Raw genomic sequence first — 144,179 nt, forward strand, 5'->3', positions numbered from 1 at the left:
TATTGTATAATATGGTTAACAAGGACTGATCTGCAAAAAACAACCCAAGGCGACAATGTTTATGCTCTGGTTGTTATTTTATAATGCCACCTGCTTCCAACTGTTCACACACCGTTGTGGGAATACATGGGTGTTTAAGAGATAAACATGAGGTCTGTCTTTACACTGTCCCTAGAGGTCCCTAGAGTAATGGAGATCTGTGTTTCTAAAACAGCTGTTTCTCCTGCAGTGTGCTGGAAGATCATTGTTAATTACAAAGACCATCTTAAAGGGATAGTTCACCCAAAAAAAATAAAAAATCTGTCGTCATTTACTCACCTTTATGTCATTCCAAACCTGTATGTATTTTGAAAAATGCTGGAAACCAGATTGACTTTGTTACCATTGACTTCAATTGTATGGGGAAAATAACCCTTTCCCCCCCCCCAGTGTGGTCTTGGGTCATCTACAAGAAATGGAGAAACCAAATTTTCTCAATTTTTTCTCAAATCAACCAAATTATCCTGTTTATTTGATTAGTGAAACTGGTTCCTTCTGTTAAATTCATTTTTAAGATGATTTAAATTATATTAACATTTGTATCCTGCAATTTTAGCTGTTTGGGTTTTAATAGCCTTAAACTTTATCTGTTGTTATTTAAGTAATAGTTTGTTTACTCTGCATCTTAAATCTTAATGCTTTACATCCCACATTCATAAGTGAATAGTTTGAATTAAAGGATTAGTTCACTGTCAAATTAAAATTTCCTGATAATTTACTCACCCCCATGTCCTTCTCTTTTCAGTCGAAAAGAAATTAAGGTTTTTTGATGAAAACATTCCAGGATTTTTCTCCATATAGTGGACTTCAATGGAGCCCAAACGGTTGAAGGTCAAAATTACAGTTTCATTGCAGCTTCAAAGCGTTCTACGCGATCGCAGACGAGGAATACGTGTCTTATCTAGAGAAACCATCGCTCATTTTCTAAAAAATAAAAAAAAATTTTTTTTATACATTTCAACCATAAATGCTCTCATGGGTGTTTAAGAGATAAACATGAGGTCGTCTTCTCTATTTAAATTCCAGCGGTGTAGACACTGCTAAGTGTATTACTGCCCTCCACAGGTCAAAGTTTGAAGTAATTGTTATATACTTGCACTAGCATATTGTATATGACAATTTAGTTCAAACTTTGACCTGTGGAGGGCAGTAATACACTTAGTGTCTACACCGCTGGAATTCTAATAGAGAAGAAGAAGAGAGCTAGTTCAAGATGAGCATTTATGGTTGAAATGTATAAAATTTTATTTGATTTTTTTAGAAAATGAGTGATGGTTTCTCTAGATAAGACCCTTATTTGTCTGGGATCGTGTAGAACGCTTTGAAGCTGTAATGAAACTGTAATTTTGACCTTCAACCATTTGGAGGCCATTGAAGTCCACTATGGAGAAAAATCCTGGAATGTTTTCATCAAAAACCTTAATTTCTTTTTTGACTGAAGAAAGAAAGACATGAACATCTTGGATGACATGGGGGTGAGTAAATTATCAGGAATTTTTAATTTGAAAGTGAACTAATCCTTTAATCATTCTCTTTCACGAGCAAAAACATTGGTTAGACCCAGGGTGCGAACTACAATGTTGTTGGGGTTGTTCAATACTTAGTGTAGTTTAATGAAAGTTGATTTTGGAATGAATAAAAAAATAAATAAAAAAGTATGCGCATCAGATGGGGGAGTGGGAGATCTGCTTTGTTATTAGGTTCATTTGTAGATACACAAATAATAATAATAGACATGGCATAAGGACATTTTAAGCTTTTAATTAACTTATAACTCAATTACTCACTGATAACTTTAATTGTCGCCACCTACTGGCACATTGATATTTTATAGAAAAGGTCACTAAACAGTTAAGTGAACAACAGATTCGACCTTCTGTGAAGAATAAAAAATAATAAACAAGACTTTTCTGGTAACTATGTTGCTAAAAGCTTTCCTTTTAGCCTTACAATAAATGAGAATTAAAATAAAAGTCAGATGACTTTTCTATACACATTTAGCAGGGGAAAAAAACATTCAAGAAGCTCTAGCTCTTGTGCAGAATGTGCACGCGGCACGGTACCGATTCCCCTCGCGCCCGTTGAGTCCACTGCGCATGACATCACCGCCTTAAATACTCCCGTTGATTTTCCCCCTCTTCGTCGCCATCCTGAGACTGAAAGAGCAGTTTGAGGAGGAGACATAGCGGATTCGGTCGGGCTTTCTCAGTGATGTGTTTCTAGGAAGCAGAATCTCGTGGAAAAGCTAATTTCCTGATTTTATCAGACTCCGTATTTCGGTTGCGCTTGGAAAAACCGCAGAGTGATATTTGTGTTCGAGAAACTCGGTTCGAGAAAGAGGGAGGCGTGAAAGGAAAACTTTTTGTGCCAAGGTGAAGAAATCGAGGTTTGCTGTGAACGCGTCCGTATAAAGGCAAAAGTTCGGGATGTCTCTCTCGGTACCTCAGAACGGTGTGAAGGGGGATAATGAACCCGTCATCGAGCTTTTTGTGAAGGTAAGATTATAAGAAACTCCAATCATTGAAGTAAATATTAAAGGGACAGTGCACCCAAAATTCGCATTTTGCCATCATTTACTCACCCAAAATACTTTCTTTTGGGAACACTAACGAGATTTTAGGCAGAACGATAGCATTCGTCACCTTTATTTTTATTATTATGGGAAAAAAAGATGAGATAAAAGTGAATGGCGAGGCTGTCAGTCCCTCACGTTCAACCTACACCTCTCAAACTATCGGCTTCTGTTGTAATTTGAATCATATTATTTTTTTTAAATCATATTTCTGTTTGTTTGTTTTTTATCATCAACAATCTCCTAACCCCGTAATATATCCAAAACAATGTCAGAAAAATGATTCGGCCATTGTGTTTTACAGTAAGAGTGAATGATGACACTGTGCCCATGTGAATGTCATATGGGTGGAGGCGTTTTCTCAATATCACTCAATATTTGACCATGTGCGGTTTCTTTTATATTTATATGGTTATATGCGACAAAAATAAAGGGATAAGAGTTTTCTCTCTCAGCTAAATGCTCAAACCACGCGGGTTTGAGGAGAGGTTGCATGAGAAACCGACAACAATGTACATCTGCAGTTGCTAATCCCGACTGCAGGAAATCCGTCCGGTCCAGGATACAGAGTAACCCAGACTTGAATTAAACAGAGCCAAAAAAGCCCAAATGCTGTGCTAGAGTTCAAGATATTTCTGTGTAGAAGGGCATTGTGCTTGTATGTAAAACCCTTTGAATGGAAGACATGTAACCCGCCTTTCTTTATCTGCTGCAACATTGGTTTGCCTTCATAACAGTGTGTTTTATTTTAACTCCATACAAGAATTAGTCAGATCTGTTTAACGTAACCAGAGATGATGTTAGGATGCTTCTCAAGACTGAACCCTTCATTAGTTCCAATATAAACTGAAGTGAAAGAATCCAGTCCTCCTCTGGATCTCTGAGTAATCAAACAGGAATTATTTGAATTCCTCTCCATTGCTGGGAACCCTGCTGTCCTCTTTCTTTCCCTTGCTTTTCTCTTCTTTTTCTCTCCCTCCAAAGGCCTTCTGCCCGGCAGAGCGGGAAAACTCCTGAAACACTGAAAGGAGGGAGAGAAGGGAAGTGGAGGAGGGGAGTGAATTACAGAAAGAGGAGGGGGCTTCTAACGGTGGATGTTTGGGGTCTGATGTCTGTTTGGAAATGTGCGACACAAGCTCTCCTCTCTGAGTCGCATGGTTACTAAACTACTAGTGCGTTAAAGCTCTAAGGACTTTGGATCTCGAACTTGAAAACGCTGACCAGGCGTTTATGATTCCTGAGGCTTTAATTAAAGGATGCCTCTGCTGTATTAAATGGACTGTAATTAATAATTCAATGAACATTAGTGCAGTTTGTCATGTTAGAAGACACTTGTGTAGGTCAGCTCTTATCGGATGTTGTGAAGTGACCCTGCAAAACGTTAGAACAGACTCTTCTATATTATAAGTATAGGCTTTGTTTTCTAACAGATTTCCTATTGAAACATGACACAAATCCAAAAATCCCAAGTGAGACAAATCCAGAAGCCTATAAATGTTTAAAATCAACGTATTTCAGAATTTTTTTTTTTTTTTTTTTTAAATAATCACGTTTATTTAAACATGAAACAATATAAACAATAAGTGTGCTCCGATCAGGATTTTCGGGGCCGATTACTGGAAGCATATACGATCACCGATACCGATCACCAAAATAATGCTTTTCTAAACAACAGTGTATTTTAAGTATAAAAAATTTAAGCCACCAGAGTATTATTTATTGGCAAGCAACGTGTGCAACATATTCCATTCCCTCTCTTAGATGCGATTAGGAATGGCTTAGAGCTTTACAAATATAGAATTCCTGTGAAATAAATAATAAAAAACAGTCTTTATCAACAGAAAGTAATCATATGTAAGACAACACTGCATAGTCTTCACTGTAAAAATTAAATATAGATGAATCCTACTAAATCTACTTGAGCAGTGAGTTTTTTGTTTGTTGTTTTATCTGATTAACATTAAAGATGCTCTAAGTGATCCTGGGTGGAGTAAATTTCTGTTGACGTTCGAAGTGTTGTCAAACAAAACAGAGGCTAGCTAGTCCCTCCCTCCTCCTCCTCCTCCTCCCCCTCCCCTCCGTGCTTCCTGAAACAGTCATAAACGCGCATTTGAAATCATTCTTGTCGGTTATCGGCTGGAGCATGTTTATTATGTTTCATGGTCCAGGCTGCACCAGTTTGTTTTTATTGCCGTTTTTGGATCTTGTGGCGACTACAGAGACCGTGGTTTTTTTACAGTGTGTTCAGGGGACAGGCAGCTAGCGGATAGTGAGGAGATGTTTGCTGTATGTGACGACAAATGTTTTGGCCTAAAAACGCGTGACATCACTTAGAGCACCTTTAAAGTGGGGTATCACACACAGTTTCTGCCAATCTCATGTTAATCTTGAGTACCTATAGAGTAGTAGTGCATCCTTCATATCTCCAAAAAGTCTTTAGTTTTATCATATTTATAAAAGATAAATACGCTGTACCGAGTCTTTCCAAAAACAGCCGAGCGCCTGGAGGTGTATCGCGTGAGCGGAGCTAAAGAGTGACGAGCATGCGCAGCTTTTGTGTAGAGATCGGCTGCAAGCTATCCATGGTCAGCTAAACAAATGTATTTAAACACACACAATACACCATCGCATTATCCCTGGATAACTTTTGAATCACCTGGATAATTTATGAATTCACTAAGTTTGTGTTGTTTACATTATATGCACTTAGGCGCCTATTGCCAACAAAACAGAGATTTGAAGCAGTTTTACTCCCCACCTGCGGTTCTGACTCATGACCTGGGCAGCGTTTCCCAAAAGCATCGTAAGCTTAAGTTGATCGTAGCTCCATTGGTTTCAATGGAGCTACGATCAACTTAGGCTTACGATGGCTTTGGGAAATGCTGCCCAGGATCATTATCGCTGTGACCACTCCATCTTTCAGTTTCAAACAATCTGTAAATCCAGCGTGGAAGTGGTCCTTGTTAATGAAACCATAAGAGCCGAAAAAAAGACAGCGAAGTTTATGAGGATTTGAAAGAGTATTTGTGGCACAGAAGTACTCCATCATACGTCCAACTCGTGTTTTGAAACTTTGGCCATGTTTAGCATGAGAATCCAACTCTTTAACAGTGTGAATAAGTCAGAATGCATGAAATAGCATTATTTAATGACACAGATGGCAGCAGGAATATTAGGCTGCTGTCACTTTAAGACTGACTATTCCCCAACTGTTTATGTTCTCTTAAGACATAACCGACGGTGTTTAAGAGAATACTCACCAAGCCTAGCATTTTGACACATTTCTGTGTGTATTTAACCATTTAAGTCTGAGCCTGAAGATCAAAGTTCACTTTGCTTGTCTGTGTTCCACTCCGTCTCGCAGCACACATACAGTAGAAAACCGCTTGAGGAACAGTATCACTTTCTCCACTTAATGCAGTTTTAATAACTCATTTTATCATTGAACACATCCTGCAGTTTAGCAAAAGTAGACTGCATTTTACGACAATCACTGATCTAGCTGATTTGGCCGTTGAGTTTGGGCTTTTAGGGAGGAAAGAATGCGCACTGCTGTGAAGGAAAGTTTCTTGCCATCATTGCTGTAGGGTTGCTGTCATTGTAATGTCTCCGCTCTCTGCAAAGAGAGGCCTTTGCAGAGACCACTGATCAAACTATATAGAGCTATTATCGGCGCCCAATCAATCGGAACACCCTTATAAAACAATAGGCTATATGAGCCATGTATACAAGTAGCCGTGTGATATGGCTGTATATCAGCACGGCTGTGATTCGGCCGTAGGAACAAGGCTTCTGGATTTGTCTCACTTTGGATTTTTGGATTTGTCTCATGTTTCAAATCTGTTAGAAAACAAAGCCTATATTTAAAATACACAAGTCTGTTCTAACGTTTTGCAGTGTCACTTCACAACTTCCGATAAGAGCTGACCTATACAAGTGTCTTCTAACATGACAAACTGCACTAATGTTCATTAAATTATTAATTACAGTCCATTTAATACAGCAGAGGCATACTTTAATTAAAGGTTGCTTTGTTTACATATAAATCGCATATCTGAGGTCTAAACAACTATATTCTCGCCTAAAAAAAAAAAAAAACTCTTAAAACAACATTCTGTCATAAAATAACAGCAGTATCTATAAAAATATGGTGGGTTTGCTCGTCCACCATGACACTCGCTGTGAGAATGCTGACTGTAGAGTGATTCAAATGGTGAAAAGGTTACCGTGCAATACTGGAAGAATATCGCTCTCAGCCAATCAGATTCAAGAACCAGAAATAACTGTTGTATAAATATATAAATTTTTAAAATAATGCTTTACATTTTTTAAAATTAATATTTGTGTTTCTATAACACCATTAAAAATAATATATACAAGGTCATTCTCATTTCAGAGGATGAAATTTTTCATTTTTCTTTTAATTTCAAAAAATGAATTTTGTCAATGTTTAGGTGTACACTAACACACATGGACTAGAGTCACAACACCACAGTTTTTATTTCATGGGGTCTTTAATATAAATGTACCATATTTTTCTCTTCCTCGTGTCCTTTTAAGAGTATAGTTCAAGGTTTTGTTGTGATGTTTCATACTGTATTAAGTGCTTGATATTGTCTGATAAAATGATGTAATTCTCAGTGTTACTGTACTTATCTCATGTGATGCGATTTTTATGAATGGGGCAGTCAGGAAGTTATTGTCTGTAACTGCTGGTCATGTATTTAGACACAGCTTGAACACACAGCAGTGTTTCCCACTGCAATTCAGTGATCATGACATATGAAATCAGCATCCAAAATTAGCACATGAGCAGCAATAAAACAATTCTGCTGTTGTGGCTTTGATGTGGAACAGCATGAAGAGAGACCGCAGGTCAGCGTCTTTCAGCTCTGACAGAGTCTGCTTGTATCAGATGAGCTACAGTGACACTTACACTGTGTGTGTTTTGTTTCTATAGCGCCTGGGTAAAGAGAGTTTTATTTTATTTGCTTGAAAGTGCACACACACTGCAACAGATAGATAATGGTGACCTATTTCCCTCCCTTTCTGTCGTTTGTCTCTCTCATTCATAATTAACAGCATGTATGTAATGCATCTTTGTTCCACCTTTTCTTCCTGCACACCATCACAGCAGGACCATCCCTTTTGTTGCCATAGAAACCAGGCAAACCATGCCCCTGCAAGCAGCTGATAATGCAGTCATCTCCTTTCCTCCCTCCCTTTGTACAGCCGCATCTGCTGGTCATCTTTACCACGTGCATGTTCGGATTTTTGCTTTGATCACAGTTAAAGCACACTGCAGCATGTTTTAGTATACAAAGCATTTCAAAAGGGCTCTGAACACACTTCTTGTAGCTGAATCTAATCAGTTAGTCTTTCTTTTAGTTGTCTCTTTAAGTGTTCTCTAATGGATTTGAGATTTAGAGATCAGCCTCAGAGGTTTAATGGGATCAGTGTCTTTTAAATTGATGTGACTTCTCTAGAGTATGATGCAGCAGTAATGAAGATTTGCAGTTCTCGTGGTTATTGGATGTCAGACTTATTTTGGTTTTCCACTGAAACACTTCAACATCTAAAATCTACCTTGCATTACCTTTGCCATCACGTAACACTCATGCTAAGTTAATCTATAAAAACACTAAACATTTGGAAACACTGTCAAATGAGCAAATCTCAAAAGGAGTATATATATTTTTTAGAATGCATTCAAATATTATGCCAATTATGCTCAGATCAAGCAACTACTGATTTTCAGAGTCTGGTGATAAAATCCTTTAAAGGAGTCATATTTTGGGACCTGACTTTTGTAGAGACTTCGGCCCTATTTACACTAGTGAGTTTTCATTTTAAAATGCTTAACTTTTGCTACGGTTACACTAGTGTTGGTACTGAAATTTTAAAAATGTGACACTGAGCGTTGTTGAGCAGATTCATAAACACCTCTGATTGGCCATTGTGTTCACACGCTCCTCAGATATTTCTGTGATTGGATACAATGATCAACGCTTCAAAAACATGTTGTAAATAGACATCAATGATGCTCTTCACAGAGCGCTTGCACAGATACACATGGGAGCGTTTAAAATCGGGCATCTATCAGCGGACCATCCGCTGATAGACGCCTGCTTTCTCCCGCTTTCAAAAACGTTCAAAATGAAACGCTTCCATGTGCTTTCAAATGCTCCTGTGGGTTGATCATTGTAGCCAATCACAGACATATATGTTGAACCTGTGAACACAATGGCCAATCAGAGGTAATCCACTCAAAGTATCACATTTTTAAATTTCAGATACCGACTCGAATTCAGTACTTTTGACAACAGTAGGTTACAACTGGCGTCTACACTACTCAGGAGTTTTCGGCCCTTGAAAACAGAGTTTTTGAAACGCTGCAGACCCCTTTTTAGTTTGAAAACTCCGGGGTTGCATTTCAATGTAGACAAACCAAAACTGAGACTTTTGAAAACGAAGACGTGGCTGCCCACATTTGCTCCCTGATTGGGTCTTCTGAAGATGAAGCCCCTATCATATGACCATTATGTTACCAAAACACAACAAAAACAGACCAGCCTCGATGACCATGTAAATGATAACATGGAGATGGAACTGCTAGCTTTGCTGACTTTATTGTCCTTTTTAGCAGCCATTGTGCAGTTAAACTCTGCATTTTATAATACTGCTGCTGCCTACATGCACAAGAGACAAACTATTATTAGGGCAATCGGCAACTGTTTACACTTGTACGCCCATGCCCAGCGTGCATGAATGGTCATGAGACATGTGTTTTTGGTTGTGTACTGTAGTGTGGACAATGATCTTTTCTCAAATGCAGTGGAAATGCCAGTATAGACGAGAATCATTTTCATTTTAAAATGCCATGTTAAAACCAAAATGCACAGATGTGGACATGATCTTAAGCAACCATCAACAACACTCTGGAATTGTGATGCAGCAGTTTCATGGTTCATATTTTCTTAACAATATAGAGATCATTTATTATCTATCCAATTCTCTAACTCAGTGTGCACATGGAGTAGTTTGCTCTGCAAAATGAGCCAGATCACCATGTGACAGTGGTGATGTTTACTTTGCAGAAGGGCACCGTCACTCAGGTGCTTTACACAGTCCAGGTGCTGATGATGCAACCACAGTAACCCTTGCTCTGATTTGATTGGCTCTTTAGATTAATTATTGTTTAGGCTGAATGTGAAGTCAGGTGACTGTCTGTGGTTTGATTTTTGTTTAAGCTGATGTTAGCAATTGTTCACTGCGGACTGCAGAGTTATAGTTTAATCACTGCTTAAGAATTCAAGGCCATCGTTTGGCCTTACATTTATAGCTTTGTATGCATTTTTTAAGGAACAGTTGCTCCGTTGATGATAAACAGGATATGCTGAGTCTGACTCGAGTCTGAGTTGAAATGTTTCGTTTTATCATTTTTTATATTAATGAGGAGTTCATAGGCTCAGATCTACTGTGCTGTAGACAGTGACATAAAGAGTTTCGAGAAGGATTATGGCACAGCTCAGAGTGCCCTTTCATCTCTCAGAGCTTCCATTTTGAACCCAAACTAGTAGTCAGTCTTTTAAAGATTGTTAAATATGCAATTCAGTCTTTTATCAGCTGCCAAGATGGGAACTTGGATAAACACGGATATTTAAATACCCCAAAAGGTTGGTGAGAAAACGCCAGTGTGTCTGTTTACTGATTGGAAAAAGTTTGTGTGTTTTCGGGTGTTCTCACAATGATACAGGACTGTTAAAGCAGACAGACACGGACACATTCTCGGCCTTTATTACTCCAGTTGCACCAGAGTCAAATGCTTTCACTGCATGAGATCTGTCCTTACTGAAGGACAAAAGACATGCTCAAACTCTTTCACCCCCACTTTTCTCTCTCTCTTTTTGTCCTTTCGTCAGTCATGTTCACAGATGGCTCAAATCCGAACAGAAAGCTGCATTGCAGTCATCTCAGGATAGTGAGCCTTCATGATGAAGTTTCATCCTTTTGTTTGGAGCTCCATTGTGTCCTCTTGTATTGGTTCTGTGTGTGTGGGAATGTCTTTTATTTGTGAACCAATGAAAAGTTTGTCATGTCGGTCGCTCCTCCTTTATGGCAGCAGACAGAATGTGCGAGTCAGAGTACACTAGGAGGTTTGTGTTTAACAGATGATTGATGCAAAATATTTAGTTACTGGGAATACCCCAAAACTCAAATTAAACAAGGAAGTTAGTGGGTATATATTAAAAATCAAATATTTAATAATATAAAATCTTCATATGTTGTCCATTGTCCATGAGCCGAGACTCTTAACTCGGGTCACCCGAAGCACAACAGTGCTATATGTTGGCATGCTGCCCACAAGGCTATCAGTGCCAGGGCTGCACAGTTTAGGGAAGAAATCTAATTGTAGTTTTTCTGATTAAAAAGTGTGATATTTATTCATTTTTTTATTTTTATTTATTTATTTTTTTAAATTGGCTATCTCCTATCTGCTATTTTCCCGTGCTTAACTTTTGGCCATTTGTGTTTGTGGGGGAAACCACTAGTGAAGAATTTGGGCATGTTTTTAGATAGTGCTCTTAAATTTGACAAACAGATTAGTACGGTAGTCAAAACCTTTTTTTTTTTTTTTTTAGTCCTAGCTAAAGTAAAATCATTTCTTTATTTTAAAGGGTTAGTTCACCCAAAAATGAAATTTCTGTCATTAATTACCCTCATGTCGTTCCACACTCGTAAGACTTTTATTCATCTTTGGAACACAAATTAAGATATTTTTGATGATATTCAAGAGCTTTCTGACCTCCCTATTGACAGCAACGTCATAACCAATTTCAAGGCCTAGAAAGGTAGTAAAGACATTGTTAAAATAGTCCATTCGACTACAGTTGTTCAACCTTAATGTTATGAAGTGGCGAGAATACTTTTTGTGCGCAAAAACAAAACAAAAATAACGACTTTATTCAACAACAACTTCTCTTCCCTGTCATGCTCCTGCACTGTTTACATAGTAAACACAGTGCAGTGCTTCCAGCTTTTATGTCGGCTCAGTATTGGCCGACGATGTTCATGTGAGCACTACGACGTATGCGTGTGATGCTGATGCAGGAGCTGGCCAATAATGAGCCGGCATTCTGACATAGAAGCTGGAAGCGGTGCACTGCGCGTACAACGTAAACGGCGTAGAATGACAGGGAAGAGAAGAAGTTGTTGAATAAAGTTATTTTTGGTCAACACTTGTGTTAGTGTGTGACAGCCTTTTGCCGCCATATGTAACAGGCTTATGAGTGTGAGTTCAGTAGCATATGGAGCTTTGTCAGCTCTGCCTGGCTCTCTGATTTCCTCACAGCCCTTGAAGAGGATTGTGCGAAAGTGCCATTGCCATTATGACATTGCCACTGTACAAAGACACCTGTAACATTGCCAGCATTTGAATTTTATTTTAAATGTTAAATGTAGGCAAATTTGACCAAGTTCTTCTAGCAGGACTGATTTGACTGTGAATGTAGTCGTTTAGCCTGTAAGGTCATCTTGGTTTGTCTAGATTGTGGCGTTGATCTGCATGCGTTTAATCTTGTCAGATCTCACAGCTGATTGGCTCTCATCTCCTGAACAAAGCGATCTCCATGTTTTTGTTCATTTGAAAAACACTTGTTTATTCAGCTGGTGCAATACTGTGTAACCAGTGGTGTAGGTCAGATGAGACTCTGCATGTGACCGTGTGTGTGTGTGCGTGTGTGTGCACGTGCTGTTGGTGACCAATGACAGGCTGGGAGTGTGGCTGTGAGTCATCAGTCTGGGGTCTGCTTTTTTGTTAGGAGGAATGTTCTGGGAATGTTTGCACAAACTTAGTGGTGTGCGGGAGGCCTGTGTGGAATCTGGAACATGCAGAATTCAAATGTCATTAATTTTCTTTCTGTTGAATGTTCAGTTGTTTTCCTTATTATAAGTGTTTTGAAGTGCAACTGAGTTAATTTTTGAATAAATATATTTTAGATACCAATTCGAGTGTATTACATTCAGCTCCCTTACATGTTACACAGACAATTTTGACAGTTGAAAGCTGGATATACCTTTAGTGATTTTTCTTACAATAGTTTCATGTGAACAGAGTAGGTACATTTGTGTTTCACAATATATTGATTTAGAAAAAAGTATTACAAATTAAAACAAGTTTTCTATTTTAATATATTTTTAAAATGTAATTATCGCAAAGCTGAATTTTCAGCATCATTACTCCAGTACAGTGTTACTCCAGTACAGTGTTCTGATCTTTCATAAATCATTCTAATATGCTGATTTGGTGCTTGAGAAATATTTCTTATCAATTTTAAAAAAACGCTGATTAATAATTTTGTGAAAATGGTGATGATTTTTTTTTCCAGGATTCATTGAATAACAAGTTCGCCAGAAAGCGTGACCTTAGTAAAAAAAAACAACCTTAGTAATTACTAAAAGGGGTGGCTTTTAACATCCATAATACCATTCATATCAGTACATGAAATCATATATTTCCTTATTCGAACATCATTTGGACTTTCCCTCATTTGTTTCAATCTGTTTCTCTCAAATTGGAAATTCTTCTTTCTCTCTGTATGTCTTATTCTTTCTCTTTCTCCTTCCCTTTTCCCTCCTTCCTTATAAGGTAACACCGTGGTCAGATCGTGCACAGTGGCTGGAGAATGAGCACATTGTGATTGTGAAGAGTTTGGCTGGTTGAAGTTCTAAATTTAGACTGCTGGGCACTTCCCCTCAGCCCCACCTCCAGACACATACACACATTTCTGTCCTGTGGGAATCTCGCAGTGTGGCCTAACAAGGGAGGCTGAAATAGAGGGCAGGAGTGGGTGCTGTGCCATGAGCATGTGTCTGATTGTGTTGAGGTTTGTGTGCAGGTTTAGCAACATGCTAATATGCTATGTTATGACAACTGATTAGTGAGGACATTTTACTGCTCCTCACTAGTTAAAAAGGCTTATAAATTGGCCAAAACATGTTTTTATTTAAATCTAGTGTTTTGCACACGACTCTGTAATGGGTAGGTTAAGGGGTAAGGGTTGGGGTAGGCGATATGAAATCAATGGAAGTCAATGCAATGTCCTCACTAATATAGTGAAAGAGAGAGAGAGACTCCACCTTCATGTATTCAGATTGAGTTGTCCTCTGTGATGTATTTAGAGCTGTGCTGGAAGAGATGAGATCACTCATGGAGAGCGCAGATCAGATGGAGACGGTGACACGCTCACCAGTTACTGCACCATGACTCACTGTCTCCACTGGACGGCTGTAGCTGTGTGTGCTTCTCCTTTAGGGAGTTCACATCCTTCTCCTGTCCCTGATAGTGTTTCTTAATAAACTGTGCAACACTTCGCATCCACCTGCGAAAGAATGTGGCATAATGCAACTGAAAGCATATTAACAGTGAACATTGTGATAAGGTTTTTGGGTAATATAGGTGAAAAATTATATCTAGATACCTTTTAATGATACCTGAGAAATGGGATTTTAAAAAAGACTAGTATAATTTTTTTTTTTTCTATAATTCAGTAAGAATCAATTTAATCATAAGTGACAGTAAAGACATTTATATTGTTACACACAAATCTGTTTCAAATAAATGCTGTTCTTTTTAACATTTTATCCACAATATTACTTTTTCACTTTTTTAATCAAGTAAATTCAGCCTCGGAGAACATAATAGACTTTTTAAAAAAAAAAAAAAAATCCAGCTTTTCAACAGTAGTGTATATGTAGATATTTTTATTAAAAATATACATGTATAAATTATTTTGTATTTAATCAGAAAAAAAAAAACGTTTTACTACAAATCTGATATGCAGGGAGTTTAAACTTTTTTTTTTAAACTAAACATTGTCAAGGAATCAAACCTCAGCAGGAGAATGGAAAAAGAGTTGGGAAGTTTATAACAGAAAAGCAATAAATAGTCTTTTATTATCCATCTCTGATTGGTTTATTTGTTTTTTGTTTTGTTTTTTTACTATTTTTATTTATTTTTTATAAGCTTTCCGTTTTAGAGGTTTCTCTGTTGCCATATAAGGTACACAGCCTGTCTTTCACTTCCTCAGACTGCCATCTGTTTTTTCCCTCTTTTCTTTTGGATGCACCCAATGTGTTTTTAAGAGGTGTTGAACAAAAGGGCTCTGTTTGTGTTTGGAGAGTCATCCATATGGATCAGAGAGAGAGCGAGACATGAATGGAGAGATGTGTATAGAGGGCAACATCTATGAAAACAGTAATGCAAACACACTGCTGCTGTTCATTTTTGGCCATGGGCATCTTTCAAAGGTCAAATTTTGGACCCTTCCGGTTTTACGGGACAACACCAGTTCTGTTAAAAACTAGCAGATTAACGACATGCAGCACAGACATTCCCGTGTGTTGTGGAGCTGTAGTCATAGAATGTGTTTCACTGTAAGGGTGGATGAGTGAGCAGCTGTCTCAGAGGAAATGCTTGCCCTCAGCCGACGCTGCAAAACCTAAACAAAACCTTCTTACAACACCCCATGCCGGACATTTCTGGAATATATTCTGCTGCCCTCCCCACCATCCTCAGAGGCCTTACAGAAGGGGAGGTGAGAGAAAAGAGGAGTAAAAAAACAAAAAGGGGAGAAATGAAGACAGAATGGGGTTTAACACGTAAACAGGAGAGAATCCCAAATCCAAGTTTTTGAAAGCCCACCTGTTGCTCCTACTCTTTTGTTCATGCTTTTTGTCTTGTCTTGTTGCTTTATATTTGAAGATGTGTTGTAGTTAGTGAATAAGCTTATTTTATAAAGTTAGATTCAAAAGCACCTTGAGTTGTTTTATAACCCCTGAGTAATTAAATGTAGATGATTTTAAATAAAATTCTGCAGGTACATGAATGGATGATGTCCTTTTGAGAGCATTTCTCTCTGCATCCCTCATTAATGCCAACAATTGGCCTTCTTATTAGATCTCTGAGGAAAGACCGTTTGCTTTCTGTTGTGATGAATGGAGCAGATGAGTAGAGAACACACCCTGGGGAATCCACAGCTGTGGTGACCTGCAGGCCATTACTGGTACTACAACAAGAAAACTGATTGGACCAACACTAACCTCTGTTTGTGACCTCTGTGATAAACTCTTTCTGATTTTAGCAATTTATTTGACTTCCTTAAAATTTGAATGGTTTTGTCTTGACACAAACAGAGCCATAATGATCTCAAAGCCATAATGTTCTGATGTTTGCACTGCAGACAATAAATCACTTAAGAGTAATGATCGTCACAATCGTCATAGAGCAATCCTTTGATATTTTACCTGTGATATCTAGAGCACAGGAAGGCATATTTAAATATTTTAATCTTTTTATATATATATATATATTCATCATGAAAAAATTTATCATGGTTTCCACAAAAATATTAAGCAGCACAACTTAATGTTCTGTTTTAAACACTGATAATGTAAAAAAAAAAAAATTAAATAATATTACGATATTAAAAAATTAGGTTTAATATATACTTTTTATTAATTTATTTATCTATTAAATTAGATTAAAATTAAATATTTATGCACATTTAATTGTACATTTACTATAGCGAGTAGAAAAAATATATGTATAATATTAATTTTATGTGGTATTTCTAAAAGACAGCTGCCTTTTTAAATTTTAGGATTGGGTCCCTCACACGAGGATGATCATATTTGGGGGTCTGTTGCATTTAAAAAATGTAAAACCCCTGGTCTACAAATTTATATGCATTCAGGGTTTTATTTCAATCATAACTTCATTTCTGCTTAAGGTTTCAGACACACACAGCAGCACACAGCAAAGAAGCTTTGATTTTAATGTTTTTCTTCATAACCCAAATTTTTTTCTCTGTACTATTACAGTTCTTGACTGTGAGTTTGTGTAACAGGTTGTTTTGTGTAGTCTTTTGTCAGCACTGATAGACTGAACTCTACAGGACAGACACTACATCTGTGTGTCTCTATGGAAACCGTTGTCCTGTCCCTGTGAGACATACTCATCCTGTTCCCTCTTAAAGCATCTTTGATTGGGCAGAATCCAGGAATCGCTGAATAATTTTGAGCCATTGAATCTCTGACTCTTACTCCCCTCTCTGAAATAATGGCCCTTTTCTTTCCCAGAACGACACGTTATTTTGAGTATGTGAGATAATACATGTGAAAGGGGCACAAATTCAGTCTTTATCAGCATGTTTTAATGAACCCTGAGTCAACAGGAGAAGGACCTGCCACAACGAGCACTGAACAGAAGTAAAGCTTTTGTTCACCAGAGAGAGAGAGAGAAAGTGTATGAACAAGAGATGCCAGCAGGGTGTCTGGACGGGAGAGAGATGGAGGAAGAATGAAAGAGAGAGGGAACTCTCTAGAACAAAGTCTTCTGTTCTTTATTGGACTGTTGGATTCTTTTCAGCATGCAAAACCAGATAACAAGAGAGCGAACAACAATACACTGCTGAAGAAAAAGAGCTGATTCAGATATAGTGCTCTGTGAGGCTTATTGAAATGAGAATGTGCTAGAATCCAGAACAGACAATTTATGATTGTGTAATGCCTTCCTGAAATGCTACAGAATGGGATTTCATCCAATAAATGGTTTTGTTACTCCCTAGTGGTAGTGTCACAATACTGGAATTTCCAACTTCGATACCTTGAAAATATCGATATTCGATACCATGGGGAAAACTGCCATATATACAGCCATACAGATCATTTATTATCTCATAATTTTTTGATAATTTGGGTAATTTTGTTGTAATAGCTTATACAGAACAGGGAGACTTTATTTGAACCATTGAACTAAATTCACATTAAAAAAAGAAAATTCAGTAAGTAGTCAGTAATAAAGTAAGAAGAAACAAACAAATTGCAAGTTTTATCACAAATAAATACAATTGAATAAAGAGACAAATTAAATAAACATGGCTTTAAGTTTTTCAGGTGGGTCTAATAGTAGTATTCAGTAGTGGTTCAACGGATCACAAAACTCACGGTTCGGATCACATAACGGTTATGAAGTCACGGATCCGATCATTTTTCGGATCAGCACAAATAAATAAAAAATAATAAATTGGGGGGTAACTTAACTTTGCATTTATTACTTAGCCCACTTTAACTATTCCGATACCACAGCAGAAATTACTAGCCTAACTAACACATTATTAAAGGCAAGTGAACTATAAAAACTACTATAAAAAGAACAAATACTGTACACCAATTACAAGCATAGATAAATACAACATAAAGTTACAAATAAAGTATAAGGTCTAACTGTAGTATTAATTTTCATGTACAGAAATGTAATAATTAAATGTAAAATGACACTGTTCACTGTATAAATTTATTATAGATCAATCTTTGATAAAGCTGTGTATTGTTGTTTGATTTACATGACAGACAACAGCAGGTATTTATAGGTTGCTGTCACTTTAAGAGTAAGACTCCATGCACGCACACATCCGATAGATACACATCCGAATTGTCACCTTGTTCAATTAAGACATAACCGAATGTGTTTACGAGAATACTTGCCGAGAGGGGTATTTTGACTGACATAATGCATACGTGCCCATCCAAGTGCATTGAGGATGCGAAAGAGAAATCAATTTCGACATCGCGAGCTATCTAAAAAAACACTCTCTCTGTATGTTTGTGCGCGAGCCTTGTATGTATATGCGTCTGTGTGCGCACCGATAACAGCTGCGTGCGATACCAAATTAAATCCTCTTTTGCCTTTTCTAGCGCTGGAATGGTTTTATATCTATTTAATGTGTGAACTAGCAAGACAAAACACGTTCAAATGATAACCTTTTCACTCTATTGCGTTAAACTTGCATTTGATCTGTGAATCACATGCGTCCTGAACCGTGGGGCTTGGTCCGTACGGATCACAGATCAACAACGATCCGTTTCAGCTCCCACAACACCTGGTCGTGCTCTGCTTCATACTACAGTAACGTTAATAATTGCATCCATGTACGTGATTTCTTCCCGACTCAAATCCCGGTTCTTTTGCACCGTCCGTTGAGGTGGAGACCACATGTCCCAAGATTCTGACCTCTAGCGGACAAAATTATTACATATTGTACCTTTAACATGACAGAAAGAAGCAGGTTTATTAGGCTGCTGTGACTTTAAGAGCTTATGCATGTATCCAATATACTGTTAAACAGCATGCATTTTGTCTCAACTTTTTACGTTCCACAACTCACTTTATTTACTTGAATGCTCAGCAAGATGGGCATTTTGACATAATTGTGTATGTATTTGTCCGTTTAAGTGCAATAAGCCACGAAAAAGAAGTCAATTTGGTACTCCCAAGCTATTTGAGCGGCGACTTATATATATAGCACTATTCAACCTGAGCGAATGAGACGAGTGAGTGAGAGGAAGCAGGTATGTCAATTCGTCGTTGGAGAGAAGAGGGCAAGAACGCGCAGCTATAAGTGTTGATACTGCAGAAAAAGAGTATTGGAACCGTTTCAGATATTTCAGTATCAATACATGTCAAAATATCGACAAGACTACTCCCTAGGTCTGTTCCAAAATCTAGTTTGGTGACTACTGCCTAAATAAGGAGCTGCCTAACTGTAATAAACTCATACATAACTGATTAGTAACACTATATGAAATGCACAGGAAACTCGACTCAATTAATTTGAATATAGACATTATAGAAAAGCATAAATATATTTAGCACACAATTTTTATTTAAATATTTTTAGAAATCCTTTTGTTATTGAATAATTTATATCCTAGTTATATTTTTTGACTGAGCCATTGCAATGAATTGTAAGATTGCCTAGTCCACGAAGGATATACACTAATATCCAAAGTTTGGAGTCAGTGTAGGCTATATGTTAAATTAATACTTTTTTCAGCAAAAACACTTTAAATTGATCATAAGTGACAGAAAAACATTTATAATGTTACAAAAGATTTCAATTTCAAAGAAATACTGTTCTTTTGAACTTTGTTCAAAGAATCCTGAAAAAAGGATTTTTTTCAAATCACTGTTTCTTCTGTTTTACTTGTGCACCAAATCAGCATATTTATAATTTCTAAAGGATCATGTGAATGCTAAAAATTCAGCTTCACCATCAGAGGAATAAATTACATTTTAAAATGTGAATAGAAAACAGTTATTTTAAATTGTATTAATATTTTACAGTATTTATGGAATGGTTATTTTGGAATGTTTTGTTGAGCACCCTGATGCCTTAAAATGCTCCCTATAAGGCAGCTCAAGTGGTTTTCGTACCTGTCTCTCTCTCTCTCAGGTCAGGTCATTCTCACTGTCAGCTCAATGCATAATTAGCTGAATTGCTGAAGCACACTGGAACATCTCTATTCTCTGAGTCATACGCATCTTGTTTCTGGAGATTGGCGGAGGACAAATGAGAGACAGAAAGAAAACATGAAGTTCTGTTATGTGTTGGAGTTCACACGTAGTGTGGTATTCAGCCGAGAGATATGGAGGAGGAGGGTTGGCTCCTCTGGTGATATCTCCACTGTGGAATTCATGTCTTTCAAAAAAATGTTCACTCATACACATGCTATCTGAAGATTTGAGATCATGATTTATTGGCATGATAATAAATGCCAGTAAATACATTGCTAAAGAATTCATTAACATGCATAACCACTGTCATTTCTCTCATTAGAAAATAAAGAAATGCATAAAACATAATAGGACAGCCTCACATTAAAATCACATGAGCAGCCACTGTTATTGAACATTTTTACTCTCAGAATAAATGTATGCTGTATACATAGATGTGTATAGAGAGGTTTGTCTACACATGTTCAGAACTTTTAAGGTCTTAGGTTGGTCTCTTCAGTTTTAAAAGGGCACCATGTTAGTTTACAGTGATGTAGCTCTTGCTATACATTTTTTTTTTTTTTTTTTTTTTTTTTTTTTTATTCTGGAGATGGACAACATGTTTCAAGTCAGGGGGTTTGTGTGTTAGAAACCAGTTTAAAATGAGTCTTTCTGTCAAATAAATCTCAGTAACATAGAGCATACTGTTAAACAGTTAAAATATCTTTCTTGTTGCGGTTTAGTTGTTTTCTCTGGCTATAATCTGAAACGGGCTTGTACGATAATGACCCCGTTATTGCAAAATGTTCACTGCTGGAATTTTAGCTGATGTGGAGCAACTCATTGGAATGATGACAGTTTTAATGATTTGTTTCATATACATTTCTGAGGTCAGACTAACACATTTTCTTTCTCTTTCAGGCGGGCAGTGATGGAGAAAGTATCGGCAACTGTCCATTTTCTCAGCGTCTCTTCATGATCCTGTGGCTGAAGGGTGTGGTCTTCAATGTCACCACTGTGGACCTTAAGAGGTGTGTGTGTTTGTAGTTTGTAGACAGACATTTCCCCAAAAGTGACTTAAATCTGATTAAAACGTTTCATTGGGACATACAGCATTGTCTTCATTTGGAAAAACTATTTATAAAAAAAAAGTAAATAAATTAACAAAAGTGTGTAACGTGTGCGTGTTGTTGAGTCATATGTACAATGATCTGATAATTAACATTTTCATTCACAGTCTTAGAAATTCATAGTTGTCTGAGATGAGAAATTTGTAAAAAAAAATTATATATATTTTGAAAAAGTATATCACTGAGGAATTTAAGACATTAGTGTGATGGTGAGGCAGCAGAGACTCTATATTCTGCAAAACTGTGTGCCACTGATGATCTGTGATAACATTTTGAAACTTCATAACTTGTCTGAAAATGAGGTTAAGCCAGCTAATATTAGTTGTGAATTTAACCTGCTATTAGTATTATATAGTATCCACTGTGCTGCAGATATGTTAGTCCTAAATGCTTTAAATGAGGTTATATAGATTTTTACAGTCTGAATATTGCAAGGTTATTTTTCTTTCTTTCTTTCTTTCTTTCTTTCTTTCTTTCTTTCTTTCTTTCTTTCTTTCTTTCTTTCTTTCTTTCTTTCTTTCTTTCTTTCTTTCTTTTTTTTTCTTTCTTTCTTTCTTTCTTTCTTTCTTTCTTTTTCTTTCTTTCTTTCTTTCTTTCTTTCTTTCTTTCTTTCTTTCTTTCTTTCTTTCTTTCTTTCTTTCTTTCTTTTATTTTGTTTTTGAAATCTGTGACGTTGTAAGTAAAATCACATCTATCTATAATGACTTCCACACCTATAGTCTATTTCTCTCCCACTTTCTGTTCAGACTTTCTACATATCATCTTCAGTCTGTTTTATGAGGCTGTAACACAGAGACTGTTCAGATTAAAGTTTATGACCTTTGTGACCCGTCTTAGACTGAAAATCAACTGAAACTGACTATTGAGTCATCAGTTCTTTCTTTCTTTCTTTCTTTCTTTCTTTCTTTCTTTCTTTCTTTCTTTCTTTCTGCCTGCTTGTTTTCTCCTCTCTCTTGCCCTTTCCTTTGTGCCAACACAGGGATAGGGTGCTCCTTGTGCTCTTGCCAGAGGTGTGAGGTCATTTCCTGTTGTTGTAGTTGGTAGGATCAGAGTGTTCCTGCCTGCAAGGCCTCATGGGAAATATCCCCCCTCTGTTCCTGAACCCTCAAGTGTTTTCATATTTCACAGTGGATATCCGGCAACATCCTCATTTGGGAAAAACGATTAATGTAGAACATTTTTATTTGTTTTTGTAAATGCAAAAATATTTCTTTTAGGGGTAGGCTTTATATTTATTGCTACTGGTTTTATACAAAGCTAAGTTTATGTGTTGGGCTTTGAGTGCTCTGGAAAACCCCTGTATTGTGTGAACTGTATGCATCCCCCGAGAGTATCTTATCGCCTTGTATTCTAAACGTCCTTGGGCTCTGCCATGCTGACCTCCTGTTGTAGTTCAGTCATAAAACATTTCTACAGTTCCTATGGCTTTGGTCTTTCATCACATTTGTTTGAGCAAAGTTAAGTTTATAGACTGAACATTACTTGTTGAGATGAACTGAAAGGTCTCCGTGAAAATCAATCATTTCATCATTACAAGAATTCAACTAGACTGGAAAACTAGTTGTCTGTTACGTAATACAGTGCAAGAGAGCCGTTCTACGCCACACGAACATGTGTCTACCGTGTGTTAGAGGTTTTCATGTGTGCTTTCGGTAACTTACAATTACACAGATATGAGCTGCTCCTGTTAGTTTTCTTCTACGCACGATTCAAATGTTCCACTCTCCACCCGGATATAAAAGCTGCTGCCGGTTAATGGAGATTTGTGAATGTGAATGTAGCCATATTAATGTTGCACTTATGTTTTTCTTTTTTGTAGAAAACCAGCTGATCTGCAGAATCTGGCCCCAGGAACCCACCCTCCCTTCATCACCTTTAATGGTGAGGTCAAGACAGATGTCAACAAGATCGAAGAGTTCCTAGAGGACATCCTCTGCCCTCCAAAGTAGGCGAAAGAGTGTGTTTGTGTATTTAAGTGTCAGATGTCTGTCAACAACCAGTCAGAGGATTTATTTAAATGATACTTTTATGTGTGTATTTGTGCACTTAGGTACACTAAACTTGGTGCCAGGCACCCAGAATCCAACACTGCAGGGATGGATATATTTGCCAAGTTCTCTGCCTTCATCAAGAACTCCAAACCTGATGCTAATGAGGGTAACCAGACAGATTTCACACTCTCTCACATCTAAACAAACGACCAAATGTACATTGTTCAATGAAATAATCACACATTTGATAAGCTCAGTTTAACCACACAAATACTTTCTATTGCTCTAGTTTGAGAGATTAAACCTGGTTATGGTTGCCATGTCTCATGTTGTGTATGTAAACATGTTGTCTCTAGTTTAGATAACGCAGGGCTTGGATCCAGTGTCTCAATTTACATGCTTTAGTGCTGTAGGCAGGGCTACAATTTGATAGTTAGATCAACTTCCAGAGTAAACACTCTTAACATAAAACATGAGTTTTGTTCAAAGTAACAGCGACTGCTCTTTTATCAGAAGGTCTAGAACTTTTATCGGAATGATAAATACGGTAGGAATTTGCCTTGGTGCAATGTCACACAATCTCAAGACTCTTCGGCTCAATAACAATTTGGCAGTGACCCTGAACATAAACTAACTTCAAGAGTCTCCACCCTTGTGAAATGTTGACTGTGGGTGATAACAGCCTCTCTATTCCAGCTGAAGTCTGTCAACATAGTCTCAGTGTGACCAGACAGCACTGTCCACAGGAGGGGAAAATGCCTTAGCATTCTAGTATGCATTTGTTTGTCACTTTTGAAAGTGTAGAGCTCAACAAGTAACCTGTAACAGTGGCATGCTGATATTATGTGAAGTCTCAGGATCAGCTTTCACTGCAGTGTAATTATGCCCTTTTGTGGCAGCTATGCAGAAGTGCAACCAAACACTGCAATTCTGTTTTGGAACTTTCTCCCTCTAGAGGGCAGATTACTATTCTTTCTCTTTTTTCTTTCTTTTTTTTTTTGACCTCCCTTTTGTTGTAATCAGTTTTATTTCTAATTTTGTGAATTATGTTATTATATTATTTTTTATATTGTATTATATGTCAAATGTTTGGAAACATATATATTTTTAAGGTTTTTGAAAGAAGTCTCTCATTCTCACCAAGGCTACATTTATTTAATTAAAAATACAGTAAAAACAGTATTATTGCAAAATATGTTCAAATGGAAAAGTTATTTTTATTTGTAATAATATTTTAAAATGTAATTTATTCCTGTGATCAAAGCTAAATTTTCAGCATCATTACGCCAGTCTTCAGTGTCACATGATCCTTTAGAAATCATTCTAATATGATGATCTGATAGTCGTCTTCTTCTCCTTCTTCTTTCTTAAATATTTTTGTTTTATCTTTACAATTTGGAAAAGCAGACACTGATTAAAAAAGTGGCCGACTGTCTGCAAGGTGGAAATTAGAGTAAAAACTTTGTATACATGTGTGGCAAGCAGGGCGGGGTCGAGAGCCATGGGAACGGAGCGAGCATTATCTGTGCGCCACACCAGACGTGAGGTCCACCTGACAGAGGAGCCCTGGAATAATAAAAGGAGTGATGACGGTTACTTTCGTTTGTTGGTTGTTTATTTTATCAATAAAAGTTATGTTTAATGTTTGCTGGTTCCTTCTTGTAACCTCGTTACACTGGTGCCACCGGCCTCGCTCCGTTCCCACGGCTCTCTGCCCCATTTTCTCTTCTTTCCACAACATGCTACAAGTGAACTGCACTGTGGACCACCTGAGATGGTCAAAGTTTGGTGTGTTCACATACTTTTTGTTAACGGCAGATAAATAAAAACGGTATGAAAAAACCCCCAGTATCTTTAGCATTAACACACTGCACTTTTTTTTTTTTTTAAAGTTCTACCTAACTAACTCTTAATTGTTGTTGATGTATAGCATTGGAAAGGGGACTGCTGAAGACCTTGCAGAAGTTGGATGAGTACCTGTGCTCTCCTCTACCTGACGAGATCGACCACAACAGCATGGAGGAGGTGAAGGCCTCTGTGCGCAGGTTCTTAGACGGTGAAGAGATGACGCTGGCTGACTGCAACCTGCTGCCCAAACTCCACATCGTTAAGGTAAAGAGTCGAACAGGTCAACCTCTGCCTAACATTAAACAGAATTTTAGAATATACAGTACTGGGCAAAAGTCTTAGGCACGTTAGTATTTTCACCAAAAAAAAATATTTTAAGCCAGTTATTTATATCTTTTGCTGTGTTGTGTTAGTAGGAAACATCAGTTTACATTTCCAAACTTTCCTTTTGTAATAATCCACTGAGATTTTTGTATGCACAAGCAGTCTGACAACAGCCGGTGCTCCACACGGAGATCTGATCTCACCATCATCAAATCTATCTGGGATTACACAAAGAAGCAGAAAAAACTGAGACAGACTAAATCCAGAAGAACTGCAGCAACGTCTCCAATACGCTTGAAGAAACCTTCCTCCAATGCTACAGTACTGTGAAAAGTTTTAGGCACTAGTGTAAAATTGCTGTAAAGTGAGAATGCTTTCAAAAATAATGTCATAAATAAATTTCTTACAGACACACTACAGCAAAATATATAAATAACTGGCTTAATCCATTTTTTGGGGGTTAAAATACTAATGTGCCCAGTACTGTAGTTGGCCTTCAAATGATCTTTTAATATGATTGTTATGTTCTATAATATTGAGCAGAAAGATTTACCAGTTAATTTTCTCTCATTCGGTTTGCAGGTGGTGGCAAAGAAGTACAGAGGCTTTGAGATCCCTAAAGATATGACGGGCATCTGGAGATACCTGAACAATGCCTACAAGCGCGAGGAGTTCACCAACACATGCCCCAGCGACAAGGAGATCGAGATCGCCTACGCTGATGTAGCAAAACGGCTTGTCAAATAATGGCTCAAAATCCCCTCCACTTCCCTCCTTGCGCTGGGACTGTTTATTTTCCATCACACGAGAAAGAGAAAAAAACAAGCTATGGACTCCTTTTTTCCTTCTCTTTTTTATTTAGAGTAAATACCCAATGCATGATTTCTCGCTCATCCGTTAAAGCTCTTTAGGACACATCATACATTTTCGGTGCGTCCGAAAGGCTGTTATCACACTTTACTTTTTTTTTTTTTGTCCTAGTTTAAGTGTTAAAGCAGGAAATGCCAGATACTGTTAGTGTATTGATGGCTAGCAGCGTGTGAGTATGTGGCTCACGCATATCTATTCCTCTTACCCACACTATGTAGCAATAAGAGTGGGTTCACCAGCCTTTTGTTTTATGGATTTAAAATATGAAAAAACAATGCTTTTTCTAAGCTTGCAACGTGAACAGTTATGAAGCATTTTTTGTTTTGTTTGTATCTAAACGCATTTGAACAGTGTTGAAAGCTCCAGTGTTTATTTTCAGAGAGTTTTTAGAGAGCAGTGTAGCACTCTGAACACACAGAAGTCTCAAAAGACGCTTTACTAAAGTTTAAATGAAGTGCATGTTGACTTATGTTGATATCAAAGTTCGACACTCATATATGAAGTTCATATCATATACATTAGTCATCAGTTGTTTGCAGAAATGGCACCTTACATACCATGTAGTAAATTTGCAGCACCTGTGGCCTTTTGATGAAGGAAAGGCCTCTTTAACAGAGACTCTAGATACATGAAGAGATTCTATAGATCTGCCTTATTCACTCTAGATTCATTATTTAATGTTAAGAGTGCTGCATCATCATAACTGCATCCCATGGCACGAAACACATGAAGGGAAATGCCTGTGTAGCTCTAGAGGTAGAACTACATCACTTGCACTTCACACGAAGTGTCCTTAACAATTTGAATAGTAGCTAAATATTTTTGGGGGGTTCAATTATACAAGGGGCATCTCATTTAAATAAGGTGAATTGTTTTTAAGATGTGGTGCTATGAAGGATGACTAAATAGACAGAAAAATGGCTTTATAGTCTTGCCAGATTAGTCTACCAAGTTTGATTAAAGGCTCAGAGTAAAAAACTGCATTTTATGTTGATACAATGTTGAATGTAAACTTGATGTTTCTGATTTGGAGAAAGATAATAATGAAATTTATAAATGAACGAAATTTGTTGCCATATGTTTTTCCAGTTCTTCTCATCATAGAGAATTGTAAATACTGTTTTTGGTTTTCAGAGATTAACGTGCAACTTTTATACATTCATGGACTGAATGTAGCAGAATGATACAGACTTGTAATGACACCTCTAGCCTTATACATTTTCTCAAGGTAGCAAAAACAAAAATAAAAATTTGCATTAACTCAGATACAAAAGAGACAGGATAAGAGTAAATGGTTTAATTGAAACATATATCTGTTGTTGGCAGTTGATGCCCTGTGGGAACAAAAACAAGAAGGTTGTGTTGTAGGAGGCCCCATTTCCTTTTTCCACTCCTCTGCTTATGCCAGTCCATTAATGGAGTGGATGGTTGAGTGAAAATGTAGGGATTCTTTTTCCAGCCTGCCATCTTTTCACTTTGAGTTCATTACAGGAGATTGTTGGCACGTTATTAGAAAGTTGGATCAGGGCCACCTTTTTTAAATTCTGTTTTCAGCTTTGTGCATTTAAAGGAATCAGCAATGTGTTGTTTTTTTTATTATTTTGTTTTTGAGAGAGATGCTCCCTCCATACTATTTAGCCCATATCTCTGAGTAACTGAGTGTTAAAATGTTGCTCTCAGTAGATTTCTGATTGGGTCTGTGTGTGTGCGTGCAAGGAACAGGTTTGACATTAACTATAAAAACATTGCATGTTTGCCATATGCCATCGCACTCTCATTAAATAAACTGCTGGCAGCTATGACAAATTTGGAGTATGAATTATTTTAGTATATCACTTTCACAACAGATTTCTTTTACCCTTTGTTTCCACCTATTATGTCTGTTTCAATCCTTCTCTCCAATGTTAAGGATATCCACATGTTTTGGCTGCAGTACAGATATAAAATCTTTCAGAATGGATCTATAGAACTAAATTTAGCCATTGCTCATTGAGGAATTGAGTTACATGCTTTTGTTGAAAAGATATTACAAAAGAAAGTGAAAATGAAGACAGGACTAATAACTTGTTTTCTTTGTAAAACATTATTTGTTTAGAATATTGCTAACACTTTACAATAAACTCTCATTTGTGAACTGTTAACATTAGCTAATATAAATGAACATTGCAAATGAGTAATATAAATGAGCATTGCTTTTTACAGTATTTATTCATTTGTAAACGTTAATAAAACTTCAGTTGTTCATTAGTCATGCTAGTTCACAGTGCATTAGCTAATGTTAACACAAATTTTTATTTGAAAAAATGTGTTTTTGAATGTTGAAATAAACATTAAGATTAATAAATGCTATAGAAGTACTGTTCACGTTGACAAATGAAACCGTATTTAAAGGGTTACTGGAACATTAAAAAAAATAATAATAAAGAAACATCTACAATATATTAACTTCATTGTGATTGTAATGTGAAAAATATGATGCAATTACAAGATGCGAGTTTGAGATTCCATTTAATATATTTAGACCACCAGAAGGCGCTATAACCCCCTTTCCATTCGAAAGAAAATGACAGTGGTTGCTTCACACTGCAAATGAAGATTGGATTTAATCAAATAAGCACTGTAAATTGACAATAGATGATTCAGAACATGTTTATATATTCCAGTTCCAGTATGTTCGTTTTTAAAATCTACTCTTGTGAAATTTTACAGCTCAGACCAACTTCTGCTTTAAAAGAAAGATGTTATCAACGAAGTTCAAACCTGAACTGCGCGCTCCGCCCAACACGCTCCTGTGAGCTTCAGGAGCGCGTGAATAACAACAAATCTCCAGCGCGCGCCAAACAAAGCGTGCGCATTTTTAAACTTTCAGTTTTGACACCTTCATTAGACTAAAGGGAACTTTTATCTTTGTACATGTCGTAAATACTTAATCATGAGCGTTAGAATTAAGAAGCTGTTTGGGAAGTCAAAGAGTTTAGGTAAGGAATCCAGGGATGCTGAAAGAACTGAGGGTCTGTGGCGGACTTCACCCGAAGATGAGCGCGAGAGTTTCAGAGGTTCGTCCATGACTTTACCGTCGAACCCTGAAGATGCCACCTCATTCCCGCACTCACTGCCCACCAGCCCCAGGGAGAAGAAGAAGAAACGTTTTCCGACCTGGAGGTCCAAAAGTAGGAATAAAGATAAACAGTTTCTCAGCAGTTCCGGAGAAGTGGACTCTGTGTTCAACCACAGGTGAGTGACCTGTCATATAATTTCTAATGCTCTTTTCTCACAAATATCTGTCGTGGGAATTTTTCAATGAGGGCCATATGCTGGCATGCATCTCTCCACGTTCACTGGTGCTACCCTGGCGCAAGTTTTTTGGGTCAGTTTTCAGCTGGTCAGACTGGGAGACCAGCTGTACCAAACAAACTCAACACCAGCTTTACCAGGCTTGCAGGTTTTCAACCAGCTAAGGCTGTTTTTTTTTCAGTGGGGTATTTCATGTTAGTAGTGAGTTGGTAAAACTTTTCGTTAGGCTAACTTTCTTATCATTGTCATTAACAAATATACCGATAATTTGTTAATTTAAACATTTGGAAATGCCATGATTCATATACAACGTTTGATTCATAAGTTCAATTCATATCTTAATTTGTGTGAATTTCACATAACCTGTCAATAAGTCATATTTCAACTGAAATTCAAAATATGTGATATTTTGCATAAATTATAAACTTGCATAAAGATAATGAAGCCTTATTACTGCAGAATTATTCATCAATGAAGCATTTTTTGAATCATGACAGTTAAGCACCTCCTCCCTCATAATGGAAAAATGTCTCATTCTCATTGTGAAACAAAAAAATTATTTTTATATGCTGGCTGCACCTACTATCTTTATTTATATTGATGTAAAAAACTAATTACTTTTATGAGAATATAATAAGAATCCCCATTGAAAATACTGAAATTGCAAAACAACATTTACCAAAAAAATGCATTATGCTTATGGGGGTTAAATAAATAATAATTTAAAAAAAAATCAGTTTCGGTTTAATTTATTTATATAGCACATTTAATAATGACAGGGCCGACCAAAGTGCTGCACAGACAAATTGAGTTAAACTAGCAATAAAACAAGAGAATAAAACATTTCACAAAAGTAGACAACAATAAATTCACACAAAATAAAACCATATGCAGCAGTTACTCCAGCCCATAAGCCATTTTAAAAAGATATGTCTTAAACAAAGATTTAAAAGCTTTTACAGAAGTGGCAGATCTTAAGCACAAAAGCAAGTTATTTCACAACCGGGGTGCTGCCACTGAAAATGCACGATCCCCCTTAAGTTTTAAGCATGTCTTAGGAACCGACAGCAACAGTATTCAATGAACTTAAAGGCCTGCTGGTCTGATGGTAAGAGAGAAGATCAGATAAGTTAATTTGGTACCAAACCGGCACACAAACAACATGGTCCTATATAGGCTAATTATATATATATAATAAAATAATATAATTTAAAATAATCAGCCTTTGCAGCCTTAAAGGGATAGTTCACCCAAAAATGAAAATTTGATGTTTATCTGCTTACCCCCAGAGCATCCAAGATGTAGGTGTCTTTGTTTCTTCAGTAGAACACAAATGATGATTTTGAACTGCAACCGCTGCCGTCTGTCAGTGGTATAATGCAAGTGGATGGGAACTTCTACAATAAGAGTAAATAAAACTTGCTTAGACAAGTCCAAATTAAACCCTGCAGCTCATGACGACACATTGATGTCCTAAGACAAGAAACGATCGGTTTGTGCGAGAAACCGAACAGTATTTATATCATTTTTTACCTCTAATACACCACTATGTCCAACGGCATTCATCACTCGATTCTTTTGGTCTGATCGCGCTCTGACAACGGCAGTGATGTCTCGCGCATATACTTCAATGAGAGCGAGACATCACTGCCGCTGTCAGAGCGCGATCAGACCAAACGAATCGAATGATGAATGCTGTTGGACATAGTGGTGTATTAGAGGTAAAAAATGATATAAATACTGTTCGGTTTCTCGCACAAACCGATCGTTTCGTGTCTTAAGACATCAAAGTGTCGTCACGAGCCGCAGGGTTTAATTTGGATTTGTCTGTCATGTTTTATTTACTCTTATAGTCCAAGTTCCCGCTGACATGCATTATACCACTGACAGACGGTAGCGGTTGCAGTTAAAAATCATCATTTGTGTTCTACTGAAGAAACAAAGACACCTACATCTTGGATGCTCTGGGGGTAAGCAGATAAACATCAAATTTTCATTTTTGGGTGAACTATCTCTTTAAATGAAGACGGACACAGTTTTTTTTTTATACATCTGTATTTACTCAGTGCAACTAATAACATCCAAGTGAAAGATATAACTTCAGCATGTCATAAAAAAAATTAAAAAGTTAAAAACCAGAATCACTGAGTTGGAAAAAGGATCACCCCCCTAAAAACTCAATCAGGTGTAGCTAAACACCTTCTCAATGGCACACAAAGTCATTTGACTTTCAACTGTGATCAGATGTGGTCATTTTGATTAGCTCAGCATGAAAAGAGCTTTCCTGGAGCATTTCAGTCCTTGGTAGTGCAACTGAAGCAAACAGTCAACTGTGGGCACTGTCAAAAGATCTCCGGGATAAAGTTGTGGACAGGCACAAGTCAGGAGATGGATACAAAAACATTTCAAAGGCTTTATAAATGTTTAGAAGCACAGTGAAGTCTATTAATAAGAAGTGGAAGGTATTTGGTACAACACAGACTCCATGGATCAGGACGTTGCTCCAAACTGGATGAAAGAACCAGGAGGAAACTGGTCAGAGACACTACCAAGAGGCCTACAGCAACTCTGATGCAGTTGCAGGAATTTATGACAAAGAGTGGTCATTGTGTGCATGTTGCAACAATATCACAAATTCTTCACAAATGAAGAAAGGCCACATGCAGTCACGACTTGAAGATTCTGAGACCACATGGAAAAAGGTGTTATGGTCAGATGAGACTAAAATTGAATTATTTGGCCTCAACACCAAACGATATGTTTGGCGGAAATCCAATACAGCTCACCATCCAAATAACACCATTCCTACAGTAAAACACGGAGGTAAAACAATAGGATGAGGAAATGAGGAAAATCTGCCAGAAAGATGTCAATGGGAAGAAGGTTAACCTTCCAACACGACAATGACCCAAAACACAGAGAAAAACTGAGTCCACACAGTGGTTGAAGGACAAAAATGTGAATGTCCTTGCATGGCCTAGTCAGAGCCCAGACTTAAACCCCATTGATATTCTGAAGAATGACTTGAAGACTGCAGTCCACAAATGGTCACCATCAAATTTAACTGAACTTGAGCAGTTCTGCAAAGAAGAGTGGGCAAATATTGCAAAGTCTAGATGTGCAAAGTTAGTAGAGACATATCCCAACAGACTAAAGGCTATAATTAAAGCAAAAGGTGGTTCAACTAAATACTGACACAAGGGGGTGATCCTTTATCTAACTCAGTGATTCTGTTTTTTATTTATTTTTGTTTTTTATGACATGTTGAAGTTATATCTTTTACTTGGATGTTATAAATTGCACAGTAAATTGAGTAAATACAGATGGATAAAACAAAAACTGTGTCCGACTTCATTTCAGGCTGCAAAGCAACAAAATGTGATTATTTTAAAGGGGGTGATTCTTTTCTATACCCACTGTGTATGTATGTATGTATATATATATATATATATATATATATATATATATATATATATATATATATATATATATATATATAATACATATATATATTTCTTCTTCGATTTTACACTATATTGACATTATATACTGAAGTATCATTGGTCTAATTTATATGTACATAATTAGACAGGTTTATCTGTTAAAATGGCAACATTGTGGACTGTACTGTACCATGTAGTATGTATACAGTAGCATAGTGGAGACAATAGTAGGACATCCTGTATATATTTCAGGATTGTATCATAACATAACAGTGGGAAGACAGAAAGACTGTCAGCAGTTTGACAACACTGTTGAATCTGTATTGAGCTGATCAGCCCGCGTCTCTGTGATTTCAAGATTTGCTACATTTCTAATCGCTAAAGACTAGTTGCCTTCCACTGAGCCAGTGTTCGAAACACTCTTTATTCCCACAGTTCTAGCAAGGCTTCGTCTGTGTTGAACAATCAAGGGTTTGGACACAAAAGCAGAATCCGACAAGATTCAGCAGTGTTCATTATCCCACTGTTGATTTATTTTCATCTTGTGTAATCAAGTTTGATGGGGAGCTTTGTTTGATTTGATGTAGAGTACATGTCGTTAAATAGACAAACATGCTTTTGTTTTTTCAAGTGAAAAGATTTTGCTTGACTAGTTTAGGCACTCACCTTTTGCTAACTGGGATGAGACATCCTTGTATTTCAATAGCAGGTTTCTTCCTGTATAAGTTGGGTGCTTTTTTAGATTTTTTGACTCACATGTGCTTCTGTTTTAGTAAGTAAAATAAAGAAATCTGTTGTATAATTCCATGGTCTGTTCTTTCCCGATTACATGTATGGAAGCATAACAACATATAACGTAAAAATAACTATTATTGTCAATAATGAACAATTTCTGCACATTTAATAGTATTTATGAGATGCTTTTCCATGCTAATGCCACTTTCCACTACACCTGGCACTTTTAAAATGAACTTATGTTCATATGAATAAGCAAAATAGTATCACTGCAGGAGTAGAAATGGGTTCAGTTGGGCAGACGACTTTACATCACACGACTAGACACTTTTCAGTTGTTTTTTTTTCCACTTGTCACAGAACCAGTTTAATCCTGGGACAAAATAGAAAGGAAAGTTTGTTTTGTATTTAATCTTCAATAAGTAGGCTGATATAAGTGATATATCATCCTACTTTCATAACAGATGATGCAAGAGAGACAGAATAGTAGCCTACTTTGATTTGATTATAGATTATTATGTGTGTAATTTGTTAAAGGCAAATATGAAAGGAAGTAAAGCCATCACTGACTACAGATGAAGAGGACTGGCAAGAATTTCCTGCTACTGTAGGCAAGAGTCACAGCTTTCTGAACAAAGAGCATTATAAAACTAATATATACAAAATACAGACTTTGTCTATTTATAGAGACAGTTATATGTATACTGCTGTGGCTTAATCTGATTTTATGAACTGACACTTCTGAAATAACTAGATTTATAACTAGTTTTATTGATTGATAAACTAATTTGCTCAGTGATTGTTAAAGGGTTAGTTCACCCAAAAATGAAAATTCTGTCATTAATTACTCACCCTCGTGTCGTTCCAAACCAATAAAACATTCTTTCATCTTCAGAACATAAATGGAGATTTTTTATGAAATTTGAGACAAAAATAAACATCGATCAGCAAACATAAACAGAAGCGCAACCAAACCTGCTTCACGCTTGAGAACAAACCTCTTCCAGAAGCTCAAACGTGCTGCGTAACACATAAGAATGACCCTAACTGGTTCTCGCACGTCAAGCAAACATGATTGAGCTTCTGTTTACCACAACTGATGTGAGTGAAAAGACTGAAAAGATTGAGGGTCACCCACACAACAGAAGCAGACTGCATACATTAAAAGAAAAACACGTATATATATTTACAGTTGGCACCTTTGACAGTTTGAGAAAGTAAAGTGACTCACAGCAGGTCCATTGGCCTTTTCAGGGTATTAAAAACTCAGGCCAAACTGTTTATGACCACACTGTGTGGAAACACTGATCAGTTAAAAATGAGAAAGAGCTGCTGTGAGTTGGTTAAAGTTGCCTGTGGGCAGGGCGTATGTCTGTGTGTGTCTGTGTGTGTGTTGCGGGCAGGTGGGGGTTGAGAGAAATCCAGCTCTTCATGATGATGACTGATATTTGCTGAAAGCTTTGTTGTCATGACATAAACATGCTAACAGAACACATTTCTACAAACACACATACACACATGGTGGTTTTTCTTTATTAGTGACGACAACTCTAAGATGCAATGTTCTTTATAGAGGTGATGTTAACACAAACCTATTGAATATCAGTAGACACAAAACATGCCCATATTAAAATAAATAAAAAAATACATTAAAAATTAGTTTGGTGATTTGGGATTTATGAGTTGTTTAAATAGTTAAAATGTCCTTAAAAGTATGTTTTCAGCATGTTTGACTATATTTGTGAGTCTAAAAACATTAGACCCTCACAATCATAGCCAAACCTGTGTGTTTTAAAGGTGCAGTAAACAATTTCTGAGAAATGCTGTTGAAAGTGAATTGGACCGAACACCAAAACACTATTTGAGCCAATCATCAGGAAGGGGCATATAAACTCATTAGGGGGAAGGAGCCTGTGTTGCATAAGGCTTGTTCCACTTCATGCAGCGCTGCACAGACAGATTGGTGCCTGACTTGAAGGCTAGAAATTTCCAGTTAAAAATTTTGTCTATAATAAGGTACGAGAGGCTGTGCTGTATCGTGAATAATTCACGGCTGAAGGGGTTGCAGGCATGACGCGAAGCCTAACAACGCCCTTCAGCCGTGACTTATTAACGATACAGCATTAGCCTTGAGTGCCTTATTGCTTTTATAAAACTGTTACCACACAATAAAAATATTAAAGCCAGAAATATGTATCAATGCAAATTTCATGAAGTAAACTTTTAAGTAAAAGCCTTCCTTCCGCTGGAAAAAAATAGCCCCTGACCATGCACAGCAACAGAAGTTACATTATTATGCCATTAGATGGCGGTAAAGACTGTCTTTATGAGTGTGTCAGTCAGTAGCAAAGACTTGCATTGAAAAGACTGAATTGTTGTGAACGTGGAACAAGACCCAACTGACAAATGCTTTGACTAGCTCCGTCAGTCACGGGAAAACCCCTTAACTGTTAAAAGGACAGGATAATACATCTGACATTTAAATAGATTTTTTATTATGAACATAGGACTGACCTGAAGGAAAATGCTAAATCTGAATGCAGGTAATAAACTCGCTCAATCAATCTCTTTCTCACTCTTCCACATAATACAGTAAGCTTCAATGAACAATATCAATTGAGAACATACAGGTTACGTTGCTAAGAGTGGTTGATAAGGGTGTTGTGTAGTGATACAAGGGTGAAGCGGTCATAGCCGTGTCTTTTCGTGAATAAAACACAGCTATTGACCAATCAGAATCAAGGACAGGAACTAACCATTTTACAAAACAATTTATTGGCTTATGTTGAACTTTTTGTTGAACATCTCTGAAATGTCTGTGTATTTCACAAATATTGCATTTAATTCCTTTCATCTTTGATAAAGTATGCAATCATAGCACGAGCATCACTACGGGAAGCAGAGAATGTCTGACTTGACATCTCTGTTTTCAGCTCCTCCCCAACTGGCAACTCTCACCGATCGGTTACATTCAGCCACAGCCGAAGTCGAACACACCTATAGTGTGTTAGTGAATTTGGGGGCTAAGCTATCAAAATAGGGGCGAGATCCTTTTGGGTAGGGGCGTGTTTTGTTTTGGTGATTTCAAATATAAACAGCGTTTCTCAGAAATTGCTTACTGCACCTTTAAGTGAAAATTCTGCATGGATTGGATCACGATCAGAAAGTAATTGTTACTGTTGCCAGATTTGTTCTAAAACAGGCATATATTAGTAAGCTCTGGATGAGCAGTGACTCACTGTGGTTGGCAAACATCTGGATGTGCAACACTGTATGCTTTTGTAAAGCAAAAATAGAAGGATTTGTTCCACTCAGAACAGTCATAGATGAATTTGAAGTTTTTAGCATGTTTTTTTAGCATCTTCTTCCAGGAAATCTCTTCCATTGTTTTAGAGCTTGTGTGTTTTTATGAAACAATCTTTTTGCTTGAAGCACCTATATTTTCATGTTGTTTAGTAGACACATTTAGGGTTTCTTTACAGATTTGGCATGATAAGCAAATCATGTTTCTGCTTTGAATTTTCTGCTGCCAAGGCAACACACACACACACACAAAATAAACAGCACACTATAGTCCTGACTACAATTGATAGCTTTTGGTTTTGATTTCTTTCTTTTTTTTTTAATGCATCGAAGGGAAAATGTCTGTCTCAATATACATTTTACTGCTAACACTTTACAATAAGGTTAACATTTATTAATGCATTAGGTCAAAGTAACAATGAAAAACATTTTTTTTTATTTACTTTCATTCATTTTTTAATTCACACTTCTTTAAAAATACATTAGCTAAGGTTAATTTATACAATTAAAATGATAAAAATGTATACTGTATAAGCTAGATTAATAAATGCTCTTTTATGTCATGTCAGCCATAATTGCATTTACCAATGTTAATATACAGAATCTTATCTTGTACATGTACAGTGTTACCATTTTATTTTAAGGAAAATTTCACACATGTACAGAAGGGGATGTGACCTATATTGTTCATTTGTTTGCATGCCACTGACAATGAAACGGTTAATATTTTTTACCAGAGATGATCATCACAGACCATCAGTTCTTCATCAGTTTTAATAACTTGGTGAAAAGTGCTGGAGGGTGGGTGCTTTTGACTTTCACCCCTCTTTTTGTGTGAAAAGCTCTTTGTCTTGGGCAGCTCTGCATGTTCCTATAAGCACATAAACTCATGCTGCAGGAATGTGCAAAGACTGGTTGGGAAATATCCCAGTGAGCGAGATAAAACAGAAGCTGATCACTCCTACCCATTGTAGTTTATATCAAACAGTGTTTTTTGTATTTTTACATGTCTGCCTGTCAAAGTGATCATCACTCTATAAGCTGTGATTTAATAGAACTTCCTAATAAAACCAGTGAAACCAGTTTTGCTCTGAAGTTTTTTTGTTTTTTTGAATATAGTGCTCCATCTAACTTTTGAGGTGAATTACTAATATGATTCATCAGCACCTACTTTTATAATAATGATAATAAAGGCAGACTTAAAAACTGGAAGTTATTATCTCCAACCTTGACAGATGATACCGTTTATGCTGTTTGCAAACTTTTTACAGACATGAGAAAACAGCTTTCATTCATTTGTGATGATGCAGTTTGTATTGTCTGGCATATCACAAAAACAGTTCTGCTTTATTATTTTAAGCTTCAACAAAGGCAATTGATGCTTTTGCCAAAAGCAAGGTGATTTATGGCTCTTTTTGTTGCAGTTGGCTGCCTATTGATAAAAATGTGATAACTTGCTATTGATATTTTAATCTTGTAATTTCCCCCCTTATCATGCATATTTTTGTCTTATCTGCATGTGAAAATGAAGGGCTGATGCATATCTAGGCTGTCAAAATTCAAGATCTGTTAAGAGGAGTTACTTTCAGGCTCACTAAGAGATGTTTCAACCGGCTCAGACACGTTTCACAGAAATCTGATTAAATAAAGGCTCTATTTGTTAGAGGCTTGTATTGTGTTTAAGCTCTTGGGGGGTCCACGGCAAGCGCAACAGTGTAAAATCAAATAAATAAAGTTTGTTTTGACAAATACGGTATTGTCATCAATGTAGTTATGGTTCTCTGGCAGTTTCTCTTGAATCTAATCATGCACTGTTTACATTGCTTAAGATACCTTTTAGTATATAAATGCAGTTATTCAGAACAAATGTAAGGGGATAATTTAAATACATTTACAATAATAAATAAACAGATTAGTGCTATCAAACGATTAATCGCAATTAATCATATCCAAAATAAAAGTTTGTTTACATAATTTGTGTGTGTGCTGTGTATATTTATTATGTATATATAAATATACACATATATTATGTAAAACTTTTATTTTGAATGCGATTAATCGCTTGGCAGCGCTAAAACATATTTGTTACCTTTCTTCTTATAATATTAAGATGAGAATCCACTCATTCCCATTCTGTACACCTCACAAACTGTTTTGTACTTACTAATGAATCACTAATGACCAGGTGGATAAAGGGAAAAAAATCATGTTGAGTCAGGAAAGTTTTTTGTTAATAGTAATTTTTTTATATCATATTCTTTAAAATAAGAACAGTACCCCGCAAATTTAGTCAAAAATTGAGAATAGTCAATGAGGTTTAAACCTTTATCATGTATCTATCAAGGGTTGAAAGACATTTAGTTTGGTTCTTCTGTTCATGAAAATCCTATATACTGGTCTATAGACCAAAAAAATATGTATTTGGGATTGTAACGAAGGCGGGACTCAGGTAGGGATCCAAATGCAAAGCTTTATTAAATGTGAGCGTGGTCGTACAGGCAGGGTTAAACAGGAACAAACAGGAATAGCAAGGGACAGGCAGAATCGTAGTTAGGATACAAGCAAGAGGTCGAGGCAGGCGGCAGACAGGGATAAACAGGGTAACAGTCCAAACGGTAACAGGCAGAACAGACAGGGAAACGCTCAGAAATGCTACAATAGTAAACAAGACTTCGCGATCAGGTGGTGTGTGCGTGAGTCCTTTATAGTCCAAGTGATGTGCAAAGCTGTATGTGGCGACAGGTGATTGGTGCAGAGTGTGAGCATGTGACTGGCTGGGGGGATGATGGGAATTGGAGTCCGGGAAGTGACAGGAACTGACAGTGATCGTGACATAACGCCCCCCTTCCGGAAGGCGCGTCCTTGCGACGTAAATGGCACGAATGGGGGGGGGGGTGCATTAGAGCTACGGCGGGAACATGGTCTCCAATGCAGGTTCCAAGGCAGCCACGGTGGATCAGGTGCCACAGGTAACCATGGCGGGTCAGGTGGTACGGGCAGCCATGGCGGGTCAGGTTCCACGGGTAACCATGGCGGGTCAGGTGCTACGGGCAGCCATGGCGGGTCAGGTGCCACGGGCAGTCGTGGCGGGTCAGGTGCCACGGGCATCCAGTGCAGGTCAGGAGTGCCATAAATCCACGGCGGGTCAGGTGGCTCGGGCAGCCACGGCGGGTCAGATGGCTCGGGCAGCCATGGCGGGTCAGGTGGCTTGAGCAGCCACGGCAGGTCAGGTGGTTCAGAGTCCGTAAATGACCACGGTGGGTCAGAGTCCATAAATGGCCATAAAGAGTTATAGTCCTTAAATGGCCATAGCAGCTCAGAGGCAGTTGCTAGCCGTGGCCGGGCAGGGTTCCCACCCACAGGCTCCCCACCCTTAGGTATACTGCCCCCCCAAAAAAGTTCTTGGGGATTTCAACGGGTTCTGTAGCGGGTTCGTGGACAAGGAGTTTGGATGGCACCGGCAGGGAAGGCGTTTGGGTGGCGCCGGCAGGGCAAGACGCTCGAGTGGCACTGGCAGAGCAAGGAACCTGGGCGGCGCTGGCAGAGTAAGGAGCTTGGGCGGCGCCGGCAGGGCTAGGAGCTTGGGCGGTGCTGGCAGAGCAAGAAGCTTGAGCGGTGCTGGCAGGGCTAGGAGCTTGGGCGGTGCTGGCAGGGCTAGGAGCTTGGGCGGCGCTGGCAGAGCAAGAAGGCTTAGGAATGCCAGCCGCTCGTGCTGTAGTCAGTGGAGGATCATTCATGCTGGAACGTAACCTCCTCCACTCTCGGACGAATCCAGAGACGTGACGCGATTCTGGACGTTCAGCGGGGACTTGACTTGGCTCTGGGCGATCAACGAAGACGTGACGAGGCTCTGGGTGATCAGCGGAGACATGATGTGAATCTGGGCGATCAGCGGAGACAGGACGTGGCTCTGGGCGATCAATGGAGACAGGACGTGGCTCTGGGTGATCAGCGGAGACGTGGCGTTGCTCAGGACGATCAGCCGTAACTTGACTGGGCTCAGGAAGATCAACAGTATCTTGACTTTGTGTTGTTGTTGTGACCACCATTTTGTGAATGTCCTCTTTAGCGGCAGCCATTACGTGTTCAGGTGAGGTGTCGTGTTCCTCCGCGACACCCACAGTAAATGGAGAGCCGCTCAGCTGCAATGCCAGATCAGTATATTGTTCCAGCGTCCAGCTGGGATCGTGAGAAGGCATGACGGAACTCAGCGGATCAGACAGTCCTCCTCGGAAAAAGATCATGAGACATACCTCATCGAAACGCGTTAAATGTGCCAGTCCAATAAACTCCTTGACGTAATCCTCTAACGCTCTGTCTCCTTGACGGAGACACATCAATTGAGCAGATGGATTCATTGTTGCAGAGACGGGAACACTCACAAAGCTGCTGGATCTGGGTTTGACGAAGTCTTCTGTAACGAAGGCGGGACTCAGGTAGGGATCCAAATGCAAAGCTTTATTAAACGTGAGCGTGGTCATACAGGCAGGGTTAAACAGGAACAAACAGGAATAGCAAGGGACAGGCAGAATCGTAGTCAGGATACAAGCAAGAGGTCGAGGCAGGCGGCAGACAGGGAAAAACGGTGGCAGGCGGCAGACAGGGAAAAACGGTAACAGGCAGAACAGACAGGGAAACGCTCAGAAATGCTACAATAGTAAACAAGACTTCGCGATCAGGTGGTGTGTGCATGAGTCCTTTATAGTCCAAGTGATGTGCATAGCTGTATGTGGCGACAGGTGATTGGTGCAGAGTGTGAGCATGTGACTGGCTGGGGGGATGATGGGAATTGGAGTCCGGGAAGTGACAGGAACTGACAGTGATGAAAGGGATGAAAGCATCTATTATTTTGGAGATGATTTCCAAAACACCTGAGAGAATATAGTCATATTTACTGTAAGAGGTGATATCGTCACATGATGCTCGGATTCAGTGTACTTCATCCTGCACAGTTTGCATCAAATAATGAATGTTTTTAGTGGGGATATCAAACCCACATCCTGAGGGGAAACTCAGTAATATCCATCACCTCATGAATTCAAAACCAAAAATTGAAACATTCTAAAAGACACATAATCCCAGGGAGATGAATACAGACACAGGGAGACGTGTGTTTACAGGAAAGGAACTTAAAGGAATTATCTTGGAAGGCTTAGGAACTCAGCCATGCATACATTTGACAGACACATGTAGATGGGTCAGAGTACTGGCTGTTTTTGTACTGTGTGTTTGTAAGCGGATTAGTAACAGAGGTAGCAGAATAGCATTGGATAGAAGAGGTGAACTGGACTTATTACAATGATTCACCTTTAAACTTGTTAACTCTTATCTTACCACTCCCCTAAAGAGATACCTTAGTCTTTATTTCTATATGCACATAGAGTATATGTATATATTATCCTTAGTACCATCGATATCATTAATATCATGAAAGGTGCAGTAAGTAGATTTTGAAAAACACTGTTGGACATTGTTGATATTTGAAATCAACCCAAACAAACCCACCCCTCCGATCCTAACCACCCTGCTTCGAGTCGGTCTCAAACCCCGGCCCGATCGCTGCTGGCAGGCGAGTGCACTAACAATGATGCTAAACACCTCATTCGCTATGGTCGTCAGTGTGCAGTGGTTTACCTGCTCAACTCTCACTATCTGGTCACTGTTACACACGCAATGCAAGAGTGGATGTCTGTTTATCACAGCTGATGTGCAACAAAATGTTTCACGAAAAATAAAGTGCAGATGATGAATGAACGACAAGGAAGCATAAAAAATGAACGTACAGTACACAAGAGTAAATACAAACAGGAGTTTGTTGTTTGTCGCCAAGCATAGCAGCTCCAGACAATCAATGATAACCAAACCCAGTGTTACTCACATGTGAAGCGGAATCAAAGCAGCCTCTGCGTCTGTTTTCAGGTTTTCCCGCTTAGCTCTCTCCAGCTCTGGAAAGCTTTTCTAATGTTAACGCTGGTCCTAAAGATCTTGTCCAGTCATAAACCTTCATTCCAGTGATATTCTTTTGAGCTCTTTTGTATTGTGTCTCATCATCTCTCTTTCTGCATTTTTTTTTTTTTTTTTTTTCAAATCTCCCCCTTGCTCATTTTGTCTCCTCGACCGTTATAGCTACACCCCTAATGCTGACTGGTTACACGTTTGTTGTTGGTGTCGACCCGACTAACTTCCAAACAGTGTTTTTCAAAATCTACTTACCGCACCTTTAATATAGAGTAAATAAGTGCTTGGAAATTGTCTCACAAAAGGCATAGTGATTGAAGTTATAATGACAGCTTCTCTCATAATCTGTCATTTTTATCATTTGTAAATGATGACAGTTACAGTATACTGAGTAAAGCCTATCGTGGCATTCCATCTGCCACAATAGAAGGTTTCATTTACTAAACTTCTTCGCTCCATTACCACACAAAAATATTTCTGTATTTTGGACAATAATCATTTAAAAATGAAAATGATTGATTTGACGTTTTCAGTATAGCCTACTGTGTGAAACCAACCAGGCCACATTGTTTTAATACCGTGACCATATTTAGGTTAACCTTTTAGTGTGGGTGTGTGGGTGTGTGTTTAAAATGAAATCATCATGAAAAGTTATGGGAGTTTCAGATCATTCTGTTCAATGGCAGCTCAAGATAAAAACAAGGGTGAGAACTTTTGTTTTTTTTTAAAAAGGAGTCATTATTGCTCTATAGAAAAGAAAGAAAGAAAGAAAGAAAGAAAGAAAGAAAAAACAGCCCCAGTGGCAGCTCAGCATCTTACGTTTTGAATCTAGTGATTGAAAGCAGATGTGTAAAGCTGTGGTTCTAAACTGGTTTGGCCATGGAACCCACATTTTTATTAAGCCGCAACCCAAATGTTTAGGAATTTGAATCAAACTAATTTATTTCTCAAAAATGGTTAAAACACAAACAAGTACCCTGCCGCTTTCCTTAGCATACGACACACAACTTTAAGAATATCACTTACACTGATGAACAGTATAAGGTGAAGCTAATAGCAGTCCCAAACTAGTTTTTGTTACATTGGAATGAGACACAGTCATCAAAAATATAGAAACAACACAAAGTGAAAATAAAATGGTATTTTGGGTTAAAGTTACGGGTAGTAAAGTTACCATGGCAACTACACAACAAAAATGATGATGGATAGAATGAACATCACACCTGTATACAAATCCAATGACATACCTGTCATGTGGTACATCATGCGTTAGCCATACTTTATTGATACTTTTTGTTAATTTCATGACATACTAATTGATGATAGAACTATGACGTTGCATTTATTTTGCACTTTATATATGTTATGATACAGACGGCATGGAGGCAGAGGTAAAAGCAAGTATGGTGGTTTATTTGAGAAACAGCAATGAGCAGGTGAGTAAATGGAAGATGGAGAATTCAAATGAGATGATAGAGGTTTGATACTGTCCTTGTGATTGCAGATGGAGGTAGAAGTCGAGGAGATGGAGAATGGCTGACGAGGAACACTCACACACACGGAAGGAGGAACACAGGAGGGGAACTGGAGACAACGGAGCGATAGGGATCGCTGGTAGCAGGTAAGTAGCAGGTAAGTAGCAGGTTGAGTCCTTGAGGTTCGCATACATGAGTCTGTACTACAAACGAGACCGGACAACTGGTGTGTGTGTGAGTGTGGGTTAAATAGTGCTGGTGATTAAGTGGCTGATGATGTGCAGGTGGCGATAATTAGAATTCCGGTGATTGGGTGCGTGGGTATTGACGGGAGGTGGAGCCTGACGTGTCTGTGACAGTCCCCCCCCTCCCACGGCCCGCTCCTGAGGGCCGAGGACCCCGACGTCGTGGTGGCCGACCTCGAGGGCGTGGGGCAGGTCTGTCCGGGTGGCTGGAGTGGAAGGCTTGTAGCAGGTTGGGATCAAGGATGTCGTTCCGCGGGACCCACGACCGCTCCTCTGGCCCGTAGCCCTCCCAGTCGACGAGGTATTCCAGGAGACCACCACGGCGCCGGGAGTCCAGAATTTCCCGAACCTCGTAAGCAGTCCCATCCTCCAGAAGAAGTGGAAGGGGGGCTCGGCGGCTGTCACGTCAGGCTCTGTGGAAGGAGAGAGAGAAGGGTGGTGAGGTTTGAGTAGAGACACGTGGAAAGTGGGATGAATCTTATATTCAGGAGGAAGCTGAAGACGATACGTAACGGGGTTGATCTGCTGAAGGATGGTGAACGGGCCAATGAAGCGGGGACTCAGCTTCTTGCATGGCAGACGCAGTCTGATGTCCCTTGTCGACAGCCAGACCTTCTGCCCAGGTTGGTAGTTTGGAGCGTTGGAGCGACGAAGGTCGGCTGTCATCCTGCGTCTGCGCAGGGCCCTCTGCAACTGATGGTGGGCTGAGTCCCACACCCTCTCGCTCTCCCGGAACCAGTAGTCGACGGCAGGAACGTTGGAGGGTTCCCCGTCCCAGGGGAACAATGGGGGTTGGTAGCCGAGTACGCATTGAAAAGGTGTTAATCCGGTGGAAGGTTGACGGAGAGAGTTCTGGGCGTACTCGGCCCAACCCAGGTACTGGTTCCAGGAGTCCTGGTGGCCGTGACAGAAGGTACGCAGGAAGCGGCCGATCTCTTGGATTTTCCGTTCCGTCTGCCCGTTCGTCTGAGGGTGGTATCCCGACGATAGGCTGACGGTCACACCCAGGAGCGACAAAAAGGCCTTCCAGACTCGGGAGATGAACTGGGGGCCCCTGTCAGATACAATGTCCTCGGGGATTCCATAGTAGCGGAAGATGTGGTTGAACATTAATTCAGCAGTAGTGAGAGCGGTAGGTAGACCTTGGAGAGGGATCAGCCGGCAGGCCTTGGAGAATCTATCCACTACCACGAGTATGCAGGTATGACCATCAGAAGGTGGGAGATCCGTCACAAAGTCAACTCCCAGGTGTGACCATGGTCGCTCAGGAACGGGCAGAGGATGGAGCTTGCTGGCCGGCAGATGACGAGAGCTCTTCGAGATGGCGCACTCCCTGCAGCCCTGCACGTACCTTCTGACGTCCCTGGCCAAGTTGGGCCACCAGAAGCGTGCTTTAAGCAGCGAGAGGGTTCCATTGACCCCCGGGTGACCAGTGCCAAGTGATGAGTGAGCTGCGTGGATGAGTTGAGTGCGTCGTGCTCTGGTGATGTACTGGAGACCTTGAGGGCAACCCGGCGGAGTGTTAGAGGAGGCATTGGAGGAGGGTAGAGTCTCTTCAGACCATTGGATGGGACTCACAAAGATGGTTTCTGGGAGGACGGTTTCAGGAGCTTCAGACTTCTCATCAGGAGCATGGAGACGGGATAAGGCGTCAGCCTTGAGGTTCTTGGAGCCGGGACGATAGGAGATGGTGAAATCGAATCTTGAAAAGAACATGGCCCAGCGGGCTTTTCGGGGGTTTAATCTTTTAGCAGCTTTAAGATACTCCAGGTTTTTATGGTCGGTTAGAACTTGGAAGGGGTCCCTCCAGCCAATGCCTCCATTCCTCCAACGCGAGCTTGACGGCCAGGAGTTCGCGGTCACCGATGTCATAGTTGACCTCCGCCGGGTTGAGCTTGCGGGAGAAGAAGGCGCATGGATGGAGTCTACTTGGTTGCCCCTGCTGCTGTGAAAGTACCGCTCCCACTCCTGTGGTAGATGCGTCTACCTCTACGATGAATGGCCGGTTGGGATCAGGGTGGACGAGGAGGGGAGCGGTGGTGAAGGCTTCCTTAAGGGCTTCAAAGGCTTGTGTGGCTTCTTCGGACCAGGACAGAGACTTGGTCTGATGGCGTAGAAGGTTGGTGAGTGGGTAGACGATGGAACTGTAGCCCTTGATGAAACGGCGGTAGAAATTGGAGAAGCCTAAGAAGCGTTGGAGTTCTTTTATGGTAGTCGGAGTGGGCCAGGACCGGATGGCGTCCACCTTACCCTCGTCCGTCCGGATGCCACTGTGGTCAATGTAGTATCCAAGGAAGTGGACGGACAACTGGTGGAAGGAGCATTTTTCCGCCTTGAGGAACAGCTGGAACTGCCGTAAGCGTTTGAGGACCTCCGCAACGTGGTGGCGATGTTCGGCCAGGCTCCGGGAGTAGATGAGGATATCATCGATGTACACCAGCACAAACTTATGGAGAAACTCCCGGAGCACCTCATGAATGAAATCCTGGAATACGGAGGGGGCGTTGACTAGTCCATAGGGCATGACCAGGTATTCATAATGGCCAGTGGGCATGACAAAGGCGGTCTTCCACTCGTCCCCCTCGCGTATCCGGATGAGGTTGTACGCGCTGCGGAGGTCCAGCTTAGTGAACACAGTGGCACCACGGAGATGTTCCAGGGCCGCTGGGACGAGGGGAAGTGGGTAACGGAACTTTATGGTGATCTTGTTGAGTGAGCAGTAATCAATACAGGGCCGCAAGCCTCCATCCTTTTTGGCCACGAAGAAGAAGCTGGAAGCAGCAGGGGAAGTAGACGGACGGATGTATCCTTGCTTGAGGGCCTCGTCGATGTAGTCCTCCATGGCCTTCTCCTCCGGCACAGATAGGGGGTAGATTCTTCCCCGTGGCACTGGTTCACCCGGTAGCAGATCTATGGCGCAGTCCCATAGCCGGTGTGGAGGTAACTTGGAGGCTCGTTGTGGGCAAAAGACATCGCTGAAGGGGGCGTAACAGGCTGGGATGTCGATGGATCGTTTCTCGATGGGGCTTTCAATGGAAGTGGCACAGATGGAGATTTCTTTGGAACGTGGAGATGGAGGAACAGGAAACCCGGAGAGGCAGGTCGAGAAACAGTGTTCGCCCCACTTCAGGATCTCGTGCGCCAGGAGATGGTTGGGCTGTGGAGTTCGAGCCACGGGCGCCCTAGAACCACGTCAGCGGTGGATTCCTCCAGAACCAGCAGATGGATATCCTCGACATGAAGGAGGCCTATGCGGAGTTGCAGAAGACCAGCACATCGGGTGATCTTTTTGCGGCCTAGGGGTTTTCCGGTAATGGAGTGGGCTTGATAGATACTAGGCGAAGGCGAGGTTTTGAACTTGAGTTGACGGCAGAGGGACCCGGAGATGAATTTCCCGGCTGACCCTGAATCGAGGAGCGCAACAACTGGAACAGACATATTGGCAGCAGTAAGGGTTACAACGGTGGTGAGTGGTTTCATCTGGATTAAAGAGGGAAGGATGGCACTCACCAGAGGTCTTGGAGGGCGTGTTGGGCATGCGGAGAGTACATGCCCGGGAGAGGCGCAGTAGAGGCATAAGTTCAGGGTCAGCCGGCGTTGTCGTTCTGCAGGGGTGAGTCGGGAGTTTTCAACTTGCATAGGTTCGCTGGCTGGTTCTGGGGAGCTGACGGGTTCGGACCGACGGAGGAGAGGTTGAAGAGGTGGCTGGCCCTGGTGCTCTTCAAGACACGACTGCATACGAGTGCCCACACGGATGGCGAGTTGGATGAAGCGTTCAAGGCCGATGTTATCCTCGTATGCAGCGAGATGCAATCGCAACTTTGGTTCTAACCCCTGGCGGAAGGAAGTGATGAGGGCTTGTTCATTCCATCCGCTACTGGAAGCCAGGGTACGGAACTGCAAAGCATAGTCACTCACAGCGTTAGATCCTTGCTTTAATTTATAGAGTTTCTCACCGACAGATGAATCCGAAAGGGGTTTTCCAAAGACTTCGCGGAAGTGAGAGACGAAGGCTGAATAGGAATTCACCACGGGGTTCTTTTGAATCCAGAGTGCGTCTGCCCAACGGAGAGCTTTACCTTGTAGCTGCGAGATGATAAATGCGACTTTAGAGGTGTCAGTGGGGTAAAGTTGCGATTGCATCTCCAGGACCAGCTCACATTGCAGGAGGAATCCGCTGCAATCCTCCGCCGATCCTGAGTAGGGCGCCGGCCTGGCCATGGGACTGGCGTGCTGGGTTGGAAAGTGCAATGAAGAAGTGACTGGGGAAGCAGCGGCAGGTGCTGGTGACGGTGGTTGTGGTGGAGTGAGTGCTCGGCACAGCGCGCTCACGAGCTCCTGGAACGGGTCTTGTTGGCTCATGCTGATCTCTAGCCGTGTTTTACGGGTCCGGTCTTCTGTTATGATACAGACGGCACGGAGGCAGAGGTAAAAGCAAGTATGGTGGTTTATTTGAGAAACAGCAATGAGCAGGTGAGTAAATGGAAGATGGAGAATTCAAATGAGATGATAGAGGTTTGATACTGTCCTTGTGATTGCAGATGGAGGTAGAAGTTGAGGAGATGGAGAATGGCTGACGAGGAACACTCACACACACGGAAGGAGGAACACAGGAGGGGAACTGGAGACAACGGAGCGATAGGGATCGCTGGTAGCAGGTAAGTAGCAGGTAAGTAGCAGGTTGAGTCCTTGAGGTTCGCATACATGAGTCTGTACTACAAACGAGACCGGACAACTGGTGTGTGTGTGTGAGTGTGGGTTAAATAGTGCTGGTGATTAAGTGGCTGATGATGTGCAGGTGGCGATAATTAGAATTCCGGTGATTGGGTGCATGGGTATTGACGGGAGGTGGAGCCTGACGTGTCTGTGACAATATATAGTGATATGATATACAGTGTGTGCAATTGAAGAGCACAGTATAATATCTGACAGATGAGTCAAAAGCTTTCATGCACATTTTTCAAAATAAATGTATCGCACCAGAAAAACATTTAGATTTTCATTTTTTGTTATGGTTGTTGTTTCTTTGACTACATACACTATTCAAAACGACCCACCAGCTGAGAAAACTGGTGTGAGTATCTAAAAACCACACTTCACTAAAATGAGTCAAAAGTTCAGTCAAAATGTTTGATACTGTCCTTGTGATTGCAGATGGAGGTAGAAGTTGAGGCTTAACCCTCAATTGGACCTTGGGGTATATATGACCCCAATGGACATTTCATTAGTTAAAAAAAAGGGTTCCCTTAATCTCAGAGGATTAAAATTTTGTGACTTTTCCTGAATTGTCTAGCTATACATCCACAAAAAAACTGGGATTGATTCGGTCGTTCTGAAGGTATGCAAAAAAATTTTTTATTAATCTGGTCTTTGGGGTCAATATGACCCCAATTGAAAATGAATGGGAAATGCAAAAAATGTAATTTTTTTTTTCAATTTGTCAAAAAAAAAAACAATAAATGCAACATAAATCTGAAAATTTTCACACCGAAATGAAGGCCTGGTACTTGAGCACAAATTCAATGTGGAAAACACATGCTCACACAAACACACACAGAAATACACACACCTAAACACACACAGGTATGACTGCCACAGAGAGCATTTGTATAGAATTTGGCAAATAAAATCAGTCACAAATGCAGAAAAAAAGATATAAAGGGGTGAGACCTAATGCACGCACAAACACACATACACACACACACACACACACACACACACACACACTCTCTCTCTCTCTCTCACACACACACACACACACACACACACAAACACAAAAAGACACTTACACACAAAGACAAACACACACAGAGACAAACACAGAGACACGCACACATGCTATCTCTCTCTCATACACTCACACTCTCACTCACACTCTCACACACACACACTCTCTCTCTCTCACACACACACACACACACACACACACACACACAAAGACAAACACAAAGACACGAACACATGCTATCTCTCTCTCATACACTCACACTCTCACTCACACTCTCACACACACTCACACACACACACACTCACACACACACACACACACACACACACACACACACACACACACACACACACACACACACACACACACACACACACACACACAGACAGCCACAGAGAGCATTTGTATAGACTTTGTATAGAGAGAGGGGTATGATTGCCACAGAAAGCATTTTCAAATTAGGCAAAGGTAATCAGCCATACATGCAGAACACGTGTGTGTGCGGCCTAATGCATGCACACACATTTAGAAAGAGCTAGAGAGAGATCAAACAGAGATGAAAGACAAATAACCTTTTCCACTTCGAGAAAGTTTATGTTGAGATGTAAGGGCTGCATCTGTGTTTTGAAAACAAAAAAGTAGTTCCCACGCAAAAGGTATAAAAGAGTGCCTTTGGTGTCCTGCACATGGATCATTCTGTGCTGGCAGCATGGCAAAGAGGTACACTCTTCATGAGACCGTGGAGTTTCTGCTGGATTCCAGCGAAAATGAAAACCTAGAAGACTCTGAGCCTGAGGACTCTGAGCCAGAGGACTGCAATCCCCCTGAAGAAGAGGATGAGGATAACCAGGAATCGGAGGATGACTTTGAGGAGGCAGATGCAGACCAAACCTTAATTTCTAAAAATGGGCAAATAACCTGGTCTACCATTCCACCTCCACAGAGGCCAGGGAGATCACCAGCTGCACAAGTTATAAAGTTGACACCTGGACCAACTAGGTATGCTTGTTCTCGTGTAGAGGACATAAAGTCCAGTTTTTTATTATTTTTTCCATCATGCATCCAAAGCATCTTGGTGGAGATGACTAATCTTGAAGGAAGGCGTGTTTATGGAGCTGACTGGAGGGATGTGGACTGGACAGATATGGAAGCATATATCGGTCTGATACTTCTTGCAGGAGTTTATCGCTCCAAAAATGAAAACCTGGAAAGTTTGTGGGATGCTCAAACTGGGCGTGCGATTTTTGGTGCAGTCATGCCGCTGAAAAAATTTAAAATTTTTTCAAGAGTCATCCGTTTCGATGACAAGGCCACAAGACCTGCCCGACGAGAGAATGACAAGCTGGCACCAATTCGGGACCTGTGGAATTCATGGGTGGAGCGCCTTCCAATGATGTTCAACCCTGGTCCAAACATAACAGTGGACGAGTGCCTGGTGTCATTCAGAGGTCGTTGCATGTTCAAACAGTACATGCCTAATAAGCCGGCAAAATACGGTATCAAAATCTGGGCAGCATGTGATGCCAAGACAAGCTATGCTTGGAGCATGCAGATTTACACCGGCAAGCCTCGTGATGGACCACCTGAGAGAAATCAAGGCATGCGTGTGGTCCTTGATTTGACCACTGGACTCCAGGGACACACTGTTACGTGTGACAATTTCTTCACTTCCTATGCCCTTGGACAGGAGCTCCTGAAAAGGAAAATGACCATGGTCGGAACTGTTCGCAGAAACAAGCCGGAACTCCCATCAGCACTTTTGACAACGAGAGACAGAGCTGTGCATTCCTCTCTTTTTGCATTCACGGAGACGCACAGTCTTGTCTCATATTGCCCCAAAAGGCATAGAAATGTGCTGCTCATGAGCACCTGTCACAAGGATGCAAAAATCAGTGACCGGGAGGACAGGAAGCCAGAGGTCATCTTGGACTACAACCGCTGTAAAGGCGGAGTTGACAACCTTGACAAGGTATTTACAAATTTCATGATTTGATGCATTATTTTGATAGTGAGTGGTATTTCTTTTGCCAGCAGATTTACTGATATATGTGTGTGTTTGCAATATTACAGATGGTTGCAAGTTACAGCTGCAAGCGTAAGACTAATCGTTGGCCAATGGTTGTCTTCTCTACCATCCTTGATGTCTCGGCCATAAATGCCTTCGTGGTGTGGAGAGAAATCAATCCATCTTGGGAGAGAGGGAAGAGCACGCAAAGGAGGATCTTTCTCGAGCAGCTGGGCAAAGCTCTGGTGTCCCCTCTTATGGAGCGACGGCAACACCTGCCTCGTGCACCAGCATCTGCATCAATCCTAAAACGACAATGGGATTCTTCCAATGCTCCAGGGCCCTCCACTGAACCACAACCAAAGCGAACAAGGTGTCAGGTTTGTCCACGGGCTAAAGATGCAAAAACTGACAAGCAGTGCGTGATCTGCAAAAGAGCCATTTGTGCTGCTCACACAGTGTTCTTTTGCCAGAAGTGCGTGGAATGATTACTTTATCATGTGTTTTACACCATGTATTTTAGAAATTTTTGGTAGTTTGTTATTGCTTTTATGTTCAATGTTAAGAATGTGATTGTACAAAAATAATTTGTTGTCCACTTTTACTTCTGTTCATGTCTAGATATTGCTGTTGGTTATTTACACTTTTTTTTATTTTGTTTACATTCTAAAGTTAATTATTCTATTTTTTTTACACTTGATTCATTAAAATGTTCAATAATATGCAACTAAAGTCTGAATCTGTTTTTTTTTCCTTTAGGTGTGACTTATGTGGCATTTATTAGTAGTTGACCACATCCAGTAAAATGAATGGCTTTCAATGGCCCTCTGCTGGTCAAAACAATTTACTGCTTAAACTGTAATCCCCTTAGGTTTTTCATTAACCAACAGATGGCAGCATTCTACTTCTAACACCTAGATGAATATCCAGAAACAATTTAAATTAAATTTTGATAATAATTTAAGTGATTTTTTCATAAAAAAATGATATTTCATGTGCTAGCTAATTGTGTTGTTGCAGATTTTTGTGGTAAATGGGTACAAAAGTCCTTCAAATCTCCCAAAACACAGTATTAATGCATAGATGAGAAGTAAACAAAAAAAATGATATATTATTTGTATTATTGAAAATGTATATTTTTTCCACAATTATGCTTTCAATTTTGGGGTCATATTGACCCCAAAGACCAGATTAATAAACAGGAAACGAGGTCCATTTGAAGGTTAAGTGCTCAAAAAGTGCATAAGTAAACAATATCCTTCAAAAAGTTCTCTTCATGTAAGAGATAAATAAAATAATGTTAAGTAAAATAACTAGTCAATGCCTACATGCAGCCATGTCCTCATTTCATATATGAAACGCCTGCGATTCAGCAACTACCTGTGAATTCACTCACAGTCGATTCGCATAAAGTGGCCTGTTGTCAAGTTTGGATAAGAGTAAAACACACAAGATATTACCTTCAGTGCCCTGTTGATGGCGATATAACTTCTTTTGTAGCAGAAATAAAGTGCTGCAGAAAAAGTTAGGTTCCATGCATTACTCATTGTGTAAAGAATACATATACTTATTCAATAATGTAGTCAAGAAGAGAGTAAAAGTTGCTTAAATCTTTGATACTCAGTCAAAGTACAAAGTAGCCAAAAAGATAATTAAGAACAATAAATGTATTTACTCAAATACTTTACACCACTGATTCAGACTGAGGCATCTTTTATAATGAGCTTGCAATGCATTAATGCTGTTTTTGAAAAGTATTCATATGTACTGTTGTTTTAAAAGTAGGAAGACACTTTTGCTATTATTCAAGAATAACAACTGCAGTTCAAAATTGTGTTTAAGGTTTTTGCAACACCTGCCAATATTAAGTGAATTAAGAAAACTTATTGGCCACCAGTACTTCTTCCATGAAACTTTATTTTGCATTGCTTTTTTTTGTTGTTTGTTTATTTATTTTATTATGATCCTGTGGCCTGTTGCCTTTCCTTGCTTGATTTCACACATCCTGTCTCCTGAATTTTCAGTAATGCTCTGGAAGCACTTGACACTCTGTATGCAAACTGTTTTCATGTAATGAAGGGGTGTGGCTCTCCCAACATTATGTGTAACAGCTTATCATGTGTAATTTGTCACATTAAATTGTTTAAGGTTAGGGTAGAAACTGTACCATGAAGCCAAGTGATGCATCAGATGAGTTTCTGGTCACATTTACTGTACCTGATCACATTTAATTATCCTCATAACAATCTTATTTATAGTTTGTTTTTTTTAAACAGATAACTCACGCAAATATGAAAATCATTTATACGCCTTTGTCATTCCAAACCCGTATAATTTTCTTTCTTCTGCGTAACACAAATAAGAATAAAGAATAGTGAGACTTTTTAGGCATAATATTAAGAAAAGTGCATTGTGCAATAAAGAAATACTCCAAATAAAGTTTAATTATAATTTTATATCATTAAGTCTTAAGTGATATGTCAATAAATATGTTAATGGATTTGAAGTATGCTTAGTATGTATGTACTACTTTTATGATATTTTTATAGCGCTTCTTTTTGTCATTTTGAAGTTTAACAGCTTGGCTCACCATTTACTTTCATTATTTGAAAAAGATTGGCCAGTGCATTCAACATTTCTCTTTTCTCCTTCGTGTTCCACTGAAGAAAGTAAACCATAGGTCTGTAACAACCTAAGTGTGAGTAAATGTGGACAGAATTTTAATTTGGTGAATTATCACTTTAAATAATGTGTTTTGGACTTGTGTTAGTCTTTAATAAGTATTGAAGAATATTGATTTATACATTAGGGTAAAAAAAAAAGAAGCTGGCATGTGTTTATCTAGTAATTTCAGACACAACCATATATAGAACAAAAGGCACACTCTCTCAGATGAATGTAAACATGAACATAAAATATGGACCTTGTACACAAAAGCATTGGATTTCATTGTGCGCACACACACACACACACACAAAACCCTTTATATACACATGACCCCGACACACACACACACTTTTATCTTGCAAGAAACTTATGCAGCATAGACTGTTTTCTATGTCTTTGGGGGGCGGTCAGAATGTGTGTGGATTTGGGTCAGAATGTCAGTGTTATGTAACAGTCAGGTGCGGCCCAATGCTCCTTACAGACAGCGGTCTTAGTAAGAGTAGCCTCTGCTGTGGATCTTTGTACTAGCGCAAAGCACTCACAAATATTTGCTTGCTTAAATAAAGAACCCTAACCCTCCCAAATGCATTGTCCCAAGTAATGAAAACATAAAGCTCTTTGATTATAGATTTAGAATCCAAGTTTGATTCTTTGAATGTCCTGTTATTGAATCATTTTTTCCAAAATCCATAAATAGCACTGCTCTCACATCATTTGGAAGTAATTTATTCAGTTCTTTGTTGTTCTCTGTATTAGTGATAATTTTCCAAAAGCCCAAACCCGAGCCAAAAAGGACAAGGTTTATTTATTTAGCTGAATATTTAAGATGTCAGCAGCAAAAACTGAAGTTAAAGACTGTGATTCACCAAAGTTTTTCATCTAATATTTCTATTATATTTCAGCTTTATTTCAATTAACGAAAAACATTTTTAATAGTTCATTGTGTTGTATGTTGGTGTGAGACTGACAAGCAGTGCTTGAACAGTAGCATAATTCCACAGAAATCACAACAGATTTCCAGAAATTCAGACACCTGTCATTCACAGAACTCTGCCACGCCTGCATTTATTTAATTTTTTGACTAATTGGCGGATGCTCTCATCTACAGTTTGTGGCAGGGACAAAAGCTGAATATACACGTGATGTGCTGTGATGTGATCACATGGATGCTTGTATCATTCAGTAATAATGACAAAATTATACTTCTAAGAAGGCATTGTTAAAATCGTGTTTTTTTTATACATAATCAAATTTTGTACGTGACAGGTCAACACACCATATTATTACTCAAATCTGTGTGAGTCAGGGAAAAGACTCAAATCTGTGTGAGTCAGGGAAAAGACAAGTTACAGTAGATCGGCAATTCCTAAGTTTTAGATTGCTGCACACATTTGAGTCACAGTATCGATATTTCATAATTGGATGCATCTCATTTTACATCCAGAATCTGTGTTATTGGGTCATCCTGTAAATAGGCTTGGTCGACTGAAAAGACAGAAAATTGACAGTATGTGTGTCACTTAAACAATGAAAGAATTCAAAATGCACTGAAATGAATACTCATGGATATCTGTAGATGATACAAAATCTTACACAGGATGGCTTATTCAGATCAAATATGAAAACCCGCAGGCCTCTCAGGTTGTTTGCTTTCAGCATCCATAGCCCTGAGATCATGGCTTCCCATACTGACACACATGCCAGTTCATGTATTTGCCTGGAGGGCTCAAACAGTCAAAGAGGAAATTGAAGTATTAACCCTTTTCTGAAGCCATTATAACAACTCAAACTCCTTACAAAAAAGGTTGAGTCATTATCACAAGGGGTTTTTCCATACTTTACATGCTTGTCTAATCAGTAAAAGCTAACAATGGGTGTCATTCACAATATGAAGCATGATTTTTAATAAAATATTCCTGGAAAGTCTAAAAAAGAGCATAGCTTGTCAGTTCAGATACTAGCAGGATGAAGCAGGGCTGAAGGTTCGGATTAAGAAACCAGAATGTCATTAGCCACTTATTGCATGTGACACCCACACAAGTTGAATTATTGTTAACTTTTCAATGTGATGAGTCAAGCGTTAGAACCACCCGATCAGACAAGCTTTACTATCCCAAACCTGTCAAAGAACATTTTTTGTCTTTTTCCCCTGAATGGTGTTCAGGTTTTCTTCCTGCTGTAAAGTTTGCTTTTGCTATTCATTCAGATACTGTGTTCTCTCGAAAAAGGAGGGAAACATACAGATTATTTCTGCATCTTCCTCATATTTCTAACAGATGTTTGCACTATGGGGCACGGAAGTTGTGTCGCAGAACTATGATGATTCCCAAAGGCTATTTATTTGTGCCAGTGTGATGTACCATATCCTATACAGTTTTCATGCACTGTGTTCCAAATTATTATGCAAGTGGCATATCAGTAGGATATTAGTGCAATAAACATTAAGATTTTAGATTTTCAAAGAAAGTGTTTGTTTGTTTTATTTCAGGTTTAAGTAGTTAGACAGGTCTTCTTAGGTAAGTGGAAAACCTACTTTTCACATTATTAAGCAAGTCACAATTCTCATGCAATATAGGGAGCAAGAAAGATCTTTCTGAAGATGAAAAGCATGAAATGGTGCAATCAATGTCTTGCAAAAGGCATAAAAACAACTAATATTTTGCAAAAACTGAATAAAGTTGCCAAACCGTCAAAAGATTGGTCAGTGATTTATAGCACAGAAGAACCTGGTCAGATAAAGGCTTAATAAGGGAAGTTTCTGTCAAACAAATGACTTCTGCATGATATGTGGAGTTTCTAACTGACCATTTTATGCTATAGTACGGTATAAAAAGAAGGATTGTGCATTCTGATATAAAATGATTTTCATGCAAGACAATGCACTATCCCATGCTGCAAAAAATACCACTGCAATAAAAATGTTTAAAAAATATATTTCTACACCCACTGTAAACTTGACAGAAACTTCCCTTAATAAGCCTTTATCTGACCAGGTTCTTCTGTGCTCTAAATCAATCACAAATCTTTAGACAGTTCGTCAGTCTCTATTCAGTTTTTCCAAAGCATTAGTTGTTTTCATGCCTTTTGGAAGACATTGCACCACTTCTTGCTTTTCATCTTCAGAAAGATCTTGCTCCCCATATTACCTGAGGATTGTGACTTGCTTAATAATGTGGAACAACTAATTTAAGTAGGTTTTCCATTTACCTAAGAAAATCTGGCTAACTATTTAACAAACCTGTCTGAGATTGATACCAGTTATCAAGATAGGAGAAATAAATCACTTTCTTTGAAAAACTAAAATCTGAATCTGTTTATTGTACTGGAATCCTACTGATTGTCACTTGAATAATAATTTGGAATAAACACCAAGGCTGTGTATAGCATAATCTCTTGAGTAGGAACTTATTTTGAATAATTACTTTGAATACTAGTTTTCCCGTGGCCTCATGGGATAGTTAAGTGTTCATCGTATGCACACGGCATAATCTCGCCAGAAGTAGTAGGTAATTCAGGTTCTTTTTGCCCACTCTTTTATGAGTACTGTGAATTCGACATACTTCTTTTGTCACATACTGTTTTTCACCTACTAATTAGTAGAGAAGTATGTGATTTTGGATGCAGTGAAGGAAAAGGCAATAGCAGACTTGTGTAACTAAGCAAAACTAATCTTAGACTGCTCCCTGGTGGTTATACAGTATGTTGCAAAGTGGTTCAATTGCACAATAGTTAACTTGCACAATACCTAGACAAGAGTTTCTAACTTTATACTTTTGAACCAGTGTGGCTCATTTTCTTTAAGAACTGACACAACAGTGAATGGAGAAATCTTTTCTGAGAACAGTTTTTATAGTGTCAAACTATTCCACGAAGAAGCCCTTTTGACACCTAGATGACAAATAAAGGGTTAGTTCACCCAAAAATGAAAATTCTGTCATTTATTACTCACACTCATGCCATTCCAGACCTGTAAGACCTTCATTAATCTTCAGAACGCAAATTGAGATATTTTTGTTGAAATCTGATGGCTCAGAGAGGCCTGCATAGCCAGCAATGACATTTCCTCTCTCAAGATCCATTAATGTACTAAAAACATATTTAAATCAGTTTATGTGAGTACAGTGGTTCAATATTAATATTATAAAGCGACAAGAATATTTTTGGTGCACCAAAAAAAAATAAAAAAAAAATAATAATGCATTATATAGTGATGGCTGATTTCAAAACACTGCTTCAGGAAGCTTCGGAGCATAATGAATCAGTTCATGTGAGTAGAAATAAAAAAAAAATACTTTAATTTGTGTTCCGAAGATCAACGAAGGTCTTACGGGTGTGGAACGACACGAGGGTGAGTAATAAATGACAGATTTTTCATTTTTTGGGTGAGCTAAGCCTTTAATGTGAATTGAATGCTGCATGCTTAACTGTTCCCATGAATTCTTCATATTGCACTTTAATGTTAAAAGATAGACGTCCTGTGTTGTGTCACAACACCTATTAGAGTGTGCAGCTGTTGTGCTTGATATTCTGTATAAATGTGCTTATATTAAAAACACACTGATATTTTAAAATGTGCCACACTCTTAAGTAAAAAATATTATATTATATTATATTATATTATATTATATTATATTATATTATATTATATTATATTATATTATATTATATTATATTATTATTTCACTATAATATAATTTTACTGTAGTTTCTTTCTTGTCCTGCTTTGTTTTGGGGTTGAAATGTGACATGAAAATGTTCTTTACTGGTTACATGTGATTCACATGAGAGGATTTTGTTTCTTCTTTTAATTGTAATGAAAAGACATTTGAAAATGATCTGTCAAGATAACACAGAAAAAACAAAATTCAGTCTTATAGAGCCCACTTTCAGTCTTTTGCACTGACACTTTACATCTCCATTGCAAACTAAGGCATCTGGGAGTCATTCCACACTACAGAATCAATTGGTTCTCTGTTCCACAGGAGTTTTGATGAGGTGAGCATCCAAACGGGAGACTATGTGATGACCGACACCTGCCCCACCCCTGTCCGCTCTCGGTCTAATTCCACAATAAGCCTGGATCTCGCATCCCTTACAGACCCAACTTCTCCCACTCGCAAACACAGGAAGGTAGGTAGATCAAGGTAGCTCTATCTGTCTCTGTCTGTCTGACTGTAAAGCTGTGGATCTTGTGATGTGGACATGACATTTTTAATCCTTACATGAATATATAGATATTAAAATTCTCTTTATACTTTGTCCTGTTAAACAAAAGGAACATACTGACCTTGATTACATCACTAAAGTTTGCTGTAAGGAAGAGGAAGTTGACTGCATTTCCTATGCTGAGACTAGTTTGCTATAGCCTTGGGCAGCTGCTGCTCTACTTTCATCAGAGGATCAGATTACAGCTGTCACAGCTCCTTGTACAACAAACACTAACAGACGCTGAATCCGTTTGAAATGTACTCTGTTTTATTTGGTTCTTTTGTTTTGGTTTTTGTTAAGAACACTCTTTGGTTGAATCATGTGTTCACAAACCAAGGACATTGTTTTTACATTGTTTCTTGTGCTATGGTTTAACTTAATGCAAAAACTACTTACAAAGCAACTAGTGAATAAAAACAGTTAAAATTTGTTTAACATTCATTTTATAATCATCGTAGGCTATTTATTTACAAAAATGGTTTGATGTTAGAGAAATAAGTAGTTATATAAGCCAAGGTAATTTATATTTGGTTTTCCAATTTGCTGACCTGTTTCAGTATCATTCATGACGTAACCATCTCTTGAACCGCTTCAGATGTTGTTAAAGGTATAGTTCACCCAAAAATGAAAATTCTGTCATCATTTACTTACCCGTATGTTGTTCGAAACCTGTATGAGTTTCTTTCTTTGGTTGAACACAAAAAAAGATATTTTGAAGAATGTTGGTAACCAGACAGTTGAATACCATCAACTATTTGGTTACCAACATTCTTCAAAATATCTTCTTTTGTATTCAACAGAACAAAGAAACTTATACAGGTTTCAAACAACATAGGGTGAGTAAATGATGAATGAATATTAAATTTCGGGTGAACTATACCTTTAACTCCAACATTAGCCTGCAGAGGGCAGCACAGGCTGAACAACTGAATGAACTACACATTAAAGACATCAATACAGTAGATCTATAATATGTATGGACATCAAAAGAACAAAAAAAATGTGGATAGAAATAAAACATTATATAAATTATATAAATATATAATTAAATATTACATAGGCTGTTATCACAAAATCCATTTATAAATTGTCAATATCATATAGAGATCTAAAGTGTACACTTTCCCTTTTACAAATATATATATATTTTACATTAATTTTAAAAAGTCAGTTTGTCCACATGTCCATTTGTTAGTTATCCATACACAAAAAAACATATATAAGCCCTGTAATTTATGTTTCTATGATACTCTGTCTATGCAAAGTCCACTTTTAGTCAGGTTGCTCATTACCTAAATAGATCTGAAATAGAGTAATGCAGGGATGACGGTTAAACTCGGAAGACTAATTCGGTTCCCTCAAGATTTTCCTATGGGGTTTTAAAAATTTATGAGTAAAATATAGCTTGTGGTAAACATAACTTGATGATGTTTGATATTTTGTTCTACGACGTAGATTACACACACCCATACCGTAAATGCAAATTTTGAAGTAGTTGTTTATTTTTGAAAACGTATGTTTCTAATACGTAACTAGATAAGACAGGGTGTGAGTGTGTGTAGTTTACGTTGTAGAACAAAATGTCAAAGTATTGTCAAGTTATGTTTAGCACATGAATTTATTTTAATTAATTTATTATAAAACCCCAAAGGAGTTGTCTTCCCTGTACCACTCTATTCTTGGTGTCTCTTTACCAAAGATTAGACTGTTCTGTTTGACCTTCTGAGTTGACAGAAAACTAAAGTCAAAGTCACACAACAGTGAAGTCAAACAAAATCCTCAATAGTAGTGTTAAGGAAGGCTGGCCTTTCTGTTGTCCATGACAAAGAGAACTTCAAGGTTTTATCCTTCTATGATAACCACCTGATTCCAAACAAAGAACACACCTTCCCTTAAAAAAAGTTATTAGCAATGCTTATGGTTTATGTTATTTGCTATTTAGGAGATGTTTTCATCCAAAGCAATACTTAAATTAATGAATATTCATTCAGTTCAGTGTTGTACTTAATTAAAACACAATGCCTAGATTGTGATCGGACAAACTTATCCAGTTTTCATGCATAAGTCATTAAGTGAAACTGCGGTGAATAAAATTAAATAAGATTTAATCAAATATCTAATGTATCATAATTACATTTAGTTGCATGCTCAGTCCAGTTTGTGTGACCCATGAACTGCATAGTTTGGACTGAGCATGCAACTAAATGTAATAATCAAACATTAGATATTTGATTAACTTTATTTTATGCACTGCAGTTTCACTTGATGCTAGTGATATATACATAAAGTTACAGAATCAAGCTGACAAGTGCAATAAAGAAATTAATAATATAAATCAGTAAAAGAATTGTTAATTGTTGTAAAGGTCTTTTTATTAGGTTTAATACTGAATATATTTAATTGAATTCTAATTATAAATTACATATAGCTAATAAAGTTACTTAATAATAATTATTATTATTTTAATTATTATTATTATTATTATTATTATTAAGAGTTGTATTATTTGGTGTTATTCTGCTTGTGGTCTGTAGAGTCACGTTGGATAGAGAGGAAGGGTGTGGCGTTTGGTTGGATTTGGTCGGTCTTCATACATTGACTGTGGATGAATAATGTTGTTTAACTTTTCCAGTTGCACAAGAGCTCTAAAGTGAGCGCCCTTGCATGTAGCATTACCTGCACTACTCTTGGAGGGGTGCCACCAAAGTAAACAGAACATGATTTCAACTTCAAAAAGTTCTGTCATTTTTTCGGCTCATGCAGTCTGCGCCTGAACAGCGATTGAATGAGACGGCCTGTATTTTGATTGTAATCGAGGAAAGAGTTGGATTAATACCCTGTCGGCTATGTCTTTCTTTTCTGTTTTATTGCTGAGAACTTTGGATTGTTTACAATGATTTCTGCGTCCTGATTTCGGTACATACTGTATAAAAGAAAAAAAAGAAAAAAGAGACTCTCGATCTTCACCATCAGCTGGATAAAATGGTAAGGAGACGGCTATTTTGTTTAAAACAGATACAATTTTAAAGGAAAGTATCTGTGTTTGTTTCGGTGTTTTATGGTGTTTGGAGAGAGTTTTTGACTGTCTTAAAACAAAGTGAGATGCCTACCTAGACAGCAAGATTTTGTAATGTTTTCCCAAAAGTGCTGTTTGGTTATTAACGCGTGCTGAGCTGACTCGGAACACGCTTATGGTGTCCAAAATGCTGTCTTAGTAGACAACAGTCGGTTTGAGACACCGCCTTTGTCCTAGTTTGTGATAGTATATAGTGACCCTGTGAATCACTTTTTGAACACTTCGTTCAAAAGAGCTGGTTCAAAATGATTCAATGATTCTTTCCGTCATGGTGATTCACATGTCGGTTTCTTTTTTCGATTAGGTTTGAATAATAATGGTGTTTATTGTAATGTAATGTAATATTCCCCAGTTTGGTATGTTGCAGCCATGATTTAAAACATAGTCAAATCAACTACAATAAAATTAATTTGCATCGTCAGCTGAAAACGTTTCATGTTCACATGTTGGTACAACTATCATTCAGTCAGGTCTTATTATTCCAGACAGTGTTTTTTCTTCTTCTTTTTTTAATTTGTAACTTTTCTATTGTTTGGCTATTGCAGTAAAGTCCGATTTATGAATTGTGTTTTGTGAACCGAATCATTAAAAGGTACCGACTCCAAAGAATGATTCGTTTTCGAATCGGACATCTCTCAAGTTAGTAGGTGGAGGTAAAAAAGGAGGTACGTGTTTCAGAGAGAACTGCTCCGTACTAGTGGAAAAGATCATTGGGGAATTGGCCAGGTATGAGGTTAGTCATTTCACCTCGGGTGCTACGAATTTTTTATATGCAGATTTTTTTCATAACACATAACTGCCGCAGGAGACTGGAATGTATGTTCTTGTCAACGTGGCGCCGCTAATATTTTTGTTTATCTGAAAGATGGGGCAGATGTTAATTACCCAAACTTAAACACTACTACTTAATTTATAAGTAATTATCTATCGAATGTATTTTATTATTCTGTTTTTTTCAATCTTTATATTCTATTCTTTTAAAATATAATAGCCTATTTAGAGTTTTACATTAATGTCACTTTCAAAAATAAAATATTAAAACTGATGTCAGTAGCGATACCAAATTACCACATGTTTAAGTAACAATAACTGTTAGTATGGTATTTTGTCGGAGGCTATATAATTATGGTTCTGTGCTGACTTGAATGTTCTGTTGAGGTGTTCTCTCTTGTTCTCTGGTGACTGTGTTCTTGCACATCACTCATATCGAAGTGCCCGCCAAGTCTGGGTTGGTCTCGTTCAGATTTTGAAATCCATTGATTGTAAAGAGGAGGTTATGGGACTTGGCTCTCAAGTCTTGTGGAGACATTTTACATATTTTCTCTAATGATTGTGTGTGGCTCTATCTTATGTTGAATCCTTTTATACACTATAATTAAGGTTTTGTGCATTTATATCTAAGTATGTAATCATGAATAACTGATTTTGAAGCAATAAGGTATGATAAGCTGTGCTGTATAGATATATAATCATCAAGGAAGAACTGCTGGCACCTGGGGAAAAGCAAATACCAGTTACCATAGCTATTTATGCTTTTGTATGTGGGAAATAAGCATAAGTATCCAATAGATTTGGGTTTTTTACCTACCAGCCAATGAAATAAATATGCTAAAATAAGACTGCTGGGAATACAAACAATGCAGTGACTCTTTACTTTGCATATTTTGAATAAGTAAATTGTAAATCAGTAAATGTCAGAACTCAGAAGGTTTATTTTCCATTGTAATACAGAAATACACAGCACTCTACATCCTTTTAATTTTTTGTGTATTGTTGGTGTTATTTTATCAAGATTAGTTTATTATAATTTACCCATTGGAACTAAAATTGCTGTAAATGTTTAAAATCTGATACCCCCATCAGCACAGCCTTACATACTCAAGTTTAATAATAGTTATTATATATTTGAGATCTGTATTTTATTTAGGTGTTCTTACCTATCTTTTCCTATTCTTGTTCTCCCAGAGTTCTGAGGAGAAGAGTGGAGTTCTTAATCGTATCGGAAGTTTTTTCACTCGGAAGAAAAAAAGCAGAACCACATCGGATGACAGGGATGAAAATTTGTCGCCAGAGGCAAACAGCCCCACCAAGTACTCAGGATCAGAGGAACTGAGACGGACTCAACACAGAGAGATTGAGGATTCCGTGTTTGGTCCAGGGAACAGAAGTCCCAGCGTGTGTAGCGTAGCCTCCATTGTCGCAGATGGAGGAGACTTGCCTTTTGCTGACAGCAGCAGTAGTGGACGAGGGAGTGTAAAAGAGGTGGAAGTGATTAAGGTGAGCAGGGTTGAGACCTCCAGTGACAAGAAGACTGAGCATCTTGTGCAGGAAGTAAACAGGAAGCTCAAGGTGTACCTAGAGGAGACAACAGACACAACAATAAAGAAATGTGCAGATGTCCCTATACACACCCCTGAAACGCCAAAGTTTTCCGCAGCCTCAGGTGGGACTGAGAGTAAAAAGACTGTTTTGAAACCCACCATCACAGGCGGCGGGAATTACACTGCGCTGGTCGGGGTGACTCTGGGATCAAATTCTAGAAACTCATCGTCCTCCGACATTCCACCTGGAGAACAGACAGTAACTGAAAGCATGGGGAAGAAAAACGTCTCCAAACGGAAATCACGCAAACTAAGCAATCAAGAAAGCAATAATGAGCTTCGTGCCCCAACGAACACCACTTCCCCTGAGGCAGAGGAGAGGTCAGCTCAATCTTCTCCTTCACCTGGTCAAGTACACAGAGCCGTGTGGGCGGAAACTCACCTAACAGAGGAGGAGAGTGAGAGCTCCATTACTGACTCACTTTCTTCTGCAAAACCTGCTCTGGCCAGCCCAACTAAGAGTTATTCTGCGCTCGGTGCAGCTGCCAGCAACACTCCTGGTCCTTCTCAAGCTCCAGAGCCAGCCAACTTCACCTTACATGCTTTAAAAGACAGCACTGAACCACCAAAGGAGGAAACTCGAGAGAGCCTTATTCCTAAACACCGACATGCTGACAGCAATGAAGAGAAACGCAGAAGCGTGAAACTGTCAAAGAGTGAAAAAGTCTTTGCTAAAAGAGTGTTTGTTGGTTCTCAATCAAGCCTAGACGGGGAAGAACAAGCTGAGACTGAGACCCAAAGTGAGACTAACTTGGATATAACGCAGAATGTACAGCAGGTTAGGGTGAAAATGTAAGTACTCTTGTCTTGTGTTGTGTTTGTGTGACTGTGTTGGGTTACTGAGCAGCGAGGTCTTTGTTCATTCTGTACAGTGCAGATGACTGTGTGCAATATGACACTTGGGTTCCCATGATTTTGAGTATGGCATGAACAATGATCCTCAGATCTTTCCATAGGTTTAGGTTTCTGTGTATATACAGTATAAACAAAAGTTAGGGGTCGGTAAGATTTTTTGAATGTTTTTGAAATAAGTCTCTCATGCTCACAATGCATACAATAAAACAGTAATATTGTGCAATATTATTACAATTTTAAATAAGAGTTTTTATTCTAATGTATTTTAAAATGTAATTTATTAATGTGATGGCAAAGCTGTATTTTCAGCAGCCATTACTCCAGTGTTGATCTTTCATAAATCATTCTAAAACGGTAATTTGCTGCTCCAGGAACATTTATTGTTGAAATCAGTTGTGCTGCTTAATATTTTTTCAGGGAACCAAGATGAAAGTTAAAAAGAACTGCATTTATTTGAAATAAAAATAATTTTTAACATTTTTGATCAATTTAATGCATCCTTGCTAAATAAATATATTAATGTCTTTAAAAAAAAAAAATGTACTCGCATGAAACTTTTTAACCTTTTATGAAAGTATTCTTGGATGTTTTTAGCTATATTCTGTTGTGGACTTTCTTTGAGGAAGAATAGATCTAACGATAAATGAGTGTTGTCTAATGTTTAAAAAATGCTGTTTCTATGTAATATGATTTGATTTGATTATCTCATTCATTATCATATCATCATGTACAGCAGTGATAAAAGATGAACACCCGTACAATGAAAATTAATTGCATGTGAATTACTGTCAAGATAGGGATCGCTTGGGTTTCTACAGCAACCTTTGTTTGATTCGATCATTACTTCACACAAAATAAATTTACCTGAATAATTCTGTGCAAGTTCACCTGTGATTAATCAGCCCTTTACAGCTGAGTAATCTTAAAAGTCTACGCAATTAATAGATATCGTTCTATGTCTTGGTTAAGAGTTTAAGCCGTTAAAGTTGTGTGCAATGATAATGCCAAGGTTAAAAATGCAATCAAACACGTTCATAAGAAATGATCTGAAATAATTGAAGATTGAAGAGTTTTTTCACGCTTGAAGAATTAAAATAATTTCTTATTAATGTGATGCATGCTGTTGAAAGCATATGAATGCATGGATCCTCCCATACCTGTCTCTAAACATTGCTGTTTGCCTTTGTCTTTTCACAGATTACCAAACCCCAAAAGTGTGAATGTCAAGCAGTCCAACCAACAGACAAACGAGTCAGTAGGAGATTGTGCTGTTTTCGTGCAAGAGCAGCCTCTCGATGAGGATCTAGAGAGCCCCTTTGAAATTTCAACAGAGAATAGAGACGCTGCTGATTTCCCAGAAATGCCACTGAATAAAGTACCATTTAATAGTGTGATGAGCAGTCACCAAAACTCATCTGTGCCTTCCAAGCGTACGGACAGAGCTGCAAGCGGACCAAATGAGGGAATTAAAGCAAAGAGCTCTCCACCACAAGTTGCCCCTAAAACAAAAGCTGTAATGTCTCGCATTAAAAGCCTCTCTGAGGCATCAAAGATAGAAGTGCCTCCAGTACGGAGATTTTCGCAAAAAGAGACAGACCAAAAAGAGATCAGGTCTCCAACAGAAAAAGACCAATCTGTTACACTTAGTAAACCAATTGACACCAAGAACAGAATTCCTAAGAAAACTGCACCAGATGTTCAAACAAAACCAAAGAAGGTGGTGGAGGTTGTCACAGTGTATAGTGTGTCAACAGAAGCTGAAAGACAGATGTCCACCAAACGTCAGAATGAGGCAGGATTAAAAAGCCCAGAGCAGAAAATGTCACCGACAAAGAGAGTGGAAGAGAGAGATGTTTTGGATGCCTCACTAATGACAAAAAATTCTCAACCCACTAAAGAACAGGTCACTCTTTCAAAGCCTAAAAAAGAAAGAAGTCTAAAAAAATCACTTTCTGATGATAAATCCCCAACCTCCCCATCTTCACTGGAGAATTCTAATTCATCAAAGCTTAACTCTGAGTTCAAAGCATGCAAAGATATCCAAAAATCGAAAACTCAACCAACAATTATCAGTGACAGAAGTCCAACATCAAAGAGTAGTTTTTCTTATTCAAAGAGTAAAGTCAAATCAGGTGACACTGGCAACAAAACCCAGGCAAAACTTTCTTCCTCAGCACCTGGCATGGACCAATCAGAGCAGAAAATTGAAAAGGAGAAGCCAGTGAACGAAACCCAGCTAAGCGGGCCAAAGAGTCCAAGAAAATTCATGACTGATGTGTCACCAACAGGAAGGAAACTGCCTCAAACAACACCACAGGGCCCTCGAAAACAGCCCTCAGATGAAGAAGTTGCCCGCGGAGAGAGTGAGTCATATGAACCAGCCTCTCTGCCGCATACCAAGCCAGAGAGAAATGAGTCATCACCGGTTAACGGTCCTGTCAGTAATGGCAAATCTTCCAAATGTGATCAAGCCACTGGGAATGCTGTGGCCAGGGTATCACCGGAGCTCAAATTAAAAAGCCCTGTTAAGGACGTGGGTGATTTACAGTCAGCAACACCACATCTCAAAAGTCCCACTAAACTTAAACCCAAGAAAGATTTTAGGAAGGCAGAGCCAACTGCAGCTTCTGATTCAAAAATAGACAAATGTGAGAAGATGATGACAAATTTGTCCATCACACCCACAGCTGCTCAGAAATCTGACACAGGAGAAAATATTTTTACACAATCAAAAGACATTTCTGAAATGAAGAATGAAAATTTTGATGCTGCTGAGACCAAAGTCACACCAGATATGTCACTTTCAGAAAACAATGATTTACAAACCAATCGACAGACAGACCCACATGTGCAAGTTGCATCAGATAATCAGTCAGATATTGCTAAAGAAAAGGATATTGTTGAGTTTGAGAAAAAGACATGTGCTTTTGCTACAGCAGATGAAATTTCTGCAATATCCAAGACGGCTAAACAATCAAACGTATCTTCTGAAACGAATGGCGAAAAATCTGGTGCCACTGAAACTAAAGTCACATTGGATGTGTCGCTTTCAGAAAAGAATGATTCAAACTCCGAAAAACATCAGACAGAGTCAAATCTACCAATTTCATCAGGCTCACATGTCCAGGATGTACCAGATAAGCAATCAGTCAAAGAGAAGCCGCTTACTGGGTTCAAGAAGAAGTGTGGCCTTACCAAGGAAAATGACATTTCCTCAATACCTGAGATGGGCACAACCAGTGATCTGAGTATTCAAGATATTTGTAAACAATCAAAAGACACTTCTAAAACAAAGGGCGAAAAATCTTGTGCTGCTGAAACCAAAGTCAAACTGGATGTGTCGCTTTCAGATAACAACAATTTGCAAACCATAAAATGCCAGACCGAATCAAATTTACCAGTTTCATCAGAGTCACATGTCCAGACTATGCCAGAAAAGCAGTCAGATGTTGTCAAAGAGAAGTGTCTTGGATTTGAGGAAGAGACATGTGCCCTTACTAAGACAGATGGAATTTCTACAACACCCAAGACAGCTAAACAATCAAAAGCCTCTTCTGAAATGAAGCATGAAAAATCTGGTGCTGCTGAAACCAAAGTTAAACCGGATGGGTCGCTTTCAGAAAATAATTTACAATTCATAAAACAACTAACAGAATCAAATTTACCTGTTTCAACTGAATCACATGTGCAGGTTGCGTCCGATGAGCTGCCAGATGTTGTCAAAAAGGAGTCTTTTGTTGAGTTTGAGAAAGAGACAACCAGTAATCTGAGCGCTCAAGGTATGGAGAAGTCTTGCTCTTCTCAGGATCAAATCGTTCCAGTCATTTCAGAGGATTCATCTGAGACAACCCAGAAGACTGAGACCAAAGGGCACAGTGTGAAAAATGCTTTGAAACAACCAAAAACAACTACACAACTAGATGAAAAGGTTAAAAATAAAGAAAGTGGTAAATGCAAAGTATCAGAGAAACCGGTTCAGTCTGAAGACTCAAATAAAACAAACCCAGAGTGTGTCAAACAGAATGAATCAAATACATTAAAGCAAATTGATGAGACAGCAGTGGCAGTGATCACGACTCCAGAGGCTGCTTCTAAACCAGAACCTGTTCAAAAAGGTGATCAGACTTCAAAGCAGCAACTTCCATCAGTTAAAAAAATACCAGATAAACTGACCCTCAAAGTGGACAGGAAGAGTGAGGTACTAATTAAAAATGCAGAGTCTAACCTGAAACTCAAGGATTTTACAAAGACTAAAGATAAAATACCAGCTACAAACTTGCAAAAGCTGAAACCACCATCTAACCAAAGCGTTCAACAATTTACATCTCAGAATCTTCCTCTGGACCCCAAAAGCCTTTCACAAAATAGCAAGGCACCATCTAGTTGGTTAGACGTGGACCAAGGTTTTGAGAAAAAGAAAACAGGGAGACGTATGGATTGTTCTGCAAGTGATGACAATCAGCTTGACACTTCCAATGACTTTGATGATTTCATTCGTAACATCAAAGAGAACTGCTCCCCTTTCTCTTTGCCACCAAGAAAACATGGGCAGAGCAAGATGCCGTCGCCACCTTTTGCCATGCCGGCCATTAAAGAAGATCACTTTGAGAAGATACTTGACCCAGAACAGTTCCAGTTTGGGACAAGAAAAACTGTGGGACCGAAAGACCCCTCTCCAGCCATGATTATTAAGAAGAAAAATGAAGAAACGAAAACCAAGCCACTGTCCAAACGTGCTGAGGACAGCCTGCTTTATAAAAGTCTTTCATCTAGACGGGAACAAGACAAAGCTAAAAAGCTCACAATCACTGAGGAGAAAAATGATGGAGAAAAACAAATCACAGAAGGCTCTGGAAAAATGTCCTCAAGGTTGGAAAGAATGTCAATAATCTCAAACCTTGTGAAATCACCAAACCTGTCAAGAAAAGCAAGAAATGAACAAAGCTCTCTCATTAATGGCATTCAGTCCCCCATAACGCCACCACCAGTGGAGGTGCCAACCCCAGGAGAGCAGAAGGGCATACCGCTGTCTCATGCTTTCACAGCTCCAAAAGAGGGGTTTGGTGATTCGGTAAAGAGCCCATCATCACCTCCTCCTCTTCCAACTTTCACAGAAGTCAAGCTGCCTGACTTATTGGAGAAATACATGAATAAAGGCAAAGAATCCAACACAATAAGTCAGCAAAGGCCTGACACTAGCTCTCTCCCTGCACTGGATATAGGTCTTACCTCCAACACAAATTCAAAAATGGGACTGCAAGGCATATCAGGATTAACATCTCCATCCAGCAGCACTCAACAGATTCCACTTCTCACACCCACCAGCCTCTCACCAACATATGCAGAGGTAGGAGAGAGATTCTTAATACTGAATGTCCACTGTTTCAAAAAGTGTCCTATGAGTAATACATAGGAGCCCCAAAAGTCCTCTCATTTTAAGTTATTTCTTGCTTGTTAATAGTTGAACCTGTAACAGTTTCATTCTTCTGTTGAATACAAAAGAAGATATTTTAAAGAATTTACATTGGTGAACCATCCCTTTAATATATTTAAAGCATTTATTTATAGTTTATTCGCACCTTTTGAAACTTCTTAGGTTGTCTGACTGTACCTGCCTGGTCTATCATCAGTGGAACATTTGTTGTTCTGTTTAAGAGGAATGTTAAGCCCTCTAGGCTTCAATTTGTTTTTATAGGTACCACTGATCACAGTGCCTTAGTGAGTTGTGCTGTTTTTAAACCAAAGGTCCAGTCAGTCTCTCAAATTGGTTTTAAAAAATGTCAAAAGTTTGTAATGGAAATATGTTTGAATATAAACTAATTTATTTTTGATTTCTAGACATCAGGTGTCAGAGGCTTCCACAGACGCCCTGGAAAGGTATTGTAAAACTGAAGATACTGATCTATACAAAATAGATCATAAATTATAATGTTTATAGTAGTATATTTATTTAGTATATATTTTAGTCCAGCTAGTTTACTGTTACTTTTCAGTTCATTATCCACTCTTACGGTGCTTCAAATAAGCAAGGAGAAATGGTGTAACACATTTATGGAATGTTTAAATATTCTTTCTTGCAGATTGTTATATACCAACAGTCTAATTTTGGAGGAGAGGCATACGAGGTGTTCAGAGACATAGAGGATGCCACCTCTCTTAAACTCTCTCCAATCATCTCCGTAAAGGTCGTCAGAGGATGGTAAGAGTAATCACTTCCTCGTGTTCAGAATGTGACAAATCTCGTGACATTTTAAATTGCAAGATTGCTAATGTTTCCTTTTTTGTCCTTTTAGCTGGCTGCTGTATGAAAAGCCAGGCTTTCAGGGCCGATCCGTCGCTCTGGAGGAGGGGCCAGTAGACTTAGCAAATGAGTGGGCGGAGACAGAGCCCAGTGGGGAGGTGGGGCCAAACGGCTTGCCACTTCCAACTACGCCCATGGTTATTGGCTCTATTAGGCTTGCATTAAGGGTAAGTCTAAAATCTTGAGTCACATGCATCAACATTTGACCTCAGTGCTCTGACTAATCAGTAAAATTACCCAAAGAGTCTCTTGAATAAAAAGTATAACACGCATTGAAAAATGCAAATGAAACACCAATGTGCTGCTTTGATCTTTGATTTGCATTGATATTTGCCTCTCAGGACTACAGAACACCAAAAATAGATCTGTTCACAGAGCTGAATGGGATGGGCCGAATGTCTTCATTCTGCGATGACACCATAGAAACCTGTTCATTTGGTATTCCTCAGAATACTGGGTCCATTAAAGTCCACAGTGGAGTGTAAGTGAGGTTATGATCTTAAATAAATGCTGACACCTGCTTATATGGGATCTGAAATGTTTTTTCAAAGTCTCTTGTGTTCACAAAGGCTGCATTTATTTGATCAAAAATATAGTAAAAACTGTTATATTGTGAAATATTATTACACTGTTTTCCATTTTAATATATTTTGAAGCTGAATTTTCAGCAGCCTTTACTTCAGTCTCATGATTTTTCAGAAATATTTATAATATGGCGATTTGTTGTTCAAGGAACATTATTATTATTTTTTTTGTTATTATTATATCTTATCAATTTTGAAAATTGTTGTGCTGTTCAATATTTTTGTAGATCCTTTGATGAAACTGGAAAAACTGGATTTATTTGAAATAGAAATGTCTTAACTGTCACTTTTCATCAATTTAATTCTTCCTTGCTGAATTTCTTTCTTTCAAAAATCTTGAACATTAGTATATGGGAGCAAAACTTTGATCTCTCAAAGCTAAAATAAGAGATGAAGGACACAAGCCTCACATTTGGCCTCATTGTATGATCAAGTGGAACATTTTGAGGTTAAAGCATGTGACCTATGATTGGAGTTGAGAGACTTTGAGAGAGAAAGAGACTGTGTGTCTGAATGGAATGTTGTTTTCTTGTTTTTGCGTGTTGGATGGAGATGACATTTTCGAAATATTTATTTTTCTGCCTTGGCATGTTTGTTCTTTGCCAAAACTTCAAGTAGCATGATTTTAATTTACAAAATGAAAGTTATCTTTACCAGCCTTTAACACGAAACTGTTCCTGTTAAAAATCCTGTTAAAATCCTGTTAGATCCGTTCTTACTGAAGTTGTGTGTTTGTAGATGGCTGGTCTTTAGTGATCCAGGTTTCCAGGGTCTTTTGGCTGTTTTGGAGGAAGGAGTATATCCCTGCCCTCAGGACTGGGGTTTTCCCACCCCATTTGTCGGATCGCTGCGGCCCTTGAAAATGGTAATTACGTACCACTCACTTTCACACACTCATTCCATCTTTATCATTTATAAACAAAATATATGCATGAACATAGATTCATATAAAATTCTTCCTTATGCTTTTCACAGGGTGAAATTAAGGTGGAAAATCCTAATGAAGTTAAGGTGAGCTGTACATGTTAAATCTCATTGAACACTGACTGTGCCAATAGGTGTAGTTCATTGTAAAAAATGTTACGACTAAAGACTAATTTTGCACTTTTATTTGGTGAAAGGCTTTCTGTACAGCCTGGAATTAAATGTACCTGTTGGTGCAGGTAGTCTGGACCAGATTGAGCATGTCCAGAGGCGGGGTTTGTGCTTTGATATTTGCCAGCATTTGTTCTTTTGATTTCTGAGCCGTGAAAGAACAGCGGCATTGTGTCTGGCTTTAAAACTACAGTTAGTTGCAGTCTAAAATTTTGGCAGAACATGTATCTCACAGCAGAGGCATGTGATCCCATAATGATTTAATTGCATCTAAATATTACTTATAAGAAGCAGTAAAAGGTTATGGCAGAGTATATAATGGACTAGGGAAGCAGGGTTAGTTTGTGTGAACTGTGCCTCAAAGGTTCTCAAGGCTTTATTTGACAAAGTTCCCGACATTTCTGAACTCATGTCTGGCTCTGAGTGTAGTGTACAGGCCTTGAGTCGGCTTTGCCTGAGGCTCATCGACTCTGGAGTAAGAATTTCCAGAATTCTGAATATTCTGCCTACAAGTGTATGCGCACACATAAATAAACCCCAGGCAAACATTGAGCATGTCATGTATTTTGCTGTATGAAAAGCATTTCATTTGGTCATACTCTAGGGTGGTGTGTTCAGGGCTATTCACACAGGATGCTTTATTGCATCTGTCTGCTATTCATTAATCGTTTATCTATGTAAACATGCACTAAACCGATATCTTGAACTGCTATGACATGCTTAAAATGTTCATTTTGCTCCATCTTTTTAACTGGTGCAATTCATGCAAAGTTATTTTGCAGGAAGTTGTAAAATGTTTTTCTCTCTGTCTGAAATTAGGCAGTACTCTTTGAAAATCCAATGTTCCAAGGGGAGAACATGGAGATCGAAAGGGACATTTACAACTTTGATGAAGGAGAGGAAGAGGAGAAGAATGAAGAAGGGGAGACTGAGAGTCCTGGCAACACCAGGAGAAAGAGACTCTGTTCTGTCGGCTCATTGAAGATCCTGAGTGGCCTGTGAGTATACTCATTTTTTGACAGTAAGGCTGACATTGTTAGATTTGGTTTTTCAGAAAGTCTGCAGATCAACACTTATCTTTAATTATTAATTGTATTGCCTTTAGCTGGCTCAGACAGTGATTCATGTTATTGTTCATACATAGCTGGGTAGGATACTCTGCGCCAGGATTTGAGGGGCGCCAGTATCTTCTGGAGGAAGGAGAGTATGCAGACTTCACTGACTGGGGTGGACTGGAAGACGGGCTCCTCTCTATACGTCCTGTGTTAGCAGTATGTACACAGAGACTATTTCTGAATCAAAAGAGATAAATATTAAACAAACAATTTACAGTATAAAGTATAATGTGTAGCACTGTGTTTTTCTGACTTGCAGTACACTCATGTTTTCTTGGAATAAGGAGGTTGCAAGTCATTTCATGGTTTTGTGTCCTGTAGGATTTCATCACTCCTCACGTGAGAATGTTCAGTGAGCGGGATTTCAGTGAGAGAGGGCTGAATGTGGACCTGCTGGAACCTGTCATGAGCATGGAAACCACTGGCTTTGGCATAAAGACCCAATCATTGGAAGTCCTCTCTGGAGTGTGAGTGTCTGTTTGCTCCTTCAGCTTCATCTACATCTAAACTCCCTCCTTCAGCCATCACTCTCTCTTTTTCTTCCTTTCTTTCATAAACTTTGACCTTTAGTATGGCTGTAAATCTGTCAGTGAAATGTTTATTACCTCTTGTGGGCAGCTGCTTGCAGAGATTAAATCAGGAGTAGTTCAGTCAAAAATGATAATTGTGTCATTATTTAACTGATTAACAGTCACCACTCACATTTTTAGCAGTCTTGGTTCTGGCAGTATTTGTTTCCTTCATCAGGATTAAAAGAAAATCTTTAATACAGAGTCATGAACCAAACTAACCAACTTGATGAAGCAAAACATTACAATCTTTGAAGCAAAAGATGTTTGGAAATCAGACAAAAAGACAAATATACACTAACATTCAATAGTTTGGGGTCAGAAAGTAATACTTTTATTCAGCAAGGATGCATTACACATAAAAAGTGACAGTAAAGACTTAAAAAAGTTAAAAAACTTAAGTTTTCTATTTCAAATAAATACTGTTCTTTCTATTTATTAAAGAATCCTGAAAAAAGTTTCATGGTTTCCACAAAAATATTAAGCAGCACAAATACAAAGTTCTGTCATGAAACTCTAGATGGCGCAGGCTAATAGGTTCTTTAACTCAACCTGCTTATAATCATATCATTATGTATAGGGCACAGCTGATTGGATCCTGCTGTATCAGTAGCCAGTGAGCTTGCATGCTCAACCTTCAAATACTTGGGTAGCATTTGCCTTAGCAGTACAGTGCACTTTCAGTAACCCTCCCTCTTCCCCAGCTCCACCTGTATAGATCTCCTATGGGTAATTCATGTATGCCATATTGTACAACAGCAGCATGTCATGTATGTGTTGGCAGTAGCAACTAGCAAGTCCTGTACTTGATCTACAGCAGCACCAGTGTAGCAGATCTGTTCCGCCAATACCAAACATATCAACAATGTTATACCCATTACCATGCCAAACACTCTGACAGAACTGTTTTCAACATTGATTATGATAATAAGAAATGTTTCTTGAGCAGCAAATCCCTATATTATAATGATTTCTGAAGGACACTGAAGATTGGAGTAATGATTCTGAAAATTCAGCATTGCCATCACAGGAACAAATTACATTTTAAAATATATTAAATCTAGAATACAATTATAACCTATAATATTAATATACTATAATACTGTTTTTGTTATCAAATAAATGCTGCCTTTATAATAGGAGACTTCTTTCAAAAGCATAAAAAAATCTTACCGACCCCAAACTTTTTTGAACAGTAGTGTGTGGATATATTTTATGATTAATGGAGGATGATTGTGTCAGTTAATCCATCAGTTCTGTAAGATCTATAAACTAGATCTGAAAACAATTTTTGGACTACAGCTGTCTAATTCTGTCTGTAACTCTGATAAATGGTATGTTTTAAAGCTGTTTTATGGTTTAAGTTCATACCTGCTCTGGTGTTAATGAAAGGAGTGGCACATGAGTGTGAGGTGTCATATATCCTGAGGCAGAATCATACTCTAGATATCTCTAGAGTTTTTAGTCATGGTGTGGCTAGCACACCCACACCCCCATCTCTCTCTCCTCTTTACATGCAAACAAGACGTACACAGTACACATGTCACTGTAGTGTCAGTGTCAAGAGTGAGACTTTGATAAGATAAAGTACTTCAATTAAATAAATCAATTATGAGATGAGTAAAACAATAGTATTCATATTTAACACTGATTCACAATGCCATTGTGTCTCTTTTATGTATCTATCACAGAAAGTTCTGTATAGCCTACTGTAAGTTTGTTGTTTATTTTTTTTAAATGAATAAGTGACATTTTGCCTACTGTCTGAGACTGATTCATTCATCTGTCTGTATATTCCTTATTGGATGTGAAATTTGTGGCACTGGCATATTGTGAGTTTTGTGGAAATTAATGTGGATGTAAATGTGGTTTATATTAGAGATCAGGGGCCTCATGTATATAAACTTTGTGTACACCCAAAAGTTTTTGGATCTATAAAGCCATGCATACGCCAGAACCTGCGCAAAATTCCCTTTATTAAACCCTGTAGGTGGAAGATTGTGCGTACATGCATCTCCACCCCGTCTGCTCCCCATAATAACCATATATGGAGCTTACAACATTACAATAGTTTTACTATGCATGTCCTCATCTGCATATGACAGTGCACACATATTTACACTTATTTTTTATACATTTTCCGCATGGAAAATTGCGTAAGCACATTTCAGTAGCAAAGAATTTTACAGTCCTGTTCCTCATGTACACAGTATGTACTTATATTTTATAACTGGGTAATAACAAGGTACTAATCCTGAATCTACCTCTAAACCTAAACTTAACCCATGTAGTTACCTTATATTACCCAGTACTTTCTTAGGTAAGTACACTGTAAGTACATGTAAGTGCAGATACTGTAAATTAAAGTGCAACCCACATTTCAATGGCTTTTTTGAGAGTATGCAACGTTTTTACATCAGGCCCCAGATCTGGTGTGTTAAAAAGTAAGCCTGTCAGTGAAACTCTTTAACATCTGACTGAACAGGTGGATAGCATTCGAGAAGGAACGCTTCTCAGGTGAGCTGTATGTTTTAGAGAAGGGTCTCTACGGCAGTCCAGAGGATTGGGGAGCACACAACTTCAAGATCTTGTCTCTTCAGCCTGTGATTTTGGTAATCATTATCTGCAATATCTGCCTTGTTTTTGCAATGTTATAGTTACATTGTTACTTAATAAAACCATGCTTGCATTTGTATTCCCATGACGTCTTATATTTTATTTTTCTGTCTCAGGATCAGGCTGAAGGTCTGTCCAGATATAAGGTGAGTTTAATGGAATTTCTGTTATTGTTCCACATGAAATCTCCATGTGTTATATACATCTTCTGCATTGATTGTGCATCTGAATTAATTAGTTAAGGGGCAGTCACACCACACTTTTCGTTCCATTGACTTCCATTCATACACATGGGAATGCATCAGACCACAAACGCATGAAGCACCATTTTTGATGCATCATTCATGTGATGTTGTAATGAAACTCTCTACCTCTTGTTGGTTCTCAGGTGCAGTTGTTCGCTGAGCCAGGGTTCCAGGGAGCAGTGCAGACCTTAGATGAAAGTGTGGCGTTCCTGACAGAGGACTTCCATCCCATGTCCTGCAAGGTTTTGGCTGGGAGGTGAGAGCCCAGTTCAGTGCTATCAAAGAAAATCCAATAGGACTTTTCTCAAAATAATCAACAGGATATGATGGTGTTTCAAAATACCAATAAATTTCTCTGTGCATGTTTGTGCTTGAAGCTGGGTGGTGTTTGACGGCCCACAGTTCACTGAAAACATGTATGTACTGGAGGAAGGAGAATACCCCAATCCTGAGGCTCTGGGCTTACTCAACTCAGATTGCAAAATCAGTTCTGTCCACACTGTAGGACATGTAAGTACTAGGCTTGTCAGATTAATATTTAATTTGGTCTGACTGTAAATGAGGATGTGAGGACATATTTATTATTGAACCTTGGCAACATTTGGAATTAAACATTGAACATTTTATTTATCTGGCTAAAAGATGTGAATGATGCAAACAATGGTCTTGGAAACATCTAGAATGAATTTGAAAATGATAAATGATAAAAATTAAATTGCGCCATATGCAATTGTTTTTCATGTAGTTACATTGTACCTTTTTGGTTAAAAAAAGAAAAGTAATGAAAAATATTTTTCTGGCATAAGATAAAATATGTGTCATGTTTGTGGTTGGCAGGAAATATGTCCTGAGGAATTTATGATATAAAGTATCTTGAGTGTTTTGTTTGCTGAAGGATCTAAACCTTGGTACACAACAGTACAACATATTCCAAGGACAGTCTTGTTTTCGGTCATGTCATTTTAAATACAGTCTCACCACCTAATCTGACTGATATTTCTGTGAGTCATGGGATTCTTATTTCATAATAAACATGTTCTTTGTTTTTGTCTGCGTCAGGAGTTTTCTATGCCCTCCATCACACTCTTCTGTAAATCTGGCTTCAGAGGACGTAAAGTAGTTCTGACAGATGGCGTTTTGAACCTTACTCTGGCTGGCATTGATGGGCGAGTCAACTCTCTATTGGTCAATGGAGGAATGTAAGTGGTTTCTGACACATTTAAAGCTCAAGAGTCTGTCTGGTTTCAGTGTGAACACTAAGTTACTGTTATTTAGTCTCCTTTACGATTAATTTGTTGAATGTGAAAATAATGTAAAAGTACTTTATTTATTTTTGTTGTCAGCTGGGTGTTGTATGAATACAGCAACTTCCGTGGTCGACAATTCCTGCTCCATCCCAGTGAGATCGGTGATTGGCCAAAGTTCAGTGGCTGGGAGCAGATTGGCTCTCTGCGTCCGTTACTACAGGTATAAAACACCAGCACATCTCTATTGGAGATCATCTCATAGAGGTGGAGATGGCAAACTATGACCCAACAACTAATTTAGCACATCGCTAGTTCTCAGAAAGCACTTGTGCTTTGCTGTGTATGTGTTCAGATGCACAGGGGTGTTGGATAGTTTTGCTTTTAGGCGTGAGAGTTAATTATTTGGGAACAGCACATATGAAGGCAGGGCAAACCCAACACATTTACAACACGTGCACATAAAGACACTCCAGTAAATCCAGAACGAGATCAGTAATCCTCATAATGGCCTAATAATACATGATTTAGTGGAGTTTATTAAAGAAGATTTAGTCAAACTATATCAACAGTAGTTCTCCTGTAGATAATTTTATCATCCAAATGTAACCATGTATCTTCTTTCTCAACAGAAACGTGTTTATTTCCGGCTGCGTAGTGCAGAGACAGGCTGCTTGATGTCTCTGTCTGGACCCCTGGATGATATTAAGCTGCTCCGGGTTCAAGTGCTGGAGGAATCTGGTGGTCCAGAGCAGATGTGGGTCTATGAGAACGGACTACTGCGCTGCAAGGTACTCAAGACTTTGATCACCTTTCCAGATTCAAACACTGTTCCACCTGAAGTTGAGTACAAGTGTGATATCTGTTATGGCTCTGTTTATTGATCATGACCACCATCTTTCTCACTTTCTCTTCAGCTGGTAGAGGACTGTTGTGTGGAGACATCTGGAGGTGTGGTGATGGCAGGTTGCAGGTTGAATATCTCACCTGAACCAGGCAAAGACAATCAGTTCTGGAGCATCACAGGAGACGGAATCATACGCAACAACCTCAAGCCCGACCTTGTGATGGAGGTTAAAGGTCAGTACTTGCTTGAAAGAAGAAAGACAGAATGAAAAGAAATGAAACAGAAAGGTTGCAATGAAACAAACAGAGAAATATTCACATGCACACGGGGCGTGTTTGTCTGTCAGTCATAAAACTGCACCCTCCACTGACGAGCTCATAATCTCTTAGTGATGACACATTCTGATGTCACATCATACCTGTGTGATATTTCTATTAGCAACTGTGCTCGATCTGCTTGGGCAACTACATCGAACCTCTCACATGCATACCACAACATCCTGTCAGAGGCAAAGATATGTCTGAATCTGTACTACAGATGGTGACTATTTAACAATAAACTGAATATCAACTAAAAGTTTACAATATTCTGAAAACTATTATAGTAAAATATTAATATAATTTAAATTCATTAAAATATATTATAAAAATATAGAATTCATGAAATTTTAAAAGATTCTATGGTCAGTGTGAGTTGCGTAAGTATAAAGTCACTTAATTATATCTTCGGCTACAAATGTGTGCCATCTTTATAAAATTTATTTTGAAATCCTTATACAGCCATCACAATTAATTAGAAAAGTCATTCAGTGATCATAAAATTTTGGATTCCTGGTGCTAAAAACATTTGAAAGGGAACGATTTGTAAATTAATTTTTACATGTAAAGCATAAGGAGATCAGGGGCATCAAACAAGAAGATGAGGGTAAATTATTTATTTGGACTGAGACAGTAATCTCTGATGAAAGATCACTGCTGTATGGCTCCTTTTGTTTCTCTGAATTCAGAATAAGTCTGTTTGTGGTTCAAATTACTTTGTAACCTGAGCACCACCCTGAGATCAGTCAGCTCAGCAGAAGCCGAACGTTGTTGCCATCTAGTGGTCACTTAATGTGTTACACGTTTTCAGTGTTGTATTAGCACTGAAATGGCCAAGCCAAAAGTGTGTATGTATGTGTATATATAATATATTATATAGACACCCAATATGCTTACAACAGTTAGTTCTGGTTCTCGAATCACACAAAAACCATTTCTCACAGCAATAATGTAAACGTAAAGCATCTATAAAGTACATGTACAGTACTGTTCAACAGTTTGGGGTCAGTAAGACTTTTACATTTTTTTTAAATAACAGTTTTCTGTTTTTGAATATATATTAAAAATGTAATTTATTCCTGTGATGGCAAAGCTGAATTTTCAGCATCATTACTCCAGTCTTCAGTGTTACATGATCCTTCAGAAATCATTCTAATGTGCTGATATGGTGCTCAAAAAACATTTTCTTATTATAATCAATGTTATAAACAGTTGTGCTGCTTAATATTTTTATTTTAAGATTTTTATTTTTGAAGAATATAAAGAACAGCATTAATTTAAAATAAAGTTAGTACTTGTTAAAATCTTGAGAGATATTTGAACTTCTTAATCTATTCTTCATCCAGGTGGGCAACAGTACGATAAAAACCATGTGATTCTCAACACCTTTGATGAGCAGAAAACCAACCAGAGATGGACAGTGGAAATCCTTTAGTGCTTGAGTCACAACAGAGACCAATTCTGTAACTCCTGATGTTCAGCAGAAACCCTAAAAGATCTGAGGCTGTTCTGAGTCCTCAAGATGATGAGAATCTAAACCCCAAAAATGACTCTGATGAGTCTCTCTCACTGATGGATTTTATCTCAAGATGAGAATGTGTGGGGGACCAAATCTCTTGGAATCAATCTGTATCACAGTCTTTGAATGAGTGATGTCTCTTTGGACATTCAACAGAAGTTCATTGATTATATCAAAGTGAATTTCACTGGGTGCGTCTCAATCAGCTCCCTAGTTCAGTAGTCATGGCACTGATCAAGGAGTCGGCCATTTTAAAAGCCGTCTCAATCACAAAATCCTTCCAGTGCACTGAAACATTCGCTCCCTAAAAAGTCCCACAATGCACCGTGAAAACCAGGGAGCATTGATGCTCACTAACAGAAGGGGTTTTTTTTTATTATTTTTTTATAAATACAATCCATTATATTTCAGCATAAACATACATCGCTAGACAGGTAATGAACATAATTTGGCTAACATTTATCATTTGTTTACAGCCGAAACCTTGCAGGTATATGTAACAATCAAAGTATTTGTACTAATGTACTTTAAATAACATTAAAAAATAATGAGAGAAAGATATCATTGCTGCTGCTGTTCACAAATACCAGTAGTTTACAATAAGGATCTTGCCATGTCGTCGGAAATAGAGCCATAAGTGTCCCAATGTGTAGTGAGCAACGTTTCTTACTGTCCTTACCAGTGCCCAGATTCATGTACACAATATAATGATTCATGCCCCCGGAAGCTAGGGAGCTGATTGAGACGCACACACTGTCTTTTGTGCTAGCACTTTTTTGTTGTTGCTCTCTATTGACCCGGCAACACAAAGAACTATCCTGCTTGCAATGCCATGATATTACCAAAGGGGGGAGCGCTAGCATTAAGATTTGTATGTAGCTGCACTTTAGGTGACCTTGTTCATTTCTTGTACTAGCAAAAAAAATCATGGTTTGGCTAGTTAGTTTGGCCCAAGTTTACCCCTTGCTTTATGGAGCAAAAAGCATCTTCCTCCAAATCATAAGTAGCTGTTGTATTCTGACTAAATTATTTTTGTAAGAATTACATTAATCATAGAAATTGCATCATAGTATAGTAGATGTTTTACAAGTGCCTTATTTTTTGAGGGTTCTTAAAAGCTTTAAATAGACTATTTTTCCTCGTCTGAAGCCTTTGTCACATCTCAGGATGGTCGCTAGTAAAGGGCTTGTGCAAGTACTATCAGCCAATCAGCAGTCAAGATTATTCACATTTATTGGCTCAAAACAGCCTGGCTGCAGAACTAAGCTCTCATGAGTAAAATTTTGACATACATTCAAAGTCTCCTGCACCAGATGAGAAACTGCTGTTGAGATGAATGAGAATACAAATGGATAGTTTTCTCCAGGTATTATAGACTTCACTGAATGTAAGGTAGCATTTATATGCCATTCAAACTCGCTGAAAACTAAATGTTTACTCATACCATTTTACAGATGCTGCACTAAGTTTTTAACATGTCATGTCAGACTATTCTGCTAAATCAGGAAAAAAAAAAACACCATTGAACTTTATATACCATCTCCTTCTCATGCTGATCTGGCATCAGTTCAATCCGGTCACAAACTGGCATTTATTGGAAAGGCAGCTGATCCTTGATCTGCTCTCAAGAGTATTTTCTGTCTCTCTCTATTTTCTTTTATAAAGATTTTTTGATAGTAGTTTGTGTATGTTTGTAAATTTTCTATATATCTAGGTTTAGTCATCTGTTTTAGCATTTTTTTTTATATGTTCATGATTTCCAAAATATACTGTTACATGTAGAATAAAACATTTTTATTGTTTGTTTGGCTTGTTTATTAGTAAGATATAGTAATATATTTGAAGTAACAAACAAAACCTGAGGTTTGCCTACTAATTTTCTAATGCTGAATAAAGACACTGTAGCCATTAGATAAATGTTTTTAATTCAACGGACATTAAAAAAGTGCCATGTTTAACAGCTTAAGTATGTTTTTGGTTGCCATAGTTACTCTTTCTGCTCCTCAGTGATGGAGACCACAGTTTTGCCACGAGCATGACCCTGCTCTACTTTCTGAAAGGCTTGAGGCACCTGAGTAAATGAGAAAACTTCCTCCACCACAGGACGGACCTACAACGACACAACAGATCACAAAAGTTAAAACTAAAAGGACATAATACCTACAAATCCACTGAATATAAAGCCTGAAAATCAAAATAAATTGTGCTTATACTGCATTAGTTGATGCTAGAGTGATAGTGAGTGTAATAGTTCAAGCTGGGTGCAATGTGGTGTAGAGGTTAGTATTCTGAGCGAGTAAACAGAAAGCTGCTGGTTTGACCCACATAAGAACCAATTTCTCGTCGTCACCATCATGCCCTTGAGCACGATTTGCTCCGGGACTGTCTCTGAAAAGAGTTTATGGCATCTTGGAAAAGATATACAATCTGCTGAACTGATTTATCTCAACTTATTACCAAAAGTGAACTGATTCACTACAGTTACAACTACAATCCGAAGCATTAATAACACTAAAAAGAACAAATAAATACATTAAACTTCCAATACATGTAACTTACAAATAAGACCAAAAGTCTGGCCAAACATCGTATTGTATTGTTAAAAAAAAAGAGAAAAGAAAGGAAGAAAAAAGTTATCGTATTGTCATGAAGAAATATTAAAGAAGAATATCTTGTCTAAATAAACACCACAATCTTGAAGTTGAGAGCGAAAACAAACAAACCTGGTTACCAAACAAACAGGACATGCAGGCACAACAGCACAATGCTTTAAAGGAAACAAAAGATGAGATACATTTCCTGTCTGTTGCTATCTGTATCACAACCTTTTTTTTTTTTTTTTTTTTTTTTACTTAGATATGTTAAAGGTTTCTAGCTTGAAAAACTTTTTTGCTTTTAAAAATAAAAAGCTCCCTTAAATGCTGCTTAACATTTAAGTATAAAGGATATACTGAAATATTATAGTAACTTTTTTTTTTTTTTTTCTCCTGTAATGTCTGATATTGAAAATCCCACAGCTCCATAACTAGTCTTTCGATGACGTGTCTGTCTTGTGTATATGTCTGGTACAGTGTTTGCTGTATCTGATGTCTTTCATGAGGTTAGTGGCCTTCACACTTTTGTTCTCACCATGGAACTGTCAAGTTGTCATAACACGAGCACCTAATGACTGTTCTGTCTCATTTCTGTGTTCAAATAAACAGCACAAGACTTAGGGCCACAGGTAAATGTGCAATTGTGATCACGGAATCTAAACTTTTATCAGCAATACAACCATGCAATTCTATTTTGATATGGAATCATTTTTCTTCCTGCAAAAAGTTAAAATCTGCAATCCAAAGTGCCACAACTGAGAATCGTGTATACAAGCTGACAGTTAAGAAAACCAACTGAAGAGACAGGAAGGAGAAATCTTAGGCAGCTGACTTGTTGCCTTGCAGCTAAATCAGGTAATAACTCTGCAGGAAGTGTGAATGTGCGCAAACTGATTTCAGACAGACTTCTGAGGCAGCTTAAAGGGATAGTTAACCCAAAAATGAAAATTTGATGTTTATCTGCTTACCCCCAGGGCATCCAAGATGTAGGTGACTTTGTTTCTTCAGTAGAACAGAAATTATGATTTTTAACTCCAACCGTTGATGTCTGTCAGTCTTATAATGCGAGTGAATGGTCACACAGTTTATAAGAGTCAATAAACATGCACAATCCAAATTCCAAGTCTGCGTTCAGCATTCGCTTGGTGATGTCTGATCGCGCTCTGACAACGGAAGTGATGTCTGGCACTCATTGAAGTATATGCGCGAGACATCACTGCCGTTGTCAAAGCGCGATCATCATCAGACCTCACAAATCGAGTGATGAACGCTGTTGGACATAGTGGTGTATTAGAGGTAAAATATGATATAAGTACTGTTTGTTTTCTCACACAAACCGATCGTTTCGTGTCTTAGGACATCAATGTGCCGTCACGAGCCGCAGGGTTTAATTTGGATTCGTCTGTGCATATTTATTGACTCGTATCCACCTGTTTCCGCGGGGTGCTACTGTAAAAGAGAACGTGGGTACAACTTCCGGCGAGGCGGCGGAAGTAGCATACCAATGGTATTTTGTGTTCTAATTAGCGAAGACGCTAAGTGTTTTTTTGGATCATTGTTTACTTTGTAAAGTTGCAAATCTTTATGAGAGATGTCGTTACGGCGCTTAGGGACAACATTTTAGTTTAGAACATTTATTAGTTCATTAGAACATTAATAATATCACAATACAATAAACAGTTTTCGTGCCCTTAATAGCCCTTTACTTTACTGACCTTCCACAAAAGTGCTACTGCATTCTAACCCTGCAATACATGAACAAGCCGCTGTCTGTTCTTCACCTGTCACTGATGCTAGCACCAAAGGCTTATGATGTGAAATTTTACTCCTAATGTGTCGTGCGTGCCAGAGCCAGTTGCGTTTCCACTGTCATATATGCGATGCTAAAGGCTTCTTATGTTAACCATTGCGATAATAATTACACACGTTTATGGAAAATATCAAAGACTGCTTGAGGAACGTAGACAATTCTTATATGATTATAATCGTGTATTTATTAGTTAATGTTTTATCCGTCACTTCCCTGTGCCTGTTGATTCATGGCAAATGCATACAGATTCACACACTCCGGTTAACTTGTTTAACTCATAAATCCTGTTGTTTTCTCATGAGCTCCCTCTGTTGCTCTGGCTGAAATCAGGATAGATAGACGGAGAGATCGCACAAACGTCCTTGCAATCATCGCATAATTTAGAAGAAAATCAATAGAAATGCCCAGAAAAGTGATGTAACCATAGGGTATGTTATCAATATATTTCTAAATGTTTAAGCCTTTGAATTTAAGAGCCTTGTTGGAGTTGTTTTGTGCATTCTTGTGATCGTAAATAAATGGAAGCAGGCGCAACTGAATAGGTATGCGTTTTCTTTTTATGTCAATATAAATATCAGTTAGATTTAGCATGATTGATGTGCACTCCTGACATAAATTAATAAATTACTATTACTGTAAAATTTTTATTGTAAAACATTGTTCAAATATTGATGCTGGAATCTTAAATCTTTAAGTAAAAAACAAACGTTCGCAAGTTTGGATCGTTAAATCTTGAATGACTGTCAACTGTTTACTTCGAACCGGAAGACACTCCCACTTTTGGCGCAAGGCCTCATGGGGCGTAGGAAACTTGTGGATAGATTGTGTGACCATTCATTCTTATTATTTGACTGACAGACGGCAGCGGTTGGAGTTAAAAATCATCATTTGTGTTCTACTGAAGAAACAAAGTCACCTACATCTTGGATGCTCTGGGGGTAAGCAGATAAATATCAAATTTTCATTTTTGGGTGAACTATCCCTTTAACGGTTTAATGAGCTACAAGAAAATAGAGCTTTGGTGATAACTAAGCAAATATTTAATTACTGCAATACTAATTTCTCACTAGAACTTGCATCTAAAGTGGAAAGTGTTAGTCAAAAACATACATTTACACAGTAACTGTCATGGAATAGGAAAAACACAGGATAGTGGGATATCAAAGGCAGCGAATGATATATCTATGCTGACTTCAAAAATCAATCAGATGAAGGTATCTCAATCAGTAGATAGGATGTGACATGATGATCACTGGATTTGAGCGTGCCTTGTTGTCCTACTACCTCCGTATGCTACCTGCAGAGGCAGCATTTTTCAGCTTTCAGACGCAGCTAGAGTCTCACAAACATGAAATACACACAGTCTGATGTACCTTTCCAGAATCAACCATTTCGCTGATCTCGTCCAGCGTAGGGCCACTTGGAGCAAAGAAACCCCAGCGATAGTGCACTCCTTTCCTGAGATGCTGAGAAAGAAGAGAGAGAAATAGCACTGAACAACCTTCTACCTCCACATCTCTAACTTGACAAATGAATGAAATTGTGTCAGGTAATCAGGTTTAGGTTCCTGACCCTTCTATACTTTCATATCCTCCATTGTTCTTTCACTCTGGATCAGTATATTTTTATTTATTAAATCATTTCTTCTGTCCATACGCCACAGGACAGGGTGGTGTAAAGCATTAATGGGTCACAGCAGTGAAAGGAAAGTGTATTTGATAACTGAATGCCATTCGCTGCAGTGAGATCACTGCTCTATTTTTTGTGTCGGGAATGTCCCCTGAGAAAATGACACATTTTGACAGTTCCGGTCTCTAAACTGAGAATTTCTGAAATGTTTACTCAAGCAGAAACATTAAAAACAAGCATTTTTGTGTGGGCTTAATGCCAGACTACCAGGGACAGGAGTGTGAATTTCCTGCTGAAACATGAACCACTGCAAGTAAGGTGTTCTGACAAACCACAAAATAAAAACAACAACAAAAAAAACTTTCCACAAAACAATATTCATCTATACATTGCAGTATACAAAGACATCAGCACAATTTTTTTTTTTAAATAATACTTTTATTCAGCAATAGAATGCATTAAGGATGCATTCTATTCTTCAAAAATATTCAGCAGCACAACTGTTTTCAACATTGATAGTAAGAAATGTTTCTTGAGCACCAAATCAACATGATTTCTAAAGGATCATGTGAGACTGAAGACTGAAATAATGGCTGCTGAAAATTTAGCTTTGCCACCAAAGGAATAAATGAAAACTTAATTTAAATTGTAATAATATTTCACAATATTACTGTTTTACTATATTTATGAACACATTAATGCAGCCTTGGTGAGCATAAGAGACCACTTTCAAAAACATTAAAGAATCTTATCGACCCTAACCGTTTGAACAGTAGTGTGTGTGTGTGTTTGTGTGTATGAAAGTCTGGTTTGTAGGGTGGGGGAACTTCACTTACTTTCACCTATTTTTGGTTTCTTTTTCCTGAAGTCTCTCAATATTTTTTAAGAAACTTAAGTAAATTACACAAGCTGCTAATTCACCCACATACATGACCTACTGTATGAAAGGTCATGGTTATAAACTCATAAACCATAAAAAAAAAAAAGGAGTTCCAGCCTCTGTGGCAGAGGAAACTCATTCTAGATGTTTTTTCACCAGCACATGGACAAGAAGTCCCTACCTTCAGCACTTTGCATCCTATGGTGACTCCAGACTGCATCATTCCGTCTGCTAGGCCTAGTCGGTCTGTGTTATGCAGAAACGGTGTTATTAGAGTAACATATTTAGCACCATTCCAGGGTTTTAGGAGATCTAGTGCCCATTTCTCAGTTTCACCACCAATATTGTCTAAAATCAAATCAAACCTGAAAGAGAGAAAGAAAGAAACTCAACTTCTGTCACAAGTTCCATCAAAAAATAGTTTTTGGGCAACTAGCCTGTGACTAACTTTTCTAAAGTCTGTAGTTGCTTTTCAACTGGTCCAGCAGTGTAGTCCACGACATCATCAGCGCCCAGATCTCTCACCAGCCGCTCTGCATTCTGGGAACACGTTACAGTCACATGGGCACCCCAGGCCTTTATCATCTGTAGAGAAGTAAAAACCAAAATCTTAATCAAAATGTCAATCATACAGCAGTGTTACACACAGATGATTATCCCACGGGTTCACAGATGAGGCTTAGACTAGTCCTAGACTAAAATGCATGTTTGAGCTGTTTTAACTGAAAGCAACTTATTTGTTTTGTTTGAAGATACACACCAGTAATGTTTTTTTTTCTAGGCATGATTATAAAAGATACTTTAAATACCCTAATTGAACTAAGACCTTTATCCTGGCTTTAAGGTTTAGTTGACTCAGAAATGAAAACTCTGTCATTAATTACTCACCCTCATTTGCGTTCCAAACCCGCAAGACTTCCGTTCATCTTTGGAACGCAAATGAAGAGCTTTTTGATGAAATCTGAGAGCTTTCTGTCCCTCCATTGACAGCCTACGCAACTGAAACTTTGACGCTTCAAAAAGTTCATAAAGAGATCGTAAAACTAATCAATAGGTACTGAGCAGTTTAGTCCAAATTTTTGTGAAGAGACATGATCACTTTATATGATGAACAGATTGAATTTAGGCTTTTATTCACATTTAAACATTCATCACACATCAGTTGTGGTAAACAGAAGCTCAAGCATGTTCGCATTACATGCGAGAACCAATAAGGTTCATTCTCGTGTGTTATGCAGCACATTTGAGCTTCCAGAAGAGGTTTGTTATCACGTGTCATTCAGGTTCGGTTGAGCCTCGATTTATGTTCGCTGATCAATGTTTTTATGCAAAATTAAATCTGATCATCATAAAAAGCGTTAGAGTCTCTTCAGAAAATTTGGACTAAACCACTCAATTTTTAGACCCTATTGTAATTGCTCGGTCAATTATTCTTCTTCTCCGAAATGAATCGCATTTGAGGGCCTAAACATGCTCGAAACTCATGAAATTTTGCATACGCGTCAGGAGTGGTGAAAATTTACGTCACATATGGGTTTCAGAATGGTCAGGTGTGGCAAAATGGCTCGATAGCGCCACCTACAAAACTTCAATTAAGCGCCTTTCACACTACATTTCACGTAGAGGTATGAAATTCGGTAGACACATGTAACAGCCCAATCCCTACAAAAAAAAAGTCCCTGGGTGCAAAATCTGTAAACCCAACAGGAAGTGAGATATTTTGAATTTTCTCTGCAAATTTTTTTTGCAGTTTTTGCCATTTCCAGACATTGTACTTTAACGAACTCCTCTTAGAGATTTAATCAGATCAACATCATATTTGGTCAGTCTAATCTAAAGGCCTTTTCGACGTTAAATTGCGAAGATCTCGAGTTTTCACTGTATGGTGTGTCCGTGGCGGCCTGACAAATTTCGATGTTTCGCCATGAAACAGGAAGTTGTTGTAACTCAGGCATGTGTCCGATCTGCCCCAAACTTAACATGATTCATTAGAGTCCTGACCTGAAGACATCTACATGCCGATATTCAGTTACAGTTATGGCACCACCTGTGTGATAAGAGTCCTGGCCTGAAGACATCTCTATGCCAATATTCAGTTAGTCATAGCGCCACCTGCTGACAACAGGAAATGTCATGCTTTGCACAATAATTCACTCCCAGAAACACATTTAAATGTGCCATGAAGTACCAAACATTCTAGAAAAACGTTAAATCATGCAACACTTGACTAGTGCTAATGTTTGCGATTAATGCCATGAAACAGGAAGTGGTTGTAACTCAGGCAAACAATGTCCGATCTGCTCCAAACTTCACATGATTGATAATAGTCTTAGCCTGAAGACATCTACATGGCAACATTCAGTAAAAGTCAATGTGCCACCTGTTGTCAGCAGGAAGTGTGGCACGTCGAAATGACTTTGCCATATTTCTCCTGTATTTACTCGCTTGCATGCGTGTCACCCACTATTCACTGTTTTCCTAAAGGAAAGAACACACCAAGCCGACGGTCGGCCGTCGGGCAGTTTTTCTTTGTCGGCCGACTAAGTTTTCTCAGTGTGTTCCGCACCGTCGACTGAAGTTGGTCCTCGTCTGCATTTTTTCGGCCGATTCGAAATGTTGAATCGGCGTTGGCGCTCGTCGGTCCGTCGGGCCATCTGATCATTCTGATTGGCTGTTCAGCTACTGCCACCTGATGGCTCGGAAAGGCATTTCATCTCACGCAGGCGCAGAACTGACATGCTACTTGGCCTTCGGCTGTTTAGCATCGGTTTGGTGTGTCAGGCCAACTTTGGACACAGACGCTGCCGACGTGAGCCAACCCTGCAATCTGCTTTCGTTGCCACTAGTTTGTAGGCGATGACTTGGTGTGTTCTGGCCTTAGGGCCACCAGGTGCCAGCTGTTTGCAGCTTTAATTATGAACATTTTGAAGCATCAAAGTTTTAACTGTGTAGCTGTCTATGGAGAAACTCTCAGATTTCATTAAAGATCTTCATTTGTGTTCTGAAGATGAATGAAAGTCTTACAACATGAGGGTAATTTTTGGGTGAACTAACCCTTTAATCTAAGCCCTGTCTGTGAAAACAGGCCTATATGTTTTATTACCCATTAGAAAAGTAATTTGTAATGTTACATGCAAAAAATTATCATCATCACCTGTATAGCAAATGTTCCCAATCCTCCTGATCCTCCCAGGATAAGAACACTGTATGATAGAAAGGAGAGATCTGTTACAGCCAGCCTTAATCAACTGCACATCTATTATGATTCATCCAAGCCTCTGAAGTAAGTAATAATTATTTAAAATCACCCTTGTTGTGTTCAAGTATTGCTGAGATCACTGTGTCTCAAGCAAAGCAGAACTTTCTGCATATAATGTACAGTTGTTTTTAAATAAGAATAATATGCTAAATAACGTAGCACATTTGTAAATACATGCTTCAATCTAGTAATTAATGTCATTTTTTGATTATTTTGGGATGCCTAATCTAATTTTGTTACATGCTAATTCAGTTAATACTATAAGGACATAATTAACAGAATAAATCAGACCAATTAGACACTGGAGATAAAACTAGAGACAGAACAAGACAAGACAAAACAAAAAGCAGAAAGGAACAAGTAGTTTTAGTATAAACGGGGATATATATATATATATATATATTATAATTCTTACACTTATAATGACTATTAAACATGCTTTCTCTGTCGTTTAGGATTGAATTGATTGTTTTATGCTGCTGTGCATTTCAAACTTTTTCAAACATTTCCAACATTTTACTCGTCATTAATTCTTCTGGTGTTAGAAACAATAGTATCACTATCAATACTGTTGCAAAAAATACAGAAACAAGAAATTTTTGCAGCTCAGTTTCAATAAATCGTCTTTTTATAACAAGGAAATATCAAAAATTTGATTCTATGTGAGATGACCCTATTAATCAGAGGAAATTAAGACCTGCTCCTACTCGACTCAATAGGAGCATTGGACAATGTGATGCAATCACTGAAAGATGAACCTGAAGTACTTGCCGTTTCTTAGCACAGTTGTCTTTGTTCAGGCCACCGGTGTTGACGATGGCAGACCATGCCGTTGCAGCCACATACGGGATTGATGCTGCTTCAACGTGGCTAAGCGATTTGGGCTTATGGGACACCTAAATCACAGAAATGAACAATGTAGGAGTAATGTAATTATGTAAAGGACAACAGTTGTCATGTGACGTGTCAAAACTGCTGTTCTGTTATCTACATATATGAATGAATGCTTTTATATGTTTATACTACAAAACATGAATCTGAACATTACCTCATTGGCACTAAGCACTACAAACTCTGCCAGGCTGCCCTGCTTCCATGGAGGGATAGCGGCCCACACCTAACAGAGAAAAACACTTCTAAATCCCAATGCAGACACTGGCCTCAATAACTGATGATTTTAGGGTAATTATTGGACATTGTATATACAGATATGAGATTATATGGAATAATAACTGAATAGAGCACCTGATCTCCTGGTTTAAAGTAGTTCACATCCAGCCCACATTCCATGATCTCTCCGGATACATCACGCCCCAGGATTAGAGGAAACTCACTGCCTGTCTGGTTTATGTTCAGTGGGTCACGTTTCATAGCCATAGTAGCTGCTCCATAACCACCTATAGGTAACATGAAAGAAAGACTTTATTACGTACACCATAAGATCTTCCTAGAAAATATTTTACGATTTTTATAGAACATTTTAAAATGAAATATGTTTCTTTTAACTATTTATGCCAGTAGTCTTCACATTTTTTTCATGAGAGCCACACTGATAAGACAAAGTCAATAGGAGAGCCACTTTTACCGCAAAGTATCAAAAGTTACATCCAGTCATAAATAGCATGTCTGCTGATCAACCTGTCATCCCTGAACATACAATATGCAATGCAATAAATACAAAAAGGGGGGGGGGGGTCATTCTTTATCATTTACCATTCAAATCTGTAACTGAGACAAGATGATTTCCCTTAATGACAAAAAAAAGCAGGATTACCTGGGATTAGTGGAAGCAAGGCAAGGCAAGGCAATTTTATTTGTATAGCACATTTCATACACAATGGTAATTCAAAGTGCTTTACATAAAGAAGAAGAATAAAAATAGAACATGAATAGAAATAACAGTGATGATACATAAAAGATATAAAATACATTAAAAATGAAATAAAAACAGGAAAAAAAAAAATTAAAGAATAAAAAGATAATATGTATAAAATAGGATGCAAACAGTTCGGACGTAGCACAGTGCTCAATCAACAAATGCATAGGTAAAAAGATGTGTTTTGAGTCTGGATTTGAATGTGGCTACTGTATGAGCACACCTGATCTCTTCTGGAAGCTGGTTCCAGCTGCGGCTGGCATAACAGCTAAAAGCAGACTCTCCCTGCTTTGAGTAAACCCTTGGTATTTCTAAGTGAGTTGATCCTGATGATCTGAGTGATCTGTTAGGTTTATATTCTATGAGCATATCTGCAATGTATTGAGGTCCTAGACCATTGAGTGATTTATAAACAAGTAACAGAACTTTAAAATCAATTCTAAATGCAACTGGAAGCCAGTGCAAGGACCTGAGGACTGGTGTGATGTGTTCATGTTTTCGGGTTCTGCTCAGAATCCTGGCAGCAGCATTCTGTACGAGCTGCAGCTGTCTTATGGTCTTTTTGGGAAGACCAGTGAGGAGCCCATTACAATAATCCACCCTGCTGGTGATGAAAGCATGAACAAGTTTCTCTAAGTCTTGACTGGAGACAAAGCATCTAATTCTTGCAATATTTTTGAGATGATAATATGCTGATTTAGTTATTGTCTTTACATGGCTACTGAAACTCAGGTCTGACTCCAAAATTACACCAAGATTCCTGACTTGATTTTTAGTTGTTTGACCCCTAGAGTGAAGGTACATGTTCACTTTGAGAACTTCATCTTTGTTTCCAAACGCAATGACTTCAGTTTTGTCTTTGTTTAACTGAAGGAAGTTTAGGCACATCCAATTTTTAATTTCATCAATGCATTGGCACAGGGAGTCAATGGGGCTGTAGTCATTAGGTGAGAGGGCTAGGTAAATCTGGGTGTCATCTGCATAGCTGTGATATGCAATTTGGTTCTTTCTCATTATTTGGCTCAGTGGCAGCATATATAGGTTGAACAGGAGGGGTGCAAGTATTGAACCTTGAGGGACAAGCATGCATGCATTTTCTTTACTTTATTTGTAGCTTGTTGTTGCAATCTTTGTGAGGCAGGCAAGATGTTCATTGGTGAGGCTGTGTCTCTTTTTCCTCTTTATAGTGTTCATGGTTGAGAGTTTATGTTTGTATTTGGTGTGCTATTTATACACTGAAATTACTTTTTGCGTGCATATGATACGCAGTGGGTAGATAGTGGTAGTGGTAGTGGAGTGGGGTAGGGGGCGTATTATATGTACGCCAAAAGTGCGTATTATATGCACGTCAAACATGTGCGTATCATATGCACACCAAAGTTTTTTTCTGCATATAAATATCACGCCAAATATAAACAGAAAATCATGCTATTATTACACACTTTCATGAGATTGTGCTCGCATTCGGTGTTAAGAGCTGGAAAGACCGCCAAAACTGGCAACTCTGCGGTTAGTCAGTGTTATGGACGTACAGTAAGGGCAGAGCAAGTTTAAATATCTTTTCTAGTTTATATTTCAATCTTGCAATGCCACTGTTTTTTTTTTTTTTTTTTTTTTTTCAAATATAAATTATTTGTAATAGAGCAGACACTTTGAGTTTTTAATGGGTTCCCAGATTGCATACATATCCGGTCCTCATCTGGGCCAACTATGGCACATATGGCTCAGTTCTTCTGGCAGCGGTAAAGGTCATATGGGCTGCATCTGGCTCACACACATCAAGCTGGTTTTAATGTGGGTTTGTGGCTTGCTGTGTATGGCCCAGATGTGGCCCATGTGACCTTTGCCACTGCCAGAACTGGGCCATTTGTGCCATAGTTGGCCCTGATGAGGCCTGGATATGTATGCTATTGCCAGGCACACTCAGGTTGAGTCATAGCCGCCATTTCATGTGGTATGTTGGCCAGAAGAATGTGGGAGATGTGGGCCACAACTGGGCCAGATGTCATTATAGTTATGTTATGTTATAGTCCTGTTAGTTTTTAATGTTTTTATGAAATCTCTGCATTGACTGCATGATCATATCACCATATTGCCATGTGAGCCACAAATGAAAGCTTGGCGAACCGCAGAAGGCTTGCGAGCTGCACAATGAGTAACACTGATTTATGGCATTAAAGACAAAGTCAGGCCGGTCTCAACATGCCTTGTGAACCATCCTTTCAAAATAACACGATAAAGTGTATGTTTTTACATGACTTTGCATATAGGCAAACTGGTGTAAAGGTGAGGATGAATTCACTAGGCAGTTGAGTAAAAGCCACTGATATAGATCAGTTGTAAAGATGCTTAGTGTTTGTAAAATAAATGTTTCAATAACCACACCTTTTAAAAAAAAACATTGCACATGCACGAAACACCTCATCTTATAGTTCAGAAAATCTGTGCATTTACATACCATTTCTGAAGTATATGGAAGTAGTGCCTGACTATGCAAACCTCTTCAAAAAGCTGTTGCTCTGCAGATGCTAGTGTTTTTGCTGGTTGCTAGGGCATTACTAAGGTGTTTTGACACAAATGCTAAAGTTGAACAATATCGAGGTTTAGGGCTTTCAGGAATAATTTATTATCATATAGACAAATGCATGGTCTGTCTCTTTTCATATTAATTTGACATAATTCATTTGAATATATTTTAGTTTTTTTTTTTGGAAAACAAACTGCTACAGGTTGATACATTTCCTGATCACTGTGTTGAGGTTTATTTTGAAATACTGTAACCAGTGTAGCTATAGTTAACTAAAACAAAATCTTTCAGAAAAAATCAATTATTCTTTTTAATTAATTGATTATAAATAATAAAAAATTATTTAATTGATTGAAATAAAGCTGAAATAAAATAAAAAGTTTAAATTGAAGTAATAACATTACTAAAACTTAACTAATAATAAATTAGCTAATAAGTAAAATAGAAATATAATACAAATGACATAAGCACATAGATGAATATATATTATATAATTCTAAAATAACTCTGACTGTAACATGGTGGTATTCAGCAAGCACCACACTAATGACAGCTCATAATGACTAGGCAATTCACAATCATGATATATTGCATGGTATAGTAACGTTATTTCAAACATGTTCTTCATGAAATATGGTTATATGTCCCTCACTCACACGTTATATGAAAGTGTCAAAATTTTCTGATGCCTACATTCATTCTACACAACATAACACAATATAAACACATTAAGTGACCGTCACATACCCCTCATACTGATGTCGATGGGGTTAATACCCGCAGCGTGCACCTTCACGATCACTTCATTGGGATAGTGGATGATCGGAAGCGCCGCGTTCTTGGTGAACCGCAACACCTCGTTTTTCCCGTATTTGTCGATGACCCATGCGGGCATCACAGTCCTGCGGGAGGCTGAGAAACTGAAGCTCCTATACTGACCCCTCAGCGAGCACACCAACCACCGTCTACACATTAGCATGGTTGATCAATCATAAAAATATTCCAAGGCTCTCTTCCCGGGGATATCGCTTTACAGTCTCACAAGCCCGTCATCGATTAGAAATAAAGCACAAATCTTTGATAACACTCACAAGTTCAGCGCATCTCATGTCCTGCAAAGTCAAAACAATCCGGTGAACTTTCACACGACGCACTGAACCAATCACAAGCCGCAGCTCTCTTCGATTGACCAATCAGAGAGCAGAGACAATGGAACGTCAGCGAGGTCAGGTCAACAGAAAGTGTCATGTCAGCCTCCAGTGCGGCGTTTCGTCCGGGAACAGCGATGCTCGGCCTGTCCATTAGAGAGGTCTGTGCTTACTTAAACCTTAAATTAATTTATAGCGCTTTCGTGTAAACAAGAATTAAACTTTATAAGGATTCTCTGTGTTCTTTTTCTTGGCACTGTGTTACGTAATGTGACAACTTAAAACCTCTCTAAATTCAGTCTGACACGGCTGGTAGACCTCCTAGGACCAGCAAAGCAGTTTATGCTGTTTTACAACAGGGTGTAATGAGATTTTTAGATTTATCTTAATATCCAGACACAAGGCATTTATATAACTACCTACTAAAATAAAAAAAAAATAAAAAACACTTAACATGTCTCAGTAAGCCCAATTTTATGACTTCTACAGGTATCCCAGGCACTGAGGGATGGAAGGGTGTCTGCCACTGAGCTCTGCAGAAAATGCATCAACCAAATACAAAGGACACGTTACCTGAATGCTTTTATCACCATTACAGAGGAGGTGGCCATGGAACAAGCACAGAGAGCAGACAACAGGCTCCGCACAGGTATGTATGTGTCACATAAAATGTAGATTTAATTCATGACTGAATAATAGTTTACATGTGCTTTATGTATTTTCTTGCAAGGTAAACCTCTTGGCCCTCTGGATGGCATTCCCTTCTCTGTTAAAGACAACTTCTGCACGGAGAACATTGAGACCACCTGTGCTTCAAACATGCTTAAAGGTCAGCTAAAATACATTAACACAAGACTGAAGCTTAGAAACATGTACTGTATCTCAGATGATTTGTGAGCGGTTTACATTTAGTCTGTTTGGATTTGTAGGTTACATTCCTCCGTTCAATGCTACAGTTGTGCAGAAGCTGCTGGATCAAGGAGCAGTTCTTGTTGGAAAAACTAATTTAGATGAGTTTGCAATGGGGTAAGATCTCTCCAAGTGTGCACCATTTCAATTCACTGATACGTTTTTTTTAAAAGTTTGTCAGTAAGATTTTTTTAAAGAAATTAACGATTTTATTCAGCAAGGATACTGTACATAGCTGATTTAAAGTAAAGTTATTTATGTTTTTAAATAAATTCTGAAGAATCTTGAATAAATCCATCAGTTCCCACAAAAAAAAAAAAAACTTTTTTTCCAACATTGATAATGGACCTTCACAGACTGTAATGGCGCGTTTGAACGGTCATCAGCATCGTAAATCCTGCAAGTTTTTTATATATATATATATATATATATATATATATATATATATATATATATATATTATTTATGTATGTACATTTATAAAACACTTTACTTAGTATTGTGTTACCTTTTCATTAAATTACAAAAAAACAAAAACAAAAAAAAAAAAAACTAGTTAACGCTGCTGTGAGGGTGTTTCTAATACAGCGGTTCTGGGAGTGACGGTAAAGTTGACATCTTTCTCTATTTTTTTTCCTCTTTTTGAAAGTTGTGGAAACAATGTTGAGTTTTTCCTTTTGCTATTTGAGAAAATGGGGACACAAAATATATTTAATGTATTCTCTCATTCACCACCATAGAATTTTACCAAACTATGACGACTTCCGCTTAAAAAACCTGACATGTGAAAAGGGTCTATAAGAAATATTTCTTGAGTTTAACACAAAGTGCTCTCAGAGATGTGAGAAGGCAGGATCCATGTGCAGGAGAACTTAAAAATAACAGTAACAACCAAAGTAAGCCAAAATAAACATGAGAAAACCAGAGAGCAGAATTGAGAACCTCAACAAAACACCCAACAAAGGACAACACCAGACAAGGAACATGAGAAACACTGGGGATTAAATACACAAGGGTAATTTGGGACATACCTGGGAACAATCAAAGAACTAATCAACAAGAAAAACTACAATGGACTACAAAACAGTACACAGAACACAGGACAGGAGAACACAGGCTGGAATCATGACAGAAGCTATGAACCACCATAGCATAGAAGACAGGACTGTAGATCCCCATGGCGGTGCAATAGACCACCACTGTTGAGCAGACAGGGCTGGTGACCACAATGGTGGAGCAGGTGGGGCTAAAGACCACCAAAGTGTATGTGATGACCACCACTGTGGAGTAGGTGAAGCTAGAAACCACAACAGAAGAGCAGAAGCCAACCATGGCGGAGCAGGCGGGACTGTAACAGAGAGCAGAGAGAGGTTAGAAATGGCCTCTGTGGCCATCACAGGGAACACACATGGTTCAGACAAGGTCTCCTTAGTCATAACAGGACAGACAGTTCACGGACAACCTCCATAGTCCCAACAAGACGGGCAGGAAATTCAAGGGTGACCTCCGTGGTCATGTCCGGGCCGACAGGAAACTCGACCCCAGAGGTTGTATCAGGAAGTTTATGAACAACATCCGTGGTTGCATCAGGTAGGGCAGAGGGTTCTAGGGTGACCACTGTGGTCATATCTGGGCAAACAAAGTTCATGAGCAGACGCCGCCACCTTGAGCAAAACTAGATCTGATGCCGCCACCTCGGAAAAAACCTGAAGCGTTCGCGGCCCAGACACACAAAATGGCCATCGTCGTATCGGGGAGTGCAATTGACAGTGCTAAAGTTGAACAAACTTGATACCTCCACAGGGAGGCCAGCTGCTCGCACCGACATTAACGGCGTGTCCACCAAACTGGAAGCCAGTCTTGAACACCTAGGAACCACCTTGGAAGCCTCAGATGCAACATTCATGATACCTGAAAATTCTGACTTGGTGGCCATGATGGCTGGAAACTCTGGTGTGGCAGCCATGTTTTGAAGAAACTCTGGTGTGTTGGATACTGCAGGAGTGCCGTGTGACTCCCAGTATAAGTAGAGTCACTCAGTTGCAATGCAAGATCAATGTAAAAATCCAGGGTCCAATTAGGGTCATGCAATGGCATGACTGACCTAAACAGTTCAGATAGCCCCCCTTAAAAAAAAATTAAAAAATCATGAAGCATACCTTGTCCATGTTTGTCAAATAAGCCATCTCGATAACGTCCCATATAGTTCTCTATACTGCGATCTTGTCGGAGACACATAAGTCTCACTGCTAGATCCATAAATGGTCTGGTGTTCTGTAACGCCAAGTGCTCTCAGAGATGAGTGAAGGCAGGATCCATGTGCAGGAGAACTTTATTAAAATAATAACAACCAAAATATACACGAGAAAACCAGGGAGAAGAACGGAGAACCTCAACAAAACATCCAACATAGGACAAAACCAGACAAGGAACATGAGAAACAATGGGGATTAAATACACAAGTGGTAATTTTTAAACAGGACACACCTGGGAACAATCAAAGTTCAACAATCAAAACTAATCAACAAGAAAAACTACAATGGACTACAAACATGGCACAGAAGAGGAAATAACAGTCCACACAAGACCAGGGGCCTGTACCATGATGGTAGATGAACAAACTCAGGGTTATAGGATTAATTTCGAGTTGACAAAACCAAACCACTCCAATCCAGCTTTGTTGGTACCATGATGCTGATCATCAACTTTCTCTGTCAACTCAGGCTTTGATCCTGAGTTTGTGAAGTGTGTGCACATGAATCTGTGACATCAGTGGTGAACAGCCAATCACATGCCTTGCAACAGAAATAAACTGTGATTCACTTCTCACGAGAGAGTCAGCGAGATTCAATTCGCTGAAAATTAAGAATTTAAACCCATTTACACTAATGGAAAATACTTGTCTGTGAAAGAGGACAAATAAAAGAAATTATCTTTCTCTATCAGTCCAAGTGAAAGTTGTGAAGTTAGTTTATATGGTTAATAATATATAGCGATAGAGACTCAAACATACAAGCTCACATGTAGTCATATTTAAATAGTATATTTACACCTTATTTATATTAGCCTACATATGATCTATATATATTAATATTCATTGAAACTAAGTGCTTAATAACAACTGTTAAACTAAACTTGCATGTGTGTAATGGATTAATAAAAATATAGATCATATACAAATCATATATAAATTATATTATCATTAAAACCAGACAATTTCATCATTAAATATTTGTTTTTACTATATAATGACCTTTAATTTGGAGGAAGAGAAACTGGGGGAGTGACTTTATTGCGTTGGGTGTGTCAGAATCACTTAGCTTACACCTGATTGGTCCAATTTCAGTTTGAGATCTCTAACCCTGAACATAAACTGCCCCGGAGCAGGTTAGCCGTGGAGCGTAAGTTACCATGGCGATGAACACCGCTAAAAGCCAAGTCACTTTCATGGTACCTAAAACCCAGGATTGGTGCAAACTAATCTGAAACTTACCTGGCTAGCCAGCTAATCCAGCTTCATGGTACAGGCCCCAGAAGAACACAGGATCATGAAAGAGAGCACCAAAACAGCATATTAGAATAATTTCTGAAGGATCATGTTCCACTGAAGGCTAGAGCAGTGTTTCCCAACCCTGTTCCTGGAGGCACACCAACACTACACATTTTCCAACTCTTCCTAATCAAACACACCTGATTCAACTCATCAGCTCATTAGTAGAGACTGCAAGACCTAAAAATGTATGGGTCAGATAAGCGAGACATCCAAAACGTGCACTGTTGGTGTGCCTCCAGGAGCAGGGTTGGGAAACACTGGGCTAGAGTAATGATGCTGAAAATTCAGCTTTTCTTTCACAGGAATAAATGACATTTTAAAATATATTAAAGAAGAAAACAATCATTTTAAATTGTAATAATATGACTGTTTTTACAGTAATTTTTACTGTATTTTTGATCAAATAAATGGAGCCTTAGGGAACATAAGAGAATTCTTTGAAAAACTTTTGTTGAAAACTGTAGTTTAAATAATTTATAAGAACCTGTTTATCTATTTCAATTGAATAGATTGTGTCTGCAAGTCTGAGCATTTCCCCTCTCTCCCTCTTAAGAGCTGGCAGTACAGATGGGGTGTTTGGTCCAGTTCGTAACCCATGGAGTTATGCAACACAATACCGTGAGCAGAGCAGAAAAGATCCAGATTCTGACTGGGCAATCACAGGAGGAAGTTCAGGAGGTAGTGCAGCGGCAGTAGCTTCCCTCAGCAGCTTCCTGTAAGTGTAAAACTCTCCATATAATTCTGAATCCTACAGCATTGACCAGTCAAAAAAATACAGCTGGACTTCGCATGGAGTTCGCATATTTGAGCAGGTGCTTTCAAATGAAAGCAGAGGAAAAGTTCTCTGTATATCTGAAACAATATATTATACAATCTAATATTTTAGCATTAATTCCAGAACAGATGTAGACATAACTCGTTATTTCTTTTGATCCTTTTGACCCTTTGCAGGTGACTAATTAAACAAAATGTTTTTATTTAGCAGTTTAGTCCTCTGCATTTGATTAATTACGTAAGAGATGTTCACGTGCATGTATGTATGTACCAAAAAAACATTATTACATAAGGCTTTATTCAATGTGTTTTTTTTTTTTCTCTTAGAGCCTTGGGATCTGATACAGGAGGCTCTACACGAAACCCTGGTTCTCTCTGTGGGGTCGTGGCTCTGAAACCCACTTATGGCCTACTCTCTCGTCACGGACTCATCCCTCTGGTCAACTCAATGGACGTGCCAGGAATCATGACCATGAGTGTCCATGATGCCGCCACTGTCTTGAGTAGATGAACTTTTGTTGATTGACGTGTGAGAGTCACTGATTTAAATTTGTACTTTATGTTTTCGGGGGGTTTTGTTTTTCAGGAATTCTGCAGGGCCGAGATGAGAGAGACTCAACGACTGTCCAGGCACCCAGCACCCCACCTAGCTTTCCTGAACACTTTGACATTAGAGACATATGTGTTGGCATACCGAAGGTAAAGCTGCCTTCAGACCATCCACTGGGTGACAGCAGCTCAGTGTGGTTAACAGGGTCTAGGCTGATAACTCAAAGTTTCAAACAAGCATTGTTTGTAAAGCTGGGCAAATTATCTTACCATATACAAAAAAAATGATATATTTAGGTAATCATCAATTTAATATGCAGCATTTGAAAGAATCTCACTGTCAAGTGAAAAAAGGTTAAGAAATTTCATGTCAATATTTAATTTGACTAATTATTATGTTTTTATAATGTATTAATTATATCAATTGTTTTAATCAAGTAATTATTAATATTATATTGATTATTTGTAAATAATTATTTACTTAAAGTTGCATAAAGTTAAGCCTATTATGTAACTGTAATGTGAAAAAAAAACTTAATTTGCATAGTAAATTTATAAATTAAAATGCTAAGTATATATCATGATAGGCATGATTACTGTAATACAGTAATGGACTTTACAGGGCAAAATATGCTTAACTGTCATAATGCTGTCACAATGCAAAAAAAATAATAATAATGGTCACAAAAAAATGGTCTTCATTTTCTTTTTTTTCCTGATTTTGGGGTGAAGTATGGCCCATAAATTTGATTGTAAGATTTAGCTATGTTTGTATGAATTTTTTTTTTTTTTTTTTTTTTTTTTTTTGTTAGGATAGAGTAATAGAGTTTCTGTGATCTTAGGAATATCATGCTCCGGGCCTGTCTAAGGACACTCTGGCCCAGTGGAGTCGAGTCGCAGCCATGTTTGAGCAGGCGGGGGCACGAGTACAAGAAGTATCTCTTCCACACACACAGCACTCCATTGTCTGTTACCACGTCCTATGTTGTTGTGAGGTTGCATCAAACATGGCACGTTTCGATGGGCTTGAATACGGTATTTAAAGCCTAAACATTCCCAAAACTATCACATACTGTAATAATTATACCCATATGATGGGTTTTGAGAAGGAGGTGTTATTTGTAAAGTTACAATTACAAAATAAAATTTTAACATCTACATTTGAAAAGTTTTTGAAAAGTGTTTTTTTTTTTTTTTTTTTTTTTTTTTTTTTTTTAAATGTCCCTTTTTCTCCTCAGGCCATCGCAGTGCAGTTGACAGCTCCACAGATGCCATGTACGCCACCACACGACATGAAGGCTTTAACAATGTGGTCCGCAGAAGAATCCTCTCGGGGAACTACTTCCTACTGAAATCGTGAGGGCCTCAAAAACAGAACTACACTTTTCTCAGATCCGTTGTACAGTTTATTCATAGTTTTTATAGCCCCTCTCACACACATTCTGTTTAAAGATGTTCAAATCTCTGTAAACTGTGTTGTACTGTAAGTTACTTCCACTTGCTTATTTGCTTTATTTCTACTACTGCATCGGTACTACATTATTACTGGCATATTATAGTTATACAGATGTTAAAGTTTATTTTTTTAAAGAAATAATTATTTTTATTCAGCAAAGATGCATTAAACTCATCAAAAATGACAGTACTTTTACATTGTTACAAAAGTTTCCTGAAATGTATCACGGTTTCTACAAAGATATTAAGCAGCACAACTGTTTTCAAAATTGATAATTAGAAGAAATGTTTCTTGAGCACCAAATCGCATATTAGAATGAATTCTGAAGGATCATGTGACACTGAAGACTGGAGTAATGATGCTGGAAATTCAGATTTGCCATCACAGGAATAAATTACATTGTAAAATATATTAAAGCAGAGAATAGTTATTTTAAATTGTAAAAATATTTCACAATATTACAGTTTTTTTTTTTTTTATGGAAGCCCTAAAAGGATATGGTGATGGAAAAAATATGAGATGGGAGGAAAAATTATTTGTCAATGTTTTTACAATGTTCTCGCAAGATTTTTGCGTTCCTCCAAGAAACTTTCCTTTCGATTGCAAAACGTTTGAATTCCTTGTGACCTAATGCAAAGGTTTTCATGGGAACGCAAAAACATTGAAATATTTTTTTTTTCTCCTATGTCATATTTTTCCATCACCATGTCCCTTTAGGGGCTCCGTAGTTTTTTCTGTATTTTTGATCAAATAAATGCAGTCTTGGTGAGAATTAGAGATTTCTTTCAAAACATTATAAAATCTTGTTGAACAGTAGTGTACATTAGTTCTCAATTTGAGTCTTAGCTACCTGCAAAATAATTTTGGTAAGCAACAGTATGCCAAAAAGGAAATGTCAATCACTTATACAGAGATTTTCAATAGACCTTGGTGCCAATCTATTCAATAGAACATTGTAGGTTTATACTGTATACTAGTACAAAAAAGTAGCACTTCTAAAATTGTACCATGGTATGATATATCTTTCTTTGTTTAAAAAACAAACAAACATTGGTATCAATTGTAGTGCGTTTTAATGCAGCTGTGCCTTGGTTTTGCTCTGTGGTTACAGATATCAGTGTGTCAAATCTTCTCTGTCTTCTCAGGAACTATGAACATTACTTTGTAAAGGCTCAGCAAATACGCCGTCTTATCGCTGAAGATTTTAAAAACGTGTTCCGCTCTGGCATAGACGTTCTCCTAACACCCACAACGCTGAGCGATGCAGCCCGCTACTCTGACTTCATACTAGAAGACAACCGAACACGCAGTGCTCAGGAGGATGTCTTTACCCAGCCTGTCAACATGGCAGGTATGCACAGGAAGTGGATATGAGAAAGAAATTACTCCTTTCAGTGGAGGAAGATTCCACTGCATGTCCTTATCTTTCTTTACCTGTGCAGATGTGGTTTGTCTCATCTGATTTAAGGTCAATCAGGGAGTTTAGCGTGATCACAACAAACATGAAGGGCATGTGTTCTCCAGCTAAATGACCTCTGAGTACAGCAGGGTTGTTTCCTGAAGCAGTATAAACAAACTCACAGCTGAGTTTAATGGATCAATAAACCAACAAAACTTTCCGGCTACTAACGTAACCTTGGTTCCCTTTCAATACGGTTCATTTGCATTGTGCCAGTAACTGATGTGGATGGGGAATGCAATGCGAGTGAACCATACTGAAAGCGAACAAAAATCCATCCATCTTCTTTTGATCATTTTCTCAGCCATGTCTTATATAATTATGGTTCCTTATTAATATGTATTTACTCTCTTTCTGCCACAGGTTTGCCTGCTGTGACAGTGCCAACAGCCCTCTCACACCGAGGTCTTCCCATTGGCCTGCAGCTGATTGGTCAGACACTACAGGACTGGAAGTTGTTGACAGTAGCCAACTGGATGGAGCAACAACTCAACTTTCCAATGATCCGTTTTCATGAAAACTCAAGTGAGAGGGAGCTGGACCGATCAGTTAGCGAAAGGACACATACAGTAGGATTATAACAAAACACAAAGACTGAACAGGTAAAGTTCAGAGGAAATGAAACCTTTGACAGTTAAATTCAGTATCAGGATGCATGAAGTGAGAGCATAAGTGAGTGCAAATGCTGTAACCGCACACTGGATGTCTCTATGTTGGACTGTGGGCTGCATCATTTATTCTCCTTTGTTTCAAGTGACATTTATTCAGCAGTGGCAAAGAAAAAAGAAATTGCAAATGTATCAAGAGCCTATTTTGTAACTATTTTATTTGTCAAACATTATGGAGTCAATAAAGTATAAACGGTATTTGGGAAAAATATTCCAATTTTAATTAAAGCTGCAAGCAGCGATGAAAGGGCCCTCGCACCTGGGGCCACCACCACCTGGTGGCCTTAGGAAAACAGTGAATAGTGGGTGACATGCATGTAAGCGAGTAAATACAGGAGAAATATGGCAAAGTCATTTTGATATGCCACACTTCCTGCTGACAACAGGTGTTACACTGACTATAACTGAATATTGCCATGTAGATATCTTTTTATGCCAGGACTATTATCAATCATGTGAAGTTTGGAGCAGATTGGACATTGTTTGCCTGAGTTACAACAACTTCCTGTTTCGTGGCGTTAATCGCATATATTAGCACTTAGCCAAGTGTTGCATGATTTAACGTGTTTCTAGAATGTTTGGTACTTCCTGGCATATTTAAATGTGTTTCTGGGAGTGAATTACAGTGCAAAGCATGACATTTCCTGTTGCCAGCAGGTGGCACTATGACTAACTGTATATTGGCAAATAGATGTCTTCAGGCCAGGACTCTTGTGACACACATGAAGTTTGGGGCAGATCAGACACTGTATGCTTGAGTTATAACAGCTTCTAAAACATCTGACTTTGTCAGGCCGTCACGGACACACCCTTCAACAAAAACTCAAGACCTTTGTAATTTAACATCGCTAAGGACTTAAGATTAGATTGACCAAATATAGTTAAATCTCTACGAGTTAATCACAGTGTAAAACGTGTAATTTCCTGTTGCCAGCAGGTGGCGCTATGACTGTAACTTAATATTGGCATGTAGATGTGTTCAGGTCAGGACTCTAATAAAACATGTGAAGTTTGGGGCAGATCGGACACACATGCCTGAGTTACAACAACTTCCTGTTTCATGGCGAAACATCGAAGATTGTTAGGCCGCCACGGACACACCCTACAGTGAAAACTCTAGATCTTCGCAATTTAACATCACAAAGGCCTTTAGATTAGACTGACCAAATATGATGTTTATCTGATCAAATCTCTAAGAGGAGTTAGTTAAGGTACAATGTCTGGAAATGGCAAAAACTGCAAAAATTTGCAGAGAAAATTCAAAATATCTCACTTCCTGTTGGGTTTTCAGATTTTCCACACAAGAGTTTTTTGTAGGTATTGGGCTGTTACATGTGTCTACCGAATTTCATACCTGTACGTGAAACATATTGTGAAAGGTGCTTAATTTAAATTTTGTAGGTGGCGCTATCGAGCCATTTTGCTACATCTAATTCTGAAACCCATATCTGACATAAATTTTCACCACTTCTGACGCGTGTGCAAAGTTTCATGAGTTTTGAGCATGTTTAAGCCCTCAAAAATGCGATTCATTTCAGAGAAGAAGAAGAATTGACCGAGCAATTACAATAGGGTCCTCACACCATCAGTGCTCAGGCCCTAATAGAGTGCCCCAGGGATGACGCGTTTTTGTAGGCCAACCCGGAAGTTAGCGGCGCACGGGTTCCCTCGGTTAAAAGCCTATGCATTTTTCCCATAGACTTTTGGAAAATCACAGAAAATAAGCTCTGTGTTTAACAAAGGGTTATGACACTTACACGTTTTGTCTATCAAGATAATCTTTACAAGTTAACACAACATTTATAGATTTTAAAGCCTAAATAAAGTCGTCAGATATAAAAAGCTAACAGTTGGCTATAAACGGACTACAGCACACCATGGTCGCGGATCAACATCGTCACCACCTAGCTTCCTCGAACTGTATTTAAAAAACAACTTTATTTAAAAACATGTTCGCTGATTATGATCTGTGCTGTTATGAATACTTTTTCACTTTTTCATTAGAAATGCTGTCCAAATGTCCCGTTTTTAGTGATGACGTCTAAAGTCCCCGCCAAAGGAAGTAGTCCCTTTTAGCAACTTGTTAGCAACCGCTGATTTTAAGACGCAGTAAAAGCTTAAAAAATCACAAGTGGGTTATAACTGGTGTGTTTTAAGTCATAGATCAAAACGTGAAAGTATTTAGAGGCTTTGTTAACCACAGACCTTATTTCAGGCGATTTAGCAAAAACCCATTCAAAAAACCCATAGACTTTACGGCGTTGGAACCGGAAGTCCTAAAATGCTAACTCGCTTCCGGGTTTTGCCTACAAAAATGCGTCATCCCTGGGGCACTCTATAAATCAATGTGATAATTTATATAAAGGTGCTCTAAGTGATCCTGGGTGGATGTAACTTCCTGTTGACGTTCGAAGTGTTGTCAAACAAAACAGAGGTTAGCTAGACCCTCCCTCCTCCTCCTCCTCCTCCTCCTCCTCCTCCTCCCCCTCCTCCCCTCCGTGCTTCCTGAAACAGTCATGAACGCGCATTTAAAATCATTCTTGTCGGTTATTGGCTGGAGCATGTTTATTATGATTCGTGGTCCAGGCTGCACCAGTTTGTTTTTATTGCCGTTTTCGGAGCTTGTGGCGACTACAGAGACCGTGTTTTTTACAGTGTGTTCAGGGGACAGGCAGCTAGCGGATAGTGAGGAGATGTTTGCTGTATGAGACAAAAAATGTTTTGCCTAAAAACGCGTGACATCACTTAGAGCACCTCTAAAGCTGCAGTCCGCAACTTTTTTTTGTGTTAAAGGTGCCCTAGAACTTTTTTTAAAAAGATGTAATATAAGTCTAAGGTGTCCCCTGAATGTGTCTGTGAAGTTTCATCTCAAAATACCCCATAGATGTTTTTAAATAAATTTTTTTAACTGTCTATTTTGGGGCATAATTACAAACGAGCCGATTTCAGGTTGCGGCCCCTTTAAATTGCGCGCTCTCCACCCCCTCCCGAGCTCTCGACTCTATCACAGCATAAACAAAGTTTACACAGCTAATATAACCCTCAAAATGGATCTTTACAAAGTGTTCGTCATGCATACTGAATGCATGCGTCGGATTGTGTGAGTATTGTATTTATTTGGATGTTTACATTTGATATTGAATGAGTTTGAGGCTATGCTCCGTGGCTAACGGCTAATGCTACACTGTTTGAGAGATTTATAAAGAATGAAGTTGTGTTTATGCATTATACAGACTGCAAGTGTTTAATAATGAAAATAACAACGGCTCTTGTCTCCATGAATACAGTAAGAAACGATGGTAAATTTAACCACATTTAACAGTACATTAGCAACATGCTAACGAAACATTTAGAAAGACAGTTTACAAATATCACTAAAAATATCATGTTATCATGGATCATGTCAGTTATTATTGCTCCATCTGCCATTTTTCGCTGTTTTCCTTGCTTGCTTACCTAGTCTGATTATTCAGCAGTGCACATCCAGACGTTCTGCCCTTGTGTAATACTAACTGCCCTTGTGTTATGCCTCAATCATGGGTTGGCATATGCAAATATTGGGGGCGTACACCCCGACTGTTACGTAACAGTCGGTGTTATGTTGAGATTCGCCTGTTCTTCGGAGGTCTTTTAAACAAATGAGATTTATATAAGAAGGAGGAAACAATGGAGTTTGAAACTCACTGTATGTCTTTTCCATGTACTGAACTCTTGTTATTTAACTATGCCAATATAAATTCAATTTTTAATTCTAGGGCACCTTTAAAGATTTACAAAAATTATATAATGAGAATATACAACATGAATCCATTTTCCAAACCGTGTTTTTGTCTTATCCTGAATCATTATGGTACACTTATAATAAGTGTTTATATTCAGACTATTTCAGACTGGACTGGTAGGACTCACCGCAGAGTGTCACAGTAACCGCGTGACTCGCCATAGACATACACAGAGAAAAGTAGCTCCGGCTAGAATGTTCCTCCGCAAGACGCGTGCAGTTCTGTTTATTAACCGCTATGGTGAATTATTAACAGCATGGTGAAATTTTGTGGGCAAAAAGACTTATTGTCAGTAGTGTAGCGATGTATCGAGCAGAGCTTCCTGTTGGTCAACCCGGTAAATTCGTGTGAACAACTTGAGCTGTTTGCGAAACATGCATGTGGCAATATTTCACCTTCGACATTCAATTATATATGATTTATTTAAAAAAAATTAAATATAGCATTGTGTTATAAACTTATTGTGATCTTAAATTGATCTACTGTAATCCTTATATTGCAGCTTTTGCTACAACTTTGGTCACATTGCAGATTTTATGAAAGCATGAAAATAATACAGGGAGGAAAAACTTGAGTGAATGTAAAATAATCCTCATTTATACAGTCAAACAATATGGTCAAGCTTGTTTAAAAAAAAAAAAAAAAAAGAATGGTTGTAGGTTTCCAACAGAACCATACTGAATTCAGCTTGCACCACAACCAAAGCAGAAGTTTGCACGACAAGCAAAACCGCTGTTGTGGTGCCGTGTAACCAACCACGGTATGAAAGTGCACACATCCTGTTTCTAACGAATGATAAAGCTTTCTTAGACTGGAAACGAGCTTCAGTTCTGTACATTATGTGTCATTTCTTTTTATGGCTGAACAAAGAGAGATTAGTGTTTCTCCATCACATCACACATTTTTAAAAACTTTAATCATGTTTACTTCTATTCGTACATTAAGATGGTTATGGTCAAGTTAGACCAAAATAGTGTGTTGAAATTTTGTCGGCATATAATCACAATAACATTCAACGCTGATAAACAACATCTTCACACAAATGAAAGAATGTGAATTATAGATTTATCCCAGGATAAAGCTTAATGTTGTCTTTTGTATAATGAAGCTGGAATCAGAGTCATTTTTGTTCAGCAGTATCCTTTGAGCTCTGAATTTTACAAAAGAGCAGGATGGAAGTTAATCTTTAAATTAATTTAAAAAAATAATGCAGTATATAAGGATATAAACTACCATTCAAAAGTCTGAAATCAGTAAGAATTTTTTGTTTTCTCTACATTTTTTAGAAGTCTTTAATGTTGTGTATCTGCCATTGCTGGCTGTTGCTCTGCATGATGTCACTCATAACTGTGTAGAGAGAGAAAGACTAGGTGCTAATGAACTCACAGACACATACAGACTTAACATCGCAGTCAGAAAAAACACACATTCCCACAATAGCCCAAGTTGACTCATTATTTATGCTCTTTATTTTATAAATATAATATAATAAAGAGATAACTTAATGTGATTCTCTCAGCAGCACAACAGGAAGCTGGTGTGTCTAATTTAGTTAATGAAGAAGCACACTTATTTCCATTGGCCAAAAAAAAAAAATGTACTGACCATCTGTAGCCCCTCAGTGCCATAAGTATGAATGTATTCCTTCAAAAAAAGGAAATTTCTGTTGGTCAACACGGTGAATTCAGTTGAACAACTTGAACCAATTGTACAGAGGTGTAAAGTATTTGAGTAAATCAGTGTAATTGGTTACTGTACTTAAGTATCTTTTTGGCACCTTTGTAGTTTTACTGAGTATCAAATATATTAGCAACTTTTATTCTCTGCTTGACTACATTTTTGAACAAGTAAATGTACTTTTTACTCCAATACATTTGTGATGAGTAATGCAATCACACATTACATTTCACATGGCACCTAACTTTTTCTGCAGCAGTTTGTTTCTGCAATAAAGAAGCGATATCGCCATGAGGCCGAAACCAACACATCCATTGCATGTAGACTGACTATTTATTTTACTTAACATCATTTTATTTACCCGCTATATTGAAGAGACCTTTTTGAAGAATATTGGTTTACTTGTGGCCTTTTTGAGCACTTGAGCTTAACTGAGACGTGAGTGTTGGTAGATGTTTAAGAGGCTGTTGTGTCTGCCTTGATTTATTGTAATATTGAGGTGTTCAGTTTTATTTTGATTTTAGAAATCAATTGTTTCTTATTTTCACCAGCATGTCTCTTAGGTATCGAGGACTAGTGCATCTCTGAGCACATTCAGTATGAGTAAAATACTTAAGTACTCTTAAAATCAGATACTTTTAAGCAGTGTTGGGGAAAGTTACTTTTAAAAGTAATGCATTACAATATTGCGTTACTCCCTAAAAAAGTAACTAAATGCATTACTTCGTTACTTTTTATGAAAAGTAATGCGTTACATTACTTTTGCGTTACTTTTTTTCACTGGGGCTGAGCTTGCTTGTTTGTTTTTTAATAACAACAAAAAAGTTATATTTTTGGCAAAAAGGCCCTTTCACACCAAAAGTGAAATGAATAAGCCTCAGGCTGAAGGTAATGCATATTTACACCTGTACAGTAGAGGGCGCAGCTCAAACAAACCTTTCAGCTGTGCTGCCATTCTGGATTAAAGAAGAATAGGATACAGAAGAAGGAAGTTCTAGTTTTTATTTCTAAATCTAATCTAAAGTATTTTTGCTTATTAGTATGGTTGAATTAGGTACATTGAAGGTCAGCCGCAAAGACATTGGTTAATAATTGAGATTAAATGCATAAAGTATGTGTGTAATTTAATATAATTAATTATTACAGGTTTGCATAAAATTCTGAGATTGCATTTCACTGTTTTTATTCATTTTGAGGAATACTGAATGTTTTCGTGCAAGTGAGATGAGTGCATGCATGTTCACATTTAGTCTAAAACTACAATACCCATCATGCTTAGCGCACACAACACCCTCTGCACTTTATTTCTCTCAGCATGGGGACAGGAGATCTGTCAGTCAATAAATGTGAAAAGTAACTTGCGTTACTTATTTGAAAAAGTAACTTAGATATTTTGTTGTAAATTGAAAAAGTAATGCGTTACTTTACTAGTTACTTGAAAAAAGTAATCTGATTACGTAACTCAAGTTACTTGTAATGCGTTACCCCCAACACTGCTTTTAAGTCATATTGGAATTGGCGACTTGTAAAAGAATGTGTCCTTGAAGTTTCAGTTCAAACAACAACAAAGCTAGAGAATCTCACGCAGCCAAAATGACGATTGTCAGTAACGGTGTTCAGCCTTACATTGTTCAAACCGAAGTCGGACACTGATGGAGAGACTCGGGAAGAAGTTACAACTTATAGAATGCATTTGGACATTTCTGAATGGTTAGTGGATAAATGTATGTAGTTGCTGTGGAGTTGATTCAACTCATTGACTAGCATGTGTTGTCATGTTAATCTTTTGTGCAAATCCAGCGTTGAATTGACCCTTGTTTGTGAAGCAGTCTGGTGTAAAATGACGGCATGGCAACATGACTCTACTACAACAACTCTTCCTCTTCTCTAAAGCAGCTGTTTTGGGGGGCAGGGTTTATGTACATTTTAGGGTTAGTAATGTCACGGAGAAGGGGAAGGCAGAGGATGAGATGGTTAGGTAGCATCACAGATACAATGAATATGAATTTGGGTTTGTGTAAGACAGGGAGGCCTGGCATGCTGTCCTTCATGGGGTCGCAAAAAGTCAGGCACGACTGGGCGACTAAAACAAACACTGTCACTAACCTGGAAAGAAGCTTATTGTAGTCCTTAAACAGAGAATTCTTTAAAAGAAAATATCTCCGTTTTGATTGAACTTTGAGCGTTGTAACTTTGCAGATGTTCTCTATGCTCCAACAGCAACATTACACACTAACTAAAGTTAAAAAAGTGAAATCATTATTAACCACCCCTTTAAATGGGGGGGTGGGGAGGGGTATATTGTGTATAAGATGTATAAGTAGTTTTCTGACATATATTGTGACCTATTGTGACATATTTTCAAGTGAATTTGCTTCTCAGTCAAGAAACAATGTTGGGCGGGACTTGATTTTGTCCATCTAAAATTGGTTGGATTGTTGTGGTTTGCTCTTGTCATGATCTCACATGAGTGACACGTTGTCATCAAAGGGAAGAGATGTCTTTGCAGAGTAACGGGAAGTTATTTTGTTTTAAAGATTACGAGGGCACATTAATTAAAGAAAGAGTTGTGCATGGATAAATCATTTATAATAAATACTGCAATATTGCATAAAATAAGAGTTGGTTATTTTGATTTCATGGTGATTTATCAACTGTCTTTGACCGCTGTGGGTGTCTCAATGCTTTTTTGCACTTCTTTTCTCATACAGACTCAAATTAGATCGTAAGTTTCAACAGACCGAAACAAAACCACTTCCAACCATTAGTGACAGCAGTGTTATAATATCTTTAGAAGACACGTCAGTGTGTGTGTGTCATTCTGTTTTCTTTAAAAAGATGATGGTGATCAAATTCTTCTTTTTAAAAATATGTCAGTAAAACATGAAAACAGAGGCCCTGGTCAGAACACCATGGTGACCCTATATGGGAGGTTTGACAGAAACGATAAGCTCTGCTTCCTTTCTAGTAAAGTTGCAGTCTCATGTTTCATTGCTTGGTGAAATTTTGCAGGCTACATTGCTACGTTGTTGATCATAGTTTTTTTTTTTTTTTTTGGCTCACAAAATTTCACTAAATGATTGTATTGTAATTTTATCTGTAAAAGACTGTAAAAATGCTACAGTAAAAACCTGTAAATTGGTTGACAGTAAGTTCCCTAAATATTTACAGTGGAAAACCTGTAATAGATCTAACCTCACATCTGTACCATTTTTGGAAGTAAAAAAGAATCAGTCATCTCATAATTTACACTGAAAAGCTGTAAACTGACATTCTCAGAACTCCCTGTGTTACACTTCACATTTAAATAATGGTTTCGTCTTAGTAATATACATTAGGGTTTTATGTTTTTAAATAAATGTATGTTAGAAATATGTTTACCTCAGCTTGTGGAAGCTGCTTGTAATGAACTCATCACCACCTGTGTTATACAGTATACTGGTTGTTAGATTTTAGTAGCTGCACAGCCTTGCTAATTCATAATTAAATGTATTTTTACAGAAATATTCTGGCAAGCCAGTGTTTTCTGTTATTAAAAAAAAGACGAATTTTTTTTTTTTTTTTTTTTTTTTTTTTTTTACAGTGCGGCATCCACATCAACGCGATACGTTCTGTTTTGTTTTAAGCGTGCGCTGCAGTTCTGTCACCTGTTGCTTTAAGTGTTTGAGCTCTAAAGCAGGATGGAGTGAATTCTGATTGGCTGTCAATATTTGTATCGTTCATCAGCTGAAAAAAAAGCTCTCATATAGAATCAGAATGATTATTTAAACTTTATAGTTATATTTATTACATTTATCGTCCTTGTTGTAAACAGGCCTTATCTGAGACAATCTCTGATTGAAAGATTGACTGTCACCGGGGGTGATGAGAGCCATTGCTGTGGGTTTTTGTAATGCCACACACCGCCTGAGCGTTTTCAATGATCTGGGCACAGGTGGGTTTCTGTTTCTAATTACTCTAACCACAGATCAACCATATAACTTTTCACTTCTTCTCAGACATTTTGATTAGTAGGTTATACAAAAAAGAAAGAGGGAATCTCTGTAAGAAAAGAAATAAGAGGATTTGAGTAACAGCTAGGCATCACCTATAGAGTTAACCGTTGTGGCAGGGGTCCTCGTGAGGTGTGAACAGAACTACTGGTGTAATGACACTCTGAATTGGATAAAAAAGACACACTTCAAGGCCTGTTGTTGATAACTTCAGTCAACACAAAAAACAGTGTTCCACCTTAATGTTTACTCAACAGACTGAATGATAGCTTCAAAGAGACAGAGGGAGGGTTACAGACGCTCTCATTCATGTCATCCCAATCTGTCGAGGTTCAGTAGCGGCTGGTCTCTGCTCTCGGGGACAAAACACCCTTATTGTTCTGATTCCTCATCAAAAACATGCATGGTGATCTGACTTTAGTGTTTCTGAACACAAATAAATCAAAAGTAAAAGATACATTTTTCTTGAACACAATAAAAATAAAAATAGTAATAAAAACTGACTTCTGACTTTTACTCTGTGGATTTGTTACAAGTATTGTTATGTATTACAAAAAATTATCTATATTTCAAATTAGGTTTTATTTTTATGTTTTCAGTTTTAGTTTAAGATTTAGTATTTTTTTTTTTTTTAGTTATGTGCTTTTGTCATTAATTGGTTTTTATATTTTAATATTTCTGTATAGCTTTAATCTATTTTTATTTTCACTTTTACTTTAGGTATATTTAGTACTTCAGTTTATTTATTTCAGTTAGTTGCCAGGGCACTTTTTAAAAAAAAATCTTAATATTTAATATACAGAAAACTGATTTGCAATAGTTTTAGTTTTAGTTAACCATAACAACACTGGAATCTAGTCAGACCATTAAAGGCTCTTAGTTTGTTTGTTTCAATATCTACTCTAAATGATCAAATCAGGGGTCAAATACACTGCAAATCATCCCACATTCTCACCTGTTTATGAGCAGCGCACAGGTGTGATGTTTAGTGTAAATATTCAACACAGCTTAGTCATTTTGTTCACCAACACTTTGGCCCCTATGGAATCGTTATGAGGAACAATACAGTCTTTAATTGATATGGCCAAAGGTAATTGAAACCTCTGAGAATAAAGACTCGCATTATTGACCAAACATCTCGAGTGTGTCTGGAATGTTCATTGAGAGGCTGTTTTAGACACTTCTAAAATACGTGAGCCAAGTTCCCTTCTTGAGTTTCAGGTGGGGTGACCGCTTATACCACTCACTTAAACCACTACACCAGTGGCAAAAATTCATCAGCATCTCAAAAATGACTTTATACTCTAAAAACAGTAACAGAAACTATTGTTTGAGGTAAGATTTGCAGGCCAGTGCTTAATTGAGCTTAAGTGTACTATAAGAAAAACAGAGTAGGATGAAATGAACTGATTCAATCTGGATGGGGAGAAAGAAGTGTATATGAGGTACTGGAGATTCGTAACCTGCCTGTTCAGTGTTAAAACTGAAATAATGTATTCAATAAACTAGTGTAATACTACAAACTAAATGCATGAATAAAACTCTGATTATAGCATGTTTAAAAACACACTAATATGAATTTGGATAAAAGATGACACACAAACATATACAATCATCCACTTTAATTGTGCATATAGACACATTCTTAGCTATTACAATTAATAGCTCATCGCAATAATTACAAAAACATTGTGGAGGAAATGGATTACAGTGGTCAGATTCATAATCTTACTAGAGAAGTTGTGATGAGCCCTATCTAAAACAGTGACTTGATGGCGACAAAACAACCGAGAGCCCAACTGTGTGGTTTTGTTGGGGTTTGGAGGACCCTTGGTACAGTGGCAAATTTCCTTTAAATTCCCAGTTTTTCAAACAAAAATCAATTATGAGTTGTTGTGTCATTTTTCTGTGTCTTCTGTCTTCAAGAATTGTGGAAATGTTGGCTCTTCAGGTGACTGTCTGCTCATCTTTGCTCATCTTGGTCATCTAAACATTCTCCAGCCAGTTTAGGATCTACTGTGGATGAAGCCCAGAATGGCTGCTGGGATCAGCAGACTCAGCGCGGTGGGTGACGGACCTAATCCTGCGCCGCTGGCCGAAGGACGAACTGTTGTAGTGGCGGTTTGAGTTTTTACCGTGGTGCTGTCTGTTTTTTCTTTATCCTACACCAACATTAAAAGAGAAGTCAGAATAAACAAGCAGATTATTGTACATTACTTTAATGAACACTTAAAGAACAATTTCTGCCTGACCTGACCCTTATAAATAATGTTTGTTGCTATAACAAATTTTAGTCAGGTTGATTAAGCTATTTTTAACAAGATTTTTGTTTTCAAAAAAGACTTTGTCACCACATCACCCATGATAGGTTACCCGCTTTTTAAAAAAATACAGTTTATGTTATTAATGTTTATTTTGAGTAGCTGCTTGAAAATACACTTTGTATGGTATTATTATTACTGTTGGTATATTCTTAACCAATACTTTTGACACTAAGTTGAATTACTATAGGCACTATAATGATGAGGAAATAATCCACTCCGGCAAAAGACCCAAGCTTCTGCATTTATATGGGATAAAGAGAACTGGAGACACCTTTCTTGTACAATCTACATTTTGCATGCGCAAATATATCAAAGTTTATTAAAAATTAATTAATAAAATGATCAAAGATAAATAAGAAAGATGGGGAAATATTTTTAAAAATCATATCTTCTAAGGCAAGAGATGAAAAAATCATATTGCCTACCTGAGATGAAAAGGGTATGTTTATAAGCAGTATCCCAAGGCACAATATCAATATTTTATTCATTTTTATGCTGCCTTCTTCTTCTTCTTCTTCTTCTTCTTCTTCCAGAGACCTTTTCTTAGGGGTAGAGAGTCTGTGTTCAGTGATGCAGGACAGGAGGGGTGTTTTATACAGTGACTGAAGTGTGACGTCTAAACACCTGATGATCACATCCTCTGTACAGCGCCTTCATCTCTGTCTCAGGAAATCTCAAAATAAAAGTTGTGTTCTCAAACTTTCAAACACACTTCGGTCTATACTCCTCTTTTCCACTCTACAGACTAGAAGCATTACTAAAACTATCTTAAGAGAACACATTTTAATACCAAGTTGAATAAAAGATGACACACACAAGATATACAATCATCCACTTTAATTGTGCATATACAGTACTGACACATTCTGAAATTGATTACATTGATCACATTCATATAATAAAATTTGTAGTACACATAAATATCATTATATTGGAAATTGGGCTGTTATTTTGAAATGCGCAGTGATTACTGATTTAAGTAATTGACTTCTTTAACCTGCTTGATCATAATCAAATATGCTGAGCATATATGAGAAACAAACTCTTCCAAGAGAAGTTGCCATTGAGTATGTGAGCCCTAAAACAGTGACTCTGAGGCAAAACGCAACAAAGGGCCCAAGGGTGTGGTTTAGTGTGAGGACCCTCTGTGGGGTTGCAGTAGATGTCTGTATTCATTTTCATTAGTTAAAAGTCCATTAAAAAACGAGCTGTTTTTATATATTATATCTTCATGAATTGTGGAAAAGTTTGCTCTTTGGGTGAACGGCTGTCCATTTTGCCACTGTCTCATTCTTGGTCATCTATGGCGAACACTCTCCACCCATCAGTTTAGCATATACTGTGTGTGGATGAAGCCCAGGGTGGCAGCTGGGATCAGCAGATACAGTGTTGTTGGCACAGGACCCAATCCTACAGCGCTGGAATTTGTGGAAGGACTAGTGGAACCACCGCTGGATGAGCCACTTCTGTTCTTATTAGGGCTCTCCTATGACAAACATAAAGGGAAAAGTAAGTCAGAAAAAGTGCTTTCATTACAGTGTGATTTCTGAAGTGCTGTGATAACCTGTTTTTGGAGTTGCTTATAGATCCACTTTGCTATCATTATTGTAATTAATTATATGATAAACATGAACACAGTAAACAATTGGTGAACAAATCATTCCACCCTCCTCTAAAAACCTAAGACATTAAATGAAAAAAACCCATAATGAAAAAATCATATTGCCTACCTGTGTTGAAAAGGGTATGGTTATGATCAGCACCGCAAAGCACAATATCCAAATTGTATTCATTTTTATGCCTGTGTTGGTCTTCCTTCCAGAGAAGTTTACTGCTTGACCAAGGGTCTGTGCTCAGTAAGGGGGCAGGCCCGAAACCTTTATTCTCAACGTGACGTCATAAACCCCGCCCATGATGAGGCAGGAGATGTCCCTTTAGCTGCAGGTGAGATCTCCAAAAGGGGGAGGAGAACTCAAAAAGTGGGCGGACCCTACCCCCGTTTCTTGGAGATCATAGGCCTACTTTTAAATTATTATTAAAGTCTTGCTATAACTAAACAACATTATTAATAATATTTTTAATAATAATAATAATACATAAATAATTAAGATATACATTTCAAAGGTGGTTTTTAAGTGCCTGAGTAACCATAGCTTTCCGTTAAGATAGACAAAAACATAAGTCCACTCACAAGAGAATAACAAAAACTGCAGCGTTTTGTTTAAAACATGACAAAAACAGACATTTAGCTTGCTAACTACGGACTACTGAATCAATAAGATAGATTTCTTATCAAATAATACGATAATATTAAGGAGTATCCTAAACATTTGTCGTTTTGTTTGACATAATTTCTAGTGAAAGACATGAAGAAAGGCCATACTTTTTATCGACATAAAATAGTCTTTATATCGGCAAGACATATTTAACATATAGGCCTAATAATTTTCACATAGTCTACATAAACACGCGGTAAAATAATAATAATAAAAATGTTCTAACTGAATTAAATGATGAATTTAAAATCTGTTATGTTCTGTTTTATTTATTGTCCTAATGACTCACTCAACATGATCAAAACTTGATCAATGCCATCATTCTGCCCTGATTGAAAGGCATTTTAGTATAATTATAAAAATTGTCCATCTTCAGGTTGTGGTGTAGGCTACACGTCTTTTTCCTGTCAGGTCTTTAATGACTTTTATGAAGTAGGCCTACATGTAGAGCATTTTCTAAGTAAGTAATAAGCTACCTCAAAATACCCAGATAGCAAAATAGGCCTACACGGGCCAGTTCCTGTTAGTTTCTCGCCTGCCGGTGATTTCTGTCTGCCGCGATCGGGCCTTATGCCTGTGTAGCCTACTCACTGCCCGATTTACAGGACTGAATGTACTTAGTTTTATGTATAGGTACATGCATTTGGCAGAAGCTTGTATCCAAAGCAAATCACATTGACTTAGGTTTTGCCTAGAACCATGCTCTACTCTTGAGCTACAGGAATGGGTTTACTCAATTATCCATACATCATCATCTATATTATATATATATATATATGGAACCACTAAGATTTTTAATGTTTTTAAAAGAAGTTTCGTCTGCTCACCAAGGCTACATTTATTTAATTAAAAATACAGTAAAAACAGTAATATTGTGAAATATTATTACAATTTAAAAGAACTGTTTTCTATTTGAATATATTTCACAAAGTAATTTATTCCTGTGATGGCAAAGCTATATTTTCAGCATCATTACTCCAGTCTTCAGTGTCACATGATCCTTCAGAAATCATTCTAATATGCTGATCTGCTGCTCAAGAAACATTTAATGTGTACAATTGTACAAAATATTTGTGTACAATATATTTTTTCAGGATTATTTGATGAATAGAAAGTTCAAAAGAACAGTATTTATCTGAAATAGAATCTTTTGTAACATTATAAATGTCTTTACTGTCACTTTTGATTGATTTAATGCATCCTTGCTGAATAAAAGTATTCATTTCTTTAATTTATTTTCAAAAAAATAAAAATAAAAATTCTTACTGACCCCAAACTTTTGAATGGTAGTGTATAATGCTACAGAAGCTTTGTATTTCAGATAAATGCTGTTCTTTTGAACTTTCTATTCATCAAGGAATCCTGAAAAAAAAGTACACAACTGTTTTCAACATTGAAAATAATCATAAATGTTTATTGAGCAGCAAATCAGCATATTAGAATGATTTCTGAAGGATCATGTGACACTGAAGACTGGAGTAATGATGCTGAAAATTCAGCTTTGCATCACAGGAATAAATTACTTTGTCAAATATATTTAAATAGTACACAGTTATTTTAAATTGTAATAATATTTCACAATATTACTGTTTTTTACTGTATTTTTAATTAAATAAATGTAGCCTTGGTGAGCAGACAAAACTTCTTTTAAAAACATTAAAAATCTTAGTGGTTCCAAACTTTTGGACTGTACTGTGTATATATATATATATATATCTCAGAAACAGTCGGCCTTAAAATTATTCATACCCTTGGTAAATATGACCAAAGAAGGCTGTGAAAATAAATCTTATTCGTTAATACTTTTGATCTTTTATTTAAAAAATCTACAAAAATCCAACCTTTCATTGGAGAATAAGAATTTTAAATGGGGGAAAAATCTCATTATGAGAGAAATGTTTTTCTCTAATACACACTGCTCACAATTAATCATACCCACATTTAAAATTCTTATTCTCCAATGAAAGGTTGGATTTTTGTAGATTTTTAAATAAAAGATCAAAAGTATTAACGATGCAGATTTATTTTCACAGCCTTCTTTGGTCATATTTACCAAGGGTATGAATAATTTTGAGCACGACTATATATATATATATATATATATATATATATATATATATATATATATATATATATATATATATATATATATATATGGGCCACAAAACCTGATGCTGCCTTCGAACTCAAGCTCCTCACTAGCCACCCTACAGCGCCATCTTGCGTTTCAAATCCGCAGTCACAACATGAAAAAGCGTTTTTGTTTATGTGAACGGTTTGTCTCTTCGCAGCTCCCGTAGTTGTCCGTCGTTTCTATCGTTCCGGTAGAGATCGAGTGCCGCCCATGCGGAGGAGGTCACATCCCATAACAAACTCTCACCCTGGTCGGAAACTCACCTGTCAGAGTCCCTCATGCTGCTGGTTCGGCGTTCGGCAGTTGGTTTCAGGTTCGGCGGTGTGGCTCGATGGGGTCTGCGCTGTCTGTGCTCCGGAGACGCAGCGGGCCGGTACCGGGACTCTGTCCTGCTGCCCCGCACTGACTTCCCCATGAAAGTGAACGGGCCAAACCTTCTTGAGCGAGAGATCCAGATCCAGCAGGTAAGAGTGTCAGGTCCAGATCCTGCCATAATGCTATTAAAACTGAGCGGTTCTGATCTGTTGCTTCGTAAGTCACCCTGAATGATTAAGATAACAGCACTTCCATAAAGCCTCAACTCTCGGCTGACTGGTTTTTCTTGTGTTGGAGTTTGAACTTTGTTGTGTTGTTCTACAGAAATGTGGTTTTGACCAGCTGTACACATGGCAGAGGCAGAAAAAATCTAAGAAGGAGTATTGCCTTCATGATGGACCACCGTATGCCAATGGGGACCCGCACGTTGGGCACGCTCTCAATAAGGTACCTCCTGTCAGTTCTTAATAACACAAGCAGATGTTCCTAAATTCACACACCCTTCACTGTTCCTTCAAAGACATCATAAAAAAAGGAATTCCCTATAGGAATGGAGATGCGCTTACATGAGCTTCATAATATGCCATCAGCATCTTCATTTGATCTCTCTTGCAGATCCTCAAAGACATCCGGAACCGTTTTGAGGTGCTGAGAGGCAGGCTGGTGCACTATGTGCCCGGCTGGGACTGCCATGGGCTGCCCATTGAGCTCAAAGCACTGGGAGACCTGGAAACCAGTGAGCTGACTCCTCTACAGATCAGACAGAAAGGTCAGGAGGCCACATATAATGAATTTTCTGATGAAAAAGTAATTTATAATTTGTTTTAATATTAAAAGCTTGTGTGCTTATTTGAAAAAAAAAAAAAAACTGTCAGTTAAGTAGTGTTGTTAAAATATGCCGCTTCTGCTGAATCAAAAACTGCCTTTGTATCTCTCCGTTCAGCAAGGGAGTTTGCAGAGAGTGCCATATCTCGGCAGCGTGCTGCATTCCAGCGCTGGGGCGTGATGGCTGACTGGGACAATTGTTATTACACTTTTGATGGGAAATATGAAGCGGCCCAGCTCAAAGTCTTCCTGGAGATGCACAACAAGGTCAGAGAAGCTCTTTTCCTGGACACAGCTTGACATGTTTGATTTAATTCCGTATGTGAGGATTTCAACAACAACAAAAAAATTATATTTTGCAGTTATTTAAACTACCGAAGTTTAGAGTTAGATTTAAGATTAAGAGAAAGAGAAAGATTTTTAAAATATTTTTTTTGAAAGAATTATGGCTGCATTTATTTGATCAAATGGCAATAAAACAGTAAAAACATAATATTGTGAAATATTTATACAATTTAAAACTGAATTTATGAAGTTTTCTATTTTAAAATTGGCATGAAATGGGGGTTGGTGTAGTCTTTTCTTTTCTTATTGTAACACACATCCTACTGAAATGACTTCTTGTACAAGAAACAATGTGGGACTTGATTTTGTCCATCAGGAATTGATTGCATCACTGGATGGTTGTGGTTTGCTATTGCTGTGATCTCATGTGAGTGACAGGTTGCGCCGGTAAACACGTCATCAGAGTTATTTCGATTAAAGATTATAAGGGTACATGAATTAAAAAAATAAGGATGTGCATGGATAAATTCTTTTATAATAAACACTGCTATGTTAAAAAAAAAAAGGTAAATTTTTATTTCTTGGTAACAATATTAATTTTTGTTCATTCTGACTTTAATGATCAAAAGTCAAATGATTAAGTTCATTCTAGCTGGCTGAAGATATTTAAAAGAAATATATGTAAGCTATAAGGTACTCGAAGCTGTGCCGTGCTGTGTTCACAATACAAACATTAAAGCCAAAACATATGTAACAATGCAACTTTCATGAAATAAACTTATACTAAAAGTCTTCCTTACACCGGAGAAAATAGTCCCTGACCGTGAACAGCAACAGAAGTTACATTATTACGCCATTAGATGGCGGCAAAGACTGTCTTTCAGTGTGTCATTCAGTAGCAAAGACTTTTACATTAAAAAGACTGAATTGTTGTGAACACGGAACAAGACGCAACTGACAAATGCTTTGACTGATGCTGTCAGTCACGGGAAAACCCCTTAACTGTTAAAAGGACAGGATAATACATCTGACATTTAAACATGTTTTATTATGAACATAGGACTGACCTGAAGGAAAATGCTAAATCTGAATGCAGGTAATAAACTCGCTCACTCAATCTCTTTCTCACAATACTCTTTTACATATTACAGTAAGCTTCAGTGAACAATATCAACTGAGAACAAACAGGTTACGTTGCTAAGAGTGGTTGCTAAGGGTGTTCTGTAGTGATACACAGAACCGTTGGGTGAAGCGGTCATAGCCGTGTTTTATCGTGAATATTGAATCAGAATCAAGGACAGGAACTAACCATTTTATAAATGAGAAGTGTATATATATATATATATATATATATATATATATATAATTTATTTTTTTTTTTTACTGACCCCAAACTTAGTAGTGTACTCACCCTCATGTCATTGAAAAAATTCTCACTATCCCCATCTCTACCTATCTTTGTGTACAGGGTTTAATTTATCAGGACTATAAGCCTGTTTTCTGGTCACCATCATCCAGGTAGGAGAAACTCAGTGTTTGCAGCCTCACATAAACACCTTCAGTAAAGCTTAACAGATGTACAGCTTTGAATTTGAGGTTTTATGTGTTAATATCAGTATATGGTATATGTTTCTGCTGTCTCTGCCTCTATGAAGGACGGCGCTTGCAGAAGCTGAGCTGGAGTATAATCCAGAACATGTGAGCCGTGCTCTGTACATCACTTTCCCCCTGGTCACCCTGCCAGCCAAACTCGCTGTAAAATCAGGTGTGTATATGCTGTCTGTCCCTGTGCCATGCGCTTTATACAGGTCACATTCACAGAGTTAAAGTTACTTTGCGGTTTGTGATGCCAGTATCTTCCTTTGTGATTTAGAAAATTGGGGTCGTGTGTCTGCTCTAATATGGACGACCCAGCCATGGACTATTCCAGCCAATGAGTCGGTGTGTTACATGCCCAAAGTACAGTAAGTCACACACCTATGAATCTGTGGGATGAACATGATATGATTTCATGGAGACGTTCATGATCACATGCTTTTCCTCTTCTCAGGTACTCTGTAGTAAAGCGAGCTGATAATGAGCAGCTACTCCTAGTGGCCACAGATCGCATGAACAGCCTCGCCTCTAAACTAGGGACAGATCTGGAGAGTTTGGGTACATTCGCAGGTAGATCCACTAGCCAGAACCAGTTAAAATGATGCCATCTAAACTGGCCTAAGCATTTATCTGCCTTTCTTTCACTCATCTTCAGGGTCAGATCTTGAAGGTGGAGTCTGTCAGCATCCCACAATTCCTTCAAAAGAAGTGCCTTTGTTGCCAGCTAATCATGTGACCATGACTAAGGGAACGGGATTGGTCCACACAGCTCCTGCCCATGGCATGGAGGACTACAGTGTTGCAACACACTTTAATCTGCCAGTAGTATGTCACCCACACCTGTACAGTATATGCTAGAATAGTAAGAATTTTGGGTTGTTGTTGACTTTAAACTTGCTGTCTCTCTCTCTCTCTCTCTCTCTCTAGGAGTGCATTGTAGATGAGGAGGGCAGGTTTACAGAACTTGCTGGGGCTGAACTGCAGAATAAATCTGTAATGACTGAAGGCAATGCCGCAGGTGAGAGAGCAAGATAAATAGATGGAGAAAAGAGAGAATATATGTATATGATAAAATAATATGCATGATAGTAAATATAACTAATGTGTTTGTGTGTGGGGGGGTGGGCAGTAATCTCAATGTTGCAGGCAGCGGGTGCAGTTGTGAAGGAGGAGGACTGTGTCCACAGCTACCCGTATGACTGGAGGACCAAACAGCCAGTTGTTACCAGAGCCAGTAAACAGTGGTTTATTAACACAGCCAGCCTCAAAGACAAAGCTAAGGTGAGCCAATAGGCTTCAGCTGGATGAAATCCATCAAAAAATGTCTTGGTTATGTGGATATATATATATATATATATATATATATATATATATATATATATATATATATATATATATATATACACACACACACACACACACACACACACATATATGTAATTTACATTTATATGTAATTTTTTACCCCCTTGAACTGGACATTTCTGCATTTATTTTACTTTTTTTAGTTACTTTATTTAGAAGTATTAGAAATAAAATGGACCTCCTAGTAAACTGTGAGTGTGTTTGCATAGGATGCCCTGCAGAAGGTGCGTGTGATACCCGAATCGGCTAGGTCCAGTTTGTTGGCGATGTTGGACAGAAGAACATACTGGTGTATATCTCGGCAGAGGAGCTGGGGCGTTCCCATCCCAGTGTTCTACCACAAAGAGACCGGAGAGCCACTCTTAAACAAGTATATACTTACACTGTCTTAGACACACTCAAGAAACATGTATAAACTACAACTTTAAGAATTTCTTCTTTCTTTCTCTCTCAGACATTCAGTGACACACATCGCTAAAGTTTTCTCTGAGAAGGGAAGTGACAGCTGGTGGGCGGAGCCAGTGGAGACATTTCTGACTCCAGAGGTTCTTCAGAAGGTACATGTTCATTCACTATTATTCCTCTGTTATGCTCAAAAAGTCTGCATTTATATGATCAAAAATACAGTAGAACAGTAATAAAGTAAAATTTATTACAATTTAAAATAACTATTCTGTGTTCTATTTTAATATATATTTTAAAATTCCTGTGATGGCAAAGCTGTTTTCAGCATCATTATTCCAGTCTTCAGTGTCACAAGATCCTTCAGAAATCATTCTAATATGCTGATTTGCAACTCAAGAAACATTTAAAGGATTAGTCCACTTTTAAATACACTTTTCCTGATAAATTTACTCACCCCCATGTCATCCAAGATGTTCATGTCTTTCTTTCGTCAGTCGAAAAAGAAATTAAGGTTTTTGAGGAAAACATTCCAGGATTTTTCTCCTTACAGTGGATTTCAATGGCTACCAAAAGATTGAAGGTCAAAATTACAGTTTCAGTGCAGCTTCAAGGGCTTTAAACGATACCAGATGAATAATAAGGGTCTTATCTAGCGAATCGATCGGTCATTTTCGAAAAAAATACAACCGTTTATGCTTTATAAACAAAATATCGCCTTGAACGTACTTTCCGCTTCCGCATTCTTCATAACGCTTACGCTGAATGTCCTACGCCTTCCCTATTCAAGTTACGGAACGAACGCGGCGCCAGTTTCGTTTTTTTCCATAACTTGAATAGGGAAGGTGTAGGACATTCAGCGTAAGCGTTATGAAGAATGCGGAAGCGGAAAGTACGTTCAAGGCGATATTTTGTTTATAAAGCATAAACGGTTGTATTTTTTTCGAAAATGACCGATCGATTCGCTAGATAAGACCCTTATTATTCATCTGGTATCGTTTAAAGCCCTTGAAGCTGCACTGAAACTGTAATTTTGACCTTCAATCTTTTGGTAGCCATTGAAATCCACTGTAAGGAGAAAAATCCTGGAATGTTTTCCTCAAAAACCTTAATTTCTTTTTCGACTGACGAAAGAAAGACATGAACATCTTGGATGACATGGGGGGTGAGTAAATTTATCAGGAAAAGTGTATTTAAAAGTGGACTAATCCTTTAAAAACTGATTTTTTATTTTTTTTTTATTTTTTGATGGAAGCCGATACATTTTTTCAGCAACAATTTTTTTGTAACATTTTAAATGTCTTTACTCTGTCACTTTTGATCAATTCAATGTGTCATTTCTGAATTAATTATTTTTTATGACCCCAAAGTTTTGAAAGGTAGTGTATATTTACACCACAAATTTTAAGACTCGTCAAAATGAAATGGAAAGTAGTGAAATAAAATTCAGTATATGTTATAAATTGTTTGTGTCTTTGTCAGAGTAAAGCAGGTGCAGTATCTGATTATGTGCGGGGTGAAGATGTCCTGGATATCTGGTTTGACAGTGGTGTCTCATGGGCCGCTGTACTACAGGGTGAGTCACCAAAGTGGTCCTTATCTATACACGTATTTCTGGTTATTCAATCAATCAACAAGTATATTATTGATTGTTTGTCTGGGGTTCTTTGGTATGCTTTGTTGTGTTGTAGTGTAATGTCACTCTCTTTTTCAGAATCAGATCCACGTGCAGACTCGTATGTGGAGGGGAAAGATCAAATTGGCGGTTGGTTTCAGTCGTCTCTCCTCACCAGTGTAGCTGTACGAAATAAAGCCCCTTACAAGTGAGTAATAGAAATGCTTTTCTATCATGACAACCTTCGTAGAGTTTGCTGCTGTTATTGTTGCTACTGTTGATTATTGCATATTCTGCTGTAGAGCAATTAGAGACTTGCTATTGCCAATACATTCACAGACATGCTGCTGTGAGCATCTAAGACGTATTGCTTTAGCACAAATAGCATGCATGATATCAACAGTAGCAGCTCTATGCAGGTGGAGCTGGGGAAGTTTGAGGGTTTTGAAAGCTGCTACAGCAAACACTGACCAGTGTTGTTGAGCAGCAAGATCATTGGCAGAAACCAATCAGCTGCCCCATTTAGAGAAAAAAATGTAATTACTAGCAGATTGAGTTAAGGACCAGCCTGGCTACGGCATCTAGAGTTTCATGACAGAACTTTGTATGTGTAAGTGACAAATACCTTTGAGTCACCTTATGCGTGTGTTTCAGAGCTCTAGTGGTCCATGGATTTGCTGTGAGTGAGAGAGGAGAAAAAATGTCTAAGTCTATAGGCAACGTGGTTGACCCAGATGTTGTTATTAATGGAGGGAAGGTGAGATATGATCAACCAATGCTAGAATCAAATTATGTCATCCAGTCAGTGTGTTCAAACATCCATATCTCTCTTTCTCAGGACTTGTCTGCCTGTCCTCCATATGGTGCAGATGTTTTGAGATGGTGGGTTGCAGAGTCGAACATCTTTTCTGAGGTTCAGATCGGACCAAACACACTGAATGCTGCTAAAGACAGCATCAACAAGGTCTGGCACATATAAGAGGAGATGAATTGATTCAGTATATTGCTGCTGGTCAATGCTAATTTTGAATTCACTTAAAGATTCTTACATAAATACAGTACTGTTCAAAAGTTTCAGTAAGGTCAGTAAGATTTATTTTTTAAATTAATACCTTTATTCAGGAAGGATGAATTAAATTGATCAAAAGTTATAGTAAAGATGTTTGTAATGTTACAAAAGATTACTTTCATTTAAGATACTTTTATCTTTATATTTATCAAAGAATCCTGGAAAAATTGTCAGTTTCTACAATAATATTAAGCAGCACAACTGTTTTCAACATTGTTAATAATAAGATGTGTCTTAAGCACCAAATCGGCATATTAGAGTAATTATGCTGAAAATTCAGCTTTGCCATCACAGTAATAAATTACATTTTAAAATGTATTCAAATAGAAAGCAGTCATTTTAAGTTGTGACTGTTTTGATCAAATAAATGCAGCTTTACTAAGTTTAAAATACTTTCATTCCAAAACATAAAAAATCTTACCACTATCTTTTGAACAGTAGTATAGATTAAAGTGTTAATGAGCCAATGACCTTTCATTCACCTGCTCTCATTCTCTGTTCCCAGCTGAGGAACACACTGAGGTTTCTCTTGGGGAATCTTCAGGGTTTTGATCCTCGTTCCCAGGCTGTGGACCCTAAACAAATGCACTACGTAGATCAGTACATGCTGCACCTGCTCAGAGAGTTCAGCATGAAGGTGAGTCTGAATGTTAACAGGTTACAATGTTTGTAGGTGCTGAGCTTAAACCAGCCGTCAGTCACGTGACACATGTTGTGTGTGCTGTAGGTAACCGATGCTTACAATGAGTTCGACAATGGCCGCGTCATCCGTCTGCTGCAATCCTTCATCACTAGAGAATTATCCAACTTCTATTTCAGCATCATTAAAGATAGGTAACCACTCATTCAGTTATGTAACTTTCTGTTTGAAAATTAAGTAGCAAAACATCTCACACTCACTGTCTCTCTCTCAGGCTTTATTGTGACCCTGAGGACTCCCTTGGTCGGAGGTCGTGTCAAACGACTCTAGAAGAGATTCTGGATGGAGTGAGTCGCTCTATCGCTCCTGTCCTCCCTCACCTCGCTGAGGAGGTGTACCTGCACTCCCCTGGACATGATGGTACACTCCCATTTTTCATACAACTGATGCTGTGTGACTGCAGACTGGCTACCTCACTGTAATGCTTCTCACATCTCTCTTTGTCTATAGAGGGGGACACTTTGTTTCGTAGCGGTTGGATTAAGACCAGTTATGTGTGGCGAAAGCCAGGACTGGAGGAAGCAGTAGAGGGCGCGTGTGCTATCAGAGATTCCTTCCTGTCATCTATTCCGGGACGTAACGCTGCTGAGTATGACCTCATCATTGCCATTGAACCTGGCCTGTTCTTTGAAATCATGGAGGTACATCATGGATTTTAAAGCCTGTTAATGCCAACACAAATATTCGGCACATAAATTAATTCCAATTTTTGCTTTTGACACCAGGGATGTCAAACTCGCTGAAGGTCCACTGTCCTTCAGAGTTTAGCTACAACCTACCTGAACGAGCTAATCAATGTCTTCAGGATTACTAGAATCTTCTTGGCAGCTGTTTTAGAGCTGGTTGAAGCTAAATTCTGCAGGACAATGGCCTGCCAGGAACTGAGTTTGACACCTCTGGTTCATTTTCTGACAGTATGAGGCACTTATAGAGATGCAGAAATACCCTGGTAACCCCGTACACAACTTTCCGTGTTTGACATCTGTTTTTCGCAAAGAGGAATGGAAGTTAAATAGCATGTACATGTTTTCAAACAGCTGTTCAGATTTTTATATTCACTAGTCTCGCGTAGCCAGATCTTCAGACTGATGGCAGAACCTTTCATTGGCCAAGGACTGCCCAAGACCGACATGTATAGCAACCAATCACACGTCATTTTTAGGGGTGTAAAATGTAAAGTTGATGTCCCTACGATAACAGAACGACATGCATCTAATAAATTATTAATATAAGAAGGTTTTGCAACTTTGGTCTGTAGACCTCTCACGACTGTTTTAAAGACAGCTCATTATTTCCATTCACTCCACCCCCTCCCTTCTGGGCTCCTTCCAAAGCCACGCCCCCAAAACGCATGAACGTGCGACTCCGACCACTGAGCTGGAAGACGAATTATTTACCTGAGACGAGCGGAGAGGAAGGAGCACAGTGCATGTAGTGACATCATGTCAGAATCACATGTAATAAAAATAACTTTATAATTATGAAGATAAACAAACAAGATGTATTTTAGTACTCACTATCAAGCTAGCATATTGATATTGGTAAAGTTTAAAATATATATTTTTTGATTTGCTAACGAGCTAGTTATCTATAAGGCAAAGCTAAAAACAGGTTGCATGATACACGTTTTTCCATTACCATCATTTACACTGTGATGAAGATGAATTTCGTGTAAGATTCATAACATATACGTTGTTCTACAGATAAACAGAGTAACATACACTCAAATATCAACTCACAACTGCATTGCAGACACAAAATAATAACACACACATACAACAAAGTGTGTACGACACACACAGATACAAGATAAAGACATCAGTAAACATAGGTAGAGAATATAAAAACAAAACAAAGGCGAAAAAAAACGTGCAGGTAAACTTACAGGTGAGCATGGTAAAAGAGTTAGACAGAGGGTAAATATAGTTCTAAGAAAAGTTCCTAGATGCGGAGTAACGTTAGGCCTACTATCTGTTAAACATGTATTTAGTTATCTAAAGCAAAAATATGCACAATTCAACACTATAGCTATCATCTTGAGCTAGGCCTATAGATTATTTATCGTCTCTACTACGGCTCGCTAAGTAATGTTATGTTAGCTATATTACGCAGCTACGTGTGCTAATGACACATGCTTCATGAAAAAATAAACAAAAAAATATGTATGATCAAAATACAAAAAGAAAGATTTACCTGTCCAGCAGAAATAAAGCCATCAATGAGTCACTTTTCAGCCCCTTGAGTTCCCTCAGTTCTCGCCATCGCTGGAAAGCCACTCCGATATTAACTCGCGTTTTATTTCTTTGTTTATCAAAAGACTTTTTGTTCATTGCCTTTTCTTGTACTGTTACTGTCTTCCTTTTTTTGCCTGGTTTGCCTTCACTAACTGCATAGGCCGGTACTGTGAATTTTGCTTGCTGTTTCTCTGCCATTGTTTTGGTATTCCTAGGATCCATGCCTCTTGAATTCCCCAAATCAAACGTGCGCGCGCAAGTGGGCAGGTCATTTGTGGCAAAAGGGTGGTTGCCATGGTTGCAAGAGAGTGACAGCCGCCTAATCCAATCCTATGTTTCGTCCCGGATGGAAATAATGAGCTGTGTTTAATACAGATTAAACGGTCTAGAGTCACTCGATTTTTATACTCTTTTTATCAGAGTTCTTACATTTTAATTATGCATGGATATATATAGAAAGTTTAAACAAATTTGGAACAAAATTTTTTACCTACCCTGCCTTTAACATACTTTTTACAATCCTACATTTAGTTGATCCTGATGAGCGATTATTGTCACAGTTGGAAAAACTTTTTTCCTTCTACAAGGGGGTGTGGCATCACAACGGATTTGTTTTCAGGTGGACTGTTAAAGAATATGACACACATATTTCCCAGAAATCCTGGAGAATTGAACTAATCTCATGACATCTTTGAAACTTCTGAAGTGTTTTTTTTTTTTTTTTTTTTTTTTTTGTGTGCCTTAGCCTCAGACGTCACACCAATGGACCATTGGCTGAATGCCTGATGCATATGTATTTACCATCATGTGATAGTATTATGTACGGCAGGGGCTCTGGGTATATGACCAAAAGCATAAATCTTTTTGGATGGAGAGATTTTTTTCACAGTGTAATGGAAAAGAGATTAGTACACCTCTGCGTAAAGAAATTGTCACGTTTGCCACATGTGAATGTTTCTCTCAGTTTGAGGCCATTAACAGAAGTTTATTCAAATTAAAATATTTATTGCTCTTAAAAGCAAAAATTTGTATTGGTGTGAACAGGCCTTTAAATAAATATAAAAATTGTGCTTCATTTGCTTGCTTACATTTTGTAAGTTGTTTTTTCCCCCCACCCTTTTCTGACAGTCTCTTCAAGAGGAGTCCACTTCCACCTGCTCCCAGCTGACAGAGCTCATGATGGCCTCACGCACAACTCTGACAAGCTCTCTCCCACGGGATTTGCCATTGGATGCTGTCACGAGCACAGGAAACTTCCTCATCAACCTGGAAGGTGAGATGCTTTTCTTCTGATATAAATTATTACCCAGTGTTTCTATTACAAAAACTAACACCAGGTACACATTACTCCCCCTTTGTGTAGCAGTTAGTTTAGACCAGTATTGGTAACATGCATTTTAATTTAGAAACAGTTAAGCTAAACTTGCCCTTTACTCCGGAAACAGATAAACCCATTTAAGAAAATTCTTAAAAATATTATGGAACAGTAAAGTAATTTGGTATTTGTCTGCTCATCTGTAGGGGGAGTGATCCGTGAGGAGAGTTCATACAGCGTAGCCGCGATGCCCACCTCTCTCTCACGCTGTCCGAGATGTCGGCGATACACAGCCGATGAGCCAGACTGCCTCTGCCCACGATGCCAAAACGTGATGGAAAATACAAAGTAATCACCCTGACTGTTGCTATGACTACTGCCCACCCACTGGCCCTCCTCCTCCTCTGATGATGAAAAAGGCTTGCAAGGGCTACCATGGACCAGTATGAAACTGCTATTGTAATAGACAGAAAGTTGTGAAAGTCTGAAGCTGTGGGAGAGGGGGATCATGTTACTCAGGGGGTCGGACAGGAGACAAACTGTTATAAATGAATAAAACAAGAATTTGGAAGGAAAAACCAAACGGGAGATTCTCAACTGAGAAAACATACACCAAAACCTGTTTCAGATCATTCTTATAATATCAGCACTGACCTGGCATCTGTGTTAAGTTTACAAATTTAACAGCGCAGTTCTCAGCTACAGGTTTAAGCCACCTTATTGTCTATGCTGAAAAGAGCATTTGTGCATGTGTATGTCCATTTGTTTGCGATGGGTGGAAGGTTTGGTTGAACACATCTAACTTTATTTTCTGTATATTCAAGTCATGAAGGGGTATGTTTTATTATGACCTTTTGCACTGAAGATGTACTTAACATGCAGTTTGACTTATGAAATCAAAGCAGAAGTACAAAATGTACACATTTATTCTGCTGTTTTCATAAATCAGACTCAGTTAGAGGAGAGTTTGTCAATTTTAGTTTTTTTGGTTTACTTGTAAATGATGCTTTATGACATGAATTTTATTGCTAAGCCAATAAACAGTACATACAGGAAAGAAAAAGAGTCTTTTAATGTGAATCTTCATGAGTTCACTGTCATGAAAATTAAAATATAAAAGTCTACAGGGATTGTAGACTTCACTCTGAAATATTTTCCATACTAATAAAATGTGTAAGAATTTTTCATTTATTAACGTAACTTAGCATAGGAAAATATAAGTTTCCTACTAGGAAATTATTGTTGGACATGAACTCCCTCTCAAATCGTATTTCCTACTAGGAAAGTCAGAGTTCTAGGTAAGAAAATATGAGTTTCCTACTAGAAAGCTTATATTTTCCTAGTTGTAATCTTTTATTTTTCTTACTTGGAAATTTGAGTTTCCTAGTAGGAAATACAATTTGAGAGGGAGTTCATGTCCAACAATAATTTCCTAGTAGGAAACTCATATTTTCCATTGTAGGAAATACGATTTGAGGGGGAGTTCATGTCCAATTTCCAGAGAAAAGGCAACAAATTACAATAACTTCCTACTAGGAAACTCATATTTTCCTACTAGGAAATCAGATTTTTCATGATTTGAGAGAGAGATTGTCCAATTTCATCCTAGTTTCCAACTAGGAAAATACAAGATTCCCAGTAAGAAATTACTAGTTTCTAACTAGGAAAATATGAGATTCCTAGTAGGAAATTACGATTTTCAAACTAGGAAAATACAAGATTCCCAGTAAGAAATTACTAGTTTCTAACTAGGAAAATATGAGATTCCTAGTAGGAAATTACGATTTTCAAACTAGGAAAATACAAGATTCCCAGTAGGAAAATATGAGATTCCCAGTAGGAAAATACGAGTTTCCTAGTAGGAAAAATACGAGATTGCCAGTAGGAAACGTCCAGTTTTCTTGACGTTACAGTAATGTTTTTATAAGGTATAATATTCCTCAAACGTTCTTTCAACTTAATTTTGATCTAAAATTCAACATTCTTGGAACGTTGATCTGTAACATTCCAAGAACATGAAAATGTCCAGTTTCCTTAATGTTGGTATAATGTTATTTAAAGGTTAGTATGATGTTCCTCAAACGTTCTTTCAACCTAATTTTGATCTAAAATTCAACATTCTTGGAACGTTGATCTGTAACATTCCAAGAACATGAAAATGTCCAGTTTCCTTAATGTTAGTAAAATGTTATTTAAAGGTTAGTATGATGTTCTTGAAACATTCTTTCAATCATTTAAACACCTGCTGTGAACAAGCACTGAAAGAAGAAGTAAAAACACAAACTTTCTTCAGCCACAGCCTTAGATGAACTGAAGATAAAAAACGTTAAATCTCTGAAGATCTGATTAAAGAACTCCACAAACAGCATTACCAGCTTCACTTATTACTAACCAGACTGACTTTATTTCTGTCACTCGTCTACTGAAGTTCTTATTGAGAATTAACAGATGTTTAGATGTTTTTTTGAGGTCACCATTATAGAGATTGGTGGTTGCTTTAGTTTAGCTCTTGACCCTTGACTATTACGGAGTTGCTTTTTCATCAACAATCACACGTTTTCAGAAAACATTTTTGCATTGATAAAGCACATCAACACGTCTGTCTTAATAAGAGACAAATGACTGCATTAAAGTGGTTTAATCAACTGCTTTATAGTAGTTGTTTTTACTTTTGGTATTGTAGTGTTATGTGAAGAGGAAATAATACACTCAAATGTGTTATTAAAAATACCGATTCTTTTTGAAAAAGTAGCAATTCAGTTTCGAAAAGAATCATTTGGAAAAAAAATGATTTTTTTTTTTAATGTTATTTAAAGGTTAGTATGATGTTCCTGAAACATTCTTTCAATCATTTAAACACCTGCTGTGAACAAGCACTGAAAGAAAGAGAAATAAAAACACAAACTAACTCGTAAAAGGAAACCCATATTTTCCTACTAGGAAATCGGATTTTTCACGATTTGAGAGAGAGCTTATCCAATTTCCAGAAATAAAAGGCAATAAATTACAATAATTTCCTACTTGGAATCATGTATTTACCTACTAAATATTTTCCTACTAGGAAATCTTAGTTTCTTAATAGTATATATGCTTTGAGAGGGAGTTCATGTCCAATTTCCTAGTAGGAAATTACGAGATTCCAACTAGGAAAATACGAGTTTCCAACTAGGAAAATACGAGATTCCCAGTAGGAAAATACGAGTTTCCAACTAGGAAAATACAAGTTTTCTAGTAGGAAAAATACGAGATTCCCAGTAGGAAAATACGAGTTTCCAACTAGGAAAATACGAGTTTTCTAGTAGGAAAAATACGAGATTCCCAGTAGGAAAATATGAGTTTCCTAGTAGGAAAAATACGAGATTCCCAGTAGGAAAATACAAGATTCCTAGTAGGAAATTGTAATTTATTGCCTTTACAATAAAAAAGTAGGAAATATGATTTGAGAGGGAGTTAATGTCCAACTTTCAGAATAAAGGTAATAAATTACAAAAAATTTCTACTCTGAAACTTGTATTTTCCTAGTTGTAAACTTTTATTTTCCTTGTAGGAAATACGATTGGAGAGGGAATTCATGGCCAATTTTGTTTTTTTAAAGAGAATAAATTACAATCATTTCCTACTAGCAATCTCATATTTTTCTACTAGGAAATCGAAATTTTTCTGTAGGAAATACGATTTGAGAGGGAGTTCACGTCCAATTTCTAGAGTAAAGGCAATGAATTTTCCTACTAGGAATCTCATTCTCCTACTAGGAAATTTGTATTTTCCTACAAAGAACTTGCAATAATTTATTGCTCGTATTTCATTTTCAGGACAATGAGATGCACAACAGTTCTCCGAAAAGGTCTTTAATTTTTGGTATCATGGTTAACGTTGTATCATCTGAGCAGCCAGGCACAGCTCGTACAAGACTGCATAAAATGTCAGCACTACAGCAGCGAAGTCTTTCTTGTGTCTCACCTTGCAACCACGCTTAACAATGTACATTTAAAATAAACATACATTAACAGAAGACAATTTAGTGCTTGACCACTAATTAACAGCATCGATGAGACATTGCTGACATTTAATTGATTATAGCACAATATTTCTTTACTACTGTATAGGACTACTACTAGAGGTGCTAATGTTCTTGATATGTTATTTTAGTGACAAATTACAAAACTTTCCTAGTAGCAATCTTGTATTTTCCTACTAGGAAATATGAGTTTCCTTCTAATAAATACGATTTAAGAGGCAGTTCATGTCCAATTTCCAGAGAAAAAGCAATAAATTACAATAATTTTCTACTAGGAAACTCATATTTTCCTAGTTGGGAACTCGTATTTTCCTACTAGGAGTTTCCTTCTAGTAAATACGATTTAAGAGGCAGTTCATGTCCAATTTCCAGAGAAAAGGCAATAAATTACAATCATTTCCTACTAGCAATCTCATATTTTTCTACTAGGAAATCGAAATTTTTCTGTAGGAAATACGATTTAAGAGGCAGTTAATTTCCAATTTCAAGAGTAAAGGCAATAAATTATGACAATTCCCAGTAGGAATCTTCTATTGTCCTAGTAGGAAACTTGTATTTTCTCATATCAAACTCATATTTTCCTACTAGGAAATATAAGTTTCCATGTAGGAAATACGATTTGAGGGGGAGTTCATGTCCAATTTCCTAGTAGGAAATTACAAATTTCCTAGTAGGAAATTACAAATTTCCTAGTAGGAAAATCCGAATTTCCTAGTAGGAAAATACGAGTTTGCAACTAGGAAAATACGAGATTCCCAGTAGAAAAATACGAGTTTCCAACTAGGAAAATACGAGTTTCCAACTAGGAAAATAAGAGTTTCCTAGTAGGAAAATACGAGATTCCCAGTAGAAAAATACGAGTTTCCAACTAGGAAAATACGAGTTTTCTAGTAGGAAAAATATGAGATTCCCAGTAGGAAAATATGAGTTTCCTAGTAGGAAAAATAAGAGATTCCCAGTAGGAAAATACAAGATTCCTAGTAGGAAATTGTAATTTATTGCCTTTACAATGGAAAGTAGGAAATATGATTTGAGAGGGAGATAATGTCCAACTTACAGAATAAAGGCAATAAATTACAATAATTTTCTACTAGGAAACTAGTATTTTCCTAGTTGGAAACTTATTTTTCTTGTAGGAAATACGATTGGAGAGGGAATTCATGGCCAATTATTATTTTTTTTTTAAAGACAATAAATTACAATCATTTCCTACTAGCAATCTCATATTTTCCTACTAGGAAATCAGAATTTTTCTGTAGGAAATACGATTTGAGAGTGAGTTCATGTCCAATTTTCATAGTAAAGGCAATGAATTTTCTTACTAGGAAATTCGAATGCTCGCATTTCATTTTCAGGACAATGAGATGCACAACAGTTCTCTAAAAAGGTCTTTATTTTTGGTATCATGGTTAACGTTGTATTATCTGAGCAGCCAGGCACAGCTCGTACAAGACTGCATAAAATGTCAGCACTACAGCAGCGAAGTCTTTCTTGTGTCTCACCTTGCAACCACACTTAACAATGTACATTTAAAATAAACATACATTAACAGAAGACAATCTAGTGCTTGACCACTAATTAACAGCATCGATGAGACATTGCTGACATTTAATTGATTATAGCACAATATTACTTTACTACTGTATAGGACTACTACTAGAGGTGCTAATGTTCTTGATATGTTATTTTAGTGACAAATTACAAAACTTTCCTAGTAGCAATCTTGTATTTTCCTACTAGGAAATATAAGTTTCCTTCTAATAAATACGATTTAAGAGGCAGTTCATGTGCAATTTCCAGAGAAAAAGCAATAAATTACAATAATTTTCTACTAGGAAACTCATATTTTCCTAGTTGGTAACTCGTATTTTCCTACTAGGAGTTTCCTTCTAGTAAATACGATTTAAGAGGCAGTTCATGTCCAATTTCCAGAGAAAAGGCAATAAATTACAATCATTTCCTACTAGCAATCTCATATTTTTCTACTAGGAAATCGAAATTTTTCTGTAGGAAATACGATTTAAGAGGCAGTTCATTTCCAATTTCAAGAGTAAAGGCAATAAATTATAACAATTCCCAGTAGGAATCTTCTATTGTCCTAGTAGGAAACTTGTATTTTCTCATATCAAACTCATATTTTCCTACTAGGAAATATAAGTTTCCATGTAGGAAATACGATTTGAGGGGGAGTTCATGTCCAATTTCCTAGTAGGAAAATACAAGTTTTCTAGTAGGAAAAATACGAGATTTCCAGTAGGAAAATACGAGTTTCCAACTAGGAAAATACGAGTTTCCAACTAGGAAAATAAGAGTTTTCTAGTAGGAAAAAAACGAGTTTCCTAGTAGAAAATACGAGATTCCCAGTAGAAAAATACGAGTTTCCAACTAGGAAAATACGAGTTTTCTAGTAGGAAAAATATGAGATTCCCAGTAGGAAAATATGAGTTTCCTAGTAGGAAAAATAAGAGATTCCCAGTAGGAAAATACAAGATTCCTAGTAGGAAATTGTAATTTATTGCCTTTACAATGGAAAGTAGGAAATATGATTTGAGAGGGAGATAATGTCCAACTTACAGAATAAAGGCAATAAATTACAATAATTTTCTACTAGGAAACTAGTATTTTCCTAGTTGGAAACTTATTTTTCTTGTAGGAAATACGATTGGAGAGGGAATTCATAGCCAATTATTATTTTTTTTTTTAAAGACAATAAATTACAATCATTTCCTACTAGCAATCTCATATTTTCCTACTAGGAAGTCAGAATTTTTCTGTAGGAAATACGATTTGAGAGTGAGTTCATGTCCAATTTTCATAGTAAAGGCAATGAATTTTCTTACTAGGAAATTCGAATGCTCGCATTTCATTTTCAGGACAATGAGATGCACAACAGTTCTCTAAAAAGGTCTTTATTTTTGGTATCATGGTTAATGTTGTATCATCTGAGCAGCCAGGCACAGCTCGTACAAGACTGCATAAAATGTCAGCACTACAGCAGCGAAGTCTTTCTTGTGTCTCACCTTGCAACCACACTTAACAATGTACATTTAAAATAAACATACATTAACAGAAGACAATTTAGTGCTTGACCACTAATTAACAGCATCGATGAGACATTGCAGACATTTAATTGGCAGAATAAATGAACAAGAACATCTAGAATTTGAAATAGAAAATATACCCCTCATGGTGTTAATATACTGTAATGTTTTGGTTATATTGATTATAGCACAATATTATTTTAAGGCTTCCTTGTAAAGAATGCCCTTCTTTAATTACAGGACTACTGTACATGAATAACATAGTTTTTATCCTAATAACACTCTAGACACTAGAGACACCAGGCCCTTTATTTGTGACACGTTAAATGTGCACAGGCATTGTAGGATAGCACATCCTCTAGAGGTGCTAGTGTTCTTGATATGTTATTTTAGTGACAGTTGGGAAAAGAAATCAAAGCCTGCTGAGTTAAGCAGATTACTGACGAGATGGTGATGATGATGCATTTATTTAGGCTGCTGACTGGATGGCTTCCAGGTCTTGGGGCTTCTGGGAAGGTTTTGAGTATGGCATATTTAAAAAAAAAAACATGATTCTCATTCTCTCTCCTCCTATGCATTTCTCTAAATCATGGCTCTTCATGTAAAGAGTCCACAGCCTCCAACAGGTGGAGGGCAAGGCTATACTGGGCATGGTTTTCAGGGAGCATCTCGATGACTTTGTTTATCAGTTGACCGCTCTGAGACAGAGGAACTGAAGGACAGCGCAGCTCACTGGGGTCCTAAAAACACACAAACCATGATACAGGTGAGTGTAAGATGGTAAGAGATTGGCGAACTGTGCAGCCCGTGTATTCTTACCATAGCCTTCAGCCAGGTGCAGAGGGTGGGTGGCAGACGGGCCAGCAGCTCCATGTTGGGTTTAGTCTGTGACTGGGAGTGGAGTAGGGAGAAAGAGAGTCTCTGACCAGTCAACACCAGAAGCTGAGAGCCCAAAACATCCTTGTCCTGCACTTCCATCATCACCTGAGAGATTACGATAGACAGAAAAAAAATATTGGAAAAAATGACAAGAAAAAAAGAAGAAAAATGACAAAAATAAAAATATATATACATACAGAAAAAAGAGGATAGAGAATAAAGAAAGAAAATTACAAAAAAAGAGAAAAAAGAAAGAGAAAAATAAGAACAAAAAGGAGAAAATAAATAAAAATAAAAATGAATAAATATA

General features: G+C 37.9%; 6 protein-coding genes and 1 long non-coding RNA gene across 12 annotated transcripts in view; 4 read left to right on the top strand and 3 right to left on the bottom strand.

Moving 5' to 3' along the window:
• The first annotated feature begins 2,122 nt into the window (after positions 1-2,122).
• On the top strand, positions 2,123-27,915 carry clic4 (chloride intracellular channel 4). The gene is made up of 6 exons (XM_048191306.1): positions 2,123-2,534; positions 20,868-20,977; positions 22,896-23,021; positions 23,127-23,233; positions 24,998-25,179; positions 25,822-27,915. Exons 1-6 carry the CDS (start codon positions 2,466-2,468, stop codon positions 25,984-25,986), a joined length of 759 nt encoding a protein of 252 aa, XP_048047263.1. The 5' UTR covers positions 2,123-2,465; the 3' UTR covers positions 25,987-27,915.
• Positions 27,916-28,068: 153 nt separating this feature from the next.
• Positions 28,069-84,736, top strand: crybg1a (crystallin beta-gamma domain containing 1a). 2 transcript variants are annotated; one of them, XM_048191299.1, is made up of 22 exons: positions 28,069-29,343; positions 59,945-60,092; positions 65,212-66,419; positions 67,680-71,829; positions 72,321-72,359; positions 72,563-72,681; positions 72,776-72,950; positions 73,125-73,264; positions 74,106-74,232; positions 74,343-74,378; positions 75,282-75,460; positions 75,607-75,733; positions 75,899-76,044; positions 78,632-78,758; positions 78,879-78,908; positions 79,151-79,263; positions 79,385-79,517; positions 80,067-80,206; positions 80,351-80,474; positions 80,884-81,042; positions 81,169-81,331; positions 82,762-84,736. In XM_048191299.1, exons 1-22 carry the CDS (start codon positions 29,042-29,044, stop codon positions 82,848-82,850), a joined length of 7,974 nt encoding a protein of 2,657 aa, XP_048047256.1. In that variant the 5' UTR covers positions 28,069-29,041; the 3' UTR covers positions 82,851-84,736. The 2 variants fall into 2 exon arrangements, with proteins under 2 accessions (XP_048047256.1, XP_048047257.1); XM_048191300.1 differs by lacking the exons at positions 28,069-29,343; positions 59,945-60,092 and adding an exon at positions 62,523-63,155.
• A 106-nt stretch (positions 84,737-84,842) lies between these two features.
• On the bottom strand, positions 84,843-101,839 carry rtn4ip1 (reticulon 4 interacting protein 1). Of its 2 annotated transcripts, none has more exons than XM_048191305.1 (9): positions 101,726-101,839; positions 94,352-94,503; positions 94,155-94,223; positions 93,878-94,002; positions 93,002-93,050; positions 90,296-90,432; positions 90,029-90,212; positions 88,712-88,804; positions 84,843-85,044 (listed from the first exon to the last, which is right to left on the bottom strand). In XM_048191305.1, the coding sequence occupies exons 1-9, from the start codon at positions 101,823-101,825 to the stop codon at positions 84,922-84,924; spliced, it is 1,032 nt and encodes a 343-aa protein (XP_048047262.1). In that variant the 5' UTR covers positions 101,826-101,839; the 3' UTR covers positions 84,843-84,921. The 2 variants fall into 2 exon arrangements, with proteins under 2 accessions (XP_048047262.1, XP_048047261.1); XM_048191304.1 differs by lacking the exon at positions 101,726-101,839 and adding an exon at positions 98,257-98,669.
• Positions 88,752-108,234, top strand: qrsl1 (glutaminyl-tRNA amidotransferase subunit QRSL1). 2 transcript variants are annotated; one of them, XM_048191303.1, is made up of 11 exons: positions 88,752-88,887; positions 99,147-99,306; positions 99,388-99,486; positions 99,587-99,683; positions 103,673-103,834; positions 104,221-104,396; positions 104,480-104,592; positions 105,285-105,477; positions 105,681-105,798; positions 107,044-107,249; positions 107,721-108,234. In XM_048191303.1, exons 1-11 carry the CDS (start codon positions 88,873-88,875, stop codon positions 107,936-107,938), a joined length of 1,557 nt encoding a protein of 518 aa, XP_048047260.1. In that variant the 5' UTR covers positions 88,752-88,872; the 3' UTR covers positions 107,939-108,234. The 2 variants fall into 2 exon arrangements, with proteins under 2 accessions (XP_048047260.1, XP_048047258.1); XM_048191301.1 differs by lacking the exon at positions 88,752-88,887 and adding an exon at positions 98,670-98,818.
• A 10,849-nt stretch (positions 108,235-119,083) lies between these two features.
• Positions 119,084-121,690, bottom strand: LOC125268810. Its single transcript, XR_007184969.1, has 3 exons — positions 121,531-121,690; positions 120,226-121,286; positions 119,084-119,638 (listed from the first exon to the last, which is right to left on the bottom strand). It is a non-coding gene; the product is annotated as an uncharacterized LOC125268810 (long non-coding RNA).
• Positions 121,691-124,358: 2,668 nt separating this feature from the next.
• iars2 (isoleucyl-tRNA synthetase 2, mitochondrial) lies at positions 124,359-136,996 on the top strand. Of its 2 annotated transcripts, XM_048191308.1 has the most exons (23): positions 124,360-124,674; positions 124,850-124,972; positions 125,141-125,294; positions 125,469-125,617; positions 127,104-127,153; positions 127,291-127,400; positions 127,509-127,599; positions 127,686-127,801; positions 127,887-128,056; positions 128,159-128,249; positions 128,361-128,512; positions 128,806-128,966; positions 129,051-129,153; positions 130,481-130,574; positions 130,713-130,821; positions 131,268-131,370; positions 131,452-131,577; positions 132,188-132,319; positions 132,410-132,516; positions 132,597-132,742; positions 132,833-133,023; positions 135,745-135,889; positions 136,138-136,996. In XM_048191308.1, exons 1-23 carry the CDS (start codon positions 124,489-124,491, stop codon positions 136,281-136,283), a joined length of 2,955 nt encoding a protein of 984 aa, XP_048047265.1. In that variant the 5' UTR covers positions 124,360-124,488; the 3' UTR covers positions 136,284-136,996. The 2 variants fall into 2 exon arrangements, with proteins under 2 accessions (XP_048047264.1, XP_048047265.1); XM_048191307.1 differs by having other exon boundaries at positions 124,359-124,674; positions 130,481-130,821.
• A 5,846-nt stretch (positions 136,997-142,842) lies between these two features.
• Positions 142,843-144,179, bottom strand: part of rab3gap2 (RAB3 GTPase activating protein subunit 2 (non-catalytic)) — a 17,019-nt gene continuing 15,682 nt past the window's right edge. For both annotated transcript variants that reach the window (XM_048191309.1, XM_048191311.1), the window contains exons 34-35: positions 143,810-143,974; positions 142,843-143,730 (exon numbers count right to left, since the gene is read on the bottom strand). In XM_048191309.1, coding sequence (XP_048047266.1) covers positions 143,578-143,730; positions 143,810-143,974 — 318 coding nt within the window. In that variant the 3' untranslated portion in view covers positions 142,843-143,577. The remainder of the gene's footprint in view (positions 143,731-143,809; positions 143,975-144,179) is intronic.

Source organism: Megalobrama amblycephala, linkage group LG5 (assembly GCF_018812025.1).
Source record: "Megalobrama amblycephala isolate DHTTF-2021 linkage group LG5, ASM1881202v1, whole genome shotgun sequence".
NCBI classification, from domain to species: Eukaryota; Metazoa; Chordata; class Actinopteri; order Cypriniformes; family Xenocyprididae; genus Megalobrama; species Megalobrama amblycephala.

Coding starts and splice junctions, on each gene's coding strand:
- clic4 (XM_048191306.1), top strand. CDS start 2,466: ATGTCTCTCTCGGTACCTCAGAACGGTGTGAAGGGGGATAATGAACCC. Junction 2,535..20,867: donor TCATCGAGCTTTTTGTGAAG/GTAAGATTATAA, acceptor TTTCTCTTTCAG/GCGGGCAGTGATGGAGAAAG. Junction 23,022..23,126: donor GACATCCTCTGCCCTCCAAA/GTAGGCGAAAGA, acceptor TTGTGCACTTAG/GTACACTAAACTTGGTGCCA.
- crybg1a (XM_048191299.1), top strand. CDS start 29,042: ATGAGCGTTAGAATTAAGAAGCTGTTTGGGAAGTCAAAGAGTTTAGGT. Junction 80,475..80,883: donor CTCTGCGTCCGTTACTACAG/GTATAAAACACC, acceptor CTTTCTCAACAG/AAACGTGTTTATTTCCGGCT. Junction 81,332..82,761: donor CCTTGTGATGGAGGTTAAAG/GTCAGTACTTGC, acceptor TTCTTCATCCAG/GTGGGCAACAGTACGATAAA.
- rtn4ip1 (XM_048191304.1), bottom strand. CDS start 98,488: ATGCTAATGTGTAGACGGTGGTTGGTGTGCTCGCTGAGGGGTCAGTAT. Junction 94,224..94,351: donor ACTTTAAACCAGGAGATCAG/GTGCTCTATTCA, acceptor TTTCTCTGTTAG/GTGTGGGCCGCTATCCCTCC. Junction 94,003..94,154: donor TAGTGCTTAGTGCCAATGAG/GTAATGTTCAGA, acceptor TCTGTGATTTAG/GTGTCCCATAAGCCCAAATC.
- qrsl1 (XM_048191301.1), top strand. CDS start 98,756: ATGTCAGCCTCCAGTGCGGCGTTTCGTCCGGGAACAGCGATGCTCGGC. Junction 98,819..99,146: donor TCGGCCTGTCCATTAGAGAG/GTCTGTGCTTAC, acceptor TGACTTCTACAG/GTATCCCAGGCACTGAGGGA. Junction 105,478..105,680: donor TTTCGATGGGCTTGAATACG/GTATTTAAAGCC, acceptor TTTTCTCCTCAG/GCCATCGCAGTGCAGTTGAC.
- iars2 (XM_048191307.1), top strand. CDS start 124,489: ATGCTGCTGGTTCGGCGTTCGGCAGTTGGTTTCAGGTTCGGCGGTGTG. Junction 128,057..128,158: donor CACACTTTAATCTGCCAGTA/GTATGTCACCCA, acceptor CTCTCTCTCTAG/GAGTGCATTGTAGATGAGGA. Junction 131,578..132,187: donor CTAAAGACAGCATCAACAAG/GTCTGGCACATA, acceptor CTCTGTTCCCAG/CTGAGGAACACACTGAGGTT.